This window comes from Struthio camelus, chromosome Z (assembly GCF_040807025.1).
Source record: "Struthio camelus isolate bStrCam1 chromosome Z, bStrCam1.hap1, whole genome shotgun sequence".
Classification (NCBI taxonomy): domain Eukaryota; kingdom Metazoa; phylum Chordata; class Aves; order Struthioniformes; family Struthionidae; genus Struthio; species Struthio camelus.
In genome coordinates, this window is record NC_090982.1 from 17,681,354 (window position 1) to 17,825,532 (window position 144,179).

At 42.4% G+C, this 144,179-nt stretch overlaps 1 protein-coding gene across 2 annotated transcripts; it reads right to left on the reverse strand.

The window, feature by feature from the left end:
- Positions 1-16,685: 16,685 nt before the first annotated feature.
- On the reverse strand, positions 16,686-103,227 carry LPAR1 (lysophosphatidic acid receptor 1). Of its 2 annotated transcripts, none has more exons than XM_068927936.1 (4): positions 103,111-103,227; positions 76,121-76,290; positions 58,615-59,362; positions 16,686-17,608 (listed from the first exon to the last, which is right to left on the reverse strand). In XM_068927936.1, the coding sequence occupies exons 2-4, from the start codon at positions 76,178-76,180 to the stop codon at positions 17,307-17,309; spliced, it is 1,110 nt and encodes a 369-aa protein (XP_068784037.1). In that variant the 5' UTR covers positions 76,181-76,290; positions 103,111-103,227; the 3' UTR covers positions 16,686-17,306. The 2 variants fall into 2 exon arrangements, with proteins under 2 accessions (XP_068784037.1, XP_068784038.1); XM_068927937.1 differs by lacking the exon at positions 103,111-103,227 and adding an exon at positions 102,375-102,499.
- Positions 103,228-144,179: the final 40,952 nt, after the last annotated feature.

A 144,179-nucleotide genomic window follows, 5' to 3' on the forward strand; every position in this document is an offset into this window, starting at 1 on the left:
TTCTCGGTTTTATAGATACACACCTGGAGTTGCTTTTCTGATTGCAGTGTGGACATCTGGTGCTTATAGGAGAAATAAGACAGATCACTGTCATAGGGATAACAGTAATATCACTTTTTTAATTTTATTTTTTGTGGTTTTGAGAACAGCTCCAACAATCTATTTTAGTATAGTTTAAAGCCCTTTACCTGTAACAACCGATTTATGCAGGGTATGGCATTTGCAAGTCTATGCGAAAAAGTTGATGATCTTACTATAGAAGCAGTTCCCAGCTCTGCTGAATACTATGTCAAATATTGCAGCAATCCTGGTGGAGACATTATAAAACAGGAATATTCATTTACATGTTTTTGTCTTACGGTGCAGATGAAATTTCCATTCATAACACACTAGGAAGCCAATTACTACTTAATATACAACCCCAATATGAGATTATATAAAATATAATGCTTTTGATTATGCCCTCCTCACTTTTTTTGCATTTTAAGGAAGGGTGATTTATTTAGAAAAACCCAGGTCATCTTCAATACTTAAATTGCATTCAGTCCAATGTGATGATGAACAGAAATTGTTTCCCTCCAAAGAAAGACCACTGGCCTTTCTGAAGAGCGTTCGTCTGCATCAACCCAAACTCTTACGGACAAGCGCTGGGCTTTTTACATTTTCAAACAACCACTGATGAGGCTCCTTCTTTTAGGCCTACTCTGAGATGGCCCAGGCCTGAGAGGGCACAGGCATCCGGAGCATCCTGAATATCCCACTTCAAGACCTGCTGCTGTGCAGTCTGGGAATCTCTGTGCTGGCTTCAGTCCCTGGGAACAATGGTGAGACATGCACTTCCTGCCAGGCTAGGGAAGTTCCCACCCAAACCTCTCTGTAGTCTCTGGGAATCTTTCCATCAACTTGAGAGGTCTGGGAGAAGGCAGAAGTTCCCTGAACTCAATAATCATGCAAAACAACTTAAAGGAGAAGACTTGCACATGCACTGGGGCCATTCGCACTCCTTGCATGCAATGATTCTAGAAGAAAATCCCTTCCAATGGCACCAACCTTCTTACACTCAGATGCTGTCACAGCTCTATTTTTGTATAAAGTTCCACCTGTGCTTGCAGGGAGAAAAAAACCATTCTGCCTTTCCCTCTGTCTCTACAAAGACATGAATGCACTGCAATGCGGTTGATTTCAAGCCATCGTATTACCTTCCCGGTCCTCACTTCCTTCAGGTTTGCAGTACTTGATTGTTTGAACAAAATTCAGCAAGACTATTTCAGGTTGATTGTTTCAGCAAAAAGTGGCCATGGCCATGGCCTTGGCTCTGGTGAGAGAAACAAAAAACATATTTCCAGCTGTCACAAAGGGGAGGAAAGAAATAAAACCAACTAACCTCAACACAACAGGAAACAGAGGCTGCAGCCGGATGGCAGCTGGCCCACGGAGGGTCAGTTTGACATGGTCACCGGAGCCTTTGTCCTACCCAGGTTAAACTTTTCATCTCGGTATCTACAAAGGAAAGCTCTTAGTTGCTCTAGGGGAATTGCCATGCATAAAAGGAATACACGACCATCGGAGAAAGCAAGGAAACATCTATGGTCATATTTTTTCACAATGTGCTGTGGTTTATGCTCTCATCCAACAGCCATGTGACCAGCTAGTGAATTTGATGCAGTAGATAGCAGTCAAAATCCTCAATAATGCATCTCTTGTTGTCAGGTCAATCTGCTCTAACAGATATCCCTGTGTGCTGTAGCAATATTCTGGAGCTCTGTGTCTCTGCTCCTTGTTTGTCAGGCAGAGCCCACTCCCTGCCTGGTCCACCGAAGCACCACAGGTTCACCTTGAAGCAGTCCACAGCTCCACCTTCCTTAGAGACTTTCCACCTCCTTCCTCAGTGGCTGTAAGGAGCTGGGTTTGCCTAAATGATCAGCTTGCCTTCTAGGCCTGCCAGGGAATACAGCTGTTTCCTTTGGGACTCTTCTTTAGCAACCTACTTTTAAGCAGGTCTCATTGATTTTGGTGCTTGCTTTATACCCAGTTCTTCAGAGAATCAAGCGCTGGCAGAACGGTAGGGCTTAAGCATGCAGGCCAGTTAGCTTTCTGGCTGTTATCCAGCCAAGTTTGATCGCAAAGCATCTGTCAACTTTATCTGTGGAGTTAAATCCACTATATTTATTTTTATTTCTTCTTTTTTTTTCTTTTACATTTTTCTTGTTGGTTTACCAACAATGAACAGCACATATATTTTGCCTTCTTCCTTTGTCATTAGTTTTTGTTTTCCAGCACATTCTGATGTAATTCCTTCTGTCTGCTTTCCTATCCAAACTCTTCTCCAAAGAATGAGGTAAGTGCATTACTTACCAGCTCACGCCTGAGTTGACAGTGAGTCAACTGAGTGACTGAATTGCTCTACTGAGAGACTGTTGAGTCCTGCACCAGAAATGGCCTCATTTCCTGGTGGAAATGTGCTTGTGTGGAAATGTTCATTCACTGTTCTGGGCTCTGTGTAAATACATTATAAAGAGGCATTCCCCATATTGCAGAACTCACAATGGAAAGGGATTGGAGTCAGAGAAGCGAACCATTAACCTTTATTGAAATGGAAAAGTTAGATACTGAGTGTAAAGTGCCTACAGTCATATGCAGCCTGTGGCAGGACAAGGAATCATATCTGTATCTCCAGAGTCTTGGTCCAGTGTTTTACTCAGCTGACTGTATTTCCTCTGTTTGCACTTATTGACTGTGTCCTGCATCTCTGGATTAGAGGCAGGAACATAAGCAACAGCTATTTTCCCTGTCCAAACGCATCAATTTGGTAACTATTGTGTAAGCTAGGTGCCACACATGGATAAACTTGTTCCTGGTGTAATGTGGCTGAAGCGGGGATGAAGTCTAAGTGTTTATAAGGATACTATCAGTTCTGTAGTGTCTGAACCAGTGTCCAGGCAGAGCAGGTTACGACCGGAAGACAAGCCCTGGGAGCTCTCCAGAGGCACAGCCTGACTGGCAGGTCCAGTGAGGAGCAACTGGGTGGGGAGTGGGAACTGGGGAGACGAGAAGCATCCCCGCTGTGACCTGCACTTGTAACGCCCTGACCGCTGGGTGCACCCATAGAGAGCTCATAAATCAGCAGACATGGCCAGGGAGCAGCGAGGGCTGCTCCGCAGGGGAGAGGAGCGGAGGGGGGGAGGCCAGGCAGAGTGAGGTTGGCAGAGCAGGTGGAGCACAGTGACCAGCGTCAGCCGAGGGTCCTGCACGCCAGCCAAGTGTGCAGCCACCAGCAGAGCTGAGAGCAAGCCGGGAATTCAGGTCTGCAAGGTCAGGGTCCCCAGCCAGGCACGGGCACAGCTGCAGCAGAATGCAGGCAGAGACTTAAATGCAACTCCTGAGCGAGGGGAAAGCGCATGAACCTCATGGTGGTTCATGCAGAAATTTCCTCCTGATGGCTAGAGGCAAGGTGAGACACCTGCATGGTATCAGCATGCTGGCCTTGAGGGAGGGCACCGAGCCCCAGGGAGGGGTGTGCCAGCCCCGGCGGGCATAGCCTGACTCTCAGGCTGCACCACTGTCTGCGGGCACAAAATGGATCAAGGATGGGTTGAGGCTGGTTAGGAAGCAACAAAGAGGCAAAAGCCCACCCAGTCTGGGGGTTTCATTACACTGCCTGATGTTGCTTTATTGATGAGTGCTTCTCTGATGAATGAACGGACCTACTTTTTTTCCTCATCATATGCTTGACTTCCACACAGTGTTAACTAATGAAATCATGCTTTTCTTTATTAAAATCACACGTATGTCACTATTAGTTCATTGCAAACAACATGGCTTCATAGCAAATTTATACACAGTCCAACTTTTTTCCACTCTTAATGAAAAACACACTGTTTGGTTTGGGCCATATCCAAGCTTTTCAGTTACAGAGTTTCTCACTGAAGGTGGAAGCTTGTGGGAGGTTGCTTTAAGCAACATTACTAGCAAAGCCACTCACTGTGAATATTGGCGACTCTTTTACTTTATTTGGATGAAGAGTAGTATCTTACAAAAGTGTCTAAGCCACTTAGGTGTCTATGGCTTACACCAAAAAAATTTCATTGGTGTATGTTGATCGAGGTGTAACGTTTTTCCTTCAGTGGTTGCTCCATCACATAGTGATACAAGGCATTAGTACAAAGGTGCCTTTTACTAGTACGGTGTCTTTTGATTCCTGAACTAGAATAACCTAGAGTGGCATGAGCACTAGTGGACTGGTAGAGATACTTTTACCTAACTAGAGTCTCTTCCACTGAGCTCAGCAAAATGAATGCAATCATACTTTTGAGTAACTTAGGCACATGGGAAGCTATGTGCTTTTGACTTTCAGCTGACATATTTCACCAAAACTTAAAGCTTCTTAGACCATGTACATGTTTTGGGGAAATGCTAGCCTTGCAAGTAAATGGGTAGGGCACTAGCATTTTAGAAAAAAACATGAGGTGCTGTTCTGTGCTACAAAGGCTTTGTTGATACCACAGTGTACAGGAAAATGGGTGGAAAAAGTAGGATTTTGATTTTTGTACGCATGACTGCTAGAGGCTACATCACCACCCGCTGTTGGCTCACTAGCACAACGGCTAGCTTGGCTACAATGCTGATACAGGAAATTTCCAAAATGCTATTCAACTGCGGGGTCAAAAAAAAAAAAAATAAAGGAAAAAGAAAAGCCACAAAAAAACACTGCAAAGAAAGGCATACACACATCCTGCTGGTGGTATCTGTGGTGGCATGGCTTCTGCCACAACAGCTAAACCTCCTGGCCAAACAAAGTGAGTGTGGCAGAAATGCTCATTTGCAGGGAGCCACTGCAGAAGCACAGGGGTCACCGGACTCAGTTCTTCCACTTCCTGGCAGGTCCTGTCATACTGACACAGCCGTGTGTTCGACACATCCTAGCTGGCTGAGTTATAGCCCTCTAGTACAAGTTAAAAGCCAGTGCTGAGGAGACCATGCCGAGTTTGTTATAGAGCGCAGTAATTGACGCCTCTTAACAACAAACCTTAGAGCCTCAGCCAAGACAAAATTCATTCCCTGGCGCTCTGGGCCAGGTCTGCCATCATGATAATCCACGTTATTAGTTCATTATGATAAATTATTTGTACTATCCAAATTCAGTGGCTCCTCTGCTGTACCCCAGGCAAGTTTGTACTTCTTTATAAAATCCCAAAGGCAGAGACGAGGGTAGTCCAGCTCAGCTCCATTTCATGTCGCTACTTGCACAAGCTACTTGCCTCCCCTTTTGTCCCGTCCCTCTGACAATATGGCAGTGTCTTTAACCCATGGGCTGCTGCTCTCATGATAAAGCTCCCAGGCACAGCTGCCTTTGGGGGCCCATGCAGGCTGATTTCTCCCACAAGAGAAACATGAGGCTCTTTCCCTCGTCCCCCTCAGCTTCTTCTTCCCTTCATGCCATTGTAGCTGTAGCAAGGCAGAAACTGAGATGTGTGAATCACAGAATCACAGAACGGTTGAGGTTGGAAGGGACCTCTGGAGATCATCTAGTCCAACCCCCCCTGCTCAAGCAGCGTCCTCTAGAGCACATTGCCCAGGATCACATCCAGACGGGTTTGGAATATCTCCAGCGAAGGAGACTCCACCACCTCTCTGGGCAACCTGTGCCAGTGCTCTGCCACCCTCACAGTGAAGAAGTTTTTTCTCAGGTTTAGGTGGAACTGCCTGTGGTTCAGAATAAAACCCCTCAGACTGCATTTTGTTCTCTGAACTCACTGCAAGGACAGTTTTCAAGGACTGCAGTACTACAACATTTAGGCTAACACTGTTTGTTTAAAAATTAAGCTGTCATCTATGGATGGCTATAAAAAAATGATAATTTTTATCTTTATAATTGTTCTTTTTTCTCTCCAAGAATTTTGAAGCACTTACTTGGCTTCAATGTGTGTTTTGCTTAGAAAAAAACAGTGCTGCCCAGTTTCAGATAGTTTTCTACATAGAAAAATAAAAACAACAAAAAAAATAACAACACCCTTTTAAGTGAAAGTTTTCTACTCTTACAGGTTTTCATGGAGATTGTCTAACCAAAAGAGCTGCTTGTGTAGCACTTGCATTTTACTTACGGATTTAGAATAAATCTTTAAACATGTCTCACGCTCCTGGATCAAAACAGACATTGCAATACAGATTCTCAGCATGTGACCTGCTGATGAGAACAAAGATCAATCAAGGTTCCCAGGTCCTGCTTTACCTGCCTTGGTACAAATCTTACCTTCCCTTGGATAAATCAGGCGTGGCTCGTTTATGCTTTTAGCCAAGTGGACTGACGAATAGGATTTCTGCTTTACAGAAAATTCATTTTTTTCTGGGCTACATTTTTCAGGAATAAGAATCTGCAGGGGAAACTGGCATTTCCAAAAGACTGACACCTGTCATAAAAAGCTCACAGGATCCATCAAGTGGCTCAGTTAAACTGATGTTACTTAGCTAACTAAGCTCTAACTTAGCTAAGTGATACTTGAAGGATCCTGGGGGCTTTCCTTTTTTTGGAAATGACAGTAAGTCACGGAGTGGCCCTGCAGATCAGTGGCCAGCTGCCCAGCAGGCACAGGCACTGCCGTCTGAATAATGAAAGTGCTGGCACTCAGGCATGCTTTCTGCTTCCTATGTCTCCTTTCCGCTCTAGGAGGACTTCACTGTGGGCTGATGCAAGCCTGATACAGCAGCTCCCAAATGCCCTGTCTCAGCTGCCTCTGCCTTGAGGCTCCTCGTCCTCGCAATCCTCCCGGACCACATGGCTCAAGGGTGAGCTGGCTCCATGGGGCAGGCTGGGCTCAGGCAGCTTGTGTTAGGGGGTTTCATCCACCTCTGTAGGTGTAACCAGGCCAGCAGCCACCGCTCTTTCAGAGCTCAGAATGACCCTAAAAGTGGAAATCATAAATCTTACCTGGCAGAGAAGGAAAGTGAGAACAGTCACCAGCAGATCTTTAGCTGAGGACGATATTTTGGACTAGAGCACTGAATTTCCATTCACTAAATAACCGAACAGCTGCCAGCATTGTTTTCGTTATAAGCCAGGCTGCACCTTGGCCAAGCTAGCCTCACAATTAACTGCTGCCTTTTGCCATCTTTTACCTTAAGAACGAAGGACAAAGCTATGATTTGTGGAGTCTATTCTTCAGGCTCACTCAGGAAAGTGCAATTTTATTTGTTTGTTTAAATGAAAGGTCTCCCAGTAACAGAGCTGAATATCACTTAATTCATGTAAACAGATCTAGCCATTTGATATGAATCACAGCTCAGATCACAAAATAAAAACAAGGGAGCATAAAATGCAGGGAACATCCATGGCATGTTTATCAGCCCTAATGACCCTATGGTTTTGCAGATACAGACACACTGTACCCAGAGGTATTTATCTCAGCTTTTTAGTCGATAATCTCTGCTTTGTAACATGGTGAAACTTTCATTTACCAAAGATTTTGTTACACTAATCTGTCCTTCATCTCCCCACCATGCAGAGAAAGTTCTGTACCACTGCACATTATCACTGTTTCTGGGACTGGTGCCTTCACCTTCCCTGCTTGTGAATATAAGGTACAGGCACCTGTAATATCTCAGTTTGCTACCACTGGACTCAAATGTGCGAGGTCTTTTATGCCCCTAGAACTCATTATCTGAACAGCTGAGATACAATACACAATTTGGGAAGGGAAAAAGAGTCGAGAATAAGAGCAATATCAAGAGCCAGACTTCTGCAGACGTCCACAGGTCCTTTGCGTCCTGAGATAAGGTCTGGGAACCTTCCTCCTTCCCTGTGCTTGGGCCAGTGCTTCCAAACCGAGTGTTCAGCATCATCTGACCCGGGGGCCAGGAGCCAAGAGTGTGTTGGTAACACCAATGCCCTAGTGCAAGCCCATGCTATCAACGGTAGCCCCTTACCAAGCCCTTTGACAGTCCCTCTCTCACTGCTTTCTCAGCTCCTTGCATAAGTCAAGCACTCCTCACCCCATCAGTGTTTCCACTGACATCACTGTGGTGAGTGGGGCCATGAAGAGAAGTGTGCACATCCCAAAATAGTAGAAGAAAAGACAGACAATCGAAAGACTAAACAACAGTTTATCCCTAAGAATTTTCATGCAAGGATGCAAGAACTGAATTTCAAAAATAAAAGAAAGGTCAGTTATTTTTTTTAAACCCTTAACCCACCGCAGCTCATGTGCCTCTAAGAAATGCCCTGGGGGCAGCCAGCTTGCCGACAGGATAGCGTGTTAGCTGTAAGGACACATATATGATATTGGCATCTCCTCTGACACAAGAATTTCTAAACAAAATAATTGTCACTTGCTAACATCTAGTTTTGGCTCAAACTCAGTCCTCACTGTTAGCAAACAGGAGAGGGGTCTGGAAGGCAATAGCAGCTGGATTAGCTCAAACCAGGCACATTTTTGAGTAACTCCCTTGAACTAAGGAGTGTTTACATATTTTGAAAAAGCAGGATTGTAAAGAGACACTTGAGGACAAGAAGAATGCACAAGCTTCAAAATCTGTGGCAGAGTAAGCATTAAAATATCCAGATATCATGCTCCTGGAAAAAAACAGAGAAGAAAAAAACCCCTATGTCAAACTTTGAAGCATCCTTCAATCTTTCAGAGGTGAAACATCATTTATATAAAAACAATTCAATTTTGTGTTGAGTGTGGGTGGGAAATGGGAAGGCTTCTCATTTTTTCATCTGGCCCTTTGAGCTCTTAATAATGAAATACACCTAAAATAACAAAGTCTCTGAGCTTCCATCAGAAGAAAAGTCATGCCATGGAAAGGGCAGTATTCTTTCCAAGAGCAAAAAACCCCTTTCCTGAACTTGTCAGAAAGCCTTTGAAAGGACCATAAACAAAATCCTGCACAGAAGGTAGGGGGTTCTCTACTTTGTTGTCCCTCTTGCGCTGCAATTTTTCACTTCTCTGATCTTTATGTATAGTATTTATTTTTCTTCCTCCCCATCCCCCAGGGAATTTCAAGGAAACCATAGCAGTGGTGTGAAGCACCTGGCTTTCATCTCACAGCTTGTTTTACAGATGATTTAGGCTACCTGAAGGCAGCTTAGAAAAAAAGCGAGTGACACAAATGAGGAACTGGAAGGGTTCTTCAGAGGGGCAACATGAAAGAGAAAGATCAGCAATAGGTTTGGCGTGCAATGACTGGAGATGGGAAAAGCACATCCAATAAGAATGTGAAGGCCATGCTAAGAGGAAGACTGCAGGTAACAGTAGGTATTAGAGCTACAATCTGCAGTACAGACACCAAGGAATCACCATTTGCAACAAAAAGGCAAATGCCAACTCGCCACTGGGCTGCTGCACAGCTCGCCTGCAGCTGCTCCTGCTGGGACTGGTTCAACTGCAGCAGTCTAGCACTGGGGTGAATGCAGGTAAGCTGAGGCACTTTTTTGGAGTGTGCAGTGTGAAAACTCCCAGATAAATTCTTCCTAGCTGGGGAGGCCAAAGAGGAGGACATCCAGGAAAGCGGAGCTGCTGGCTGTTGCTCACCATTTCCCAAAGGCTAAGAACAAAAACTGGACACAGCCTCCCACTTCAGCTTTTATAACCTCACTAGGTTTTGCTTTTTTTTTTTTCTTTATAATCTTAGGAGTAAATAAAAGAGAGAAGTGTTTATAGTTATTCTGGAGGAAATATGCTACCTGAGTCTGTAAGGAATTTCAGCTAAACTTGTCAGTCACTTGTCCACCTCAGGCCACCTTCTTCCTCTGCTTCTCTCCTGATAAATAGGACCAGTTCTCCAAGTTGTTCCACGCGGCAGAAGCCTTGAGAATAAGGGCACCAACTCGTCTTAAAATAAACAAACTAAATCTGAAATTCTTCTGTTTCCAAGGCCCCCAGCTCCACGTGCCCACATATAGCCCTGTCATTCCAGCCACACATGCCCAGCAACCTCTCAAGAGGTATAAAATAAGAAAACTAGGAAAACTGAACAAAGCCAAGGTGTTTAAAGCCAGACAAACAAAAGCAGCAATGTCTGGATGGCATGAGACAACCAAGAGCACAGTCGGTGGCCAAGCAGTGCAGTGAAGGCGGGTGACAATATTCTGCAGCAGTGCAATAGGGCTGTGCACATCTTGTTTTTTGCCTCCCAAGTTCAGCTTCACAGTTTTGAAGTACTGACGGACCTCGTCCTCTCTGTGCTCCAGGCCTGGGCCCGCTGTCAGATGGGTGGCTTGTCCCCCGTGATCTCAGGGAACGTGCTGCCGAGCTGCAGGCTCTGGGCCTCGGCACCCCAAACGCACTAGCTCTCCAATTCTCTCTTTGCTGCCCACCGCACACTGAGGCTCTGTCCTGCATCACTGCACATGTTGTGTATTTAACGGTAACAGATTGCCATATAAACAGTCTATCTTTGCCAACAAATGGTGATCCAGGTCCTAAAATAAGAAATCCCAGAGGTATTGCACTGCATTTTCATGAGGCGTGATTTATTTAGCAATTGTATATTTTGGCTTTGTGCTCGTTATGTCCAGCAGTCAAGCTCTATGAAACTGCTTTACATTACATAGGCCATGTCATGAAAAGTCCTCCACTAGAGCATTAGCTATGAATTACCAGGGTTTGAGGAGAGGAAAAAATCTGACTTTCCCCTTTTTAAATTTTTGTAGGGTACTTAATAATGCCCCAAATGACTAGTACTTTAATTTTACCTTGGGAATGTCAGCTTTATTTTCCTTTATTTTGCTGAAGCAGGCACTGGGTTTCTTTCCATATATAAATGATTAGCCTCTTTAACAAAAGGCAGGGGGTTAACAACCCCTTAACAAAGACCTTTTTTCTTGAAATTGTGAGTGAATAAGGAATTAGCATAAAAATGAATTAGACTTGTAAACCAGCTACGCTCTATCAAAATTGAAATAACACTTTTTTTTCAGTTCCTCCTACTTCCTTTTGCTGTGCCAATTAAGTGCACAGACACGTTTATTTCCAGATGCAAGCTATTCAGCGTTGGTTTAGTTAATATATGACCTTTCCTATTTTGGGAGAAGCATGTTTGTGCATGGGCACCAAGAAAGTGAGGGAAAGGGAAGGGGAAGGGGAAAGGAAAGGGGAAAGGGGAAAGGGGAAAGGGGAAAGGGGAAAGGGGAAAGGGGAAAGGGGAAAGGGGAAAGGGGAAAGGGGAAAGGGAAGAAAACATGTTTGTTTTCCTGTTGACTGTTTAGCAGCTAGAGGATGCCTGAAATTAAAAGGTGCAAATGTGGACTCGCACAGCTCAGAAGAAAGAAAGGTGAGTATCAAGGAGCTAGGAACAAAAGAGTCAGAAGAAGGACCTCCTCCCACTCCCCCAAGCCCTAGCACTAACAGGCTTTCATTAAGTAAGTGATTTACTAGAAATAAGCTGCCCTTTCATTGTCCCTGTGTTTCATCCTATGGTATCTCCTAGAAGTGACAAGCTTGTGCCTACACTTCGACACACTTTTTAAAGAATTCCCCCCCACACCCAAAATGCCAGCTTTCCTGATGAAGGATCCTTCTTGCACACTCCATAGTACACATGCTAAATACTTTATTGTACTAGATATAACCTATAAACATTTACAGTAAGTGCACTTAATAGCAAAATTGTTTGCCAAACCTCACTGGCTCTCTCCATACTTAAGAGTTATAAACATCGTTTTGTTTAAACAGGAAAACAAATGAACAGATTCCTGAGGCTCCCACACACACTTCTGGTTATCAGAAGTTTATCACAGGCAAGAGGGAACATTTCAAGGAGGCCCCTGTTAAAATGCTGGCAACTTCTCAGTGGGCTGGATTTCCTTATACTACAGAAGACAACAGCACAGTTTAATATCTTTGTCTCTTTTCATATCAATCCCTTCTTTCCCCTCAACAGATTTAGAAAAATGGAGCTGAGTGCAGAACTGTTTGGAAAATCTTCTAAGAGAAGAAAATGTGAGGAAGGAATAGGGTACTTATGCTTGAGGAGGCATGGTTGGACAGACATGAGAGCTACAACACTTTAAAGTGGCTGTCTTTTGAAAATGGCCAATCAAGCTGTAAAACTTGGGTGATTTCGCTGAAAAACTGAGATCACAACTGTATTGACCCTCCATATAGTTTAATAGGTGCATAACACAGGCTGCTTGGTAGCTGGAAGACCTGATCAGAAGAAACATTACAAATAAATTTCTACTATGCTTGTAAGGGAACAGTAAAGCTCTCCATGGCTTCATCTGTTCTCCACAGAAGATCCAGTATCTCTTCCACTTGCAGATTTAGCATTAACTAAAGGAGATAGCTCTTACCACTAATTGTGTTTAACCCAAGTAACATTTTTTAGCACTTTCACTAAAGGCTGATGCACGTCTTTTGGGATGGCAAAACTTGAGCACACGAATGTAGGATTCCAGATTCAGAGCTTTTCTATGCTATCATCTTTCGGCCTAGTTTAGCAAGGTTAGCTACAGCAACTGTAAATTTCAGTACAGACAAGCTCCTAGAAAGATCACAAAGGAAAAACACGTATTTGAGTTATATGCTGTTACTTCTGCAGCATGTAGAAAAAGAACCAGTCCATTAAGCTCGATCTCTGCCAGCTCCGTGCCGCTTCACAATTAGAATGGCCCCAAGGAAATTACAGGTACAACAGGAACAGAGTCATGCCTCAGCATGGGGTGGAGTAGATGCCCTAGAGAAACGTGTTTGTCACCGCTGCATTGCATCAATCCAATTCATTTTGATTGAAAGACAAACTATATGCGTTTGTATCAAAGCCTCTCCAGTTGGTGGCATCCTCTGTAATCTGACTTTTATTTCTTTAACAGAAAAAGCCGCGTGGGTTTAGTCTGTACTCATCTGCTGCAGTGAGAATAGACAGTGCTAACAGTGGCAGCGTCAAAGAGAAAAAACACAACTGGCTGTATAGCAGCTAGGCTTGGTATCTGGTAATACATTTCTGGGGCAGCCTTGAGCTCAGAACAAGCCATAAAACCTGCCTCAGAAGCAGGGCCAGCTCGAGCTTCCTGCTCCAGACTACTAGCGGGGGCCGGGCCAGCCAGGCCAACCCTCTTTCGGCATGCTGCCCCAACCACCACATAGGTACATCCCAAAAAACATACTCTTGCTGGCAGTCGGAGCGACCTGAAACGTTTCATCTAAGTAAGTGCAGTGTCATCTCAGGAGAAATTTACATTGATATTCCTAAGCTGCTTTGGAGGGGAAGCACAACTAAAACTGGTCATAAAAACACATTCTTTCTTCTTTGATACACGAATTACTCAGGCTCAGTTTGTGCTGTGAACGCAACAAATGCCTGTTCTTGACCTATACCAAGTCTTTGCTGCCACCTTTTTTAAGCAATGCCATAGCAGTGACTAGCTGGGAAGGATACAGTTAAAAAAACAGTTGATCTTGGGGCAACTACTTTAAAATCCCAGTTACTAGTGCATTATGGGTAGATGCGCTTTAGTTTTAGAAAGCAATGAAAAAGCTCATAACTGGCCAGCCATTTCTTCTTGTGCTAGCTAAATGCCCAGCTCTGAGTAGCCCAGTTAGCAGCCAAACGGAAGCTACTAGGAGATCTCGGAGACCATGGAGCAAACAATAGGGTTGACAACAAATGCAATGAGTGTCAAACAGAATGTATTTTCAACTTCTCAGGCAAATGCTGTGATTAACAGCTCTGTGGATCAACAGCTCACCGAGCTTCTCTAAAGTCAAATATGACAGCAAAAGAGAGATAAAAGCTTAGTAAATAATTCCTCATCCAAGGGCAATCTTTGCAATTAGTTTGCAGACTTGTGCTGCCACTGAAAAGTAGTAAAAAAAACATTTTCTTTGACCTGCAAATGACTTAATCAACCATATTGCTTTTACTACACAACACCCCACCACTACAATTGCTGGAACAAACACCATTACATTTGAACTTCAAGAGGATTTACTTGGGCCAGAGGCAGCCAGCTACAGAAGAATTTTAATGACTGTGGGAGGATCGCTGGTATTTTAAGAAGGCTTCTAAAACCTTTTGTAGGATTTGAGATAAGTAAAATAAGTGGAGCAATTTTTTTTCCTAAGTACTTTGCCTATGTTTTCACATAGTAGAAGCGAGTTCTACAACTGCATAATGGAAGCTGGAAATCTGAATAGAGAAGTGAAAAAAATCTGTGATGAAACCAAATGGCATGGGAACTGCTCTAAAAGAAGAGAGCAAAAGAATCACCCTATGCCAAGCTCAGTTTTATTCTCTTTGCTCCCAGCAACTTTAATTTCTTTAGCTTGCAAAGAAACACTCACTTCACAGATCGGATTTCTTAAGGATATAGGGAGATCCTACCATTAAAACAAAGCAGTAATTACATTTTTAAACAGCAGCCACACGATCAGTTAGCTCCTCCAGTGGAGTCTTACACCAGTTTTTGCATCGTGTTGCCTTTGATCTAAAGCATTGCACTTCACCTTTTAGAAACAGAAGCCACCTACTGTCAGAAGTGCTCCTGGTTAATCTACCTGATGGATGAAATTCACCTGCTGTTAGAAGTGCAAAAGTTCCTGCTTCTTGAGTTGTCTAGTGCCTCCCTGGAGAAGGATATGATCAATGTACTTGGGCAGCAGCTGCTACCTATTTTAATTATAATGAGAAAAGAAAAGATACTCCCTTGTTGGGCATCCATCTTCACATGGGGCCTCTGGACCCACCTGTGTGTGACAAATGGTCATGCTCCTAGTTAATTCCTTCACCCACTCCTTCTCCAAAAACCACCACACACTTCCAGCACAGTAAACTGAGGTGAATGATATGCTACTGTTTCCTAACATCACTCTCCTACTGTGTATATCCTGGACAGATTCTGTAAAGAACATGATAACAGTAGTTAAAAGGACACTGGGAAAAGGGAAACTCCGCAAAAAAAAAAAAAAAAGCTTCTGTGATGCCCCATTATGGTGAGGAGGATGGGAACAGGAAAAACTGTTCTCCCTGGATCTTTTCCTGCACCTGCTTTTCTCCCCAAAGCAATCAGCAGGGAAGAAAGCAACTCTGAGCACTCTCAAGAAAAGAACATTTTTCTCCTTGGCCAGATGTCCTCCTTCTCTGGCGGCACTATTACCCCCCCTCCTCCCAACCCCTTTTCTTTTGAATGCTCCCCTGCATGTAGCCCAAATATCATGCAGGCACTAAGAAAAAATTATGAGTGCTTTAGTAAGCAGATATTTAAAAAAAAAACAAAACAAACAAATAAAAAAACACCCCTCAAACCAAATTCTTTCAGATCGCTCTCTTTCTCAAATGTAGCTGTCAGAATGAAAAACAAATAACCCTTTGGATTCACTTGCTTTCAAACAGTTAGAAAAAAACCTTCTGTTTTGTCCAAAGTAAGTGCAACACCCAATACCTTGGCCAACTGCCAGAAGATATTTGGATCATCTTTTACCTTTCTGCCTACTTCCCCTCATAGAGTGGCCACACTCATTTGGCTGAACAGCACAGGTGAATATCCCAGCTTTACCGAAGTCAGTGGCAGGACTCCCACTTTATTCATTCCGGACAGGTTTTGTTCACCTGTTCTTCCCTCCCTCAGCAATGAGCTTCCTTTTTTGAGCATTTTTTCCCCGACAGTTTTAAAAGGGATTCTACAAACTCTGCCTTTTGCTGGACTGACCCTCTCCCCTACATTTCTTCCCTGGGAGAGCATTGTCCCTTATGTTACATTCCAATACAATACACAGACAGATACACTTCAAAAATTTTTTATTAAAGAAGCATATAACAATATGGAAAACAATCTTAGGATTTTACTGTTGATACATTTTACATTGTTAGGAAAACACTTTACACGCATGCAGTTTCCCAGAGAAAGGTCCCAAGTTCTTTATTTGCAAGATCCCATCTTTACTCACATTTATTCCTGTCAAGGAATTGTAATTAACATCACTGATTCTTGGGAGTTGAGATTCATATGAGTGGCATTTCTCTTCAAAGTAGCCACATATGAAAAAATTCATATGTTAGCGTAGCTTGTCATAATGATGTGTATGTGTGTGTATTACATCTAGAATTGTTCAGTCATTTGCAATGGACTATTACATATTTGGTCTTGACTTTACAAAATAAAATTGTACCTTGGTTCCAAGTAGTCCACTGCTTTTGACGTTAAGGGTAAATAATTTAAAAGATACCCTACAAATATCTCTCAGTGCAAAAATCCATAGAAGTTGGGTTTTTTAATTACAAAAAAGTTCCATAAAAAAGTAAACATTTTTCACCTAAAAAATCCCCTTGCACTCCATCATGAATAAAAATCCCCTTGCACTCCATTATGAAAAAGAATAGCATTCCAACACCATAAATATATTTTTTTAACTTACCAACATGACTGTAGCCCTTTAAGAGCCTTAGAGATGTATCTTACTTTAAGAACTTGTCCAAGAAAAACCTGGGACCCCTTACACATTACATATTTCATACCACACTTCAAAGAAGAACGTTAAATATCTTGTGACTAGAGTATTGTTTATTTCATAATCTAAACAAACACTGGAATACAGTCTATGTTTTTCTACTTTCCTGCAGACTCTACAATGAGCTTTTTTTTTTATATATATATAATTAAAACATTCTGCATACACACAGAACATGCATGCTCTCTAACACCAGTAATGAAGGTAAGAAGTGTGTCAGAATTTCCATCATTTTCTTGTTGCTTGTATTAGAAAAAATAATCTTTTTTTTTTTTTTTACTGTAGTTACGGCAGTGTGGCTAAGAGTATGAAGACTAGAGCACAGTTTTACTCCCTGCACAGAAAATGTTCACCATGAGCATGCTGATGGTGATAAATATTACGTATCTATTAAATGAAAAGCTTACTTTTATCCCCTTTTTCATTCTTCCCTTTTTTAAAAAGACTAAGTGGCTACATGTAAATGCAGTGAAGCAGGTATAAGCTTAATTAATCAGAGCTGATTCCGACTGGCACCAAGATGCAGCATAGTCTGACAAAGTCTAGTTAGCATAGTCTAAACAAGGCTTTCCAAGGGCTACCTATGAATCCCATTGCAAGGCATCCGCTTTCTACTTTTTGAAAGTAGAAAGCAAAGAGCTTATAGCATGGCCCGTTCTGCGCACAAGGTGGATCGCGTAGGTGGGGAGGGCTTCCTGGAAAAAAAGCGCTGTAGGTCCATTACTGTTTAAGAGAAAACCTTGCGAGTTTGTTACTTCCCCCTCCCAACCCCGGCCCCTGCCCCCAGCCCTCTCCACCGGCAGCGTGGCAGCCCGCTGCCGCCCGCCCGCCGTGGTGGATCTCGGCGACGGGCTCGCTGCGGTTCTACACCACCGAGTGATCGTTGCTGTGCACGCCAGCCAGGATGGTGTGGTTGAGGGAGGAGGCGGAGCGGTCAGAGCCTTCGGTCGGGCCGTTGGCGCTCTCGCTGCGCTGGCAGCACAGGATTTGCTTGAAGGTAGCGCTCATCTCCTTGTCCCGGTAGGAGTAGATGATGGGATTCATGGCAGAGTTGAATTCAGCCAGGAGCAGGAAGAATTTTTCATAGGCTAGGACGTTGCACTGGGGGCAGCAAACATCAAGGAGCAGCAAGACTAATCCTGGGGTCCAGCAGATTATAAAAGCACCTAGGAAGAGAAAGAGCGAACAAAACAAGACAAAGCCCACAAACATAGTAACACACTGTCACTCATGAAAACGCACTGAAAATCATCCAACTGGAAGCAGCAAAGTCTTATTCTCTTTTAGAGAGTATCTTTCCCACACTATTTCTTCACTGACCTGACAAGACAGCCGCCTTTTAAAAATCCATAAATGGCTACGGGCAGCACATCAAAAGAAAAAGACATGCCCCCCCCCCACCCATTCACTATTTGCAATGTTCCCTGCCTGGCAAATACATTTGCATTTAAAGTTGATAATGAGGAACTTTATTCCCTTCAGCTAGAGACCTCTGACTAATCAATCCCTTGATCAGGAGAAACAATGCCGCAATTTACTTCTCAAACTAATAACAACAAAGAAAACCTTTCTGTTAGTGGTGTGACCGAAGCATCAGCAATAGAAAAAAAGTGATGCAGGCAGCAATTCTCAAGAAAAAGAAAGCCTGGGTCCTGTTAATCCATTTCAGTCCCATTATGTAATGGAAAGTCCTAAACACACATCCTACTTGCACTGAAATCTCATCCTTCAACAGATCTATTTCTTTTCTGAGGGCTCTATTCAACAGAAATTCAGAGGCTCCTCAGACTTCAATAGTGTAAATGCCGCAGAGTCTCAGCCTGATTAAAATGCTTTCTCCTCCTTTCTCCACTTCGTAAAACTCTGAGGGGATAAAGCCCGAAAGAAAATTCTCTGTTTAATGTGGAGACGAAATCAAATGTGCCTCATTTCACTGGGAGTGCTGGGTTAAACAAAGATGCTCACTTGTTGCAAGGTTAAAGAGGTTTTTAATACAAGCTCCACAGAGAAAGCTCTTACACACGGATTACGGCAGAATGAAGATGGTGCTCCTGAGATTTTCCAGGCTGACATGCTAGGCTAATGTAGAAATCAAGGTTTTATCATCAGCTAGGAGGCTTAGGCTTAAGCGTAGGCAATAAGAGCTTCCCAGCACTACCCAGTTACATCTCTTTCAAACAGGTTCTGGTGTCACTGTGGCATCTGTTAAAATACTGCCTGCTTTTTTTTTTTTCCCCCCCTGCAGTAAAGCGCTCTGCAAGTTTAGTACCTTATGACATTCAGGCTGTTCAGCGTGGAGCCTTTTAGCTGTGCCTGCCAAGAGGCAGCAACCTATCTCCAGCTGGAGCAGTGGCAGCACTATGGACCCCTTTCCACTAGGAAACCCAACTCGCGCTGCCTATGCTGCGACCAAACAGAGTGACATCTGAATGGCTTTGCAAACGCTCAGGGGGTGCTGTGCTGCAGTCTGGTTTGCCTGCAGATACACCCTGCATACAAACGCTGCACAAAAAGCTGTGGTTCTCCCTCTCTCCCCTCTCCTTTTTAATTGGGTGAGTAAACAAGAAGCCGGACACTGACAAAGAATCCTTTGATCATTTGAACCATCACTCTCTCGGGAGTTCACACGCAGTCTCTCTCATCTGGCCTTCGCCACTCCAAAAAGACTGAGCACCCAAGTCTACGAAGGCGGAAGCTAACAAAACAGAACGGGCTGCAGAACTGCAGAGCTCGCACACCACCCTCCCAGCAGCACGCTGCAGCACCAAACCACATCAGCATCCTTAACGGTGAGACACGGCCTGTAAGGAAGGCGGCAGAGCTAGACCGCGTGCATTTGACCCTTCTTCCTTGCACTAGAGATGCCATGGCAGGTTTCTGCAATGTCAAGTCCAGCAGCTTGGCCTCTTTGGCAGTAGTGGACCGGACTCTGCACAGGACAGAGTCCAAAGAGGGGTTAATAGGTGCTTCAAAACCTACAAAACACCAAATGCAGCTGAGAGAATTAACGATCAGTACAGCCATCCACGCTTTTCAGATCACCAACTAGGCAGTCACACACAGACTTCCTATGCACCAAAAAAACATTCCTAAACTGAGATTGTTTGCAAGCAAGTGTGTTACAGTGCCATTTGATGTATATCACTTTGCTGATGACCAAACCTTATAAAGGAAAGAAGCTGGGAGGCAAATTGCCAGCTGCTAGTACAAAGCATCGATTTGGCCAAACAACTTGTGTTAGAGGCTGGCAGCAAATTTACAGAATAGGCCTGAAATTCTCCCACGCTGAGGTGCCATCAAACACATGAATCCACTTCATGGTTTTTGTCTGCTGCTCTTTCATATTTCAATGGTCCTAGAAAAGAGTACTTGAAGCCCAGGCAAAGAACTATAATCTTTTGTCCCTTACTTGTACCTGTTCCCACAGAAGTAGAAAATTGCATCTCTTACTTGCAGAATTGCCTAGGTTGATTCGGAGGTTGTCCTCCACACTGAATAACTCTGCTGCACTGGTTTCTGCAGAAACCAAGAGAATCTTTCAAACGTAACCGCTCGCCTACAGAAACTGTGTGTATTGTGTTCAGCCTCTTAACTACTGAGGCAACGGGGGACTTTGTTCCAGCTTTACTGTATATTTTCTTCATTAAAGGCTGTCTCTGGAGAATAACATCAGAGATGGGAACACTACAAGTCATGGGATCTACAGTCAGGCACAAAGATGATGACGGTATCCTCACCAGGCCTGTAGCAGAAGAGTCTAATGTGCGAACAATGGAGCTGACAGGAAAGCTCTCCTAGGGTTGTTCGGATATGCAATTGAAAGCTTCCAATTTCCAAACATGTTCTTTGTTTTATTTCAAACGTTCTGCCGAGAAACTAAATGTATCAAACAAAAAGTTCTGTTGCTGTCATTTTTGGATATGTTAACAGCAGCAGCAACAAGAAGCGGTACGATGAGGCCGGAAGGCCTTTTCCCCTGGAAAATCCCTTGAATCTCTGACAAGAAGCTACATGCAACCCACTGTACTGAACACCATTGTCATGTGGAGTTTCTGAGCCTCTGTGGGCACCTGAGCATCTCAGATAGGTCCAGTAAACTATAAGATGAGCCTTGATGCACTTGTGATTAAGAAAAAAAGGACTCTAGCCCTGCAACCAACTAAATGCTCTGTTCAGCTCGTTCCAGCCTGAAAAAAAAAATGAAGGGTCAGCTTCCCACTTGGCTCCAGGAGCACATGGAAGTCATCCCTCTGCCACTCGTCACCCTGCTGCTGTGCCAGCCCTGGCAGCAGGGTGAACGATGCACCAACAGTAAGGGTGTGAGGAGAAGGAGAAACACATACCACCCTGCTCCGGACCAGCAGAGATAACCCAGGCTTCCCCCTGCCTGGCCCCAGGGCCCTGGGACCACAGTGACTTTCCCACCTGTCTGTTTACTCCACGCAGCAGCGGTGGCAGACTAGGAACACACAACATCCAGGGCTGACCCTTGTACAAACAGGGCTAATTTCAAGCTTCGGAACAGACGGCTTATTATTACTGGGAAGCAAACCATTGAAGCCAGCTCCATTCAGTTCGGTGGTTTTTGTTTTTCTTTAGCCTCTGGGATTTTCCTAGCAAAACTTCCCACCACGCAAACGGCTCCTGTGTTTTATTAAGTTAAGTGCTTGCAAATGGTGACATAAACAGTGCCTCAGGTTTTCTCATTTGTTATTTAACTTTCAGTACCCTGGAAAATACTGGAAAGCATCGCTCATGGTAAAGGCTTGTTTGAACAAGGAACAATGCAAGGAACCTAAAAATGTCAGACTGCTGTTACTTCAGATTTAGGAAACATCATTTTTACAAATGCAGAGTTCTTTCTCTGGAAGGAAAATAAGCCTGAAATTTATTTTTTCTACTTCTAACTTGGAATATTTGTCAAAGTAAAGTGATACTAAGCTAAAAGTGAGGTTAAATTCTTCCCTTTTCTGAAATCTCTTGTGCATTGATTTTGCCAAGGATCAAGATCTAAAAATATCACATCTAATAAAACAATGAGATCCAAAAGTTTCTTGTTGCTATATACTGAAAAGCCTTAGGAATACACTAAATTGTTCATGTATTTTCTGCTTAGGAACTGCAGAGAGCAGCCCAAAGTACAGCAGGAGCAGCTTCCAGACGCATCTGTTTGTTAACATTTTACAAATTCACCGAAATCCATGTTGCAATGAATATGCAGAACGAATCTATTGCATTTAAGGAATCAGATCTCATTTTCTATATGGATGTGTTATCGTCATGCACTGGAATTAGGAAAGCCCAATTATGTATGAATAAAGTTATAGATAGTATATGCTTGCAAGGCTGATGAGCACCGTTGCCCGGACAGACAGCAGTGTGGGGGTAACACCACCAATCCCGGCAGTCCTTAGAGGTGCTGGCACCAGGAGAGATGCAAGGCTGGCATGACCGTTTATCTGTAGCATAAGGAACATCCCCATGGCGCATGGCCAGGGTTTGTCCCAAGGGCCTGGGACAAGGAGGCCTGGTAAGGTGAAACGCCAGTCAGGCCAAGGGGTGAACAGCTAGCTGTGACATGGGAAAGCTCTGGGGAAGTGGAGAAGATAGCACTGAATCTCTTAAAAGGATTTAAGGAGACAAGAGGGGAAGTGTTCATATAGTACGAGAGGCACATTTTACTGCAGGAAATCTGAGTAACAACAAAGTAGTCATGACACTGATTTCTCGTCTTTTGGAACCTATCGTGTGATAAGTCTCATCCAGGGCTGAAATTCCAACTCTTTGTGTATAGCCTGTCCTGTTACGTAGTGGCAAAAGCCCACTGAGGCCTTTCCAAAGACCACAATATAATTACAGCCCGTCTGTCCTGAACCCCTGTCAGATTCATCAGTCTGGACTGTACTTCCGTGCTTGGAAACTCCTGAGTAAGTGTGGCATGGCCTCACAGAGAGATCTGATTGCAAGAGAGTAAAAACTGTACTGGGCAATAGATGTATGAAATCAAGCATGATAAACCACAGAAAAATGAGCGACGCTAGAAACAAAAAAAACAACTCCAAAAAACAGCAGCAGAAAAGAAACAAGCTACATAAGAATAAACACTGACAGACTAGTCACTCATTACTAGCTCTTTGGCTCTCTCAGGAATGTTTGTAAATTCAACAAGACAAACTATAGACAGTACAGAAAGATAAAGTAGCAGAAAAGCATATGAAGAAACAGTCTCCTAAAACACAGCAATGTTAATTTAAGTCTTTACTTGAATGTCAGATCACCTCTGTGCAACTGCAGCCAACCAAGCCTGCTGGTTTGGTTTATCATCAAGAACTTACTGCTCAAGATGACTTTTTTTCCTACTAGTGCAGATTGTCTTAAGTTGGCCTGTATTTATACAAACTTTGTAAGAGCCAAAGCAAGAAAGACTCCCTCTTCTAAGAAGCAGACATTAACTGCAGGATCTGACATACTTAGTAGAAAAAAAGGTTGAAGCGGGGAGGGAAACGTTTTCAGTTTGTGTTATGGAGCTTTGTTTTATGCTCTGAAAAACCTAAAGGCAGACACTGTACAGATCCAAAACCAAGCCGGTAAGTGAATTTCAAATGATTTGTCATTCTATACGCGCAGCAAGAGTATTTGGTCTAGTTTTATTCTAAGGCTGCGGATTAGATCCTTTTATTGCTGTTACAGATGAAAATAGAGCCTTGTTTTAGCTGGAAACCAATCAACTGTGATATATTTTTGTATTAGTATTCATTCTGAGGGGGATGTTAGAAGTTCACAAACAACATACTTCCTGAAGGGCTGCTGGCACCTAGCCCTTCCCAGGGATCGCTCCAGGCCAGCCCTAGTGGTGGCCCTGGTCTTCCCACCAGGGTGGCACAGAGGAGCAGCACGAGGTGTGCTGGCCATCCCCTCTCCTCAGCTCCAGCAGCAGTGCGTCCACCGCCGGCACTTGGCGTCCAACAGCTCCCCGGGGGCCGCCGTGTCTCTGCGCTGCCCTTGCTGCGGGCAAGGGGTCAGGGACGCAATTCAGCCTCGAACACTCACCCTGTGTGATCTTCGTTCAGACGCCGAGGACCCACATGTGGTCATTTTTCACTTACCAGACTGAACGGCTACCCTTAAAAATTCACAGATTAGCAGACGAAGCATTTCCTAAGTAGCACTAATTTTTTTTTTTTTTGCCTTTTCGCCTTGGACAGCATAAGATTACATTTATTCCATGAACATTTATTTTCCTCTAACTCACAATGGCAAAATAAAAGAAGCACTACTGATCCTGCCAAGTCACACATCACTGTTATTCTGCTATTCCTAGCCCTCTCAGCTCCATGCTTCCCTGTCTATTCTTTACAGCCTGCCGAACCCCCCAGCAAACTAGGAGGGGAATATCAAGCATTTTTCACAAATGAAAAGTCCATTTCACCTGGCAAACAAGGAGGCAAAGCTAGGAGTAGAGGAGGAGACCAAGGACCTGAGAAGAAGCAGAGGGAGATTATTCCAAGGCTCTGGTAAGATGTGATTCTTGTGGACACACCTGTGATCTGGAACACTCCTTTTTCTCTGGCTTTACCATATAATGTCCCTTTTGCGTGTTCTCTTCCACCTACCTTGGATGCTAACATTAACTTTACCATTTTCAGCAAGGCCTCAGACTCACCCTGCAGATTTCTCATACAGAGGAATCTGTATGGGGAGAAGAATAAGGAGAGAGACCATTTTAGGGAGTGAGAGGAGAGGTGAGGAAAAAAAAGACCCAGTTTCTGTTTCCAAATTTCTTAACATTACAAGGACGTTGCAAGGCACTACCACAACCCAGACAGAAAAGACCTGCTCCAGGTGAAATGCACAGACACTTATTCCCCCTCCCCATACTAGACAGAAAAAGACTGGAGAGGCCTGCACTATGCCAAAACAATAACAAAAGGGAGGGATATCTGCATGCTAGATCCTCCAAACCATAGGAATTGCTCCTTTGGGCTCCAATTTTTTCTCTCAGCTGTTATGAGTTTTTTCCCTGTTGCTGTTGCCCACCTCTCCTTCCCCACGTGTTGTCTTCTCCAAACCCCAATGTGATCTCAGCATGGCACTATGGATGTGCAGCTATATCGCCTCTTCCACTTTGACATGGAGAACTGAGAGAGAAAAGCCACCAGGCCAGAGAAAGGTGTTTTGCAGCACCTTCTGCAGGCTAGAAGCAGTGCCAGGGGGAGACAATTTTCAGATGAGCAGAGCAGAGCAGGCTCTATTTGCTGGTGGCTGAGAGAAAAAGCTGAAAGACAGTGCCACTAAAATCCCCGAGTAAAGCAAGACGACAGAAAATAAAGACTGCTGCATCAAAACTAGCTGCAGGCAAGTGGTAACCTGCCCACTGCACAGCATCTGTCCTCACCATGGAGGTGCGTAGGAAACTCTTCCTCTGATAAGCTACCTGAGCTGTACTGCTGATTGAAAAAAAAAAAAAGAAAAAAAAAGCTCCAAGAAACAAAGACCTCTAGTTCTATCTAATAAAACCATAGCCAAAGAGGGTTACAGAAATGTCTGTTTTTCTCCACATCCCAGTACAATCATATCCTCAGCAGGGAAAGCCACTTGCTACGCTAGCTGAGGAATAAGCTCATCAGCTGCAACACAACTGCACTTTTTCATGCTCTAGCCATCTGTAAGCTGCATCAATAAGCCTCCTTATAGCACTGCATACTATCTTGTGCATAGCAGGAATGGAGATAAGTATCACGTGGAATAATGCTTATTTATAGCTCTGTATGTCTTCCTCTGATACGATAACTAGAGAATGAAATCTAAAATGAAAACTAAATTTTTATATATGTAAAGTAACTGTGGACATTACAGTTCATCACTCTGTAAACATACAAAGTTTAGGAGTAATTCTTCTAATTCTAGTCTGACGTCATTTTTCCTAATTTTTCCCCAAATTGCTACAATATAACTCATAGTTCTTTGTGGATGAAAACACTATTGTTGCTGTGTTATTACAGTCTCTGCTGGAAATAATCAGTTTTCGGGGTCAGGTTGCCTTCCACTCATGGAATTTTTATGTGAAAATATAAAGTGTGGCTACCACAAACAGTCCACTTTAATGAAAATAAAATAAGCCTCTGTCAAATTATCCAAATTCTGTAGCACTTGAGTGACTGGACGGAGAGACTTGCCTCTCCATCCATCGACTCCAGAAGGTTTGGAGAAGATGACACTGAGAGACAGTCCTTGCAAAATACCTCAGGCTGGAGGGGAAGCACTACGCAGACATGCCACTAAGGACAGTCTTGTTATAAAGGGTGGGTGTAAAGAAGCTTTATCCAGCAGTCACTGCTTCCAAAAACCCTTCAACCTTTGAGGTTTCTTTCTTCAAGAGAGTAATTCCCCCAGATGAATTTTGAACCCGAGAGGGATTCACAGCATGTTCCTTTTGCAATGCTTCGTTTTTCTTTTGCTTCCTCTGACTATTACATCCTGGCTGAGAAACTTTGCAAAGAAACAAAACAAAGTTTGTGAAAATCTACATCATATTCATGAAACAGTATCTTACATAAGACAATTTGAATAAGAGAACCAACATAAAGAATAGAAAACACAGAACTACAGGGCATAGAGAAGAAAGGGCATTTAAGGTACAGTACATCCAATACAAGGAGCCTGGTGGTACGAACCTGTCGTTCACAACAGTATCCTCGCCCCATCCATGGGGTGGGTGCATGTTCCAGACTCCTGAACAACTCTGAAAGCGTAGATTATACAAAAAATCCTGAACTCTCTACGGGCAGGGAGCAAATCGTCAGCAGTATTTCTAAGTATCTGAATTTCACTCAGCAGTTGTTAGGTTTACCACATTCTTCCATCTGCTGTGCCCATGGTTTGTAAAGGGATTTTTCAATAAATTATTTTTGCATCTCTTCCCTCATTTCCTATCTCCTCCATAGCTGGAGGCACACCTGCACCACAACCTCTTCCTGAATTCTCCTTCAGGATTTTGAGTTGTTGAGTTTGCTCAAATTTTACATAAAGTAATGGCTGGATCATACATAAACACAAAAATCATTTTTCGTTCCACAACCATTCCCAGCAGAAATACAGCGTCTGTCTGCTTCAAACATCCATCTTCATTTCTGAACTCCTGCACACGGAATTTATTCAGAGTTTAAGGCATGCTATCTGCATCAACAAATCATCCCATCTCTGAGGAACCTGGCTGTTTCCCTCCTGAAACATTTATGTAGTGTAAAAGACGCTAATGGCAAGAAAACTTCCCTGGGGTTCTGCCTTCGCTATAGGCTGGGAGCAGCATCCTTTGTCTGTAAAGAGTGAAGTTCAAGCACATGTCAGCTTCACATCAGCCTGGATCTTAATATTTATATATGTGTCTGTTCATCACATGACTGTTCATCATCATCATCATCATCTTCTTCCTTAAAAACAAAACAAAACCAAACCCAACTAGCCAAACAAAATCTGTTCCTAAATCCACATACAGTGCATTTGACCACAGTTTTGACCACAACGGATACAGAATGTTTGCATATATGTTGACCTTCACCCTCCCTGTTCTCTTGACAAAATCAAAGAATCACAGAATGGTTGAGGTTGGAAGGGACCTCTGGAGATCGTCTAGTCCAACCCCCCTGCTCAAGCAGGGGCCTCTAGAGCACATTGCCCAGGATCACATCCAGATGGGTTTGGAATATCTCCAGCGAAGGAGACTCCACCAGCTCTCTGGGCAACCTGGTCCAGTGCTCTGTCACCCTCAGAGTGAAGAAGTTTTTCCTCAGGTTCAGATGGAACTGCCTGTGGTTCAGTTTGTGGCCGTTGCCTCTTGTCCTGTCGCTGGGCATCACAGGGAAGAGTCTGGCCCCATCCTCTTGACACCCCCCCTTCAGATACTTGTACACGTTGATGAGATCGCCTCTCAGTCTTCTCTTCTCCAGGCTCAACAGGCCCAGCTCTCATAGCCTTTCTTCAGAGGAGACACGCTCCAGTCCCCTCATCATCTCCGTAGCCCTCTGCTGGACTTTCTCCAGTAGTGCCATGTCTCCCTTGTATTGGGGAGCCCAGCACTGGACACAGTACTCCAGGTGAGGCCTCAGCAGGGCTGAGGAGAGGGGCAGGATCACCTCCCTCCACCTGCTGGCAACACCCTGCCTAATGCACCCCAGGAGACCATTGGCCTTCTTGGCCGCAAGGGCACACTGCTGCCTCATGCTTAACTTGTTGTCCAGCAGGACACCCACGTCCTTCTCCGCAGAGCTGCTTGCCAGCAGGTCAGCCCCCAGCCTGTACTGCTGCATGGGGTTATTCCTTCCCAGGGGCAGGACCCTGCACTCGCCTACGTTGAACTTCAGGAGATTCCTCTCCGCCCACCTCTCCAGCCTGTCCAGGTCCCTCTGAATGGCAGCACAGTCTTCTGGTGTGTCAGCCACTCCCCCCAGTTTAGTATCATCAGCAAACTTGCGGAGGGTGCACTCTGTGCCTTCCTCCAGGTCACTGATGAATACATTGAAAAAGCCTGGATCCAGGACTGACCCCTGGGGGACATCGCTAGCCACAGGCCTCCAACTAGACTCTGTGCCACAGACCACAACCCTCTGAGCTCTGCCATCTAGCCGGTTCTCAATCCAGTGCTTCCAATGCTAACATCATCACAGTTTGCACAATGTATTATTTAAATACTTACATTTGTGTATTTTTAAATTCCTCAATGAAATCTTTAGGTGGAACCCCTAATTTTAAAGCAGACACATTTTCTCACCTCGAAAGCAATGTTCCCCATGGGTGGGAACCCTACGTGTATACCTGCACCACTCTGAAAGGGCTTTCAGTGTGGGGCACCTCCACAGAGCTTTGCACCCACTTCTCATAGCCATCCTCACCCTCAATACGCACCGCAGACACAACCCTCAAGCTGGAGTGTATAGGGAAAAGCTTCCACTTTATATGGGGACAGAAACACAGCTGAACCTAATCCACAGCATAATTTCACAGGATGCTGGCAATAACCATGAGCCAACATGTGTATTAGCATCTCTACGTGCACGACGGTGGTCTCTGAGCGTGCCATAGGAAACGCTGATAGCTGGCAGGCCTGCACCTAACCCCCAGCATCACCAGGCTTCCCCATTTTTCACAGCGGCTCACTTTTTAATCTTGTCTTCCTATTTTTTGAGCAAAGGATCCCTTTACCTCCCACAGACTGCCAAGCCTGCTTGTGTAGCACACTGTTCACGGTAAGATCTCATCAGTTTACAGTCAGTACATCAGTCTCAAAGTAAAAGATATGAGGTTTCCATGAGTGGAACTAACAAACGGCAGGCTTGATGGTCAGAGGAGTCCTTAAGCAGCGCACTGCTGAGAGGGAATGAGATGGGAATGACAACTCTCTCTTTGCACAGTTTCTGGTACAGCCTTTCCATGGACTTCTTGTCAAGTAATGCTGGAGACAGGACACTTCAATACTTAGCCTTCTGGCCTTCCTTTTGAAGGTCAGGTCTCCCCACTGCGACCTGGGGAAGTCTCCAAGCCCTTACATTTTCCTTGGAGCTTCAGCAAAAGTCACAAAAGCCTTGTGAATACTGAAAACAAAGCAAAACAAACTGAAAAGAAAATGAGATGTGTGTAAAAGCCAGTCATCAGAACTTCATGGATATGAGTAATGTCTAGCCTAGGTTAACACTTTTTTGGTGTCATACTCTGCCTGCTTTTAGTAGTCCTGTGAAATGAGTTTGCTAGTCTCTGGCCAGCAGATCTAGTCACCAACAAATATTTCTTTGATTGACATCTCTAAAAGTGAAATCAAGCACTAATGCAAATGAAGGAGTTCAGGACTGCTTTTCAACTGAAATTTGTGAACCAAAGTTGGTTGCTTATCCCCTTATTTTATATATATGTCTTTTTTTTTATTTTAAGAACAATCTGCAAGGATGACATGTGAAATCTGCTGTCCTAAAAGAAAAGCAAAAGCTTGAGCCTAAGGCAGTTTCTCTACATCCATTTAAAATTCTCAAATCAAAAGGCTGTTAAGGAAAAATGGAATTCATCACCAATCTAATGACTGGAGAAGAGAGACAGCACTTTTTTTCCTCCCCTCAAAAGAAGAAAGTAGGCCATTTATCTATAAAAAGCATTTTGGACAAAATCAGGAAGTCATTAACTGCCAATGGTCAGGGTTCCAACTGATTTCTAAATTCATAAAGATACATGAAGCTAATCTCTGAATAACGGTCTGGCAGTTGCCAAAGCGATTTGAACATTTACCTCTATGTAAAGACAAACAGCAGTCCCTATGGCATTTCATTTCTGCCAAAAACCTAACACAGAGAGGATATTCGGGTGTCTTCAACCTTCAGAGGATCTACAATTTTTACACTCCTTTGTGGACACAAATGCTCACATAGTCTCAAATTAGTAGTGGTAGCCTGGCTGGAACAAGAGCATAAAAAGTGTGCTGGGAAGAGGCTCCTGCAGTGACTGATGCTCCTGGCACTGGTGTCTCTGGGTCATGGTGACCTAACACCTACTCGCCTGTGATGCCGGACAAAGAAAAGCAAGCAAGCAGAGGTCTAGGGAAAATTAGGAGTGAGAAACTGTCTTTCAGTCCCTAGCTGGTACCCTATCTGAGTCACCTAGTCCAAATTCAGCCTGCTCTTTAAGGACACTGATTGCTCATGGTCATGACTTCGTGTGCTGGACAGGAAGTAGACGTGTCCCAGAAAGGTGAAAAGACCCTGTCCCAGGTACCTGCTGGGCAGCCTGAGCAACCAGCTGCCCAGGATGTTTTCACATCCCTGATGCGGGGTGGATGAGCACAGAAGGGGCTGCTTCTCAGGAAGGAGCAGCCCTCATGAAAACCCGGACTGTCAGGCTGGACAACCACAGATGGAGGCAACTGAAGATCAGCAAGCAGCACTGAAGCTCTCAGGCAGCTGAAGTTAGAAATGCTTCACGTACATCACAGGTCTTTTTATTGAGTTATCAGGGTCCATAAGGGAGACTTCAAAAGTCATATCACTGCTGTGAACTTTCGCAGTATGGATGTCTGGTCCCATAGGAGCGAGCTCTGGACCTCTCGGGGTAGCAATGCAAACATGTTTATGCAAACGTGAAGGCTCACCACAAGAGGTCATCTCAGGCACGAATGGGACAGCTGGCATGCTGCAAGCAGCAGCTCACAAACCAGACTCTGTTTCTGTCTGTGTCTGCAAGGTATATTTAACATGCTTGGGACCTGGGTGTTTCAACCCTTCTGTACCTGCAGTTTTTCATCACAGAAAAATCTTTCATGTCGATGTTGAAACAAAATTTGTCTTCTCTGCTTTTCTTCTGGAAATCCAAAAAGCCCCTGCATATTCTGGTACTTTCCCAGGGACAGTCACAATGCTACATTTAAACAATACAGTTTGTTTAGCAGATTTCAAACAACTTTGTACAAAAGATTGTTTAATTGTATTTTCTTTTGTTGTTAAGGACATTAAGCATTACTGGTATTATGTTTGGATGGGCTCCAGTTGCAACATAAGTTTCCAAATGAAACATGGATGGATGCAATTTAATATGTAAGGGCCTGCTTTGATTCTTACATAAGATGAAACCAACAATGTTAAAAGAAACAATTATTAGACACGATCTGCTTCCTTAATAGGAATAAAATTTATTTCTCCCATGTTAGTACCAGGCTGTGAACAGGAGAAACTGTTAAGAAAGGCAGAAATACTTGAAATGACTGCGTTATAGAAGAGCTCTAGCTCAACTGCAAGAAGCTCAACTCAACTGCAAGAAACCTATGTTTGCTTTCTTTTATAAAGCTATAGTGGAATTTCATCTGACTATAGCTAGCTAGTTAAGGTGTGGCAGACATCCCTAGAGGCAATTGCATTAAGCCCAGTTACTCTAAACAGATTTTAGAAGCAGAATCCACTGTGATAGCTGTGCTTCTTCGGAGAAACACAGAGCACAAGCTTTGCAGGGAAATGGATAATAGGAACAAAGGTTCTTGGTTAAGGGGATGTCACTCCAGAATAAGTCTTCCTGGAAGTCAGATGGTCTTTTGGATATGTTAGCTTCTCAAAAAAAGACCTTCTACTCCCAATCAGATTGTTAACCAAAAAACAACAAAAAACAAACAAGAACCCTTAAAGCAAAAACTGAGCAACTGCAGCATGACCAGTCACCTGTCAATCCACCACCCAAGCCGCTCTCATACTGGAGAGCGGGGAGCGTCAAGGCTGTAAGGACATCGTTCCTGCTATCAGGTTATCACCAAAGATGCCTACACATACCAGTGATAAAACAGAGGGAGGGTAAAGCTTTATGATAGCTGAGAGACATGACACTGCATTTCACAAGAGACCCAGCGAGAGAAGAACTACGCAAATTTTGCTTGTGATAAGTATATACTTATCAGAGAGGTAAATTCCAGACTTTAGCACACTCAGTTCTAAATGTATTCATCTAAAATTGCCTAGATGAGGCTGATAACAAGGGCAGAAAACGTAGCTTTTGGCCTATACTTCTACACTGAAGATAAGGCATGATTTAACACAATGCAGCCAGCTCTTAGTTCTCACAGATGCCTCAGACTTCCCTTGGAATACCTAATTTTCACGGTCTGGACAAGATCCCATTACGCTGTAACTAATGTCTTAGGCAGCAGGGAGAATTAAAAATTAATCTTGTCCAAACTCAATGAAGCCAATCTCCGGATTCATTAAAAATATTACCACACAAAAAGAAGTGTTAGAACTGTGTAGTGGTGGACTTCCAGAAATAAAATGCAGCATTCTTTTATTGTACAGTAGGTACTCTTTCCCCTGTAAGAAGGGTGTTTACTGTCTGATAGCATATAATTTTACTGTGGTAACGACAGTATTTCCCATACTTAAAATGGGAAATGCAGTGAATAAGTTTGGAAACATTTCATTGCTTGTGGTAAATATCTGAATTCCAGTGGCAGCTCCTCTGTAATTTCCTTTGCATATGGCATCACAGAATCTATATCAAATAGAAGTCTTGAGGCAAACACAGAAGATGGCATTGATAACACTTAGCCTTTATTTCAACTCATAGCTTCAAGAATCACGTTGCTAAACCATGCATTATATTGAAAACAAGCTGCATCTGGTAGTCCCTTCTCTCACCGCTACTTAGCTGTTGAAAATCCTGGGAAGACAGCTCCTGGGGGAGTATGTTTTGCACAGCTTTGTTTTATGTCAATGGATCAGCTCAAACAGGCAAAAATCAAAACAAGGAAAAAATTCAGAATGCATTAGATACCACCTATCACTATCACTGATCACTATCAACCCCAATTTCATCCACCTAAAGGGATTAAAAGCTATTAAAACTGCTTCTGGGTTAGATGTGGGATGAACCCACTGAATACAACTGGGTTTCTCCACATCCACGCATATATCAGAGATGCAAGTTTGACTCAACAGACTGAACTGACCCTTGTGTTCCAGTCACTTGTTGTGAACAGTGCCCTACCTTTGGTGGTATACTCTCCTTTTCTAAATTTAATCCCGGTAAGCAAAGTATGGCACCTAAAAGTGCCCAGGAATAGCGGTTGTCTTTCAGCTCTGTGTTAACACCACATTCTGCGTCACTGTGGTTTAAAGATTTCTATATAAATAGCCTCTGAAACCACAAAAAAGAGCGCTATCATACTATTTTGAAGGTTGCTCAATCTTCATGTTGCTGAGGATGTAAGTCCTTCAACCTCTGGCTCACTGTTTGCTCTAGTGTCCCCACAAAAGACTAGATTTTGGATAAGATAAAAAAGGATTTAAAAAGTGCTAACTCTTCTTTTTCACTACATTCACTCCCATCTAAACATGTAAGAGTGATTATATTGCACTAGGATACTGAAAAACTACAAACAGCAAAACCAGGTTAATTTCCAGCCTCCTTCATCTCTTTCAGACATGTTCATGAAAAGTGCCAGACAAAGGTCATTTAAATCTAGCCCCTATCTACCAGGCAAGGAAGGAAGAAGCGTTAACATCTCTGCTTTCTCCGTGGCATGCCTTGACTATAACACAGCTTTGCTCTGGATCTTCTGCCGCTGGGGACAGAAGAGCTGCCTCTGTTTCTAATGAACTCTTGGACTCTCTAATGAGACTGCCAAAGTTGACGTTAATTATTTTCCACCGTCACCTGTCTTCAGACTAAGGATGAAGCCAACTCATTTCTCATAGCAACTCAAGAGGTCCAAGAAGGCAAGTGGCAATGAGAGCCAAGTTCATGGCTGTGTTCACACAAGCACCCGCTACACATACTAACAGATCCATTTGAGAGAGCATTGCTTCTGCATTGCAGAAGCTTTACAATTCTTCCTTTTTAACAGTCTCTGCTTGCTGGAGATTTTAGTCCTTGAGGAATAAAAGATTTAATTGAGTTTGAATATAAAATCTTTGGCAGTTAAATACCAAACCGTCACGAATTTCTCAAAATACCAAAGACATTTTAAACAATTCTTGGATACGTGGATTAAGATTGAATTGATTTGGTAATTAATCACATCACTACTGAGTATGGTAGGTAGTACTTTACTTTTTAAATAACCACTAATAATGAAATTCGATCACGTGCCACAGATCTACAATGCAGAGACCACCAAAGGGGGCTAAAGACACAAGACATCTGTGAAAGCATTTGTTACACACTTACAAAGCTTGAAACCACAGGCAGAGAATAACAGAACAGTGGCATCCATAAAGCTAATTTGTTCTGCATGCTCTGGATAGCCCTTAGATCCTTCTAATCCACTCCTATTGACTTTGCCTGCTGTGCACCTCAGCCGCATCTGCATGACATGCTCTTCTGACCACTCAGTGAGACCAAGTTCTTGATACAGAATGTGGATATCGCCTCAAAGAAAGGCGATAGCACATAATCAGGGAGACACCCGTTGAAGAAAGCATATCTCCCGAGTTCCAGAAGCCGCTGCAGAAATGAACAGCCACAAAAGGTATGGCTGCATTGAAAACACTCTCCTAAATGGAAGAAAAACACAAGAAGTTTCTGCAAGCTTATCAGTCCTCAGAAGAAGGTCTCAGTATGTCTAGGCCATCTAACATATCACACCTTTCAACAACACAGGGTTGTAATCATGGATACAGGTTGCAAAATGGAAAACCTAACATAGAAGGGCAGCTAGTCCCTGAAGGCCCAAGAACTGCTACCAAGCCATAAATGCAATTTCCAGCTGGATTGCATTCAGCAGTTGCACAAGTCTGCTGCCACAGAAGCATTATTTTGCAATTGGGTTGACGAGACAGAAAATATAAGGGGTAGAAAAGAGGATGAAACAGAGCCATGAGGAAAATAATTGACACTTCCTTAAACTCCTGCAGCCAGGCTCTGCATTGCTTTATGTTAAAAAAATCCAAGCACCAAGCAGAAAGGCTCTGCTCACCAGCACTGTTAAACAGTAACAGCATCTGCCCAGAAGATGGTACTTGGGGACACAGGAATTATGTGTTATTGCAGTAACAGCTAACTAGAGCACCTACACAGCGTACTTCCTCCTCTACTGTATACCCAGAACAGCGCCTGCAGGTTCATTCAAATGTTTTACTTATGCTGTACTCACAGGACAGCATTTTAAGTCACACTGCTCTGGGACAGACACACTAATGCACAAACTTGCAAAATCTCTGCAGTTGTTTTCTTAGAAGGTATTGGTGTGTTTCCACCTCAAGCAAGAGGGAAGGTGCATAAAGCAAACTGTCAGACATTCAAGGCAACAGGACCTTTCCTGAGGAATTTCTGAAAAGAGCAATTAGTACTTTATAAGCAAATTACTTGCAAAATCCTTCTGCTCAGTAAAGTTATTGCTTCCAAGAAGTACTGATGCTGCTCTAAATGAGACACACAGCCTTTTTTCTACTTCCGGTGGGAATCAAAAACCCTAACCATTACCCAAGGCGTTAAAGGAAGCCATACACAACTGACTTCATTTTCTTTTAAAATGTTTTGTAATGAAAGAAACCTTGAGGTAATGCAAGCTTCCGTGTTAACGCTGCCTCCCATCAGTACATTCCAACACAGAAGCGCAGCAGTAATGTGTAGAAGAGGTGTATAAACGTATGCAAATTCAGGTCAACCTTCACTCTGTTTTATGTAAAGCTCCTGGTGATACTTGCCGGCTTCTCACCATTTTTCTGCAGGGTTTGGAGCAGCAGGCATAGCAAAATCTGTGATGAATGCAGCAAGAAAGAGAGGCCATTTTGACCTATAGGAAAAGTCCACACCTCCAGCCGCTTGCCTTTAAAAGGCAGGTTTGTCTCAACTTAATACACAGCTGTGTCTCAAATAATAAGGTCCCAATCAAACAGTACAACAAGCTTCAGATCTGCTGGATTCTTACTAGTTAGTAACAGTTACTCATTAGTAAGTTTTACTAGTTAGTAAGTTACTAGTGCAAACTGTGTGGTGAAGAGAATAACAAGATTTTCTGCTTGAATTACCTTCTCAGAGATGCACGCAAGGAGGGACGCAGCTACTTGTCTCTCCTCCAATATTAATCAACATTCAGTTTCTCTAGTAACCTAGCTACATCACAAATATTTTTACTAACATAGGAGTGCTCACTCTGCTGTAAAGATGTTTGAACCCCGATATTATAACTGTATACGCTAGTGCTCAGTTTACTTGCATGTGAATGGGAGGCTGGGAACAGGGTAATAACTGGGCAGGTTTTTAAGACTGACCTATTGCTCGTTTGAAGATGAACAATCTGTTTTCCACAGTACTTGCAGTGCATGCTTTTCCAAAAACACTCATTGATTGTATTTTTTATCACTGACTATGCTTATTCCTCAAACAGCATTAATCACTGCGGGTGCATGCAAGTCTCACAAGCTCCAGCTCTAATATTTCTAAAGATGCAATGTTGGCATATGAAATAATGCCGAATTCGGCTATAGTGCAGAGTAGATAACACTGTCTGATCAGGACAGAGTCTTTACTCCCTACTGATTTCATAGGCATTTGGCTGAACTTATCTGTGAAGCAGGCCAAGAGCTTTGCAAAGCCCTCAGCGTTGGGATCCTAGCTGAGCAAGTTGGGTTGATAAGTGCAGTGATTCAGTGCATGCAATACCTTTTCCGGTTGTGATTTTGCTGCCCCATATAAAGGTGGTAGTCAGCCATCCCTGTATCTTATTGACACAGCTTACATGCACAGCTTGCTCTCCTCCCTCCCAACCCAAAACTGGGCAAGCCCACATCAGTGCCTGTACAAGGGTTTTGAAAAAAATGCATACCTCGGGAAAGGGAATGAGTGAGAAAGTGGAGGTGCTAGGAGCATCACTGGATGTGGTTCTCCTCTGACCCTCCTCAGAATCTCTGAGTTTGGCCACAGCTGCTTCTACCCCCAGCAGCTCACAATCTCACTCTCTTGGACAGTGCTGGTTCTTGTTTTAGTCCGAACTGGCCAAGGAAGTTTCCTGGAGATTAAAGCCTGCTACTGTTGCCCATGGACTGTCCAGTGGTGGTCACAATGCTCTGCCCATTACAACAGTTGCCTATATGTCAAACTCATTGCAAACTCATTGTTCAGGCAAGAATAAACACAGCAAGGAAATGAGTTCTCCTGCAACATGCAGTATGTACTAACAGTATACTTTGAGCTAAGCTGTGAGATGATCACATATAGTAGATCACAACGATCACACAGGCAAAGGCAGGGGTGGCTATACTAATATCTGTAAGAGCTCTGTGCGTCACCACAGCAGACACATGTTTAGTATTTACAGATGCAATTTAAACTTAAATCTTTTTCCCAGAAAAGTTTTATGGACAAATGTGTAAAACACATCCAAAAAAAGGTATTTACAATAGAAAAGGCCCAAAGGTGACCTGTTACCTCTCTAACCTTCTCCCTAGCTGTGCTTTCCAAATTCTGTGATAAGTACTACTACGAGAAGTCATCCTATAAAGCCAGAATCACAAGAGCATGAGTTATTTCCTTCCTGCGCTGAATAATCAGGAGGAGAAATTTGCTGACAAAACCATTCCTTGCTACAGTTTTTAGATAATTCTTCTAGGAACATTTAGATTTCAAGGATCAGCAACGTGCTAAGTGAGGAGAAGGGAAGGAGCATAAATTAAGGAATTTTATACTGATACTAATGTCTCTTTGTGGCTTATTTAGCACAGTGCTGCTTCTCAAAAGCATGTTGTTATCACAGAACTAGAAAATATTTAATGACACTGTTGCATTGCACTTGTGTTGCTTGGCTTGAAGGACACCCAACTGTTTTCCCTCGTCATTCTAAGAGAAGCGCTGGCACTCTTCAGGTACTGGAGTGAAAGCAGAGTCTGTTGCTGGAAGAAAACATGCCCTGGAGGGAGTGGGAGTAGGAGAAGGAGCCAGAACAGCAGAGAAAAAGGACCATGTAGGGCACAGCAATCCTGCAGGCCCTGGGGAGAGCTCACAGACACCCCTCCTGGGTAACGCTTCCTGGCATCACAGTGCTCTTTTTGAGCCGAGAAAACCTTCCTCTTCCCCGGCAGAACCAAGACGCAACCTAAACCCTCCACCCCAGCAATTTGTTTTTGTTTGCTTCATAGGTAACTATTATAAGCAGAATTTGAAGGCTCATTTTCCTAATAAAGATGCCAGTTTGCATAGAGAAACCACTGCATATGCCAACATGAAAATTGGCATTAAAAGTGTTTTTTCAAACATTTGTAATAACTCCAGGACATGACAAAACTGGAGGTAGTTCCTATTAATACACTACAGGCAGGCCAAGGACACAGTTATCAGCTCTTGAGAATTCATCAGCTCTAAGCAGCTTCTGGAGCCAGAGCCAATATTGCCACAAATATGGTACCTGTGCAACCCTGCTTAAAATAATTAGGAATTTCCGGGAATAACCTCACACAAAGAATGCTAACTTCAATACATGTACACACATTTTAATCTCTAATGATGAAAACAATCTACTAGAATCCTCCTTAACCTAAATTTGAGAACAAATCACACATGAAGTGAGTTACCAAGTAACTAAATATTTCCGGATGTTTCTGTTACGGATAGCTCTCATCCTTTTTCAGGAAGTTGCGGAAACTATTGCTAGCCTAGAAACTCTTCTCTAACAACTCTTTAAAATGTTGGCAGTGTGCCTGTCTTTTCCAAGCATTTTGATTTTTTTCTTCTGGAGCATTAAAGATAGAGGTGTTTAAGCAATGAAGAAATACTTCCAAGTATGCAGACTTTTTTTTTTTTTTTTGCAAGAGTAGTCAGCCCATGTCACAGAAGTGGAGGAGATGGCTTCAAGATGTGCCGATATACATCTCCTATTGCCACAGAGTTACAAAGCACAAGCAGAACTCCACCGTATCACTCTGTGGCAAAGAGCTGCCTGCACAATTGCACACAGTCAGCTTTACAGACAAGTATTTGAGGATCCTAACGCCTATTCTGCATGCTGTACTAAGACTATTTTCCTAACAATAAAAAACTAACTCTTTAAAATAGCACCAGAAGCCTTCTGCTTATGCCTGTTTCGTTTGTTGTGGCTTCTGCTTTCCTCCATAAATCTGAAGAAATACTAAATAAAACTGCTACACCCAGCAGACATTTATCTTTGCTGTGTGAAAGCAACAGCAGCGAAAAGATGCAGTGCACTTAAACTTCAAATGAAAAGCAAGATGTCAAAGGTTTGCTAATAAAACTTCTGACTCTATTAGTTGAAGTCCTTTTGGTTACACTTTTGAGGAACAACACTCACCAGTGCAATATGCAATGAAGACATCCCACGGCTGACACCTTGGAAGAACATCTCTATTGTATGAACCACGGATACTTCTTGATAAACAGGACATAGCCTGCAAATCTAGTAGACCATTCCTAAGACTTTTAGAATAAGAATATATTTTTCAAAGATAAGTTACCATGAGGTACAAAGCTTGTGAATGTATCATGCCTGAAGTTTTAATGTATTAATGTATGCAATAGGCAATGCTTTATTTCATCTTTTTGTTTTTTAAGGTAAAGGCCAGGTTTTAACAGCTGGTCTATGGTCCTGCTGAGATTTCACTCTCATTCAGGGTGAAATCCTGGTGTTAACAAAGGAAGATGCAAGACTCCTGTTTCAATCAAGTTCTAGATTCAGTTCATTCCACGTTTTTAAAATGAAGAATAAGGTATTAGGAATTTGAGGCAGTGCCACACACCTTCTGTCATGGAAAATCAGCAGAACTCTGGCTGAACATCCCTCCCAAATGGAAATACTCAAATAGGCAGCATTCCTTTCTGCAGCAAGCCTTGGCTGGCCCTTGTCTTTGTGTAATCTACTTCTTCCTTTATCAATGTCTGATGAGGTCCTTGGCTTGGGAACCAGGAGGATATGATAGCTTGAGAGGGGTTAACAAAACTTCTATCTGGTCTCAGGTTTTCTGGAACACTGAAGAGGGTTTATGGTACTCTTTAAGTAAAATTTTGGGGAGCCTGGAGAAAATGTATCCTCCATACCTCCAAATACTGCCTTGTGCGGGGACCTCCCCAGCCCTGCCTGGTGCCAGAGCAGTGAGTTCAACTGTGTGGCCACCCTCTACTGGACCCTGAGAGGAGGAACATCTGCGCTTAATGAGCCAACGAGCCCGAGAAAACGACTGACGAACGCCAGCAGCAAGACAATCAATGCTGACCACAAGTGGCTGGGCTCATCAAAGCTAACTGGCATTGTCTCACCCCACTGGCATGCACAAATGCCCCCCTACCTTGCTCATGCATTCCTGCTTGGCCAGAGAAGACGCTCACACCTGCCATGCCAGCTACATGTCAACTTGCAAGGCCATCAGTGATGTTTTTAAACACTATTCGTGACGATCAGCACACTGGGAATGCGTTTTTAATTAGGTAAGACTTTTTTTTTTTTAATTGGAGCCCCACAAGAGCACTGATCCAAAAACACGGCACCCTGCACAACTTATGAGAACTTGTTAAATACACTGTAATGCAGTAAATCACACAAACCAACAGTGAAAAAAACTGTAATAGATAGAACAAGCCCCTTAGAGCTGTGAATGTATTCACCAGTGAAAGAACTATGAGTGGTGTGTAATAACCAGTTGTGACGGCCCACAAACACCAATGGGCCACTGGCAAAAGTATCTGAACATATATGTTCAAAACAAATGTTTACCTGCCTAGAATCATAGGCAAGATAGTCAATAGTCCTCCCACATAGGTAGTTCTCTCCTATAGTTGGAGAGAAAATCATCAACGGGGCTAACAACAAGTATTCAAGGCTACTATTTTCTAAATCTTGCAAGTGAAAAATTTTTAAGTCACATCTTCAGAAGTAATGGGGGAATTTAACTGTATAATAGCTCTGAAAGAGCCTCGAATGTTCAAAAATTTGTTTGAAAGTAAATAACTTGCAAATGAACTGCAGGTTACAAAACCTGCAATTTCAGCTAAAAAGAAAAAAATCCAAACAAGCCAAAAATTTCAAGCATTAAGACAACTCAGCAAAAATATACCCAATTATTAGCACCCTCTTGATAATCATATTTGCTTCTGAAATCAAAATCCATATCCACAGAAGAAATGTAAGGGGTTAAATTCTGAATATATATGGTTGATAACTTACAGTTCAATTATATCTACTCCTATTGTTTAAATAAATCTATTTCTAATGCACACTGAATAAAATGCAGAACTGGATGCCACTGGCAACCAATGCTTCCTCCATTTCACAAACTGGTTCCAAAAACTGGGCAAAAAGTCCTGTTCTCCTTCCAGGATTACACCTCTATGTGCTGCACATTTCCCCCTATCACCAAGGTTTGCAGCAAGGCAAGTTCATGAAGGGAGGCCTGGAACCACTTTTCATTGCCATGCTATGCATTCAGGTCCGGCTTGAAGCCACCTGAGATGGGGCCCACCAGCACTGTAGAGCACCAGGCTCCGCTGGAAGGTGCTGACTCCAAGGCCCTTGCAACATCATTCGATAGTTAATGCTCCCACGGACCATCTCAGCATCTCGGCTAGCTCTGAAAAGCATAGCTCCTGCCTGCTATCTGAATAGGAGGAGCAAGGCCACAGAGATAAAGAAAAAGAATAAAGACAGTGGAAAGAGAAGGACAGAAGAAGGGTAAAGGGAGGGTGGCTGAAGAATTAAAAATGAAAAGGAGAGAAAAGAAAGGAGAATCTCATGGGGAAGAGCATCAATCAGTACTGTGTCCTCAGGAATGTGTTTAAAAGGTCACATTTCTCGAGTCCTTGCAGCTTGACACACACCTCTCCTGATTACCTGGTAGCCATGCAGACTTGCAGGCACTGCCTGCAAGAAAGGCAGCGCTGTACACATGAAAGCCTTCTGCTCTGTATACATGAAAGCCTTCTGCTCTTGAAAAACACCACCCAACTGCACATGGTGAATTTAATATTCAGGTATTTGACAGATTAATATACCGAAGACTGAAGCGCTCTATTTATCTAAGGAATGCTACATTAATTATTTCCAGTTAATTCCTTGGCTTTATTTGTTTATTTAAATTGACCCCTCCTCACCCTAAACTGAATCAAGTCCTGGATAGTAAGTACTTTCCTACTTTTGAAGACAGAAACCAGAACAACTCATTCTATGCTGAACACCGGCTAAAACAGTCAAGGACTAAATGCTGATTATCATTAATGAAGGACCATCTTTTAATCCATGTGGTGTACAGAAGCCATACAGCCTACCAAGCCGCGTGCGTTCCCTTTCACTGTTTTCGGCACATAGCAGCAATACAAACGACGCCGTTATAAGATCTTCCCAGATGAACCCCTCCTGCTGTTACGGCAGCGTAAATCCAGAAGGCGGCGGGGAGGCAGAGTCAGCCCACCAGGCTGAGCCTCGGCCCGCGCGCCAGGATCGAGCGATCCCTCGGCGCCCGGCGCTCTGCTGCCGACCGCCCCAGCTCGCAGGTGCTGCTTGGGGCGACGGCAAAAACGCAAGGCAGGGAGGGCTCTGCCGCGCAGAGCGAGGTTGAGAGGGTGGGAAGGACCAGGAGTTTTTGCAGGCGGCCCCTCTCTGCCCTGCAGCACGGAGGCGAGACCTCTCTCCCGGGGACGGGAAAGGCGCAGGCGTGAGCCCCTGCCGAACCCCCGTGAGGTTGGGCTCCAGGACAGTCCCTCGCACAGCTAAGGTATGCCCCATCTGCCAGATTAATGGCTCTTTCAAGGTGTCTGTATCTTCTCTCTGTAACTCGGGCTGACAAGTTTTCTCAACGAATATTTTGTTAAGACCATAGCGTGCCTGAAAAAGAAAAATGAAACGCCCCCTGTATCTTCCCATCTTCACAAAGGGTTAAATCCTGCAGAATGCCTTATATACTGGCACTAGAACAAAGGCATAGCAAGTGAAAAGCCACTTTGCTTCACTTCCTATTTCCCTACATTATGTAACCAGCACATATGTTAATACAAAGAAAAAGATCCCATTAAGGAACAAAGAATACATTCCACTGTCATATACTGCAAAAGATACTTCCAACAGGCTTTCTTCTTGACATAAAGACATAATTTCTTATGGAGTAATCACAAAAGTTCCAGAAGTGACACCAAGCATAATAAGAAATGCTGATCTTTCATGTCTTTCACAATGCACCCACAATATACCAGTTCCAGTGACCAAGGAACTACATTTCTTCCACTCTCACTTAATTAATTATTTCCTTGTCAGTTTCAGAGTAAGAATTTGAGTCAGGATATTTACTTGGAGATTATTTTTGTTTCCTCAATGCAGCTTGTTATGTACTGGCATAGAGGAAAAAAGGTAAACATTAGATGTACGTTTCAAAATAAATGCAACGGTAGTCTTTAACACAATATTGCACAAATTAAAAATGAGGCAATTCACCTCTTTAGCTTACTTTGTATAAAGTCTTTTCTTCATGCTACGGTCAAACTTACAGACTTTTTGGTTTTTAAGACTTGCACGTCAACCCCCTCATCCAGCCTGCACAGTAAGATGGGAAACCCTTTCAGTACCCTACTGGCACCTGTGCGACCTTTCATTGACTTCTACCAGCACAACTTACATTTTGGGCGATTTCTAGGAAGTTAGCGTGAAGACCTTCTTTGAAAAGCATCTTCCATGAAAAGCGTCTTGTTATGAAATGTGCATCCCTCTCAATGCAAACTTTTTTTTTATTTTCAACATGTTTCACATGAGCAACTGAGGTGACTTAAAAGTTTGATGTGCTGTTAATGTAGTTACCAAGTGGAGATTTTGGCTTAATTATGGTACTTGATCCAGAGCCTACAGCAGAAGGGTAGCTGACTATGCAAGCCTTTCGCTATTCTGAAATGATGTATAAAACACAAGGTATAAATAGACCTGGCCTACAAATCATACACTGAAGTACGAATTAGCTTGAAAGCTAAGCTGTAGGTAAAAAATGGAGGATTAATTCTGAGCTAGCTAAAATGCAGACCATCACCTCTCCATCTCCCTCACAGATAAAAAAGAAGAAAACAATTTCTCATTCTCATATGGAGGGTGAGAATGAGAACTTGAGAAAAGCTGCTGGACCACTTTATTACATTCACCCCTTGACTCAGAGCAGAAGAAAAGCTTGTAGTCTCCTCAAATGCACTCCTCCACGGAGCAGGAGTGGCGAAGTTCTGAAGCTGCAAACTGTTAACAGTGGTTTGGAAAGCTCAAAAGGCAGAGCAAACAGGAACTCCAAGAAATACACAGCAGTTTCTTTTGTGTGCAGCAGCATGTAAACAAATTGCTGCTGAGGAAGGGGGACTGGGTTCAGATTTTCACTACCACCATTATCAGGAAAGCCATACAAAGCAGAAGTTTTTGATTAGTAAGTTAAAGGGTCAAATATCTCTCTGCATTGGTATTACTTCAGAAATCAACCACTGGAAACTAGTAATACACTGTTTTTTTTTTTTAATAAGGTAAGAGGGCAAAAGTCCAACACTTAATATTCTTTGGCCTTCTTCCATGAAATCTTTACATTTTTTTTGCTTGGGCATATACCTTCTTCTATATCAATCAGGACTTGTAATATCTTTCCTGCTTTCAGCCTGCCTGACAAAGGCAGGGGAACTTCTCCTGGAGTATGAACCAGTTAGTGCTGAACTCGTCTGTGTGGGACAGTCTTAGTTCTGTCATTGACTGATACGCCCATGTTCACAACACCAAAGTTTAGAGTACCTAGATGAGCAAGCCTGAAACGCAGTTAGGAGTCGGACACAGAGATTTACTTTCACACTCTTAACTGTCACAAAACCACCTATAGAAAGAGGAACGAGGGCAAATACTACAAACTGAACGGTACAGTACACCCCACCAAAACGAACATCTATAATCACACAAATACTTAAAAGAGCAGTATGTCTTAGGAACGCAAGGCAAAAACTTCCTGCTGCCTATGCTTGGCAGTATTATTACCTTGCCGAGGCTCTTTAGCAAACCAGCAATGCTTTTCAAGGCAGTAATGGGGAGGCAGCTATATTAATCTGCCAGGCTGGCAGAGCTGACTGCCATTTCACCCTTTCCTCCGGGGAGGAATCAGAACATCATGGTGTGCCCTGCTTACCCTACTTTGAACATCAAACATTTGCAGACATGCTTTGCAGGTCTGCCAGCTCAAGGCAGGCTTTCTATTAGAGATTTTAAATTTCCATTCTGGCCTATACAAACAGGGGCTAGAAACTCCAAAACAGAAATACTCATCCAGCCTTATACGGGGCGGTAGCAGCAGAAATGAAAGGCTACGCCTTTCTGTCACCAGAAATAACATAAAATAACTCCTTCAGGCTGTACCTTGCTTCCCCATCCCTGAGGCTTTCTAGAATTAAGTTATCTCTCTGCAGCCCTTTTGCAAACTGCATAAGAGCAAGGGGTTGAATTCCACATTACTTAAAGGTAATAGTTTCTTACTATATATTGAAAGAAACATATTTCCCCATGAAACTGTCCTATCTTGAAGGTAGTCGTCTCATTACCTAAAGTACTTACCCAAATTTGTGGCTATGACAGTAAACTTTTAAATGCAAGCTGCCCTTATTAAGAGTAGGACTTGCAGCACCAATTCCTGATCAGGAGGAACAACATTTGACTTTGTAATACAGTTATATTTTTGTAATCAGTCAGAGGTCATTTTTCGCACTGTATGTCAGCTGCAGAGAAAAATCAGAAAACAACCTGTTCCTCTTCAGTTCACTTCAAACTTTGAAATGAAACTTTCTTCGGCAAACATGTAGAAGTCTCTCCTCAAAATCCTTGGGGGCTAAGTGGAGCGCATACGCAGTGGTATCAGCACTGGGACCACGCAGGCTCTGATGGGCAGCTGGTCGCACAGCAGACTGGCAGACCACCCTGCGTTCCCCGCTCTGTACCCCAGCGTGTTTTGGAGCATTAGTACAACAGCTCGAGTTCAGGTGAGTGAGCGCAGTTCGCACTGCGCCCTTTCCCTCTTGCTATGTAAGTAGGTTGTAGTTATGGCAGATTATCTGTCATTAAATATCACTGAATATCTTTCATTTTCATGATTACTAAAAGTAAACAACTTAAACAAACAAACAAACAAAACACATCATCCAACAAGTCCTGTTATGTATCTAGAGCCACATAATATTTTGTTAAAATTTCTTCCAGTTTCCCTTTTGCTAACTACAATTTTAAACTCTAGTTTGTTTACTGGAAGAAAACAGCATTGGTTTATGCTAATCTGTAACAGATTTATATAGTTTCGCCATGCATGCAGTTTCTCCTGAGGAAAATCCTTTATTCATTGGACTTCTAGAGAAACAGAAAGTCAGCCCTTAAGAGCAACTTCAAATGATGGGAGAAGAGAATAATCAATGCCATATGTAAGAACAAGTTCTTGCTGAGGTTGCATCAGTATCAGAAGATGGGAACCAGCTCCCAAAACTGCTTTGAGGAGGACAAGGAAGGTACTGAGTGCAAGAAAGGATTTTCATGAAGAAGAGGTACAACGCAGGAGCTGGATAGCTTTTCCGCCCTGTAATAGCTAAATTCCCTCTCTCTTCTTTAGGAGATGACTTCCTCTTTGAAGAAGGAAGGTATCTCAGAAATCTTAACAGTCCTTGCATATCTATGCTTATATTAGCAAACTCATACTAAGGTACTAAGTCCTTTATTAAAGGCAAAAAACCCAAGTAGACAATTCTTACTGAAACTCAAGAAATCCATCAGAAGTTCTTTCTTTCACCTCATTTATTTCCTTTTTTTTTGTTTGTTTTCACCTCATAGCCTTTAGCACTAATATCAAGAAATTCTTATTTCAACCTACTGCAAGCCACAGACACTTTTCTCCTAACAAACAGCAGCATACAGCCCTTTGGCAAGTACCTCTAGGACAGCTTTATAGACTAAATTTCTACTTCCCCAACTGCAGAATTTAAGGTCACTGTGTTCACATACTTCAAAGCACTTACCTCCACTTATCTCCTGTTCACTAGCAGGTTTACATACCAGAACCCGAGATTTTCACTTATTATAGTTCACCTAGTGTAAGTAAGTGCTTCATTAACAAGCACAAATTCTCATGACTGAGAATGCTCAGGAAGTGAAAAGAAATGCTTCAGACTTAACAAATGATGTCATAGTTTTTGAAGTCTTGTGACCTTCCACACAAACTCTGATTCCCTCTATTTGCTTTCCAAATTTTAATTTGAGGTCTTCTGGATCATGGTCATCTTTTGACCTTTCTCACTATAGAGGATAATGAAACAAATAAAAGAACGTATTTCAAGGAAAGCTGATTTACTGATGAGCCCGTGTTTCAAAAACAGCGGCTTTGGGAAGCAGGAGGGAAGGGGACAGACACAAACGCATACACACAAGCAACGACCACAAGCCTTGCCACAGGGCCGGGCTGTGATGCAGCAATCCTGATCTCATGATGGCAGGAACAGCCAGGACTTGCTTTTCTGCGAAGATCCAATTTTTGCAGCAGCATATCCCTGCAGACCCATAGTTATAGACCCTCTTCAAAAACACTAAGACGTTTATTAGTTTCTTTAGTAGGAAATTTTGTGAGCTGTGTAGTGTCCACCGTAGATACAGAGAAAGATCAATTCTAGTCATGCACGTTAACCTCAAATACTTGGAAGCAATCTTGGAAGACTACATTGAGACCTTTGGAGGAAGAATGCCTCACCGTATCTATGTGATTACTTGCAGTTTGGTGACACCCAGGTAACCACTACACTATGAAGCAAAGAGTACTGCCTGTCATGGTGTCCTCACAAGGCACTTGAGAAGTAGATGAAAAACAAGGTAACGGTAAGGCTAATATGAATAACAGGAGGAAAAAGCACCACTGGGGCAGCCACCTCACCCCTGTCAAAAAATCTGTTTGTTTTTGCTCTCAGTGCCATGACAGAGTGAGTGTGAAGGAGGGAAATGAAGGAACAAGACGGAAGTGAAATTTGGAATGAATCTGTCATGTACACAAGAAACAACATCTGAACATAATCTCAGTGTTTCCCTGTTTGGCCTCAAGGAAAATGAACTTTACAGACTGGAAGCCTGACAAACATCTTAAGCAAAGCCACACCTAATCTAAGAAAGCCATGCTTAGAGCCTGGTAGAAAGTTTTCTGTCAATGAAAGATACAGATCACTCCAGCAGAGTGGTCGGGGTACAACAACACTGTTCTTTTTTACTGTGTTATTTTGGACTTTCTCACCTGCATTGTAGTTTCCCATTCCTTGCAATGGAAAGCAGGGCCATCCTTCGACCAGCAGTAACTCTCTTGCTTCCATGCCTTGTTGTTTTGTGGTGAAACGGAAGCTGTTAAAACTCCAATAGCTGCTCTCAAGCTTGAAGGACAAGCGTTACGGAAAGGATACTTTGCCCTCATGATGACCAGCAAATAAAAGCAGAGGAAGTGTGTTCCTGTGACCACAGGGCAGCGCAGGGACAGCACCTCCTCTGCCTATTTTCTCCATCACCTCGTACACCGTTCTGGAAATCGCTCTTCTCAGCACTGTCTCCTAAAGCAGGGCCCAGCCCTGCAAACCTGCACCAGCAGTCCTGTGTTTTGGGACCTACCTTTTCTTTTCTAGGGCTGAGCAAAGAGGAACTGGTATGAGGCCTTCAACCTGCACAAAGAGTGGGGATTTTTGCTGCTGTTGTTGCTTTAGCGTCAAAGAAGTACATCAAACGTGTGTCTGTGACAGAAACTTACTCGTGGTAGGGCTGAAAAAAAATATGTGTTTGTCTGGAAGAAGGCAGTATCTGTGAGTTCAACAACAACATGCCCTGCTGCATGAAGCAGGAAGCTGCTCTCCTAATAAAACCAGAACCAGAAACGCTCAGAATCATATTTTTCATTTATATTCAGGTTCAAAAGACACTAACTGAAAAACTTTAGCCCTTTCCTTTATTACATTTTTCCTGTTAAGACTAAAACGATGCAGATACAGTGGCTACTGTTTGAAAGCTAATAGTCATTGCTAGGTTTTTCCTAGCATACTAACCAGGAAAAAGCCAGCCACCGTATTTCAGATATCTCAGCAAGCATTTCTAAGAATTTTGCAATTTGATGTTAAGAGCCCTAATTTCACTGAAACTATAATGGGAGAGAGAATTTTGGATCTCATGTTATATTTTCCTATATTCATGGAATACCCTAGATAAATAGATAACCTAGAATACTTACTCATACTGTTCATGTGCAATGAAATAACACACAAGAACTAACACCACTTCTCCTCTCCCATAAAATAGTCTCTTGTGTTTTCCACTGTTGGAAACAAATGATTGTTCCATGCCTCACTGAATACAGTTGTGCAACGTGACAAGTTAACAGCTGACATTTTTGTTCACACAGCTTCTCAAGCTGAGATCTAGCTGTAAATTTGGCCTTGCCATCCTAGCTCAGCGCTTGAGCGGAGTTCCCTGATGCACAAGAAGGACAAACAGCATCCTAAAGATCAGAATACGAGTCAGTGGCTGGACATGGACATCACCCCAGATTGCAAACCTTTTGCTTTAAATTACCACAGCCTTGCAACTACATGCTTTCTAGAGAACAGAAATGTTATCGCACACACTGAATTTCACATTTTTTATTGGTAACGATTTCTATCCCAGGCCTTCAGGTTTTCTCAATATTTATAGTGATTCTGGGCTATGGAAAATCTCCTACAAACAGGTCTCTATCGCATGTAATTCAGAGAAGTTCAGGGTGACAAATACACTCTTGGCTGTAGCACTCCTAGACCGCAGGGAGATATGGTACTAATTCACTTTGTTTTAGTGCAGATTTTCAGTAAGTGAATTTCACTCCTTAGTCAGCAGTTTGTTATTTCACCTGGATCCAAGAGAGAAGGTTGTCTTCTACTGCTTGGGGGCAAGGATGTGTTTTCCAAATCCTATTATTCATAAAGAAAGGTAAAAATTAATTCCCTTGGCTGAGAGGAAGCTTCAGTTTTGCTATCTGAAGACATTCATTTTTAGAAGTCTTTTGGAAAGAAGAGACAACCTAGGCAAGCAATTCCAAGAATCTTTATCAACAGCTGAACATGAAGTACAAACAAAGAATTACTCAAGGTTTATCCCTAACTTGCTATTCCTGAACGACTCCAAGGACCTTTCATTTGCCCTTTGAATTTATTCCCTCCCTGAAAAGGTAATAAATTATACTGAAATCGGAAGAAAGAGTTCTATTAAACAGGCATCATTTCCATCATATGTGAAGGAATGGACTTACTAGAGGGATTTTCCTCCTTCAAAAATAAAATAAAATAAAACCACATTTCTGCCTTGGGAAATGATGGAAGTTCCTCAAAGCACAGTTTCAAAGGATCCTAAATGAAAATAAATAACACTTATTCTCAACTGAAGGGGGAAAAGAAGGGGCAAACTTCCAAATGGTTTCCCCAGGGAGAAGTAATGAATTACACAGGGATGCTTGGAATACTTTAGAGAGGAGATCTTTACCAAGGACATATCAGTTTTATCTGAGAATGCTATTGATTTCAGTGGAGGGGCAGTGACGAAATTAAGCAAAACACTTAAGAGCCAAACTCTCAGTACGCCCAGCCAGAAGCCGGGCTCAGAGGAAGAAGTGTCTCAATCCAAAGCACCAGTTACTTTTACTGCAGCCATGAGAGCTTGCATGGGGGCTTGTTTTGAAACAACAAAGCTGCTTATGAAGTTGATCACACAAACTGACCACAGTGTAATTTCTAGATGCCAAGCTTCCCTATGCTTTCCCCTTTCAATAGTGTTGTCAGCAAAGCGGTACTGAGGAGAGATTTGGTTTGGGGCTACTATTTAAAAATCCAAAAGATAAATTGGAATTTGTTTAGAGGAGTATAAATGGCAGAAAAAAATGACTAATGAGTGAGACTTAGAGACACCGGTTAAGTGGCACAGAGCACACACAGAATTGCTTTTACTAGCAGCATAAAACAAGCAAACAGAAAAAAAACCCACCCAAGTCCACAGTGTCTTAAATTTCGGACACACTTTAAATTATCCCATAATTATGTACTGACTACAACTTAGATCTTTAGCAAGTTTTCATACCTCCATTCTTTCAATTGAAAGTGTAAACCCGATCTTGCTGATGAAAAGTGCCTGTTTCTTTTCAGTAGTTCCTCATGAAAATTACCATTTGCCTTTCACAACACAATGGTACATCTAGTTAATATAGTAAACAAGGTATATTTATCAAGATAACAAAAAATAGGCATTTATATGCATGAATATGAAATGTACTAGTCCACTTTTGTTACGGGTGACAGACATGAAAACTCGTTTTTGGTGTTGAATCAAAATGATTTCATATTAAAATCTTCTAATATAAATATAAACAATAATCTGAAGACTTCCATTTCCCTGGACCTTCTTGCAAGCTGAATATGCACAGACTTTTTTTTTTTTTAATGTCAATACCAAAATGTCATATGACACATGGGGAAAAAAAAAGAAAAAGTATATTTTATAAGTAGTAACAGCATAACCTGGAACCTCACCCTCACCCCAAACTGTAGGTGTTCTCTATTTTTCTCAATGGGAGTTTCAGACAATTGCTCTTAAAGACTTCCAAAAAGAAAAGATAAAGAAACTAAAGTCACTATTTTTCAAGCACAAAAGAAATCTTACAGGATTTTAAATGAAGACTTCACTCCTTCATTCAGATATCTGATGACAGAGCTTTAAAGCCTTGCAGTCATACTACAGCTTTGAAAGCACTTATTATGAACTGTTTACTTGCCATACAGTGGTAGTAAGAACTAATCTTATAAACTATATGACGTGTGTTCCATTTAGACTGCAGACATCAGCTGCAATTTCCCAGTTTACTTGACTGTGGGTTAAATTCATAGTTTATGCACTTTTAAAATACACTTATCGAAAAACACCGGGACTGCACATACTGCACCCTGTGTTTTAGAACAGAAAGTCATTGATGGTCAGACTCGTATTGCCAGTGCCAGTTCCAGACTTTATTGCCCTGTTTTTCCTTTAGGATTAAATCAATATACAAGCGACGTTACCGTGACGCAAGGGTCAGCCCGGGCTGGTGACTCTGAACAAGCCTCTCATGCTGGCCACAAGGTAACCCAGTCTTTACCACTTCTCATGCCCCCACTGCTAGAGAAGAAGCTGTAACACATGCCACCCTTATCTAGTACCAGCCCGACCTCATTCCTCACCTAAATCCTCTAAGGAGAATATAATAATACTAAGGAAAAAACATCTGACAGCTGCTGCTTTCCAATCTGGGCCACAACTACTGCATGCAGTGGTGTCTTCAAGCTAAGATGACACGCTCATTTTCAGTGATCTTGGGAAAAACGCTGCTCAAGACCTCAGCCGTCGCCGTGCCAGCAGGACTCCTCAGGGACAAAATGAATAGGTAACTCTGTCACTTTCCAGTCACAGGGTACTGACTTAAATCCCTGCTTCTATGAAACATCTTGCCATTGACACACTGCGCTACTGAAACCGCTGTTTGCCTTGGACTATCAGAATAACTTCCTATGGACAGGGAACGTCTACCAAAGCTCAAGTAAAGCCATAACCAAGCTCTGGCTAGACAATATCACCTTCACCTCAGCTCTGGACCACTTATTTGGTAACGGGCGAAATAGAGTCAATAAAGCTTAGGTATGTCAGTGCCTCTCAGATTTGGGGCCCAATACAAACAGGCCATGTTGGGTAACCATCTGACACTGTTTGAGTGTTAGGGAAACAAAGACATGCCTCTGCTGAAGCAACTTTCAAGTTGTAGCACTAATTTATCTTCTTTTCACTTTCTAAAGAAAATGCAATACTCCTAATATGTGAGGGGAGGAAGACAGGAAAAGATGCAGACTGCATGTCTCTTACAAAAGAGACAGTGTAAATATTGAAAACATCTTTTAAAAAACGTGCCCCTAGAACGCTTCATGTTTTTCACCCGAGCGAGAAATGCTGCATATCAATCAATCACCCAGAAAGGCCACAAGTTATTGACAATGCGTTTTATTTGCTTTAACTATTTAACTAGCTGGCCAAAACACACGCTCCAAATCAGTGTACTACCAGAGCTGTTTTTTTGCTTCTTGCTGTCCCTCCTTGTTACCTACTTGTGAAGGAAAAGCCACAGAAGTACAAAAACAAGTCTCTCCTGCAACTCGTAACTGTGTCAAAAAGGGGTGGGGGGGGGGAAGCTGTTACTGAGCAGTTCCACCCTTCCAGATGTTTATACTGAACTTCCAGATGTTTTCCTTGCATTTATTGCTTCATTATAATGAGCAAGGGACTATCTTCAAACACAGTGAGACTCCTTGAAACCAAAACAGTTTATACAAAAAGAACCTTCACTTTTTTATCTCTGCCCACATTTGTTTCCAACTCTTACAGATTAAACCACACTCCTACAACTGAAGTGGATGGTCTTACAGGCGGAAAGGCCTAAGCATCTTCTCCAGTTCCCAGGGATTCTAAGCAGAAGTAGTCCGCAATTTGCTGTTTGCTCTCCCAGCATGCTGGAGGGGTGGCAATGGTGTTCATGCCCCCCTTTGTCCAAACACTACTGAGAATCCACCCCATATAGAAGGTAAATAGGAGGGATTGATAAAAGAAGAAAAATTCAACTTGAATTGGGCATTATCTTAGTATCATCTCTGTACTACATGCAAGAAGAATTGTTGCTATTATTATTTCAAAGTTAGGTATAAAACCTGAATATCATATTCTCAGGATAGCAGTTTTCTGCCCTGTCACAAGGAAAGCTATTAGCTAATTCCTATGAAAGAAGACTAGCAATACCATTTCAAATTTTTATACAATCTGCAGGAGGACCATGCACCATATGTAGTTTTCTTCTTCTGTTCTTCTTCTATCTTCTTCTATTATTTCTTCTGTATCGTATGAGATACAGAGAAACAAGAGAAAGGGTAAGTGTAAATTCTAAGTAGAGAAGAGTGCCAAATGACACGTATGGAGGCATACGTGCAGAAGAGTTCTCTTTATTTTAAAAATGGGAGCTGACAAATTAAGGATCAGTGCTTAATTAGCATTTAGGTAGGAGAATATACAGGCTAACTTTCCAAAACTTGTAATCATCAGGTACCTACTTACAAATGCATGCACAAAAGAACCCCTAAAAAGCCATTCCTCCACGACTTATGGCAGGTCTTCATAGTCTAGAGCAGAGCTAGTACTTCAGCCCAGAGCTCTGAAAACCTCTTCCAGCGGTTTGATCATGACTTCCTCAAACAGCAGTTAAGACATTGCTAGTTGCCATTTTTTGGAACAAACCTACATTTGTCCCAGTCAAATGCACTCAGAGTTTAACGATAGCCTCCACTAGGAAGAACAGTTTAGCTTTGTCCTTAAACCTAAGCAACATGGATAACAAGAAAAGGCGAGAATGGGAGGGTGGACACCAGCTTTAAGCCTGCTGTATCTGCTAGGTTTCTGCATGTTTCCTTGGTTGCGCATTTTAACTTAACAAATACTAGTGGTGAAACGCAAAGTGTCATTGAATTTCAAGCCAACCCAGGCACAATTTTATGGGTATTTGTGGTACACAGATCAATTCTGCCTAAGTCCCAGTGCAAAAGAAAGGCATGTTCTAGAGAAAGAGCTTTATGTTCTTTGTTACATTCAAAAGATTTCAAAAGGAGCCTTGTTAAAAGAAAAAGGGCTCAACTATGAAATCACTTCCTTCTGTTTAAAATATTTTACTCAAGGAGAAAAAAACAAAAGGGCATGAAAAGAAAAGAAAAAAAAAATCTGTTCTCTGCTTTTGACTTGCTTGTAGGATTCAATATCCTACGAGCTCTGTGCGATGACGCAGTGTGCCAGATCCCGACCGCTCCAGCCAGAGTGTCAAGCTGCCTTAGTCATTAGCCAAACAATGAGCCCTCTTATGAAAGGCGATTGGCTTCCACCTCACACATGCTGACAGCATCACCATCAGGAGAGGATTTTTCCTTCCCCTTTCGGGGTGGCTCTTGTCCTCTTGGAGTAAGGCAGCAAGACACAGGGAAGACAGGCAGTGTTAGGCAACTAACAAACAAGAAGCTGTTGTGTCAATTTCCTCCCCCTCCACCACCACGCAAAGTATAGCATGGATAAAGAAAGGGGAAGAGATGATGATCTACATTCACAAGTGAGGCTTTGCTCCTGAGAACAATTAATAAGGTGACAGCTTCAGAAAGACCAGTTTATGTAAGTTTAAAAGCTAAGTAAATAATTCATTGCTGTCCAAACTGCAATGGGAGTTACTTATGGGTGAGCAGCATTTTAATATAGATACTAAAAAGAGGACTACTTTGCTTTTCTCTGTGAATGATACAGGTTTCCCATCACCAGTTTTATCTGATTGTTCCCAAGGTACTCTCCCTCTCCTTCAAAACTAAATGCCTCCTGCTGTCTAAGGGGGTGACACACATCAGCCCCCTTCTCAGTTCAGCTGCTGGGCATGAAAGGGAGGAGAGGAGGTCTTAAGAGTAAACTGAAACATTTCCTTTTCCTTCTCCCTTCAGCAAGGAGTTGAGTTCTGCCTCAAACAGTGATATATTACCCTGCTCTGGATCATTAAATAAGGCACAGTTCTTTTACTCTGTATTACTGAAGTTTATTGATACAAAAAAAAAAAAAAAAAAGCCAGATGGCATCTGATAAACATTCTGCAGGCTTCTCCATGCAGCCTCAGAGACCCACCTTTTCTGCCTTTCTCCTCTATCTTTGCAAGAATGCATTCAGGAAGTACTACACTTCAAACTAAATCTTTCTCTCGTGAAAATTTTAAACCAGACTTGCAAGCAGACTTTAAGCAGTATAAGAGCACCACGTTACAGGCTGACTGCACTGTCTACTCCAACCTGAGACATCTAAACAGAGCTTCCAAGTGATGTTTGTTTATTCTTAAAACCACAAACTATCCCCCCAAATTCAGCAATACAGGAAAGCACTTATCTTCCTGATGGCAATGAATGGGCTTGTCCCACGGATCAGCTAGCAGTCAGCATAATATCCTGATGTATGAAAATTTAGCATCCCAAGACACTGCAGATGCCCCTGCTTCTGCTTCTCGGCTTCAGGCTATTTTTTTTAAAGCTGTTTTTCTGTCCTCTTTATCTGGCAGCTGAGTATCACAGGTGATATGGAGATGAAAGTATTGCTACTTCTTTACTGTGCAGTTGCAATGCTAAATGAAACAAAGAGTGTGTGTTCTGAAATGCCTTTGAGCAGAGAAAGGCCTTGCAAAACCAGTCAATGGAAATAAAAAAATAAATCATTTCTGTCTATGGCTCTATGACTTAACTTCTCCAACCAAAGAAACCAGCTGCCTTGAAAAAACTCCCTTCCAAAATAATACTGAAGTAGGGGGCAAGCTGACTGGAAAAGAACTGTCTCTTTTCAGGTTAAAAAAAAAAAAAAAAGAAACTCCCACCAACCTCAAAGAAATCTCAAAGGTTTATTTACTACGCTTTTGCACATCTAGATCCAAATAAAGAATGAAGAATGTGGCTGCCTGGCAGCTCCTCTGTTCTCTTCAAACTATAGTCAACAGATTTAATAAAATAAAACATTCCTTCTCCCTATAAATGGTGCCTTATGTAGATTAGAAGAGCTGCCAAGTCAGAGTGTGTGCAAAACCCTATGAGTAAATTTAACTGCATCAGTAAACAAAAAAATGAGAAGGTCCTGTTTGAATTTTGCAGAAAATTTCAACGTGCACTACATGCAGTCCTGACAAATCTTACTGAAAATAATCTAAATGAGGAATCCGAGCTGTTACTGAACTACATCAGCAATTAAATTTGAGTCACCAATAGCCCGACTAATGCTACTTAACCTCTGGAGTTGTTCCATTGTTTCCAGAACAATACCTGGGGAAAAAGAAAGTAACATACTTAATATTCTACCTACACCTCTACTGTTGCAGCCACACTGGGTCCAATCCATCTTCAGAGTAACCGCTGCTCATATCAACAGGAGAAACGGGAAGAGTGCAGTGACTAGTTATACTTCCAACTGCATATATAGCTCTAGTCCCATGCATGCTTGGTAATAACTACCAAGTGCAATTTATTCATTGACTTTTATTTGCTTACTCTTACACCTCTGCATAGTACTGATAAAAGTACTATTTACCACTACTTTTTTTGTGTGTCTTTAAAGTCATACTCCTCACAGGATATATTCCGCTGCTTTAGGAACAGCGGTTCATCCAAAAGGGAGAACGAGGATCCATTTCCTAAAATGTCTGTAAAACCTGAGTTTTCTTTATTTTCAAAACCCCTCATCTTGACTTTTGCATAGAGAATCATGCAGGTAGGGAAGGGCAGATTTTCAAATCACCAGGCGGTCAGAAGAGGCTTTGCCCACCGCGCTACACTCCCTCACAAAACTCCCACAGGTATTCTTTCCCTGAAGAGACACACAAGAATACAAGTCATCAACGGCTGAACAGGTTAGTCAACTACACAGTTCTTATTCTGGTTAAAAAGTAAGTTACTATGTCAGGCAGCAAAATGCTCCTTCTTGAACTAAGGTAAGAGCTGTTATACGAAATTAGAGCTCTGTAACTATCTTGCCTTGTTGATGCAGATAGTAACTGCGAGAAAGCACAAGTTACAGTGCCAAGCCATGGAAATCAGGATAGCAATGCAAGAACTAAGGCAAAGCTTTGGTCTTGGCAGATTGGGTACAGTTGCATCTATGGACCAGGATACAAGGGCAACATCACCATGCCACCGGGGCTGGCATCCCAAGGGACCTGGGTAGTGTGCTGGTGCACCCCACAGCTGGGAACACTGCCTGGGACAAAGGGACAACCAGCATCCTCCCAGGCTACCTGCTGCTCACTGTTTGCAACAACAAGGTGCAGAACAAACTGCATGGAATATCACCAGGGGGTGGTGCCCAAAATCCAGGCTGTGTTTTTGCACAAGATAACTGAGAGTTCCAGATCAAAGCGGGTGCAGCCAGCCACAAGAAAAGAGGAACCCTCTGACTTCAAAATGTGTCACGACATTTACCTCATGTTTCCCCATCCTCCACGTCCTGAAGCTTAGGGACCTCCTGAGCATGATGCTGAAGAACACCAATACCTCATCTGTTATCTTTCTGGATTAGCAAATGAACAGATACTCAGATCTGCCACACATTATAGCAGAGCCCTATGCTAAACTCTCAGGCAATTCTGTAACACATGAAATCTTTTCCTCATTAACTTGTAGGCCTTAATTGCTCTCCAGACATGGGACTATTGCCTGAATACATGTACCATGTTTTGAGCAGCAGAAAGGGGACAGTAGGTACCTAAATGGCAAATGGCGCCCTTTTTATACTAAGGTTGCAGCCACTTGGCTTCTCCAAAGGCAAAAGGGTGAGCACTACACAGGACAGGCTGCTACAATGGGTTTTAAACCTCCGTTGCTGCAAAAGACTCTTACACCTGGTTCTTCACCACTTCCTGAAGTACCACCTTATATGTTACAAGACTGAGTGACCAAATTTCTCAATACCCAGGACCACAAATAAACTTAATCCCAGCACTATAATGAACACTGGGAGTTCTTATTGCCTCCCTCCCCACCCCTCACAATCTTGAAATGCTGCTGACCAGTCTGAAGTTGACATATTTTACTGAAATCACCTGATAAGAAACAGAAGGGGAAAAACACAGAGGATGAAATAAGCACTTACCAAGCACAATGACCACAGTCTTCAGGAGACTCATCATGGTGTCCCGATTCCTGCGGGGTCCAGAACTGTGTCTGGACATTCTCATAGTCCTTTGACGGACATACCCAAAGATATGAGCGTATAGGACTACCATGACCACAAAAGTGACGAGGTTGAAAATAGCCCAGAAGACCAGGTAGGAGTCACTATAGAGCGGTGCCATGTTGGAGCAGTGAGTGATATCACAAATACAGTTCCAGCCGACACTTGGTATGGCACCCATTACAATGGCCATAGTCCAGATAACAACAATTACGACCACCACTCGCCGGTTGCTCATCCGAGTATGTAGCTGCATACGGAAGACTGTAATGTGCCGCTCGATAGCAATGGCCAACAAGTTGGCCACAGAGGCTGTCAGGCTAGTGTCAATGAGACCCTGACGAAGAAGCCAGGTGCTTACAGTTAATCTTCTAGTGTTGGGTCCTGTGTTAAACATTAAGTAAAAGTAGGCCAGACCTGCAAAAAAGTCTGCTGCAGCTAAGTTGGCCATTAAGTAATAAATAGGAAAGTGGAATCGGCGGTTAACATAAATAGCCACCATAACTAAGAGGTTGGCCAGCATTATGAAGATGCAGACGGTAATCCCCAGGCCCATTACAAGCTTGCTGACAGTGTTCCATTCAGTGGCTAGATATTTTCCACTTCGGTTATAAAAGAAGGCAATGGTTTCATTGTAGTAGCACTGTGGTTCACTCATGGCTGTGGACTGAAAAAAGAAGAGGGAAAAAAAAAAGAAAGGCATCAGAACTGAAAACATTCCAGTGACCATACAATTGCCTCCATGGATAAAGCATGCACAGAAAGTAGGGAGAGGCACTGAAGGCAGGAAGAGAACACGCTTAAGAACAAATTTATTTTTTCAGAAGAAATCACATTCCACAAGTTGCAAACAATTGCTCTTATGAGTATAGTAACAGCAACCGGATCAGAAACAACTACAAATACCTTCATCTGCTCTGCAAACTAGAATGATTTCTGACGTAGCTGTGAACTATGCAGTAAAAGTAAGAACTTCTGGCCAAGCAGACCCACTGAAAAATTCACTTAGATATTATGAAATGCAGTTAGTTCATAATCCAAAAGAAGTTAACTGTTACACAGCATCTTATTTACGTTACTAGTGCATAAGACTATTGTTTGGCTGTAGTTGTGTTAAAAGAACTGCTCCTCAAAGAGGAGGAAATTGATTCCTTTTCCCAGCAGGTTCTGACACATTCATTTGACCTTGGTCTCCACCAAGGACATGGCTTGTTCTCCTGCTGTGTTAAAAACACGGACGAGTCCCCTAAATTAAGACTGTCCATATGCTCTAAAAATGTAAATTCCCTGGGCCAGTGGTCACGTCTGCTCTTGAGGCCATAAAGCACCAAGTTTTGTGATGAACGATAAAAAGAGCATGACACTGTACTTCTAGGAGTGTTCTTCATTTTCCATTAGCCACATTTCACTCCTTTACCACTGTGCCTTTCCATATAACTTATCTGACCTGATTTATTCCAGTTTGGAGTAGAGGAATGAGGCAAGGAAAGAAGAATGCATTCTTGCCTTAACAGTGTTAAAAATATCAAACTTTATTTTTTGTACTAGTATTGTTACGGCTATGTCATGAAATACATGATTAATTTTCCTTTCAGAGTAGTCTGCTTAGTACTGTTAAAGGTGCAACAAACCAGCCCCGTATCCCACTAGAACATAAAAGTTTTGCTTCTTTCTATAAAAGCCTTGGCTGAGAAGAAAATGCTTAACAAGTTTCCTTCCTAATTTATTATCAATTATTCCAGGTGCAATTCCCAAAAGGCAAACCTTGTGGCAAATAGGGGGGAACACCCTTCACTCCCCCAAACCTCTGAACAACATGCTGGTTCCTTGTTTAGGATGGTTTAACCAAGAGGGCGGGAAATGAAAAGCAAAAAATTATGTCAGAAAAATCTCTCTGTCTAAAGAGACTCTGGAGACCTGGCTTTCAAGCCCAACACACCAGTTTTACGGCTGTGGAACTCTGCTGACTGCACTCTGATTTTTATAAAAAGAGGAGCAGTTTTAGAACCGAAGCAGGTAATAAGCCTAAGAAAAGAACAGATCAACAACATTAAAAGATAAGAATCTCTTCCCATTAAAGCAAGTGACACCTCCAAACTCCCATCTCTTGGACAGCTCCAGCCATGTAGAAAACTCTAGGGCTAACCTTACTTGGATGCTGAAGCTAAAAAGCTGCACAATAGGGAAACAGAATTTGCCATCAGACCCAAGTGGAAATGGTATCTGATAAAGTCTTCCTTGAAATTACCAAAAGGTATTTCAGGTTTTTTTTTCATTCGCATCTCTTTGTCAACAAAATCAAGCCAACTCCAATAAAGCAATATACAAAACTTTCCACATCTATCCTAAATGTGTTACAGGATAAGTAGATTTCTGTTAAAGAAGAAAAGGTCTTTTTAGCATGATTTTAACTCTAACTTAAACATGGATCAGAAATATTTGCAGACCCAGGATAATAAAAACCTAGAGCAAATACTATTTCTCAGCACACTGACTATAAAATTTTTATTGTTCCTCTAGGATATATCAACCCTTAAGTCAGAAACCTTTCGGTCTTAATTATTTATGAATTTTAAAAGTGCTCATGTGAAGTCTCTGCTCCATAGAAAAACTGATTTACAAGGGATACTTAACAAAAGGAGACCTAGCTACAAGACATCTGGCTTTAATTCTTTGCTTAAAGACTGTATGGTAATAATAGGTCAAGTAAAAGAACCCTTGAGGGAGAGAGGAAGTCATAGGAATGAATTAGTGGCGCTTATAAGGCTTGCCAACATCTGCATTAATTATGTGAATGCCCTGTTTTTTTGCTCTCTACAGGAATATCTGGATGCAGTCTGATAGTCTGCATTATACAGGAGGTTGGGATTCCAAAATCTAGTGGACTTCTGTGATCCTGAATAAATTCTATCCTTGTGTATTTACTGATACAAATTTTGCTTTCAGATGCCTGCTGCCCATATTTAACAATTCCTCCTCCACTGTTGCTGCTCTGGAAGGAGACTAGCTGCACCTGAAAAAATACATATTTTAAGTTATTTCAGAAATTTAAAATGTGGTAGCGATCACGTTTTTCTTTTTCGGCTTTGTTTTACACATAGGCTTAGAATGTGAAATAACCTCTGGTTTCATGATATCCTCACCACCTTTTTTGTTTGAGCTCTGAAACAAGATATGATAAAATAAACCTTCCTGTAATATGAACTTGTAACTGTAGTGCATTTGTTTTATTCACAAAATGCCAAGCCAGGGCTGAGTGTGTGCGACGTACATAATAAACTACATAGTTTGACTTGTTAATTCCAAAACATGACGGCACCTACTTCTGTAGTTCTGAAGATACTAGAACACATCACTCTGCTTGCGGAAGGGGTTTTGAGAGAAGTTTTCTTTTCAGGGCATGCTAATCTGAAATCTGGAATCTCCATTAAGAGCAATCTCTTCAATCCCAAGGGAAAGAAAAAGCATTTTCACACAGGTGTTTGCTCTTGAGAATTGAATTGGAAATTGATTCATGTCCACTACTGGAGTTTCAAGACACCACAATAAACAAGCCCATTTGTGCCTCCAATAAGGTATAGTTTGCTGACAGAGTTCAAATGAGGGACTTCCAGATGATCAGCTATCTCTAGTTCTAGCAGATATCTTGCTCAGCAACTTTAACCTCCCAGCTTTCATACATACAGATTCCAAGGTATCACATTTACCCATAGTACTGCTATCTGACTGCAAAGGCCCAAGCAAGAGGGAATATAATTTATCTTTGAATAGCAAAAGTATTAACATTCCATAATGGCGTATGCAAGCAGGCAGACCCTTCCCCTCTCCTGCTCCTGAAGGAAAAGGGGTAGGGACGTTTATATTTTAATTTCCTGAAGTCTCAAGTCTCAAGCAGTGTGTTTCATTGCCTGGGTAAGTCAGATGTTCAGTGCCCTGAGATTTACCTCATCCATTTAGTATATCTCAACAGAAGTTTAAAGCAAACTCAGCTGTAAACTGCCCATGCTAACGAAACCTCTAGGACACATTTGTGTAGGAGAAAAAGATATCTGAATTATAAACTAAACATGACAGATAAAGCAAACTGGAATAATAGCAGGCTAAAATCAAAGTTTCTTTCAGTCAGAAGGATGATTTAATTCTCAGGACATGGTTGTCCCAAAAGAAAGAACAAGACAATCCTGAGTTCAGGGAGTTAAACCTCTTCAAAACATGACAGCTAGCTATAACCACAATATGGTGCAAGAACGTCAGGAAATTCAGCACCGAGACTTAATAAATAAAACTCACTGTCCTTCTAAAGTCAACACCCAGTCATCTTCTGGCAAGAACATCAGCTTGGCACAGGCCTTTCCAATCCCTTTCTCTTGTACTTGTCCCTTTGGCACCTCTCCAAACACGACAAGAACTGCCATCTGGTCATGGTACGGGACACCACTGGGGTGGAAGTGGGAGAGTCTGGGAAGACGAGCCTGCATAAACTGCTTTCGCTGTAGTGTTTCATGCTCAAGAAATCTTGCCGTTGCCCCAAACCTCCAGCCTAGCTTAAAGAGCAGGGTAAGGAATTGGCAAGCTGTAGATTTAAGGAATTGGGGGAGGTTGGCGAGAAGCCTATTACCCCCTTTTCCTTTCAGGGAAGTGGAGAAGGTCCTGGCTGCCTGGAGCAGAAACTAAAGAGAGGAGCTCTGGATCCTGTGAGCTTGGTGGTGAGTGAGAGTCCACTGGTAAGGACTGTGAACAGAGAGATGCTTCGGATGAAAAACCATCATTGACAAGTTTTCAAACATCGTAGATTGATATTTTCTGAAGGAAGCATTAGTTAACACACAGTTTCAGAAGGCCAAATGATCAGCTTATAAACCCCACGGGGACCTGAGAGGTTGCAGACTTCAACAGCACACAAACCAAAAATGAGCCACCCAGTCCACCTAGGAGAGTGGAAAAAAAAGAAAATCTCCAACATACGTCGGTACGTTTATTTCTCACTGCAAGAAACAGAGCTGAACATTCTTAGAATACTGAAGTTTGACTTCAGCAGAGTTTTCAAAACTTGGAAGCCACAAAAATGTTTCCATATCCAAGAAAACTCCTAAATATTTTAACCCAAAGCTCTCTAAACACTGTCAGCTTCTCTCCTCTGCCCCTTTACTGAATTAACCTTGACATGCTGCCGTTTTCTTTCCCAGAATACACCGAAGAGATGAAAGCAATTTATTTGGTAAGGAAGTTTGAAGAACTTGAAAATTCTGCATACAATGCAATGCCAAATGCAAGTCAGAGAGCTGAATTTTGCAAAAGTCATCCGACTTGAAGTTTGTGAGAATCGGAGTAGACTCATCCTATATAGGATGAGCTCTTAATTCAGGGGCAGCTACACTTGGATCTCGAAAATAACATTTATCATTCTCAGCGTTCTCCAGAAATCCAAAAATCATTTCAAAGGAAATGCAGAACTGGAAATGGTAGGCTAGGATGCCAAAACAGCAATAGGTGGTTCACAGCCCTGCATTTAGCACAGAGGAGAACCGAAAAGCAGTAGCACTGCTTTGAGTTTAGCTAAACACTCTGAAATTCATCAACATTCCAGGAAGGCTAAGCTTAAAAAATTGGGGGAACGGCCAACTTCAAAATCCCCAAATAAGGACATCAATTAAGAATATCTTTAAAATAAGCACAAGTGAATAAGTAGAGGAGTAAGTGAATCAATATGTGAGTAATTTCTCAACCCACAACTGCAAAACCATGTGTTTGGTAAAAGTAAAGTTGTAACAGATGAGGAAAAAATCCAATTTGCATCAAAAATTTCTCCGTTATCTAATGAAAAGCATAAACTATTGTTCTAACTGCAATATGCAAAGGAAATAAGATCAAAAACCAAGGGGAAAAAGTGTTGTTTTCTTTAAAGATAAAAGTAGAAGTTAAAAGGAGGCATCTACCCAAACAGTTAACTGAAAGGTCCAAAATCAATAAAGTCTCAAGACAAGGGTCCTGATTTATCATATTCGTATGCCGATTATGCCTTTTGTAATTATTTATACCCAAACAAAGGAAGCATAAAATATTATACAATATGTACTAAGAAAAAAACAGCTTTTTATTCATCCTTTGCAGACCTGCATCTCCCAAAGTAATTGTCTGGCAGGCATAAAAAAAAACTTGTATGTTAGATTTGGCAATTTATTCACAATAGGCCACCTCTTCATTTTACTAGCGTTGTTTTTCACTTCTCACAGTTGAAAAGACATGAGAAAATAAATCCCACTGCAAGGTCCTGTTACTCTGGTATGATACAATAAAGCATAAACTTATCTACAATCTTTCTGGCCATGGACTGCATACCCAGTAATCTTAAGTATGCTTTTGTGACAGATTGTATTGCTACTGAATTTTATAACTAGCAAATATTCCAAATAGTAAAAAGTGAATTGAGAAGTCCTTTGTACCCAGCAGTTTACACCTGAAAAGGGCAATCCAACATATCTAGATAGTCAGTGTTCAAAAAGACTCACTCACCAGCAAGAGTGGAAAAAGAAATAAATTTACTACTGGAAGGTATAATTCACAAATGACACAGATCCTGTTTGAAGCTATGATTACGACCTCCACAGATTGACTATAAAACCAATGAGGGTGTTGACCTTCCTTAGTGCTTATTCATAGTGAATTATTACAAAGGCACATTCAAAAATAGCTTCTCTGGGTTAAAAAAGAATGGGCGAGAGCAGGAAGTCCACCTAACTCTAAAAATGCCTTTCTTCTGGAGGATGCTAAAGCAGACAAAACTCAGGCCTGAAATGCCCAGACTCAACCCTACAGCTTTCCAAGACAGATAAATCAGGAGCTATGCAATTTACTATTTGAAGAAAAGAACATTTGTAAAAACAGTGAAGATCAGGAGCAAATTCAGCTGGCCCAGCAGGCCCCCAATTTTTTAACTCCATTGTTTCAAATGATTGCACTTGCTACCGCTACAGAAATGAGGCACACACATACAAACAACATCTCTTTCACTGCAGGAACTTGTGAGGAAAAAAAAGAGAGAGAGAGAGAGAGATTTCGGAAACGAAAATACTGAAAGAGTTAGGAAAAAAAAAATCCAACGAGACACAGAGAGAGAGAGCAAGATGGAGAGAAACAGAAAGATGGGGAGAGATGGAGTGAGGGAGAGAGACAGAGAGGGAGAGATGGCGGGAGGAGTGACAAAAGAGGGCACACAGAGAGGAGGGGAGATGGGGGGACAGAGAGGAGGTGGGTGGGGGGAGGGAGAGAGAGAGAGGGAGAGAGAGAGAGAGAGAGAGAGAGAGGGAGAGAGAGAGAGAGAGAGAAGGAGACCCTTTTAGCTAGTGCCTGGAGGGAGGCCTATACAAGAGCCTGGCCTGGAGTGCAGTTCCCTGAGCACAGCCAGCAAATACAGCAGTTTCCGAGTTTCCGCAGAAGGGGGCAAGGAAGGGGTCCTCCTCTCTGTTCAGAGCAGCATAGGCATCCTCAGGCATGGTGGTGACAAACCACAGGACGCACTCCCCAGTAGGAGCTGGAGTCGCCCATCAGATGGGACGAGCAAGAGAGGGGCAGGATCTTCTCAGAGATCTCACAGCTTCAAGAGTCCCAAGCCAAAAGCAGTGGAGGTGCAGGCAGGCTCTGTGCCATGTGGGACTGTAAGCGGTAACTCCAAGGAAGGCAAAGGCTGGAAGCTCGTACCAGAACGAAGGTTCCTGTTCCTCCTGAAGGCTTGCAGCTGATGAACAGGTTCACTGACCTCCAAGCTGAGGAGGCATGCTTTTGAGTCAAGCATCTGGGCTGATGGATCCTGCACCACGCAGGAGCACCCAGAGGAAGTAGCAAGTGATAGCAGTGGGTGACTCCATGCTGTGCAGGATGGAGGCACCCATCAGTTGACCTGGCCTCTTTTCTAGAGAAATTTGCTGTCAGGAGAGACTGACAAAGCTTGTCCACCCTTCTGACTATTACCCCCTGCTGCTCTTCCATGTGGGCACCAATGATACAGCCAAGGACAACTTGGAAAGTATCAAACACGACTACAGAACTCTGGGGGCAGTGGATAGGGGCATGGGGCCTGTGCAGCTTGTGTTGGTAACACGGTTTTTGTTTCTGTGACCACAAGACTATTTTTGAAGATTGACATACGCTTGGGAGAGACAGGATCCATCTCACTAAGTGGGGCACATGCATCTTTGCCAACAGGCTGCCCAACTGGGAAAGGAGGACTTTACAAGACAGGGGAGAGTTATAAGGACCACACGATCAACAAAACAGGGCTTTGGTGGGGGTATTTCAAGTATTTGCATGCAGGCAAGGAAGTGCCTACAAGATAACACTCTTGGGAAACCTCTAGCACCCCTTCTTGGAAATCAGCACGTTCAGATGCCTCTCTGAAGTGCCTGTATACAAACGCACACAGCATGGGATACAAACAGGAGGAATTAGAGATCTGGGTGCAATTGCAAGGCTATGATCTCATAGACGTGATGGGATAGCGCACACAACTGGAATGCTGCAATGGAAGGATGCAGGCTCTTTGCGAAGGACAGGCCAGGAAGGTGAGGAGAGAGAGTCGCTCCTTATGTGAAAGAGCAACTGGAATGTATGCAGCTCTGCCTGGGGGTTGGGCAATGGGCTGAAAGCTTATGGGCAAGGTTTCAGGGGTAGATTACCATGGGTGACACTGTTGTAAGTGTCTGCTGTAGGCTATCTGATCAGGAAGAAGTAGTAGATGAGGCCTTCTACAGACAGCTGGAAGTAGCTTCATGTTCACAGGCCCTGGTCCTCATGTGAAACTTTACCATCACGATATCTGCTGGAGGCACAACACAGCAAGGTGCAAGCAATCCAGGAGGTTCCTGGAGACCATTGATGACAAATTCCTGATACAAGTGATAAAGGAACCTATGAGGAGAGATGTGCTGCTGGACCTTGTACTAACAAACAAGGAAGGGCTGGTTGGAGATCCGAAGGCTGGTGGCAAGCTTGGCTGCAGTGACCATGAGATGGTGGAGTTCAGGATCCTGTGAGGAAGAAATAGGGCAAAAACAGGATCACAACCCTGGACTTTCAGGAGAGAAGACTTGCGCCTCTTCAAGGGCCTGCTTGGAAGAATCCCATGGGATAGGGTCCTAGCAGGAAGAGGGATCCAAGAAAGCTGGTTGATATTCAAGGATCACCTCTTACAAGCTTAACAACAATCCATCCCAAAGGGCAAGAAGTCAAGCAACGGCAACAAGACCTGCATGGATGAACAAGGAGCTCCTAGCAACACTAAAACAGAAGACGGACACTTACAGGAGGTGGAAGCACGGACAGATAACCTGGGAGGAATACAGGGATATTGTCTGAGTATATAGGTATGGCGCCAGGAAGGCCAAGGCCCATCTGGAGTTTAATCTGGTGAGGGATGCCGAGGACAACAAGAAGGGCTTCTTTAAATGCATCTGCTGAATGCGGCAGGGGCCCTGGTGCCAATGGATACAGAAAAGGCAGAAACACCAAATGCCGCCTTTGCTTTAGTCTTTAGTGCTGAGACCAGCTCTCAGGAATTCCAGGTCCTGGAGACCAGGGAGAAAGTCTGAAGAAAGAAAGATTTTCCCTTGTTCGAGGAGGATCGGGTTAGAGATCATTTAAGCAAACCTGACATTCACAAGTCTCTGGGCCCTGACAGGAAGGCACCCACGAGGGCTGAAGAAACAGGTGCATGTTGTTGCTAGGCCACTCTCAATTATCTCTGAATAGTCATGGAGATCACGAGAGGTGCCTTAGGACTGGAAGAAAGCAATGTCACGTGAGTCTTCCAAAAGGGCAAGAAGGAGGGGACTCAGGGAACTCCAGGCCAGTCAGCCTCACCTCCAGCCCTGGAAAGGTGACAGAGCAGCTCATCCTGGAGGCCTTCTCCATGCATGTGAAGGACAAGAAGATCATCAGGAGTAGTCAGCATGGATTCACCAAAGGGGAGAATCCTGCTTAACCAACCTGGTAGTCTTCTCTGATGGGATGACTGGCTGGGTAGATGAGGGCAGAGCAGTGGATGTTGTCTCCCTTGACTTCAGCAAGGCTTTTGCCATTGTCTCGCATCACATCCTCCTGGGCAAGCTCAGGAAGTGTGGGCTGCATGAGTGGATGATGAGGTAGATTGAGAACTGGCTGAATGGCAGAGCTCAGAGGGTTGTGGTCTGTGGCACGGAGACTAGTTGAAGGCCTGTAGCTGGCAGTGTCCCCTAGGGGTCACTAGGGGGACCAATCCTGTTCAACTTATTCTTCAGTGACCTGGAGGAAGGGATAGAGTGCACTCTCAGAAAGTTTGCTGATGATACGAAACTGGCAGGAGTGGCTGACACAGCAGAAGACTCTGCTGCCCTTCAGAGGGACCTGGACAGGCTGGAGAGCTGGGCGGAGAGGAACCTCCTGAAGTTCAACATACGGAAGTGCAGGGTCCTGCCCCGGAGAAGAATAACCCCTTGCTGAGGGCTGACCTGCTGGAAAGCAGCTCTGCAGAGAAGGACCTGGGCGTCCTGGTGAACAACAAGTTGACCATGAGCCAACAGTGTGCTCTTGCGGCCAAGAAAGTCAATGGGATCCTGGGCTGTATGAGGAAGAGCGTTGCCAGCGGGTGGAGGGAGCTGATCCTCCCCTTCTACTCAGCCCTGGTGAGGCCACAGCTGCAGTGCTATGTCCAGTTCTGGGCTCCCCAGAACAAGAGACATATGGAGCTACTGGAGAGAGTCCACCAGAGGGTCACTAAGATGATGAAGGGACTGGAGCATCCCTGTTATGAGGAAAGGCTGAGAGAGCTGGGACTGTTTAGCCTGGAGAAGAGAAGACTGAGAGGCGATCTCATCAATGTCTACAAGTATCTGAAGGGAGGGTGTTAAGAGGATGGGGCCAGACTCTTCTCCGTGGTGCCCAGTGATAGGATGAGAGGCAAGGGGCACAAAGTGAAACACAGGAAGGTCCATCTGAACAGGAGGAAAAACTTCTTTCCTGTGAGGGTGACAGAGCCCTGGAACAGATTGCCCAGAGAGGTTGTGGAGTCTCCATCCTTGCAGATACTAAAAAGCTGTATGGGTAGGGACCTGGGCAACGTGTTCTAGGTGACCCTGCTGGAACAGAGGGATTGGTCTAGATGATCTCCAGAGGTCCCTTCCAGCCTCAACTGTTTCATGATTCTGTGAGATTGAAAGAGTAGGAGAGAGACCCACAGACCGAGAGAGGGAGAGACCAAGAGAGACCTCAGCCCCTTCTATGCACAGGAAGTGTTATCTACACATTTTGATGAATGCTTTTTAATTTAAGAGAAAATGAAGACCATCTGAATTAGGGTGTAGTTCTACATCATCACATTTCCCCTTGTATTGCAAGGAAAGCTTGAATACTTCCATTACTAATCACTTGTTCTGAGAGCACACAGCACTTCTCTGCCTCCCTGACTCTGCCTTCCAAGCTTTTCTCAAGGGGAGGCCACCACTGTCATTTGCAGTAATTGCTAAAATACACTAACTGGCTCTGCCTACTAGGAGAGATGAGATTGGGCATGTCTCTTGGATAGCTGAGCCTGAAGATAGGCTCATAGACTACACAAACGGTTTCTGCAGAGCTCTTCATGTTTTGCTTCCTTCTGCGAGACGTCTGTGACAAGCTGAGCTTCATAAACTAGTCTCCCCCCTTTCAGAGGGAGCTCAGCTAACACTGGATATAGGCTCAACACCTCACGGTTTTGTGGGGGACACAGGAAGGTGATTATACTCTATCAACTTTTTTACTTATTGAAATATGCCACTTTTCACAGCTGCACAGCCTTCAGTAAAAGGCTGTGTTATGATGTAGATTGGACTTGTTCAAGATGTCACTCCATTCATTCTGAAACTACCTACCTGCAGTACCAGTGAGCCAAGAGTCTTAGCCAGATATTTGGCCTGATCTGATGTTTTTGCAGACTGCTGTGCAGCACGTGTGCATTTAAAGGTAGGACTTCCCCTAAGATCCCAGCCAGGAGATGAGTTTTTTGAGAAAGATACAGCTTACAGTCTCCTACTTGCATTGCTTCGGAAGCCTTCAGGATGGAAGAAACCAGCGAAAACACAAAATGTACACCTCCAACATCCCAAATAAATTTCCATGCATAGTGAATTGAAACATGCCTCCTTTGGGCCCAGTTCTGTGCCCAGTGAGCCAAGTCACGAGTTACTTCTTGGCCTTTTCTGCTGAAAGCACGCTGTAGGCTATTGGGGCTACTTCCATCTCTGAGGCACTCCTACCAGCCCTCATAGATCAAATCAGCAAAGCGGATGTCTGGAAGAATTTAGCCTTCAGGCAAAATGCTGATTCAGAATTATGTTAATAGGCATAGAATATTTAATTTGGGGCTGGAAAACAAGATTTCAAAATGGAAATAAGAAGATTATCCTGTGTTTACCACTGTAAATGCACAGTGGTAATATAAATTTCACAGTTTTGGTTTATTTTGCCTTGATGGACCCTTTTGTGAAATATATAAACAGAACACAAAAATCTCTTTCTCTCTGTCAGGGCTCTGGCAACAATGGGTTCCCTCCCCATCAGTAACTTGTTCATACCATACCAAGCAGCAGCCTTTGAGGCACCGTCACTCTGCTTTGAATAAAACACGGGTGTATTAGCAGCACCCAGTGATTTCATCTAGTGTTATAAAAATTGCATATTGATACTGTAATTTCTCCTATGACATGTGTGTCACTGGCTGGACGTACATTTAATCGCAGTCTGTTTCTTCCTATCTGATCATTTCCTTTGGTTCTCTCATTTAAATTACTGCCACCATCAGAGGTCTGTTGCAGTAGAGAGGTTAATCTGTTTGCTCATCTGGAAGGGGAGGGAAACGCAGTGCACTCTGCTGCCTTCACAGATTTGGGTACCATATCCAAAACGTGAACCATGTTGTGTTCTGTTGGGGAAATGGGAACAACATCAGTTCTACTCCATAGGAGACCGCTCTCAAGCATCACTATAAAAAGGAAAAAGCTATTGAGAATAAACATTCTGCAGATTAGCTGAGATAAGACCTGCAAGGCAGGAAAACCCTGAAAAGAGACGCAGTTTACCCAATTTAAGTCACAACCATATTTCGCTCTATGAATTAAAGCACTGGGGAGACTATTTCCCATTTTTGACACTGGCTGCTACTTAACTTCCTGTCCATATGTCCATGTTCGATTTCCTAACAGAACGTTTCATCCAATTTAGAGCATACCCTAGACAACATTTTCAAAACAGCCGTTGTCAATGCTATCCTCCCCCATAAGCCATCAGTACTCTTGATCCTCCAATAGAAAGTACTTCCTAGAAGGCAAAATATAAGTTTGTCACGCTCCTTTACTTTAGCGAGGCAACAATTTAACTCTAGTCCCTACTGCTGCAGGAAACAGAGATGTAAGGTGGCATGGACCCCTTCTGTCCTTCCGTCTATTTCTCAAGTTTAGTCAGTGATATAGTGGAAAGATCAAAGGCTGCTCTATGGCGTGTTTGCTGAGGGCAGAGAGGAGAGGTGAAGCCAAGCTTGCAGCGGCAATGCACTGGCACGTGGGAATAAAAATTCGTATTTTCTTCTTCCTGCCTTTTTCTATTTCACCACTGTAGCCTCCATTAACACATGGGCAGCAAGAACAGTTTAAACCTCTTTCACTCTAATTTGAACAAGAGGGAGGGAAAATAAAGATGCATTCGATTGCAAATAGGGGAAGAAATGATTTTTGACTCTGCTAACCACACAGGCATGAAAGGTGACTATGATGAAAATTGCTTTGAATTTTAATTTGGAACAGCTGCAAGGCAGTTATTTAAATGTATTCATTTACTTCTAGTATTTGGCTAGTAAAATCTACTGCTGGTAAAAGCAAAGAGAGAGACAATGATGTATTTTTGTTGTTTTCTTTCTTTTAAACATTTTTGCAGCACCCTTGGAAGCCCTAGTTCATTAAGCAAGTAGCGCTCAAAACAACATTTCTTCAGAGCTTTTACAGCAGAATTCATCTCACGCTGTTCACAAAGTAGCAGGGAAGATATTAATCACTCTATAAAGTAAATTACTTTTGAATATCACTTGTTCTGTTTCCTCTTTGCAAGCAATAAGCCCTTCTGGGAATGCTAAACACTTCCAACAGAACTCTTTAACTTTCCACTCACCGCATTATCAGACTAATCAGGTTTCTATGATAAATTTTTGCGTACACACAGGAGAAGTAGGAAGCATTATATCTACCAACTTAATGACTTAAGAAGTTTTGTTACCTTGTTGATTCTCTCCCTTTAGGATCAGAATGCCGTATCTAAATTGAAATCACTAGATTCAGCCTTAAAACAGAACGCCATTGTCCAAAAGTCAAACCATATTCTGGAAAGGTTTCTTTTAATTGATTTTGATGTGTTGCGAACGGTCTTTCAAAACCATTTTCCATACCAGTTTTCAGCTATGGAAAGCCGCTACCCTGGAACTGTATTTATCCTTCACGTTTAAAGGTGGCAAATACCCCTTAAATTCATGCTCTTAATCACCATTCCTTATCTCTGGTAACATGAAACTAGAGGGGGAAAGAAGGCTGGAGCAGAAAGTTTCAGAGAGGCCAGCAAGTAGGGAGGATACGAAGAGACTCTGCTATGGAAACGTGTTGCTTTTGTAGCAGGCCATACAAAAGCACCAAAACCCGTTCGCGAGTTGACCTAGCAATAAGAACTTTCTAAAAATAGAAATAATAATTTCACACCTGGTATCAAGAAGCAAATTTCAAAAACTTAGTTGAATTTCCAAAACGTAAGTCTTTTGTTACCTGGCTCAGAAAACAAACCTCAGCTACTATTTACAATTAAATTAGCAGGAACTCTCCTCATCACGGTGAGGAAAGCCCTTATGGGATTCAAAGCTAAATATTTATAGGAGTATAGTATTTATAAGATTCATTTATAGGATTCAAAGCTAAGTAAAAATCTATCAGAGCAGACTTCTGATCACACAAAGTCCTGCTGAGGTCTCCAGGATTCTCACCAGCAATAAATAACAGTCTCTGCTTGTTTGTCTCTGTGCAGTTAAAGGACTGATGATAGAAGAATGTTTATTACTGTGATGTACATATAAATATATATTCATAAATATATGTACATACATATGTAAAAATAAGATAATTTTATTTCTAAGACTAAATTCACTAAGTGTGAAGGAAGTATAGTTTAAAGAAAAGCAGCAAAGAACTTTTTTGTAAATGAGATGCCATCTAGCTCATGCAGAAGGCATGCAAGGCTACTTCCAAGTTAAAAAAAATTCCTTCTTAAAACATTAGTTTCTAAATGTCTTCTGCAGCACACGGTGATATCTGTTCAGTTTTAAAGGGCAAGATAATGTGCTCTGGAAAAAGCTAAATTTTAATGATTACAGCTTTCAAAACTATACTCAAAAGTCCTTTTGACATGAACACAAATGTAAAAGGCAAACCCATGCACTCCCTGTCTGAAAACTGCTTTGCTTCAGTAAATCTAAAGATTCAGCTCTTTAGCTATGTCATTGCTTCACTATATCCTTGCCTGTTAAAAAGCCCTTCCTTACTCTCACATAACATACACATAGCTCCAGGCTGATTGTTTGGAGCCTCCTTTACAGAGGATTAAGGCCTTATATCAACCATCAGATCCATGATGGTTTCCTGAAATCGACTGGAATTCATTCATGCACATTAGGCTGCCTATGCGGATATCATCTGTCAAATCAGAGCCTGTTTTTACAACATGAGGTACACAGAACGATATTTTGCAACCTTAATCTCACACTGGGATATTACTCTTGCATTTTTTTTTCCCTGTTGCCATTTCTTTTCTACTCCAAAGTCAAATCTCATTCAAGCACAGCCTTTACAATCCAAGTTTGCTGCGAGAACTAGCTGAAAGATGTCAATGACTGAAATCATCTACTTGTTTCTAGTCTTTGGTCTAGTTATGCAAGTCCAGTGCAGTATTTATTCAGTAGAAACTTCCTGCAAACACAGGGGGCATAGATTTATTTACTCATAAATACAATAAAAAGGGGGCCACGCTGATTTGAAGACCATTTTAAAATCAAATCCTTTACAAGGCACAGGTTTTCTCTCACTTGTATTTGCATCAGAATTTAATTAATTTTCCCTTCAAGAGACTGCTTACTCGGAACAGCAGTCTTGAAAGAGATTCGCAAATTTTGTACACATAAAGAAAGCTTTGAACAGAGAACCCAGGGAGATAGGTGGTGCAAGAGTGCTTTCAGAGCAGACGAGGAGATGGCCTGGAGGAGCATTACTCCAGGAAGGAGAGAGGAGTCCAGCAACAGCAACACACATCAGGGGACGCGTGCACGGAGGGTCAGCTTCCTATCTGCAGTTCTGTTCTGCTACAAAGACACAAAATACTTCTCTGACCCTAACAAAGACTGACACCTGAAAAACAACAATAATAGGTTTAAAATATCCTAGTTATCCATTTCCAACACAGGAGGAAAAGAAGCTGAAAGAAGTTGTGTGAACTGACTTCCAATCCAACTCATTTCACAGCACTTCCACCCACTACGGGTGGGGCCTTACGGCCTGGGGATCTTGCTGTTTTCTGTGAAATGCTGCATTTTTCATTGCTTATTAGTAAAAGCTGTAGCTCTCCAGAGCCAAAAGAGCTTCACCAAACAAAAATGCAAAATAAACATTAGATCTCCAATTTTCTGTCCGTATCATCTTAATTAACTGCAATGCCCTCTTCAGGAAAGTATATGTCCTTAAAATAAGTTTTACAAACACTTAAGTCTTAATGAAGTCAAAGAGACTTTGAAAATGCTTTTCTGAGATGAAGACTGAGATGTTGTTAACATCTATTGTTTTGTGATGCTTACTGCATCAGAAAACAAAAGTACTTAGTGCTCTGTACATGGAGCTGAAGAAATCACTCAGGTATTTGTAAGCACCAAGTCTGAAACAGACATTGTGATTCATGAAGGAGGATTAGTGTGTTAGTAATTGTGAGTGTACTATTAATTTTATTGCCACTTTTGGCTTAAAACCTTAGCTGTCTCGGTAGGAACACTGAACCTGAAATTTTCTATGATAGTCTTCCAACCGAACATGACTTTCTTCTACTTTGCGTACGCTGTTCTCAGTAAAATCAAACCATACTACAGGGGCCACCTACAGTAAAGATGGTAATATGCCACGTATTTCCTTTTGTTCAAATACGAGTGGCTATATAACGCAGCAATATCATATCTCAAAGCGTAACAACATTTCTCGGTGAATGATAAGCATCTCTAATGCAATGTTTCAGGAAAAAAATCCCCTGATGACTCAAAAGTGATGGTGGAGAAAAGCCAAGGTTCAATGGGAAAAGAAAAAAAAAGTTCTATCAGCCTGGCTATTATAGAGTTTCGTACTGATCTACTCACCTCAATCATCTCTGGTTGTGACATCATGGAGGATGGCACCAAATCAGTGGGGACGTCCATGGTATCTCAAATTGTCCCAGCTATCAGTGACACCCCTCCTCTGCACCTGCGAAGCCTTGATAGGAGTAAGGAGATACTTGTTCAGATCCTAGTCATGCTGGCATTTGTTCCTAGTAGGAAAGGAAAAAAGTTGTTGAGAATAACAAGAGAACTGTGTATGCAGTCAACACTCAAGCCCCCCAGCTACCCCAAAACTAGCCTCTGAGTCTGCACAACTCAATTTGCTTACATGACCATCCACAACAGACTTGCAGGAGGAGTTTCAAAGGGCACCTCTGAGCTTGGTCCAGAGCAACAAAAAAATTCACCCAGTCACACAGGCTAGAATTCATACAGACAGAATACAGCCAAATAGCTAACACACAAATTCACAAGGAAAGAGAGTCACTTACAGAGAGCTAGAACCGTGTTCATATTTTTGTCCACAAAAGTATTTTTTCCACTCCACAGAGAAGTACTCATAAAACTACTTGTTGGAAGTTAGGATAAATTTATTTTTTCACCAGCTATTATTATTTTGCCAGATATATACTGTAGGTGACTATATTGAGTCGCTCAAAACAAGGAAGTCTTTTCCATGTGCATGATGCTTGTCAAGGTCAGATTAGCTTCAGCATATATTTCTGTTATGTGCAAAGAAAACTAAACAGACAAAAACAATATTAATGCCTGAAAATGAACCCTGCTTAAAAATTCCAGGCGAAGGCTACTGCACTTATTAATTTCCTTCACCAAACAGCAGGACAGACATATACAGTACAACCCACGTATTGGTGACCACAGAAAAGATTTTGAAGAGAGACCTACTGCTCACTGTATCTGCTCACTTCCTATTCTGTAAGTCACTGCGGAAAGTCACCGACATTAAAGTGTACTCCACATCTGATAGATACACCAGAAATGACCCCAAACCTAACTAGTAATTTCTCAGACTGAGGCCATGGTATAATCATACAGATAGTGCTAGTAACTTTCCTGGCCTTTGGTTTATTTTTTCCAAAGCCAAAATTTGCTTAGCAAGCCAAGAAAAAACAGATAAGTAACGTAGGAAAGTTGCACTCCACATGCTTTTCTGAGTCAGTTATGTCTATTTCTTTTTTTTAATTTGAACTTAGTCTTTGCATGCTACTGTGGAAATTATTCCCCCTTCTTAAAAAGCATCATCTTAAAATGCCTGCCTCATATCCCAGCATGCCTTACATCACATGTAGCTGACTGTCTCATCTTCCAAGCTCTAGGATCACTTTTTCCATCTTCATATAGCTTTCCAGTGACCCCTATTCTTTCCTACTCATCTCTTGCTAGTAACCTTTCATTTTTTCCATACCTTGCTCCAAATTTCTACTACTACACTCAAGGAGAGGAAAGAAAATGGAGATTTAGCCTTCCTCCAAAAAAAACCCTCACTGGGAACCAAATATCCAAGCCACAGATCCTTCGAGCTTCCTTTTTCCTTTTCTAAACAGAGTTTTGTCTGCTTTCTAAAATTCACTAACTTTTCTACTGTGCGTAAGAGATGTAGAAAACAGATTCATACAGTGTCAGCTTGAAACCTATTTATGTGCTTTCCTGACCTAAGAAAGCTTTGCTATTTGACTAAGACGACTGATTTTCAGTAAAACTCCATCAATGGCCCCAAGAGCCTCAATCAATAGATACTCTCACCTTCTTACCAGCTGCCATAAACACAACTTCAATAGTCTCTCCTAAGACCTTTCTTTCTATTCTTCTCGAAACACTCTTAAGAAGAACAATGTCCCTGCACCCCCTTATAGCACCTCACCCTTAGTTTGTTTCAAACTCATTCTCCTCTCTTACTTCCAAAATGCTGCTGCTCTTGAAAAAGAAGGGAAGGAAAACTTTTCTAGATGAAACAGACACGTCAGGAAGGGCTTTCTAGACTGAATACAGAGGAACTCTCAGAATCCTATTTGCCAGATGAAAATGATCGTTTTCCATCCTTTTTATAGTAGGGAGCATCACAGAGCAGAAGAGAGAAAATGCATTTAAAAAAAAAAAAATCTTGAGTGTGTTCAGCCTTTAGCCTAGTTCTGTGCACTCCAGTTAGGGTAGAGACAGACAAAAAGCTGAACCCATAAAATGCAATCAGCAGTCTAACACAGAAGAGAGAAGAAATATCTCTGTAGTCACTTTTTGCCATCTCTCCAAGAAATAGAAAACACAGGATTAGTAAAAAAAGATTCCTAGGCATACAACCATTACACATTTACCTTTATGCACCTACCTCTATTTTCACTGCTTATAGTAATACACTGACCACTCATTTTAGCCAGGAAAAGAAAGACTCTTTTGAATTTACCTCGCGTGGCAAAGGGTGCCTCCAACTGGCCCAATTAAAAAAAAAAAAAACATACTGCAGCCTACAGTAGTCAAAAAGTAAGCACTCACTTTTGATATTTTCAATGACATTTATGTCATTAGATCACACTAATTGGTGAAGGACACAAATTTCATACAAGGCAGAGAACTTCACAGGAGGAGGGTGGGCCCGTGCAAGGCCATGAAGTAAACTCTGAGCAAAAATGGAAGTTCGGCACAGGGAGGGTCAGCCTGAACCCCGCCAGCTGGCTGGCGTTGTCCGAAGGCGTTTCCTCCAACACAGAGATACTCGGAGCCGGAGCCGGGATGGAAGAGGAACCAAAGTCTCCTGCCCCACCAGCCTCGGGTCAGCTCTGGGACTCTGCAGCGTCAGGCGCAAGAGGGCACGGATGCCTGGCCTGTGGGCAAAGCAACACAAACATCCCATGCAGAAACCGCAAAATCACGGGTGTCCGGGAGCTCATAACAGTGCCCTTCTTGCTCAACCTGCTCCACTCCAGTGCTCTGGTTTCTTTATCAGCTCACTGACTACAGGTTTGGGGACTCATCTGAAAAGGCTGCTGAGAGAGCCCTTCTCACTTAAGCAAAGGACCAGGCCTGGTGACCTAAGCCTCCCATGAGAGAGGGACAATGCAACTGTAACCTAAGGAGAAAAAAGGGACTTTGCTGTCAGGACTTCACTTGTTGAAGACAACAGAAAAACGCAAACCTCGGGATATTTCAAGCTCAAGCTGCAAACTCAAAAACCACTTGGTTGTTACAAGCATCCAAACAGCATATATACAAGCAGACCAGAAGGATTCAATGCAGCTTACTGATGTGTAATGGAGTGTATAAATATACATGACAATCCCCAGTGAAACTTAAGTACAACCACCAGAATTCCCTGTAAAACAGCAGGGAACTGGATATGAAACACAAGGCCGAATCAGATTTTAATGAAAGTTGTTCCACAGAATACTTTTGTCATCTCCCAGATTTGCCTCTTTGGCTCAGTAAAGGAGAAGTGATCTAGCCAGCACTGGCAGAGTTTCATCACACAGCTGAGCTGAAGTAACAAGTCGCCTGCTCAAAAGGCAGAGTTGTCACTCCTCCCGTCTCCTCTCCACCCTGCCCATGTTCCTTCTGCTTACCGTAGCAGACCCGCGGACTACATTTACTGATTTGACTAATGGATTAATGTTCTACCATTTTAATGAGCAAACTGTGCCGATGTTATGGTCAAGTGCCCATCTGAGCCAGAATACACCGGAGGAAGGAAGGAAGGAAGGAAAGTAGGAAGGAAGGAGACTCCCTTCCCTTTAGGCTGTGTTGAGCTAGTAATTCAGCTCACATGTATCCTTCCTAAAGGACCTTGCTGGTCGAATAGCCAAAACTAGTAAGTAAAGCTTCATCAAAGCAGCATACACGCTGAAGTCTTCATTAAAGCAGAGAGATCACAGGTAAGTTGGTCAAAGCTACTACTGTGTGCATTCATAGCGCAAATAATTCTCTGAACAGTGTCGTCCTTCTTCTCTCGCAGTTTAAACCGTAGGAAGAAACCAGGCATTCCCACACCCCAGAAGCCGGCCTCGGCAGTGTACTTCCAGCGAGACTTCTCCCTGGGACCTCAGTGCTTCTGTAAATGCCTCCTCTTCCTTCCCCTGTTAATACTTCTAGCCTGCCGAGCCAAATCCACATTATTTTGAATCACTTCTTGATGTGACAGGTAGCTAACATTTCAGCGTTAAAGCGCCTGGCGCTCAGCCCACCCAAGAAACCAGGGCAGCCCGAAGCCTGTGCTCAGGAGTGCTCAGACAAAAGAGGACAGGTCACGGAGGAAGCGAAGGAGGGGGCTGCTGCTGCTTTTGTACGGTGTCAGAACTACTTGACCTCCTGAGCACAACAGAGGTTATGATGAAGACTTTCTGCCAACAAGTTAGGCTCCTAAAAGCATTCCAGCTGAAAATTAGTTGGACTATACAAAAGAAGCTGCCCACTACTTCTAGCAGTAACAAAAGACAGACTGGACTGTGCTTTCCCAACAGTGCAAAAACAGGCTAACTCCGTTCAAGCAAACAAAGGTAGCCTCTAACTTAATACCCGTGTGAGTTCAAGGTACAGGCCCATGTTTTTCAAGAATAAGAAATAAAAGGAACCAGATCTTCAAATAAAGTTCACTAAAGGGCATTATGACAGCAAACGTAATCTCTATTAAAAAGGAAGTCCGAAACACAGAAGTATAGGAGTGGCTTCTTCCTAAAAAGAGTGTGTTGGCTTTTTGCAGTATGAAGCATTGAGAAAAATGTCAAAAAACTGGAAATACATTCTCCCACATAATTCCCCAAAACTGGGGCTGCAGGCACTGCCCATGAATGTCACTCTACTTATTCTTCTTTTGATAAATGTTACTGTCTGTACTGTAAGCAATCTAGAGAACTATAAATTGGCAAAAGAAGTTAGATCTGTATTTAAAACTAGTAAAGTGAAGATTACAGAATTTCTTCTTCTCTGTGAAGGTGACTCATCTTTAACAAATGATGTTTCACCATAAAACAAAATATTCAGAAAGTCATTACTGTAACAGCAATACAACATTGGGTTGTTTTTCAGTTGAGAAAAATCGGCTGACACTTGACACAGCATGCATAGCTAACATACAGGACACGCGTGCATTTGTACCAAATAAAACAGACTGCTCATCAAATATGTTATGATTAAGCACCATAATTTCTGGATCAGCTGTCTCAAACCACAGAAAAGAGGAACAAAGTTGTTTTGTCATTACTTTAAGCAGTTAAAAGAAATGCAAACATGCCTCCCAAAAATATCATCTTAAAGGAAATATTCGGAAACCTCCACCAAGATGACAAAACTAATTATACCTCCCCTCCCTTTATTGCACAGAATGCAGATCTCTGTGATTTAGGAGTGATAGAGTGGTATCAACCAATTCTGCATCACTGCGTATCTCATCCGAATCCACAAACGTACACTGTCCCCAGTAGAATTAGGTGCTGGGACTGAAAGATAAACTGGGTTTTCAAAATCCTTGGCTGTTTCCTACATCAAACAATATCAAGTTTCCTGCATGGTTGCCATCTTTCAGTTTTGGTTCCTGTACTCCTCTCAGACCATCTTTTGGTACTGCACCTTGACTTCCTACAATTGAAGTCTCTGGATCAGATAACTCACAAGGTGCTGATTCAATATGCTCTTCAGGTTGTTATACTTGGTTTAGCTAAACAAGGTTACCTTCCCTGCTCACCTCCAGTGAATAAAAGCCTACTTTACAGCTGTAAAAAAGATAAAGCTTCAATTGATGCCAGATGAATAAAACCTTTAAGCCTGGCAAGGAAAAAACAAAACAAAACAAATAAAAAAAACTTGAACCACATGCAACAAAGCAAGAATATAAGAGAAAGGTCTGACAGAGAGGTTCTACTTCCAGATGTTACTTCACAATTACTCTAAATTTTTTGTATCATCTTAAGTCTTACAGGCCAAAAGCAATCATTTGGCTACGTATCTCCAGCTGCCGCCTTCACCAAACAATCGCTGCTTGTAAGCACTGCTTTGTTCAACACAAATAAAAGCATGGCCCTGTTCAGGCAGCCTTACAAGGCAAAATGACAGATAGGTTCCAGGCAAGGATAAAAGTAAAGCAGTAGCCCAACCTGGCTGTTTTCTTCTTACCTCTTTATATACCAATGGCATACGAGACAGCGTCACACCCTAGGGAAGGCAGTATCTATCCCAGTCCCTTTGGCAGATTTCCATATAAGTTTGGAATTTTATTAACTGGCAGAAGGGAAACACCAAGGAGCAGGTGATTTGTCTAGAACTATAAAGGCTAAGCTCCACTGATGGTTTCCACTGACATGCTGTAATATTCAAGTTATCAGCTACTCCACTGACTTTCTGCAGAGTTATGGATTACTTGACCTATTTAATACTTGATTTCTTCACCTCTAAAGCTATCGTGATAATATTGCCTACTCCGCAAGCAACGTCTGGTGGTTTCCACTGAGATGGTTCATATACTATCTCACCTAAGACTGCTTGGTCTGCAGTAAGAAGAACCTGCTGAGCATGTAGGTAATGCTACTCCCTGCAGGCTGCAGCATTCTCTTATCTGAAATTATGTCCCACAACTTTATTCTATGTTCTTGAACCAAAGGCTGATGGTTCTATGAAGCGACACTCAAAGTATTTTTATTGCTCATTTTAAGCTACAAAAGACTCACTATTTGTGAGGCGGGATTCTTAGTAGTAACACAAGAGGAATGGCTACTAAGGCCTCATTTAAAAAAAATCTAGTTTTCTCTTAGAAAGGGAGAAAAGGATTCTACACTACAAGCATGAATGTTTAGTTACCTGCCACAGACTCCTGGTAGTTCTTTCTCCCCTCCTGAATAACCTCTCTTGGTCTACAGAAGAACATTTATGGATACACTTTCTAGCACATAAGGAAATAAATGTGAAACGTTGAAAAATGGTTAAATTCATTCTGCTAAAAAAAGAAGGGAAGAGATGTTTATTGTTATTACTTCCTCTATTATAGTGGCTGCTAGAAACTATTGCAGAAATTTTAATCTTCTTTTTTAAGTTACAGAACACTAGATCTTCTTCCTAGCAGAAAGTTACTACCTCTTTTGAGTCTTTCTATTATTTTAGGCAAAGCCTTCACCACCTCTAATATATGTCACTTTGAATGGCAGATGTAAAGATTCACTTAAACGAATGAAATTCCTTGCCTTAAAACTGTTCTAAAGAATTTATTTAACAATGATCTTTTAAAAGAGGAACATTGAAACTTCCCTTAAAACATACTTTAAATTGATTTTTAAATTTCTGAAAGCCCCAGGATATGCCAACGTGATTTCACAAGTGCGCGCAGGTACCAGTAACTGTGAAATGTTAGTCTCAGCAGACTGGCACGGGCAGCAAGTCATACCATAGAAATGCAGATAAGAAGCTCTCAGTCTCCATGAAATTCTTGCAATTCGATCCAAAGGCTAATGTCAGTGTTACCTCCCGGTAACAGTTAGTTTCAAACAAATCTCTTTCATTCATTGCTGCTTAAAAAGCAGAAGCCATGTGCCAAGTCACTGTCCTTTCACCTCAGGACTCTCCTCTTCCTTTCTCACACAGTGTATCTTGAGTGGTGTTTTAGTAAATATCTCATTTTGTATCAGGGACCAGACTGCTGAATCTTGACGCAGTTCAGTACATGCCGTTCTCTGACAAACACATTTGCAGAATGAGCTGCATAAGATACGTGCAACTTTACCAAATGACCCGCCAAAGCATATTGACTTAAGCTAAATTGATTTAAGTGGTTATGATGTCTACAGTGCATATCTCCCTCCCACTTCTGCCCTCTCTCTCTGTTCCAGGATGTGTTTTGCCTGCAAATGTGATAACCTCCTGCACCCTGCGTCAACTTGCTCAGAGCTACAATAAGTTAATAGCTATGTTTCCATATGGGGCAAAAGGTGCAGGGAAGAAAAAAAAAAAAAAAGAGGAAGAGGAAATTTCCACAAAAAATGATGTGGCCTATTGTTGTACTCCTGCTTTACAGCCTTTCTGAATAACAGCAACAAGTTTCCTGGTCTTTTTCCACTCAAAGAGGCTCTTTTCCTACTGTTTCCTCTTCAAGTTTCTGTTTCTCAGAAAAGAGACCTTCTCTCCCCTCAGCAGGTGCGTCAATGCAGTTTCAGAAGCATCATAAAATTAATTATTCCTTTTAAACTTTATTGACATCATACACATGTGAATGCATACGTTTTACTTAATTCGGTGCCTTCGTTTGGCTCCCTCACCTGACATCCTTCTGCAGAACCTGGGGCGTAGGCTGTCTTTGTATCCATCATCTATTTACTACAGCAATGCTTATAGGAATAAACTTAGTAATAGAACTAAACAATCGATTGAATAGCATGAATCTGAAATTACGTTGACAGAGTAGGAAAAAAATGGACATTAACAGCATAGAGGACAAGAATCTATATCTGATGCCACAGAAAAAAATAGGAGCACTGACTGAGTTGTAACACTGTTTATAGATGTCCTTGCAAAAGAAAGAGAACATACTATTTAGCATCGCTTTAGACCCAGTACCAACAAACAGCGCAAGTTACACCCTGTATTAGAGTATGTGCAGCACTAGTCTCCATTCTCACAAGAAAGAACAGTTATATAAAACACGCCTCCACCCAAAGCCTTCCTGTCTTTCACTGCTAGTCTCTGGACAGATTACTTTGAAGACCAACAGAGCTTTAGCATTCTTGCCCATTCTCATGAAGCATTTCCAAATGAATAAAATCACTGTGAAAATGTATTTGCGACATCTTACTGGGAGGCAGTGGCACTCTCAAAGGGGAGTGCTGGAAGGCAGGCGCAACGGCACTTAGTGCAAGGTGACACAGAGCAACATCCAGTGCTCCGCTGCTCTGTACTGATGACTGGGGACACGAACAGAAAGCTGCAGGATCTCCTGACGATTCAGAGCACAAAGCAGCACATTCACTGTACTCACGCCATTCTTCCTTTCCTGTGGGGAATGGACAATCACCCACTTGGAAACAGCCTCTGCTGGTAAAATCATACATTTTAAGTCCAATTTCACTGTCTAGAAAAATAGATTTGACTAAAATTCCCTAATGCACTGAAAGATTCAGACATGATGATGGGAAGTCTCTACCTTGCAAATATTGCAGAAAACATTCAATAAAACACGCTTGATAGTCTCAGCCCTTTCGTAGTGGCATGAGTTCATATTAAAAAAGATAGAGCCAGCTCTAAGAAACTGACCAATTTCAGTCTCAAAAGAAAGATCAATGAAAGACTGAAGAAGTAAAGAAACTTGATCTACTCTCTCAGTTCTGCAGAAGCAATCAAGATCCTCACAGGAAATGAGATGAAGCTTTCCATGCTGCTTTCATGCTATCACATCACACAGGAGGCAAAAATCATTTTTCAGATGAAAGACAGGCAGTAAATACACAGACTAAAAGATGCTTATGTAAATAATACCGCATCCCCAAAACACAGAACACACATTTGTCCGAACTGCAGCTGGAAATCAATCCACATTCAGGGACATTTTTCCATCTAATCCCTGTCCCCGTGGATGAATGAACTAGTCATTGCTTAGCAGTAATCAGTGGGTAATTCATTTTGTAATTAAAATCCAGTTCTTTGCAGATATTGATTAAAAGATCAGATCTTTCTTTTTGCAAATGCAAGCTGAGTGATTTCTGCTTGCATAACTTCCATATTGGTGAAATAATGCACTGCTTGAGCAAAAACATTTCCAAAGTTATTATTTTAAAAAAGGATATTTTTCTACCTAACACAGCAGCCAATAACAAAAATGGCTAAACAAAATCTCATTAAGACTTAAAAGGGAGGGAGGGAAAAATGCAACAAGAACAATTCAGTATTTTAAATACCTCACTATCATCAACGAATGACTTGTTAGTAATAAATACACTGGCACCTACAACGGAGTACTAAACTGGGTGGCCAGAAAAACAGAATCCGGTGGCTCTAATCGCTCTCTTCTGTCCTCATCGTTTCGATACGCAGGAAATGGATGAGACTTTTGTAATACTCCATCCAACAAGTTGGGTGCCATTTCCCAAAGCGAAAAGCTACAGCAGCGCTACCAGAGCTGCATTCACAGACTGCCCAATGCAATGGTGAAAATTCGCAAGCACGTGCAAAAAGGATCACAGCAACTTAGGCCAACACAGCTGAGGAACTGAGAGACACCAGGACAACCGCCTCCTGCAGGATCCATGGACACTAAACTCTCTGCTGTCGTCATTCAGTTCCTGTGGCTGCCTGATCCGCTCCACAAAAATGCTTGGAAGACCAGGCTAAGAGAATGCGAATATCCCCTGGATTACATCCTAATAGTGGAGGTCCCCTCTTCCGGCTGTTTAAAGACATCCCTCTTTTATCCCACCCACATCGTCTGCTTTCTGGCTTTTCTCAGTCTTTTCTACAGTCTGGGTGCTTGTGACATCAACGACCCAAAAACGCAGAAGGACAAACACTTTCACAAGTACAGATCTAACCCAACCACTGAACATGTCAAAGCACATACTGTGTTCCCTGTTGCTGCTCCAAGTTCAGAGTGAAAATATTCTGTACAATTTTCTTAGAAGTGATTCAATATCAACAAGATACACCATAGAATCAGGGATTTTACTGGTTGCTTTCTGTTGTCCCATGTAAGTAATATATCTGTTTCTGTGCTTGTATGATGACTGCTTCGATTGCATTTTCTCAACCAAAGCATACATTCTGCATAATAATATACACAACCACATCGTAGCCACCAGCAGCATCACAAGCACAGCCACCAGCATGTTTAGGGGTGCGTCACCTTGGAGATTGTTTTACTGGGAATTGCAACTCTGGCCAGAGCATTTAGCTTTTACTTTAACCAAACCAAACCAAACAGATAACAAACAACACCATGGGAACTTTAACTTCAACCTGGGCAGCCATCTGAAAAGCATCAACAAGAAAAATTCCATCAATACTGTGTCTTACTCTTTACAAAGAGGTTTAATCTTTATATAATTTAATATCTACATGAAAATCACAAATGACCTTGCCTTTTAAAGTCCTTAATTGAACTTCAAACAACATTTGATAGTAGAAAGGTCTCAAATTTAGATTCACTGTTTAAATTCAAGAATAAAAGAGCTAACATAACGAGATGATCAAATAAAAATGCAGAAGTCCAAGAGCATACTATAAAGCAAAAAAATGAAAAGCCATCTTTCCTTCATTGCTTTCTGCTTCCACCCAATCACACCTGTGCACTTCAAAGTTTTAAAAAGGTGCTCCAGAGAATTTTGCAGCTTCCTCCAGGAAGAAGAGATTAACAGTTTTCACTACCTCAGTCTTTCACTTTCAGAAGGCTAATACAGCTGTTAACCTCCCTTACACAGGGGAAGAAAGAGGAAAAGTTTTCTATACTAGTCTGAGGCTGAAAAAAAATTATTTCAACACCAATATTTTTTAGATTGGAAAGGATCACTAACATGCCTGCAGAAACGTAAAGACAGGTCAATTCTCAAAAAGCAAAAATATTCAGATACAATTGACACAAACGTTTGACAAAGCAGAAATGCATTTCAGAAGAAGATGAGAACGCTCTTTTCTCTGCTATCCCATGTGTAGATGCTATTTGTGCAGAATTTACTTTTTGAACCATTATTTTTTTCTTTTTTCTGCATCTCATGACTGTTTTTTCTCATTACAAAAGAAGCTCTCTCTATTGTTTTCTTTTTGCAGATTTTAAAAATTGCTGTCGCATTCCATTTACCACAACACAGTAATCAACAAATGATCTCAAATCCAATTTGTTTGCATTCACAGCTCAGCCTGTGCTTAAGAAAATATGACATCAGTCAAACCTTTTTGAATAGGAGCTCTGTGGCTAGTCAGGGAAAGATCATTGTTCTTGCCTCCATGATTAATACTAAGAGTACTGCAAGACTGCTTCTAAATCTTCCCACGACATAATATATTCAGAGAAGAGCTGAGTAGTGAATGCAAAGAAATGTATCAGGTGGACTCTCCTTACCCAAGCTAACCACTGCATGAACTCTGCAGAGACGATATGGTATGAAATTGCCCCTTCTTTACCGCTGTAAGATTAAGACGCCTCTCTTGTCACCTTACTCATTTCCTCCACACTCACTCATTTACAACAATGAAAGAGTAGTACCATGTAGTCGCATTCCCCTGAAGAAATCATCTACTCACACACGGTTAGGAGAGACCCTCTCACTGGGGCAAGAATATAACCCCTGCCCATCCGAAAAAGTGGAAGATCAATCCAGATACGTAAAAACAATTCACTATCCACAGATTTGTAATGCAAAGTTTTCAGTAGACAGGACACGACCCTGAAGCATTTGTGGGGAACTCTTTCCCATGTGTCACTGCTTCGCCTGTCACTATGTCTCATACCCTTTTTGAAGATGACAAAGGCAGCCTGACCTCAGTTAAGCTCTGGGTTTCACCAAAGGGAAGACAGTTTATTTATTTGCTATTAAGCTGTGCATTTCTATCTTTCTCCTTTACCTACTCTAAAGTTACTTTACCAGTTTTGCGTATCAGAAAGGGATCTTCAGGTGTCTTGCTGAGGCCACTCTGAAAGGCTCTTCAGTGAGTTGATTACTCCTAAAGTCGCAAGCTACTCATTCTCTCTAGAATTGTTTTTGTTTGGGTTTTTCTGTTTAATTTGGCAAAACAAGAGCCTGATCTTGTGCCTGTGAAGTTCAAAGGCATTTGCTGATGACCTCAATGGCAGGCAAGGAAGGCAGTAGACCTCCCACTTCCCTAAGCATTTGCTCCAGGTTCAACCCTGCTCCCCTGCTGAAACCACCAAGAGGCCTAACCCCACTCCTTCTGCAACACATACCCATACAGTTTCCTGTGGTTGGCTACTTATGGCAAAAGCTATTCAAAGAGATGGCAGGGGGATGTCATTACAGCGCTGATGGAAGCAGAATGGATTTCCATTTGGCCCATCACGACTCTTCTTTACAGATTAATGGAAGTGACTAAGAACATCTTGAAGGGAAAAATACAAACACCTTCCCTCCTCCATGTTAGTGCCAGCAAGAAGCTCACTTAAAATATCTTTTCTGAGGCACATATCCCATTTTGAAGACAGGAAACTAAACAATGCTACATCTGATTAAAGAAAAGATTTTTCTTGGACTTTCTAGTTTTCTGTGTCTAAAACAATTAACTCCTTTCCCTCAGGGTATTCAAGAGGATTTGTATTCCCACTATTCTGACTTCCGCCATTAGAAGCAAACACCACATTTTACTAATAAATAGACATTTTTACATTTTGAAAGTACAGATCCTCAGTATCTGGCTTAATACCATGTGAAATCATAAATGCACTTTCCCTAAATGACATTAATTTCACCACAAACTTGTCTCACATCACCTGCAAGGATCCCTGAGGTAAGCAGCAGCAAAGACGCTCTGCATAACAGTTTAGACCGACTCCAAGAATGAAGACAGATGCATCATTTTCTATTCAAATCTGGTGATTTTTGCTAAGAGTGCCACCACCCCACTTGTCCACAACTGTATCAGGCTTCTTTCCTCCAGCTCATCCTGAACACAGAACATATTTTATCTCTCTGCTGCACATCAGAGGATAGGAAACGTTACTTTACCATCAGATGAAACTTTCATTTATGTATTTCCCTGACCTGAGTCAGTGTGCACCATCCACAAATTCAGTTCTTAACCTCCTTTCCTGATTATTTCTGTACTAAAATGCAGGTGACCAAACCTGCACAGGCACATGCTCTTCTGTTTGCCACAAGGAAACAATGGACTGCTTTACCTACCTCTTAGATAGCATCTTCCTGCTGGGCTTTTTTAATCCAAATTGATATTTCATATTCTTTTGAAACTTCCTTCTTCTCTGAAAAGCTGCTTCTGAGCTTTGTCAAGGGCCCTCTCACAAGCCCAAAAAATTCTGCACATCTTCTTCAGTTTTCTCATTTTCCTGAAAGTCTCCCTTAAAAGCCGATCACTGAAAGGTTGCCTTCCCCATTACCATCCAGAACCTCTAGGCTTATTTCAGTTGTTTTCCATCCTTAATGCAGCTTCTCCTGATGACTTCCATTAATGCTTGCCAGTTAAAGACCGCTTAGAGAACGATCTTTGCTCTGTCATGTAGCAGAAGCTCTACCCAAAGTCACTTCAGAGATTAGTGACCATCTGCCTTAATGAAAGGGGCGGTGGCTGGTACCTGCGTGTCTCTTCAGCTACGTTAGGAGCTTCTTCTTTAGAAATGATCCATTTGGCACAAGACAAAACAAAAAAACCAAAACTCAACTGCTTTAAAACACGTGTACTAGCCACAGAAATTCCCCAGACAGTGTCAGCTGCAAGGAGCTGTTGCAGGTCGCAGCAGGTTAGAGTTCCACTGAGCTGTTTGAATTAGCGAGTGCTGGAGCAGTAAGACGTCCCTGAAAGTGATTTTTCAATTTCTCTGTTTCAAATGCAAGCACCTTGAACTAGGAAAACTCAAAGAGACTTTATTTTTAATTCCTGCCATCATTTAATTTCAACGTGATCTCACGACTCTAAAATATGAAGGAGCCACCAGAAAACAAGAGAAAAATACAACTAGACTGAAAAAATAATGACAAGCCGCTCAGGTTTGTGTAAACGAGTAACCACCTCGTGGATGGTCTCTCACAGCACAATCACAAGGAAGCTTTGGTCATGTGACAATGTTTTTCATAATCTGCACTTCCATGGTAATGACTTCTACAGTACTCTAAAATAAAGTATCTCAAAACAAATTCTAAAACTGTTTTAAAAAAGTTTATTTGTACTGATAAACTCTAAATTTGAAGAATTTAGCTAGCAGGAAGGGAAAAATTCAAAGTCATCGTGGATAGCTCATTGTTTAAGGGGCACCCTTTACTGTCACGAGCATCACTGTTTTGTGCATGTGTATCTGTAAAGCTTTGCATTGTCATCTCGATCTCAGTGAACACATATGAACTATTTTACATAAATACATGCAACACCACAGCCACAGGAAAAAGCAAATAAGGTGCATGCTTTGGTCCTCCTCCATAATAAATAACAACAAAAAAAAACAAACAAGGAGCTGCTCTTTAAAACTCTTCTGAACATACAGATCACAAGCAGAAATAGCTCTTTCACAACACACAGCCAACACGTGGCAGCATAATTTGGAAGAATTTAACTCCTACAGAATTCTCACCACTAATTCACTTAACAACCAATGTCATTAAAGCAAACAATAGTAGGCAGTCACTTTTATCAAGGTGTTAAATCACCATGTAAGATATCAGGATGTTTTTCTTCAGCTCTCTATCACTCCTCAGCAGGAAAAAGCAGCATGAAGTGCTCACCATAACAACTTACAAACAGACTTTTAATATAAATTTCCAAGAAAAGAGAAAAGACGCTCAGCTTCCCTGAGAGTGACAAAGTTCAACATTTTCATGGATCAACAATAGAGGATGCATTTGTTAACCCAACCTGACACTACCCCAAATTTTGCTAAGAACACAAAAAAAGTAGTATGCTGGCATTCTTCTGAAACAAGTTTGTACTTAAATATTCAGGCTATATCCTTTCCACTAGATAAAAAACATCTGGATGATAACAGATTGTCACAATTCTCTAAACAGCTTTGAGGGGGTGTCAGAGTTAAAGCAAATACCCTCCCCCTCTCCCTCCCTCCATCCAGAAAACAGCTGTTCAATCATCAGGCAGAATGAACCAACACAAAATACAATAATCTGGAAATGCTGAAGCCAAGGAAGTCCACAATTAAACATGCCAAACCCCAAACCCCAAATTACAAATGTACCGTCTTAATATAGATTTACATGGACCCTGACCAGTGGTGTGCAAACAGGAGTTTAAGTTTATCTGAAATAGAAACTCGTCAACCACTCCCCATGAAAAAAGTACATTAAAAGCTGTAAAGTATCAGCTTAATATGGTTCAGGCCAGCACCAATGCAGACATAGTAACTGTTTATCAGCTTCTCAAAACAAACTAGAAATAACAGTCATGCTGCTTTAGAAATATTTTTGTAACATCTGTATCAATTCAGTTAACTGTTCATTGGGCAATTTCTGCAGTACTATATTCTGAATAGCAAAGTTGAATGAAGTTTGGCAAGAAGTAAGAATTGACAATGAAGAAGAATTATCTTAATGACTGGGTTTAAATTCCCTGTTCTCACGTCATTGCTTTTTCCCAAGGCCACAAACAAACTTATCTGATGGACAGCAGTGACCCAGAAATAAGATCTTACCTTTGATCTTGCCACAATGGAAGGACAACAAACCCAGTAGCTCAAGACAACAAAAATCTTGATGTTGACAAATGAAACATAATTACCTCTTGCCCACCATGCAAGTGGCTGGTGTGCTCATGATAATACACCCAGAATTTATGAGTCCACGATGAAAAAAGTCGAGGCTGGCTACTAAACTTAGTTTCTTGGTAGAGATCAAAAGAACAATTGTTAAGAAGGAGGAGAAAGAAGGGGATGGAGGCATGACAACGATTTATCCCTCTCGTTCACACTCCTCCCCTCACTGTCTATAGTACCCGCATTCAACAGGTTACAGTTTTAAATAAACAACTTGTAGAGATGATTAGTAAGTAATATACTTCCATGATATCCTGGGAGCAGCAATTGTCAGAAATATTTACTAGAGACCTGGAGCAGGAGTATTCAGTCTTGGCCTCAGGTAGTTCATGCTGATCATTCCATGAATTCAAGATTTACAAATGCAAATCAGTTCTGAACCATTCCCTGAACAGAGACCGGTGAAGGAAGAGCCACAGTCTCAACACCTTTCCCTCTGACCCCTTCCCCTCTCAGTTATCAAGTGAAGTTTAATGTAACTTACGCCGTTGCATATCTGAATCAAGAGGTAGACACAGAGGATTAGCATGCAACTTAACTAATTCACTTTACGAACTGACTTGGATTACCTCTGAGTTCCGTTTTGTAGACAAGTTCTCACGTGCAAAGAAGAGGTCACACGGATTAAGTAAGTTGTTGTAAATTCACACCATACTTTAGTGATTACTTAACTTCTCTTACTAGGTCCTCAGCATGCAGACTATCCAATAGAAACAAGAAAATATTTGAGCCAGAATATTTAGGAGATATCAAAAGGAAAATCAAAAGCCAACAGAATGCATTCAATGTAAAAACAACAAAAAAAATCTTTTAACATTTGGATAACGGGAGAAGTTACTCTCCATTCAATGCATCTTCCTCTGTAAACACTACCTGTTCACTATTTTTTACTGTTTCTGAGATACACCCCCTTTGCACATTTAAAGAGTAGGAGAGGAGAAAAACAATTTTAACAGAGAAAAATGCAACTGAAGAGCAATTTTGATTATTATGGAAAAAAAAAAACAGAATTATATAGTAGTCAGCCTCAAATTCTTCCCTTGGAACTCACTGCATATTAGCATGGGTACAAACACTTAAATGCACACACACTTCAAAGCCTTGTTAAGACAGTCCTCAACAAAAGCATAAACCATAGAGCATTACTGGAGAACCACTACGACTCTTTTTTGTGATTATACAAACAAACTAGGAAGTCCAAGGCATTCACAGGCCACAAAAGGAGAGCGTACTGAAATCCGCCTACAAACTGAAGTTTTTAGACATCCCACAGTCACAACCCACCAACTGTTTCCGCGACACCAAAGCTAAGGGCCCATGCAGAGCTCCTCTGACCCCTGACAAAGCTGCACGGAGAAGAGCTGGGTCTAATTTACAGTCCCAACCATTGCTGAGCGGCCTTTCCTCGGTTAGCCAACCTTACGCAAACATGCAGCACGGTACGCTGGCTAAACTGACACCGTTTTGGAGAAACCCCATGCTGGCTAGCCAGCCAGGCTCTGCGTAAGGCGAGGGTTGCATCCCGCCCGTGCGGAGCGCTGCAGCAGCCTGGATTCCAGAGATGCTTCCACTTAGCTGAACAGGCAACGCCGCCAGCCCGGGGACCAGACGGGAAGAAATCTCTGAAGTTTCCCGGTACGGCTATACTGGCATCTCCCTCTAGTGGAGACGCAGCTTATTCCTGCAAAGTCCCTTCTGCAGAGTCACGGGCCCGGGGCGGGGGGAGAATTTAGTCAAACCATAAACTGAACTGGCAGGAGGAGGCACTGGGCAGCACAGGCAGGCTCCTGGCATGACTGCGCCAGTTGGCTGCAAGGCAGTTTCACATTTGAGTCGGCCACTGACTGAGAACTGTCACCTCATCCTGGCAGCTCAAAGGAAAGACGGTATTTTCTCCTTCTGCCTCTTTCCATGCGCCTGCTGATGCTGAAGCATGTGGGAGCAGAGAACACCAAAGCCTCTCCCATAGTTTTGTGCCACCTTCCTGAAGCATAAAGCAACGACTTTCCCAGAACAATCATATTGAGAGCCCCGCTGTATAATCTTCATGGAGTATTAAGAAGAATTTAGGTAGCAGTAGAGGTGAAAAAGTGGTAACTAAGTCTCAGTGAGAACTATGTCAATAAGAGCTGTTTACAAGAAACTTCATGGAGGAGATAACTGCGGATACAAACATGCAGGATTGTGGCACAAGTGTTTGTTAAGGTATACTAGTTTTATGGCATTTCTGCATGCTATACACTCATGTAGTTCCTTCCTGTCATCAGGTTGTCATCAACTTGCACTTCTCTCCCTTAATATTTTTTTTTAACCAAATCTCTTATGGTTCTTTTGCTCGTGAAGGTTAAAAAGTGCAAACAGGGAAAGGAAATATACTGTACTTCTAGGAGAACCAGACAGTAAACTAAGTTTTTTCTATCAACTGTTTGCAAAAAAGCAATAGTTTATACAAACCAATTTTAAGCCTATTCACTAATTACTAGACTTGCTTTGATCACAGTAATATCCTGAAGTCTCAGTGAGCTACCAGTCTCAGTTGCATGGGGCATTTGAAACAGGATGCCACAGCTGCTGTAACAAGAAGCTGAAAAACTAAGGCAGCAAACAGATTAGTTGGGAAAAGTCTCATCTAGTTTCTAGGGTACGCTTTTTGTAAGGGGAAAGGCACCGTTCTGAGGTGAAAATTTTAGCAGATCCATCCAAAGCTTTAAGAAAGAACAAAATGAAACTGACACATTGCCTTCCCCTTCAGGGCAGCTCTGAAAGCCCTGCTCAGAAACCACGCTCAGGGCAAGTCAGGGGCACCCTGGACAATGTCTGCAGTGCTGCTTCCTCTGCCTGCAAGTGAAAGCAGAGACCGCGGATCTGGGCAGACATTTATAAAGATATTTGTCAAGTACGACAGTTGCATTTTAAGACGGTATTCCTCAAACACTGGATACCTACCCAGACATCAGTTTTCGTGTAGTTAGTTACCCTGCCCCACCCTATTGCAACATCTGAGGAAAATGACCAGTGAATTCTAGTTTTATTGACAGAGCACAGACAACGTTCGTGCACTGGCCTCGTGTCCTAAGAGTGTAGCAATAAGCAGGGGAATTTTTCGAATTTTATGTTATCATACTTCTGAATTTGACACATGGATGATAGAAAGAGATGAACACCCCAAACAATCCTTCACATAAAATCAAGCCTCCATTCATTGACAGAATTTAGCAATTACTTTGATGGCAAATACCTGTGTAAATTTGACCCCCACCCACAACTGGTCCTTGGTTTTACCACAGTACAAAGGACATTATGCTCTTGGTACCTTAGTCTAATTCTTCTTAACAAGACAGCAATGCCCTAGGACAATCTTCGCGTGGACCCCAAGAACTTGCAAACTGTTCCATTATATCAATAATTTGCTGAAAAGCTGTGAATCAAGCTCTCCAGCAGACCTGTGCACACATTTCTAAAGATATCTCGCAAGTGCAAACGCCACATTCAACATAGTACTAATACGATATTTACTATGCAGCATTCTCCTCTGTGATTTACAGGCTACTACAGACCAATTTCCCAAAAGCTTTTATATTTCAATAGTTAGTGTTGTGTTCAAACCTATCAGGCAACTATAGTAATGTACTACAAAGTTTAATCCTATAAACCTTACCTGAGGCGACGTAGCCAAATTGTCCCTTTACATCCTACATTACAGCTTCATTACCACATCAAAGCCAATGCTTTTCCATTCACTGCAGCTCATCTCAGGACTTGTACATAACTTGCAAAACTATTGCCCCTATCTCTCCAGTGAATTACTGAATACATACCTGTCACAATATGCACAGAAACAGCAAGCATGTGAAAAGATATCCACTGCGCACAATTTACTTCTGCTAGCCAGACTGGCAATAAAAGTACTCACAATAGTCTGGATGGAAAAGTAAATGTACAAGCCAACCTTTCTTCTGCTTCACACTTGGATCTAAGTAACTGTGGAAACGATTAGTAAAATAACACAAGGTGTAAGGGCTTGAGAACTTACATTAGGGATGTATGTTAACAGATTGGAAAAAATACAGCTACAGCAAGGAACAGACTCCAATAAATAAGTAACCAGCAACCACCTGATGCAGCTTTGGCAACTGGAAGAACAGTCTGCCTTAACCATGTGAAAGACTGCCATGGTCCCAGCACAAAGCCACTTCTCCTAGGGGAAAGATCACTTCTTCCTGGCACAGCTGCTCATTTTACGGTTTTAACCTGCCCCGCTCTGTACTGAGGTCTTCTGTCTGGAGCAAGTCAATCAGAGCTTTAGCAGCCTTAGCTGACACAGAGGCTTGCAATAGTGCTTCTCTTTCCCACAAGGTCCAAGAAGATATGCATGTTCTCACCGTTCGCGAGGGCCGGCGAGTTGAAGGCCACGGTAACTATTGCTCATGCAGTGACTCGGCTGCCAGGACCAGCCTTGCCCACTACAACTCCTGACTGCAGGCCAGTTCAGAAACAAGCAGCAAACAAACCTCAGCGCTCTTCTGTGTTAGCACCCCAGGTGATATCTGCAGCCTAGCTAGGGACTGGACAGAAAGGGGGAAGGCACTTACACACTTCAAACACTGCACCTCCCAAATGTCGCCCCAGTACCCTCGTTAAATAAAGGACAACAGCTCAAGAGCTTCAGGACACAATGCAGCAGATTCAGCATCCATTACAGCCCAAAACTACACTCCGCTACCAGCTACTGCACACAAAATTTAGTGGCTACATCTAGACCTTTTACCAACGTGTCATTTTAACAAACGAAACCTGAGCTTGTAAGGTAGGCAACTATTCCTCCCTGGGAGGTCAGCGGCTTTTCTCCTCTCCTATAAACACTGATCAGAAGTATAACTACGTAATAAATGAATGTGACCTGCACAGTGTTTTCTTGACTTTTCAGATATCAGTACGCCCTTGCTGAGGTTCATGTTAAGCTCAGGGCTATTAAATAATCATCCACCTATATGAAGAAGATACACACTTCTCAATGTAGTAAACATTCAGTACTCATCCGACACTTTTTTACAGGGTGGTAGCTTACTTTTTGGTGAAGGGAAGGCTACTGCTTTAAGTATGCATATATTTTTCCATCTAGACTAAAAACAATCATCCTCAAATGGCCAAATATCTTCTAAGGAAAGTCACTGCAAACTGCTCCCATAAATATTGTGCTGGCACCATTTCATTTTTGACATATACTCCCTAAGAAGAGGAGAGGAGGGAGGGAGGGAGAGGGGCTTACAATGAAAAACAGAATGCATCTCTTTTGACAGACTTTTACCATTCTTAAAAGCTCTAGCATTTTGTACAGAAAGACTTTGCCTTTGATGTCAGTCCAGTTCTTTTTTGCTTGCTCCTGCAGTATGCAACACATTTTCTAGCAGGCAAAGAAATGAGAGTGCTATCTGGAGAGTGCCTGTGAAATTCACCCTAGTCAGGGGGTCACTGCAGCATTTAAATTCCTTAAGAAAAGAGTAGATGGTGTATAGGCCTCATACCGGCCTGCCCAGTAGAGAGAGTTAAACTTCATCATATATGATTTTCAAACTCAGCAAGCACTTTTCTCAGTGGTTTCAAAAATTCCCTCGAGGAGATTTTTGCCTGTTATTCACAATCAGAAGTAAAAACAGAAAGAAAATATCAGACTTGCATACTTGGCACCTTTGGATTTTTAAAGAGAAGGTGAAAGCACCTCACAATTTTATCTAGAGGATGCCACACGGAAGCCAGAAAAAATAACAAGGTCCAATGCTTGTCAAGGTAAAGTAATCTGAAATAAAAATAATAGAGATGCCACAAAACTGTAATGCAGTTCTTGCTGATACAGTAGCTGTGGCCAAAAAACCAGTTCCTCTGAATACAGATGCGATCTTCCCATTTTTGCATGCAACTGGAAACATTTCTCAGGCCATTGATTTATGCTATTTACAATCACCTCTGCAGTAGATAGTGCTAGAACCCATGGGTAAGAAACAGCAAGGGGCAACACTTAGACCGACCTCGTTTTCCCACTAGAAATTGCAGCCGGCTAACCTGCCAATTCCCCTAACAATGATCTTCAGCACTTTTAAAAACCAAAAACTTTCCACATGTCCCAGCCCAGGGCACTGACCAGGGCATTCATCCCAGGAGTGCCCCGAGCAGATTCGGGAGCAGCAGGGACACGGTATCCCCACCAGACGCCTGCGGACGTGGTGGTGCTGCTGCTGGGGAAGGGGCACATGTGTCAGCCACTCAAACTATTACTGAGAATTGTTTAACCAAAGCAGCCACGCAAAGCTAGAGCTAATGCTTTCATATGGCAGAAGCAGAGGAAGAACATTTGTTTTCTTTTTAAGAAGAATTTTGTCTTTACCCTGGGGTATACACATTAGCACTCTCCCACTTAGGTGCACTAACATAATTGCCTACATTACGCAGGTCAAGAAGAAGCCGGATCTACTAAGCAGAAAAGGCAGGACACAGAATATGTTTAACAAACCACTCCAAGCTCTGTCAGGAAATTCTGAAGACTCTGCACTGCTTCCAGAAAGCTATTGTTCCTCTACGCAGAAAAGCAATGCCTTAGCTATCTCCAAGGGCCTTTCTCAAGAGCTTGTTAGAGAAATGCATCGATCACGGTGTAGTCACATGGGAAAGGGTCACACGTGCACTACCCAGATGGGCGCTAAATAGCCTCTTTTATTTATCAGTGCTAAATGTTGTAAAAATGGAAACCACATTTTCCAGAATATGAGGTGTCAGTTATTAAAAAAAGAGTACAATCTTCAGCCAAACAATGACCAAAAGTTTTCAAGCCAGGGGTACTGTTAATCAGCACCAGCATGTGGGAAGAATGACAGGCAGTCAAGAACCAGCAGTGGATGACAGAAGAGGAGGTCTGGAAAAATGAAGAAAGACACTTCTCAGAATTCTCCTCTGGCATCATTTAAAAAAAAATCAAAACAAGACACCAGACCTGTTTCAGATTTTTCCTGTCATTTGCTTTAGGACAGCAATAAAGGAGGAAGAATGTACAGGCAATGCTTCCACCTTTTTCAAAGCAATTAAACTATAAAGATAAATGAAGAAAAACAAAATTCAAGGCCCTTGAAATGTAAACAAAACAGCTGCTCTTATTCCCTGAACAGAGCTTTCCTCCTCCCTGGGAGTAATTTTTGTTCTGCCAAAGCAACACACCAGTTTTGGGCCTGATGCAAAGTCATTCAAGGCTGAGACAGATTTTACAGTTGAGATCAATGGGCCATTGATGAAGCCTTAAACTTATAAGTTTGCTATAAAGAAAACGCAGAGGAAATGTGAAAAGCTTAGGTTCAGCCCTAATGCTGCACCATTGTGGAATGTTACATTTACACAGAATTGCCTCACAATGCATGGAGAAGTGATGCTTAAAACACACAGTGGAAGTTAGGCAGTCACTGCAATTTCAACTCATTACCCTCTCAAGTCTTGAGCAGATCTTTCTGGAAAGCAATGGGGAATTTTCTGCCTTCAGATTACCATTAAAACCTAAAAGTTCAAATGGGCACGTTACCTAAAGTGGAAGCAACCTTGAAGCAAAGGACCAAAAAAAAAAAAGAAAGAAAGTACAAATAGCTGTTTCAGCTACTACAGTTGCCTTTTTTCTTGGTAACTCCTGTGGTTTTTTACAAACAGATTGTTTACTTTTTGAAGTTCGATGTTTCATTTCCTTTTCTCTTTGTACTATTACAATGTCCAAAAAAGGAGTATAACCCACTGCCAAGGAAGAAGCAGTGAAATACACTATATATAAAGAAGTAATTCACAAAGTAAAGATTCCAAAGGGATCAAATATTGTTTCTTCTATCCTCCTTTCAGTAAACAGCTATGTGCTTCTTTTCCCCTAGTGTTAATTGTTCCAGTTCAAACAGTACATGAATTCAAACTGAATTTAAGTCTCCCTTAAATTATATATGCACTTCCACTACTAAGAAGGGGAAAGAAGGCATGCATACAGCAAATTCCACTTTTTTTTTTTTTTAATAATAGGAAAAAGACAACAGTCTCACAGTATAACCTGTCCCTTCTCTCAAAATCTTCTAGATGTCGTTGGCACCAAGACCAAGAGTAGCAATGATGAAAGCTCCCCATCCAGTCTTGTGAGAGACAAAGCTACACTCAGCATTTTGACACTGACTGTTTTCACCTGTGGCCATGAGAAGAAGAAGCTATATACAGCATATGACACTGTAATAGGTGTTTGAAGTGCTGACAGGTCACCACCTCCAGGTGCCCAGAGCCAGCTGTTCAGACTCCTGCGGGAGGCAGTTCACCTCCAAAAGATAATGAACGAAACAGCTGGATACTCAAAGGTAAGATGGTGGTGGTCTCGCAAAGACAAAAGCTACTTCAAAGAAACACTAGCCTTTTGCTTTAAACTTTTCAGTATTGGAAAGCTCAATATGAACAACTAACTTTTCTTTAAAGTACTAAATGTCCCTGCTGAAGTACTGGCTTGTCACAGCAATACTAACTCCAATCCCTTTTAAGTTCTTTGTAAGTTTGAGTTTCAGAGAAAAACCTTTCTTCAATGCCCTGTTTCCGGACTCCCCGTACGGTTTCACCATAACACCTATTAAAAGATCAAATTAAAAATGGATTTTATTTCCCCCTTTATGTTTCTTAGGAGAGAAACAATTTATCCTTTTACCAGTAACACAGTTTTGGGGAGTTATTAGTGAAAACTATGTGGTCATAACTACCCTTTTTGCATAGCAATAAGATTACCTGTTATTCTAACACTAAGTTCACATATTAAAGCTGGGTATACAGTCTAGTGTTACTTTAATTCTGCGTTTCACATGTTTCGTTTCAAAAGCTGTTTAACCTTTCCATTCTCAATATTTGTTTTGAAGAGGAGCAGGAAAAAAAGCAGATACCAGTGAGTAGCTTCCTCACTGCAACCAACACCATTACCAATAACTGTCCAGAATAAAAGCAGCAGCCAAGGGTCTACTAGTGCAATCTGTAATGGGGAACAGCAAGATCACCACCATATTGAGCATGAAAGAGTGCTCCTAATATCCCTAAATAATATTTCCTTAGTTGCAGCTGAAAAGCCAGAAAAAAAACCACAATATACATGTGCAACTGTGTAAGATGAGACAGTGTCAATCTTCTTCATTTTGAAGGAGAGCACCTAATTTTGAGTAGTTGATATTTAATAAAAACAACTGCAAAACATGGGCCTGTTAAATTGCCTTGGAGAAATGAATGGTATTGTATAGACAGTGATTTGCAAGTTTCAGTGCAGAACTTTATATACGCAGAGTACCACTTCAGTCCATTGCTGAAAGTGCCAGAACATATTATTTAAATACTACAGCATAGCCATGCTAGTACAAGAGTAACAGGCTGCATGGCATGCAGTGCTGACTGCCAAATTGAAACACGACTCTCAGACCTGAGAGTGACTCATTTTAGACCAAATGGTACATACAACACACCAAACTTGACTTAGCATGTAGAGACTCTTTCTTTCAAAAGATACAGTTGCAGCAGTTTTCAATAGTAAAAGTTCGCAGCCACCACTTTCACAAAACTTAGAGAATACAGGTTGCCTACAGCAGCTATTTTGTCCCAAAATTTCAAAAAAATTGTAGCAGCCAAAAAAAAGGGTGGGGGGGGGGGAGGAAGGAAAGGAAGGAGGTGGAAATTAGAGGAGTTTCTCCTTCTAACTTATTCTTGGACAATTGCAGGAGAAATCAGAAAGGTGCGAGCAGGAAAAAAGCTCTGATTTTCCAGTGTTTTTCTAAAAGAGCATACAGAAGGCTCTTCATACATTTCCGCAGGCAGAAACTTTCAGATTCACCACATATCTATTTAAAAAGAACATACCAAAAGGAGTGAGCAGAACAAAGTTGGTCCCTCTGGTTCCACCTCTCTCTTCATACTTCAGTTTGCTCTCTGCTTTTGTCTTAAGAGTGTCCTCCTGCTCCCCACCCTCCTCCTCTCTCTCCAGTACTCTGTACGCTCGTGCTTGTCATTCATCCTCTCCCTGTCTTTCACCTTTGCAAACTCCATCGGTACGTTAATGCCGTTCCTGCATGACTTTCGCAAACTCTCCGTCTTAGGGACTGAGGAAGTCAGGAGAAAGAGGTGGAAACCATCTTTAGCTAGGACTTTTTCCACTGTCTTAATTTGGTATAAATATATCCAGAGAGACTTCATGGAAAAAAAAAAAAAATTGGGACAGGCCTGAAGTAATCGAACAATGGCAGCACTGTTAATGTCCCCTAATCCAACAAGTGCCCCTTGCTTCTTCCAGGCCAGCTTAAAAGGTGTTAGTTCAGCAGAAAGAGCACAGAGCTGCCCCCTGCGAGACGACTGCTGCCCAGGCGCCGGCGGGACACCGCGGCGCGGGGCGCGCGCACCGCCCGCCACCGCGGCGGCGAGCGGGACAAGCGCCGCGCAGGGGCCGCCTGGGCGAAGGGGAGCGGCGCTCCGCGGCGCTCCGCGGCGGGGCGCGCAGGAGGCAGCCCGGCGACAGGCGCAGGGGCGACCCCGGCCCCCGCCGTCCCCGGTGGGGCGGGGGGAAGCCGGGCTGGCCGCGGGGGCCGCGCGGGGCGCTTACCTGCGGGGCTGCGCGGGGCTGCGCGGGCGCGCAGCGCGGCTGGAGGGAGCGCGGCGCCGCCGCCGCCGCCGGCGCGCAGGGAGGCAGGCAGGCAGGCGGGCAGGCAGGGAGGCAGGGCCGGAGGGCCGGGCCGGCTCCCCGCCTCCCTCCGCCCGCCCCCGCCGGGCGGGGGCCCAGGTGCGCCCCCCTGCGCCGCGCTGCGCGCCCCGCGGCCGCCGGCAGCCCCGCGGGGCGGTGCGGGGCGGTGCGGGCGAACGGGCGGGTCCGCCCGGGGAAAGGGACGCGGCGCTCGCCCTTCCCGCCGGCAAAGAAGTCGCTGCGGAGCAAGGCAGGTGACGGAGGGAAAGCCACGGCCAGGGCGGGTTGAGGGATCTTTGCCTCCCAAACGTTTCTCTTAGCTCCTGGGTTTAGCCGGCGGCCGCGCTTCAAAGCGCAGCGTGCCCGTCCCTCAGAACTGTCTGGAGTAAGGGCTTTCAGGTGTTGGTGTAGCAAAGGCTACTTTAAAGCGAGGTGCGGATGTTTCTGGACCAAGGACATTTCTCTTCCTGCCAAAGTGTTTGGACCGGCCGTCAGTGTCAACAGCAACAAGTTTGGGAACCCCCAGAATAAAAGAAGAATCAGTCCACAGGCTCAGCAAGCCAAGATGATTGAAAAGGGACAGGGTTGCACCGTGGGTACTTTCCCAGTATTAGAGGAGTTGTTTTACGATACTTAAACAGGTTCAAATGACAGTGCCTTGGTTGCTTCTTCTTCTTCTTCTTCTCCTTTTTTTTTTTTTTTTGGACCGTAAGCTTTTCTTGTCAAATAAGATCTGATTTAGTTGGATTGCAGTAGCATCTAGAGGCCACAACTGCATGTGCATGCATCTCATGAAAAGACAGTGTATGCTGCGAAGCACTTAGCATTTAGTGGCTGAAAAAGTAACATTTAGAAGTTTTTGCACTTCGGAAGACAGATTCTAGAGCAGTTTACCTACAACTATATGTGACAGTAATGCCTCCAGCAGTACAAAGATCTATAGTGAAAGACCAAGCCCATTAAAACTGCTTTTTCTTGTGTTTCCTGAGGAAACAGAAATTGGCAGACGTAGGTCTCCTGAAGTCAACTCTATGTCAGGGCACCATCGACACAGTCCCAACACTGGCTTCAATAGCTATTGATGTTACCTGCTATATCACAGGTATTGTTACTCAAAAGGCTTTTGACATCAGTGTGAGCAGATCTCCTACTATCACAGCTGGTTATTAGGTCTTTCCTTTTAAGCAGACAAACACTGCTTATGTATCGACAATATATGTATATGTATTTGTATGTATTACAAGAAGACAGGTGTTTAGTGGAACCCTGGATCTTGTTACTGTACTCAGTGCTGCACTTCAGCACAGAGCTTGGGATTCAATGTGCTGAAAAGTCTTGTTAAGTATTCAGCAGGCCACTTATGTGGCAGAAATGCTTCATTTCATCTTCTGTCTGTGTTCAAAGCAGGCTTGCCAAGTGTTTGCAGAGGAGGATAAGAAGGATGTTCTGTTATAAGCTGTGATATCTGGTTTAGTGTCTGTGCACTAAGCACCATAACATGCCTTGATAGCTTCCCATCTATGCACAGGCTGCATCCAGTCTGGACAATAAGTGTGCACTTAAGACTGTATGCTTAAATTGCATATGCATCCTCCCCTTGGAGAAGACTTGGCATCTTTTGTAGGACCCACTGTTTCAAAAGTGTTTAATCTAAAAATGGCCCATCCAATGCTGTAGCAATATTTTATAACTTCATTATAAAGATGATTTTACTCCGCTTTTTGGGAGAGGAACCACCCGCACACGTCCACGATTGTTGTCCTGTGCTCGGCCAGCCACCCAGATACCACTGTAACAATCAAGGTTAACATAAAAAATAGTCAAAACTTCATGCAAAGGCTAAGCTAACAGAACTCACATCTGATTTTAGGACTGTGAAGGTATGCAGATGCTTTGTGGGAACAGCTGCTGTATCTATGAATTGGGAATTGGCCCTGCTTAGCCTCCATAAAAGCAATGACTTGCATGGGATGGTTACTCAGGTTTGCTGGTGAGGACCTTCTGGGGAGTGAATCTAACTACTGACCCTTGAGGGAAAACAGCAGTGCTAGATATGCTTGTGGGGAAAGGCTGTTCTATGCCCGAGATGGAGCTATATGAAGGCAAAACAATGGCATATATTGAGAAAAGCATTTCTTATCCCAGCTGTGCTGAACTGCTGTGATTAAAGCAGCAATGGTTTTTTAATTGCTTTGACTTCTTATAGTAGTTTATCAGTCCTGAAACAGTGACTTGTTATTTATTCAGGGCTTGTATGATCAGAATCTCAGTCCTTTATACTTGCTCTAACTATAAAATATAGAGAATCTTCTGTAAGTCTTAGGAATAGACAGATATTTAAGGCTCAGGGAAGATCATGTGGTCCGATGAAATTTAATGAATATAACTTCTATTAGACTTGGCCACACTGCCTTCCAGTCTGAAACATGTTTATATAATCACATACAGATGCATTGAATCGGATTAGATAGGGAAGTAGTTTTCACATCTTGCAATTGGGAAAAATACCTATTTCAAGAATAAACCATGTAAGTTCCACATGCTCAATTTTGTGAATAGATTCAAATGATAAATATGCTTAACACACTTCAGTGTATTTACATTTCGTTCTCAGAAGTGATAGTTTCAACTCAGTGTCTGGACCACACAGGCCCAGAAAAGTTAGACACATCTAATTCCTCTTCACTCTGGGCCTGGAAAGTACTTCTAGTGCTTTTAATTAAAACATAAAATGTCAGGGAACTTAGAGTTAAGATGTCTCTTCACTCAGTCTTATGCAAAATACTATGGAGTTCTTTTAGCAAGAGATCATTTCATTTCAGATTAGGAATGTGCTGTATCTTTCAATGCAGTGGATTCTATGAAGAAAGTGTCAGACGTTATCTTACTGAGTAGAAGAATGGTGAGCGTAAGCATTATCTGAGATAGGAATTACTAAAGAGCTTGAAAAATATTTTCAGTTTGCACTTTTTATTAATCAGATGTAATAGCCTTTTAAGTAAACAGTTTTAAAGAATGTTTTAGTTTCCTAAAATATTGCAGTCCATAATGCACTGTTAAAGCACGTGTTATGTTATGAAGAGCAGTTACAACAACGCATGCAGAATAAATTGCTCTTTGGCTTTAGACGTTTTATTCATTTGATATGTATTTAATATCAGAATCCCAGTCCTCACGTGTAAGCGAGCTGTTTGGAACAGGATGCTCAGGAATTTGAGCAAATAACATTAGCCCACATTCAGAAAACACACTGTTCCCCTGAGCAACTTCAGACACATCAGAATTCCCACTGAAAGAAAGCAGCGCCGTCCCTAAAGCCATTATATCTTTGTTTCACTGCAGTATTTCTGCCCTGGTTCAGGCTGGTCTGGCCTCCCGTTACATACTTACAGTAGGAGCGTGCAATGCCTTACAAACCAGGAACTCCCCTGAAACCTGGAAAGCTCTCAAGTCAAAAAGCAGCTTTTTTTTTCCTTGCAAAGTCTCTCTCTCCCTTGCTCTGTCTCATGCTGCTCAGATCTGAGCTAGTCCTAATCCTGCTGCTGTGTAGCTGGTAGCCAGACAGTTAGCATTCCTGTGCTGTTCTGGAAGCAACAGCTTCCTCCCCGCACCCAGCCTGTAACAGCAGAACTGCAAAGCCGTGCTTGAAAGAGGTGTGGGTGTCTGCGTTCTTATTCAGGATTAGGGATGTACCTGCAAAAGCAGAGGAGGTGGTAGCACTTCACGCTCTCTATGAGAAGGATCGGCTCATAGCAGGCTGTTTGGAGCAACCAGCACTAGATATGAGAGCAGCATCCTTCGATGGGGCGGCAGTGTTGACTCTTTGTGAAGGGGGGTTCAGTTTGTTCTGGCTCTTGCACCGTCTGGGGTGCTCTGAGGTCACGGTACCATGGTCTGCAAGATATTTCAGCAAGTTATTGTAAGATATGCAAAGGAGTTCAATGCATTACTGGCAAATCCAGTAGCAATGCATATCAGACCAAAAGCTTCAGCTTTATGGCTAATAACTTCATGACAAACGCAGCAGCATTTGTTTGTAGGGTGTTTGGGAAAAACGGGAAGGTAGGTTGCCGGGTATTGTCTCTTAGTCAAGCATAGGGCCTGGACCTACCACAGAAGGACTAAAATCTCCCTCCTCTTGAGGATAAAGACAAGGGGAGAGCAAGAACAGAAGCAGCAGCTGGCAGGATTGCACTGCTTAAACATCACCCTCCAGCAACCTTGCCTGTAGCTGTAGTTGTGAGTTCCAGCTCATGTAAAATCCTGCTCCTGCAAAGATTCTTAGCTAACACAGATACCATCTAAATAGATATAATGTATCCCTTCCGTGCTCTTTCTAGTAAATTTCACTTAGAACTGAATGATATTTTGCCACCAATAAATCAAAAGTCTTACTCCTTTTCAGGATAAAAAATTGCTGGGAAAAGTCTGATGGATTCCTCTGAGTAGCTGTATATAACTTTGCACATCATTTTGATCTGTCTAAATGTCGGATCTTTGAAGACTTGCTAGAGAAATCATTTGAAAATTTGAAATATTGGCAAGTGGAAAACTTAGTCCTGCATTAGAATTGCATTTTATCTGAACAATAGGATTTATTATTAATGCTTAAGTATTGTTATTTTCACTGCAATATAATTTGCTTCTTATTTCTCTTCTGGAGCTTTGGCACCAACAGCTAGGAAGAATTTTCCAAGAGGTGCTGTGGCCCTAGTCGGGTGGAGAATACATATATCCCCAAAGGAGAAGTGACTTGGGACTAAAGCTTTAACCAAATTAAATTGAAAAAAGCCCCCCAAAATGCAGGATAGGACCTGTAATACTAGCTGAACTGTGAAGAGCTTGGATATGTTTAGTTAATGAAAGCTCTCTCACTTGAAGGTAAGACTGGGTCATTTATGTCTGCACAATAACAGCCCCAACACAGAACATATGAATGCCAGATGGCTGGAACTGTTCCATTAATGAACTGATGTTTTCATTGTTCTGCATTTGATTTTTGTAGCACCACTAAAGACCTTCAATAACTTCACGATAAATTATTCAGTCCTTAGAATGCAAAAAAGGAGATGCCTCTGAGCCTCCACTTCCCACTGGCCTGAAATGGGACCTGCAGGTATGCTACACCTCTGGCAGTCAGGCTGCTGAATACATTTTATGATGTTTTCTTAGTGTTGCCATTTAAATAATATGTGCAGGACCTATGCACAATTGATTCTTCTAAGGTACAGGCTAAATTTATTCCAGGTGAGACTCTGTTCGAGTCAACAGGGTTGCTGGTGATGAATGCAGAGGACAAAAAATCCTAAGTGTGTATATTTAGGGAGAAATACCTTCCAGATATGTGAAAAAGTAGGAATATTGTCAGGCACTAGAGAGATACACTCTTTTCCAAAGCACACGCCTCTTTCATTAAACACCTTTCCTATTATGATAATCTTCCTCATCTCCAGGTTTAATTAATTAGCGCTCCAATATATGTTACCACAGGCACATTCATTCTTCTAGCTTACATGCCTGCACTGCAGACTTGCTCTCAGCTCCGACATCCGACTCTACAGTAGATGCAAATTCACTGTGACTCTGATGCCATCCTTTTTGTCACAGACAGACCTTGCATAGTTAAGTCACAGATTTATCGGTTCTCTGTGGCTCATCTGTGATCTCTGTGCCTGAACACAGCTGATAGATGGGGAGCCTGGAAAAAGAAGAAGAAAAATGTCCTAAATATTAGGTTAGCTGTGAGCAACAAGGCTTCCTACCAATGCTAGACTTCTGCTGTGCACATACCTTTGAACTGCCGGAGTGACTCCTTGAGCGAACAGTGAAGCCAACCCTCTTATTTTATATTTTGCTGCCATTTCAGTTCTTTGAGGGCTGTATTTATTAATCGAGCTAAATGCAAAATGAATAAAATAAAATGGGAAAAAGGGAAGGCAAGCTCTCTTCCTGAGGAGAGGAGTATGAATGCAGCCTGCATACTAGGGCCTTGGTAACATGCTCTGCTTCTGCTGCTTTCCCCTGTTGCTTAGGGTCCCCTCTGCCCCCTTTTTCACCTCGTTCCCACAAATCTCTCCGTGTGTCAATCTTGTTAGGGATTAGGTCTGATACAGCTTATTGGGGAAGGTTCACACTGAGAAGGAAGTGGAGGTCAGGTGGCAGAGAGACATTTTGGTGCCTGCAGTCCTTGACACAACCTTGGTACATGAACACAGCAAGATGAAGACAAGCTCTGAAGGGGAAACGCAGTGACATCAGGCAGCACAGCCAGCAGCTTTTCCTTCTGGAGAGCCCCTTTTCTTTCACTAGAATGCAGATTTTCTCTGAGGAGCTCTGTGTGATCTGCCAGTCTTGGATTTCAGCTATAAAGGCAGCGTGGCTAAGGAATACCAAGGAAAGAGGCCCCAGAGCTGCTGACCTCCATCCTGGAAATCAGCCAGTAGAGATGAGATCCACCCCGTCATCTGAGGGTCGTTGAGACATGATTGGATATCCAAGACTTTGCACTGTTGCGGTGAGTGCACACACGACCTACGGGAGACCCTCCCATGTCTTTCTGGGCTAGCAGCAGGAGGGGGATAGGTGCTCTGGGACATCTCAAATGGAATTGGGCAGCTAGGGTTGGACCCAAGTCCCTGCCAAGAGAAAGGCATAGAATCACAGACTTGGTGAGAGGGGATCTCTGGAGATTATGTAGTCCAAGCGCTCTGCTCCAGCAGAGTCACCTAGAGCACGTTGCCCAGGGTTGTGTCTAGACGGCTTTTGAGTATCTCCAAGGATGGAGACTCCACAGCCTCTCTGGGCAGCTTGCTGCAGTGCTCTGTCACCCTCAGAGTAAAGAAGTTTTTCCTCATGTTCAGAGGAATTCAATTTGTTTCAGTTCGTGCCTGGTGCCTCTCATCCTATTGCTGGGCAACACTGAGGAGAGTCTGACGTCATCCTCTTTACCTCCTCTCTTCAGATACTTATACACATTGAGTAAGGAGATGTAGGGTGACATCTCAAGGCTTTGCCATCCATGGCAGGGCTCCCACCTCGATGGGAGCAAAGCCTGTGTACTCTGGGAACCCAGCAATTGCACTCTTAAAACTATTTTGTTGGCTGTCGCTGGGACATGACAACGACAGCACTGCTTTCCAATTAGACTGATGCTGTGCACTCAGTGAATTGCCCCCTTTCTACCTCACACAAGCACAGAGAGAGGAAAGACTTAGCGTCAGCTCAACCCCTTTAGCTAATAATTCAAGGCCTGGTTGCCTGATACTATCTGTTGTCATTTAAGGATGAATCACTGCTTGTGTTTACAAACCCACACATATTACTTGCAGCGTTTGTTTGCAAATGCTCTTGGAGTTCCTTTTGTACTGCCTTTACAAGGCAGGCAGAGTAAGGGCTGTGATGAATATTTTTTTAATATTGGTGGATGATGGAACAGACCCCTTGACTTTAACAATTAAAGCCAGTTTACACCCGATGAAAGGCTAATGCTGTAATTTTAACTGATGAACACACCTTCCGTGATGCCATATCTGATTTTCTGAGCAGCTTCCAGGAGTTTGGTGGCTTGGGACTGCAATATTCATAGATAACTGGATGCCCAGTTCCACTTCTTTTAGTAGGAAGAGGGTGTCCAAAGCACAGAGGAAGTTTCAGTAGTCTCGGTGTTAACTCTTGGAGACATGCTTGCCCTGACTGATGCCTCATCAACACTCAGAGAAACCGGAATAGCTCCAATTCTTCCTTTTCAGTTGTGCCATGAAACAAATATGGGGCCACATCAGATTTTGTTTTTTAATTAATGCTTTCTTCCAGTCCTGTCAGATGAGTTACGGAGAGGGACAAGCCTGCCTTGCTGTCTGGTAGGATAGAAGAATAATTGCTTATAGTTCCTATAGCTTCATTGATGGAAGTAACGGGTGCCAGGCTGCACAGCACTGGAAATGCCAGCATTCAAATCCTTGCTCTGTGGTGACTTTAAGATCTTCAAGCCAAGACCGGGTGGATGCTTTTGAGAAAATGTGCCTTCGTTAGTCTCCAAACTGGCACTCGAAGGACGAGTAACCGAGATAATTTCGGTGGCAAGTATTACACTGGAGGTCAGACTAAATGAATTCTTCTTCAGCCTTAAAATATATAAGCTAAATGAAAAGGGTTGGTCTAATTCTGCACCACTCTGGGCAAGAAACATCCTGCCTCACAGAAAGCAATAACTGTTGAATGGAAGGAGGAAAAGCATGCTGCACTGCAGGAGCAAGGCACTGACCTTTGCAGAGGTTAACAGGCAATGCACAGAATGGAGATTTTTGTTCCTCAAGAGGAAATATGAGAGTGTAATTAGAAACAGGCTGTGCTGTATGGTTTTGCCTACTAGTATTTGAGGCTGCTCGTTCAACATAGCAGAATACAGGAAAGTACCCACTACTTTGGGAACTGAGTTAACAATTGGAAATTTTACAGCGAGTAATTAAAGTAAGCACTAGATTTTTTTGATGAGTTCCCAGTAGAACCTGGAGGCCTGCTTGCCTTTGAGTGTTGAGCTTGAAGTCAGCTGAATAATGGTAATTTCAAAAAGTGTTAAAACCTGCATTATTTGGTGGTATAGGATAATAGAGAGAAACATACACCCTCCAGACATTCAAATGAGAACTGCAGAAGCATTTACCCTACAAAAACAAAGGTCAAACACATTATTAAAATGCTTGACCAGAAGCTTAGTCTTTAACAACTGCAGCCAGAGAGATACATTGAACCTATTTGGGTTTTTTTCCCTTGTCAGCAAAAATTCTCCTGAAAGTGGTAAAGTATTCCAGCTGAGTAGGAGGAAGGCCAAGGTGCAGGGCTGTTCAACTTTATATAGTGTGAGTTTTATCTCTAAACTGCACATTCTCACTGCCATACACTTAAGCTACTTAATGGCTTTAAAAATCTGTCCTGTCCTGACTGTGATTTCCTCCCCTAAAGCCTCTGTTCTGCTGAAGGCCCCTGAGTTCTCACAAGTCAGAGAGGACTGTTTAAGCTGTGGGTTCGACACAACCGCTCGGTAATATAAATAAATCCTGACTCAGGTGAGGTAACGCTTAAATCGCTAGAACTAGAAATGTCACCATGCCTCTTTCAATTTGACTGGCATCAACAGGACCAGATTCATAGCCTGAAAAAAAACCCCACACACCTACCTCCCTTTCACACAAAATCTTCATGGTACCATTTTAAAGCACTTGCTTCATGGTCATGGATTTGTCATCCCTGTGGTGTATCTTACTTGCTGACACACAGCAAAAAATATTACTCCTAATTTTGGAGGAAGTATAAATACTGTTTCAGTGGAGGCCATGGAATGTTATCTGAGTGCCAATATCTCTATTTTAAAAATTGATTCCCTGAAGCAATAGGCAGGCCAAATGTAGCCATAGTATGAATGAGCCCATGCTTCAGAATAACTTGCAAAGTATGAAGACTCTTCTGTTACATAGAGAAAGACATCAGCCAAGTATTAAATTCAAGATACAAAATAATAAATTTAGCTGCTTTAGGAAAATACCAGATTGTGAGAACAGGAAAGAAAGATTTTCTTTATGCTTACATCAAGAACCAATCTTCTCATCTTCAAGGCACATTTGAAGGTTATGGACAACTGAATGACCCAAACGAAATTCACTCCTGACTCTGCTTTCTTCCTATTTGTGGATAAACAGGCAAATGGCATCCAATATTCATGCAGTTCAGATAGTGTGAGTTCACCTGATCCCAAAAGGATTGAATAAGTGAAGCTAGTTGTTCGAGTCCTTTGCTGCAGAAATAGTGCTTCCCCCATTTTGTGAGTAGAGTGAGTTGCTGGTCCAGCATTTACCTGTCTGGAACCCCAAGTCTTTCTCATTTCCAAGCTTAGGCCAACATAAAGGAGTGAAGCTATTACTTCTGTAGGGAGAGGAAACAGGTTGCAAGTTTAGAGGAAACCACTTTCCAGAAGGTGCAGTGTGCACGTTCCTCAGCTGGCTCACAGGAGAAGAGGCAGACAAGCCACACTGAGTGCCGAGGGGCTAAGTGTGAGAAATCCTTTGATAACTCCTGAGACAAAATGCTTAAAAGGTGTATTTATGAAAGGATTGGCATCATGTATAGCCTCTACATTTTAAATAACAGTTTGTATAACGGTGTAAGTAAGCCTTTTGAACGCCAGGATTTATTTTTAAGCCTTCATGAGTACAGCTAGGATAACTCTTTAAATTTGTCTTCACACACTCCTAGACCATATTGTTCTCTTTTGCCTTTTGAACTGTGACCTGTTCTTCATCCCTAGTGAGGGTCATTCAAACTTTTATTTACTGCAATAAGTGAAAGATTACATTTTGCGGAGACCTAATGCCTAACAAGAAGACCTCTGTAAAGTCATTCACACAGTAACGTGCATATCTTCTGTGAACTCCAGAAATCAGTTACTGCTCCGAAATACACAAGTCATGTAGGCAATGATGAGTTAATGATTGAGGTCAAAATCAAGTTCCCAGTGTCAGGAAAGGACTAATGTAATTTAAGTGGCTTTACATGAAGTGGTCTATACCATTGTCTGCATGCCTAAGTAGCTCAGCATGTGACTCCCATTAGCACTTGAAAGGAGTGTAATATAACAAATCCCTCATCATCGAAATGGGACTATACCCTTGTATTTTAGCACATTCCAAGGAAACCTAGAGCAATGTGCTTATTGTGACTCAAAGCGGGTGGTTTCCAGATGCACTTTTGGTCAGTTAGTTAACTGGGGATTGTGCATAGTGTTGTTTCTCTAATTGCAGCCTTCCTTATGCTGCTTATTGTGCAAAACAAATACCAGTGCTTCCCAGGATGAAACTTACGAATAAAAGGCAGCAGGGTTTCCCTGTTCTGATGCCTTGTGACTCAGGAGCTTGGGCTTTGTTATGCCAGAGATTATTGGCTTTTCATTATTGGAATTATGAGAAGATTCTGGGTACAGGAAAAAGCAAATTTTCTGTCAGTGAAAGGAGGTTCCCTGTGCAGACTGGGTAGAGCTCAGTTCAGCATCCTCAGCATGATGAGAGTATTTCTCCCATTCTCTTATCCTGTTCTGGCTGTTGGTTGCCACTCTGCTCCTCAGAAACCAACTAGAACAAATTTGCATCTCTTCTTCCCAGGTGTGGATTTTGTCCAGAGGAGGATTCTCTTGATGTAAATAGTGAGAGGATGTCCATAAAACCCATGCATCCTCTGAAAACTCATCGTCCTTAGAAACCTCAGTCAACCAGGAGTAATAGAGATAGGGCTGCAGGGAGGAGAAGCAGAAGATGAGGGTCATCTGTGCAGCTCTGCAACCTGCTGCACACCTGCACCACGTGCTGCAATCTTGACCAGTTCCCAGGACTCCTGAAAGGGCCGAGGATCGGATGGTTTAAGAAGATTGAAGATTTTTGTGGGGCCCTAGGAGGGAAAGGGAGAATAGAGTCTGTTGGCAGCGTGGGAAGAGGAGCTTTGAAAACCACTAGAATTAATCCATACAGTCAAAAATAAGACACAATGCCCCCTACTCTCCTTTTCATTTTTCCATTTAAAAGGTTTTTCCATTTTTCCATTTCCAGGTTTCCATAAGAAACCTGGTGAAAGCAACAGCATTGATTGTAAACTCTTTGGGGCAGAGGCCATGTTTTGAAAGCGCATGAAACCTGGGAGGGTTACAGTAATGAAGAAGTTATAACAAAGCTATTGGTACACTGACACCCCATACATCTTGGGTTTCTGAAAGAATGTGACTTCTGGCTTTGGGTTTCAAATGGCAGTGAATATGAAATATGTTGGCATCAAATATCACCGCCACTAACTGCATGCCTTGTTACATACTTTTACTGCTGCAAACGCTGTCCTGGATTCACTTAAGTTTTGAAAAAGCTTGTATTTCACTGCCATAATGTTACATTAATGAATTGGAGCCCCTTGATGACATCATAGCCAAGAGAATTGACTGTCTTTGCTAACAGGCAGTGAAAATGTCACGTCTGACTTCCAGCTATGCAGAAGATAAAACATGCAGTACAGGCAAGCTATACAAGAACATGAAATACAGACTTCTGTGATAAAAGAAGGCCAATCTCCAACAACAATCCGAAGACGGCGCTGGGATTTTGCAGTGATCATATCACAGCTTGAAGCAGTTCTGTAAAAGCTCCACCCTCTGCTGTATAATGGCAGACTTGAAGGTTGGGGATGGCAGAACTGTAAAAAAACAGGAAATCTTCAAATAAGCACAGCTGTAACCCATGAAGTCCCCCTTCTATCCTGGAAGAAACCCGAAAACAGCCTAACAAACACTAAATGTCCCTTCTTTGTCTTTTGCGCAGAGCATGTGAGTTGCAGATGACTTGGGACTGGGGCAGGGAACACCAAAGATACAAACTCAGTTATCAAACCTCCTTCTAATTCCATCATTGTTAGTTTGGTTGCCCCATTCAGAAAAATTGTGCTAAGCGGATGGATTTGATTGGATTATGCAAATTGAAAACACAAGGTATAAAACAGAAATCTGGAAGACTGTATAAGGTTCTTAGATTATGAACTGATGATTTATAAGGAGACAGAACATTGGATTTTGTGTAAACAAATGTCTAGTATAATAATAATAATTAGAAAAAAGATTTGTCTGCAATATCACCCTGTGGGTTTCATTGTCTCTTCTTACAATTAACGCTATCTGAAAAATAAGCTGAAATTCCATTTAGTCTAAGGTCTGTGCAAGTATTTGGATGTCTTCATCTTACAGTCTTCCATAAGCTGCAGGAAGAGGGGAGCAACACACATGGGTTGTTCTTTTTAAAAAATGTTTTTTCTCATAGCTACCCGAAAATCTCCCCCAAGATGAATGTTTTAAAAGAGAAAAGGTACTTCAATGATTTCATAAATTTGGTTAAGAACCCCCCACCTCTCCTGTCAGCAGGAAAAGACATGTGCTGCCCTATACTCATGATTTATTTTAGATTTCAAGTTAAGATGTGGCCTCACGTGATTAATGTAACTGGACAGTTCAGTGAAAAAAGGCAAGCTGGCAGTCAAGTATTAAGGTGACTGCTTGAAGCAGAAATGTGCATACACAAGTACACACCTTCTTCCTCCTTATTTCAGGTGTCTTCCTTTCAAAATTCACAGAGTCACTGACCACCTTGTCTCCTCATCTGTGTCTATACTTAAAAATATCAATCTACTTAGGCAAATATCAGTCTACTTGGAGATAGGGAGAGGGTGTAAAAGACTTCTAAACTAAGTGTGGTGAACATATCTGTCATACTGAATGTTGCCTGTAAGAAGTTCCTCAGAGTGATTTGCATAAACACCACCTTCTTGTGACTTTGAGAGGTGAGCACCAGATAAAAGCAACTAGTACTGAAGTTACCAGATAGGAACATCAGCAGCGCAGAGGGAAAACCAATTATTCCTTTAAAAACAAATAAATGCCTAAATAAAAACAAGCCTTAGCAGTTTTAAAGACTTTGTGTCTACATTGCATGAAACATCAGGAAACAATTACATACCTCTGCTCTATTGTTTAACCTTTAAACATATAATACTTGCCCTCCGCTGAGGCTTAGCAATAGGCTGGCTGAAAGCTGCTGTGGCTTGTGGCTGCCTCAGTACTTGATTCTATTAGCAGGCAGCTTTGCCTAGCTGCTTGCTTACTCTTCACTGCATGTGCTAAAATACAAGGGTATAGTCCCATTTTGATGATGAGGGATTTGTTATATCACACTCCCTTAACTGATGAATCGGGAAATTATTTCTATTGCAGCAGTACCTATTCTCTCTCCCTCTGCCTCCCAGGCACCACCGATGGAGAACATGATTGTATTGTGCTAGACATGTTATAAGCTAGAATGGAAATTCATAGTTTCTATAGCTTGCAGTCTAAGTAAGCAAGACATGCAGAGAGCGGTAGGGAGGGAATAGTTATTTTCTCCATTAAGAAATGAGGGATTAAGTAACTTGTTCAAAGTTGTGCATGAGATTTGTGTCGGAGCTAAGAATTGCGAACAGGACTCTGGAGCTCCCAAGTACCAGAACTGTGAAACTAGACTTCTGCAAAATTTGTTAAACTCTTATCAAAGGAGGTACAAATACACCTTAAAAAAGAAACCGAAAGGTTTTACATTCAACATAAATCAAAACATGCCCAAGTAAAATCCCTTCTTTCTCAATCCAGACTCAGCATGCATGTACAGACACAGACAAAGATGAATTCAGAGTTTAAGTGGGTGCAGTTTGGTTTATTCCCCTGGAGCTCTGCCTGTTTACATAAGGCTGAACTAGAGGTATTATGTCTTTGACAACATACTCCATTAATATCTTTGTACACATGCATCTGAGCCACAATCTCTGACTGTTGTCTATTACTCTGTTTTTCAGTTGTTTAAACTTTTCACCTTCCTGCTGAGTTCCTAATGGAACAGATTCTTAATGCTCTGTTTTCTGTTTTCAGGGCTGGGGGCAGGGGGGATGTCTTCTTTTTTATAGGTTCACACAGATTGTTCAGCACTTTGAGCACAAGCTTTTGGAATAAATACTTAACAGTGGGACTAATCCTTTTACCCTTCCTCATACTGAGATTCCTCTTTTGGTTGCAGGAGCATAATCTGCCAAGCAAGACACCACTCAGCAAATGTGAAGTTGGCAGAAGGAGCTGTTAAGCAGAAACAGAACTCACGTCCTCCAGCCAGAAGGCATTAGCTTTTCTGTGACAAAGGAGATCATATTGCAGCGTTGTTCCTACAGTCACAGCAAGGGGAACAGTCAGTTCTCAGAAATATGTGATTTTGTTTTAAGCCGTTTTGCATTATAGAGAGAGCTAACATAGCAGCAAGTCTCTTGCAGAAAAAATCAGAAGAAAACGTGAGGGTCAGATCCTCATGCCCTCCTTGATCTTTAAAAAAACGCTGGAGATGGGGGTAGGGGTAGCACGCCAGCCAGCTGTGACCACGTGAGGATTACACCCATAGAGATTCAGCGGAAATTAGCCTGCAAAAAAGTCTCCGCAGAACACAGCAGTGGAAAATACTTGGTCAGATGCTTCTACTGTGAACATTCAGATTTATTCTAAGTTATACCTCTTGTTCCTACAACAGAAAGGACACTGACTGAACCTGCCTGGCACAGTGGCAAAGTAGACGCTAGTAGATCTGTGCCGTGCTAACCAACTCCTTAACGTGAAAGTAAGGACATACATATTTCGATCCAAACTTTTCTTCTGAAATGGGACTTAAACCTTCAGAGACCAGAGAAAATACAGAATATATGCAAAAATATAAGGCAGAGCATGTTCTGGAAAGGAAAGGCAGTGCTGTGATAGACTCACATGTAACTGAGATTTGACAGGATTTGACAGGAGGGAGAAAAGCCACACTAGGAGAAAAACTGACATTGCCCGGAAACAATGCAGTTCAAGCTGCATATGGAACAATTGGTTATCCACAGAATAAGCAAGAACTGGCGAAGCTGAGAGACGTGGAAAACTTCTGGGGAAAGAAAAGCACTGAAATGAGAACGCATGCAAAGCTCAGTGAAATACTGGGGGGAAAAACCAAAGGAACTGCCCGAGAAAGCAGTTAAAGCAAGGAAAAACAATGCAAAAAAGGTAAGTGAAGAAATACTGAAGAACTAGCGATAGAAGCAGAAGCTGCAGCAGAGTGGGAAGCACGCGGTCTTTTGCCAAGTGACAATGTGCAAAACAATAAATGGGCCAATCAAAAGCTAAGATGGAAAACAAGTTCAGATGGGTAGAAGAAAACAGACCGAAAAAGGAACAAAATAAATGGCACGGAATATACATGGAGAACTCTACAGATTTAGTTCCACCTTAATACAACAGCCAATAAAATTTGGGGACTTAGCCAAGTTACCATTAATATCTCTCCAATAGAGATGTCAGAAATACAAGCAGCAACTGAGAAGACGAAAAACAATAGAGCAGCAGTCAAAAAAGTCCCAACAGTAATGCTAACAATATGGGACACTGACCACTGAAAACAAACTGTGGCAGAGCTAATCGGCAATGTCTGAAAAAAGGAGATCCCTTCAGCACACTGGAAACATGAAATTGTTGTCGAAATGCCCCCAAAACGTGATCACAGCAACAACAATGTCTGGAAAGGAGTTACGAGCTGTCTATGATATGAAAAGCTTTCTGCAAGTGCTACACCCCATGGGGTGAAAGGACCAGTGGATGGAAAGTTTTGGAACAGTCTTCACAGAGGCTCAGTCCTGTGTAGACCAGATACATCCACTTAACCCATCACAGAAGTATGCCAAACAAATCACTGACTTTCAAAACTCCCAAAATAGCTTGAAGAAATCTTTGCTGTGGTGTGTCTTTCAGTCCTAGAGAAGCTCAGTTGCTGTTATTAATAACAATGAGAATGAGATTAGTGAAGTGCTCTATAAAAGAAAAACTAAACAGTGATTTGACACTAACACTCCTGCAAAATGTGGCTTCATTTCCCTTCCATTAACATTAAGTCTTGCCATGGGTGGATAATGAGCACATGCACTGACCGTACTAATTCTAGCAGAGTGTGAATTGACAGCACTTGCTGAGATGACCTAGACCTCTTTGCTGACAAGCTACTGAACAACACCTCTGAGAAGCAATGCCTTTTGCATGCAAGGTGGTATTTCTGAGTGATTTTTCAGTAATTTCTCAGAAGAGATTTGGGATGTGGGGCCTGATGCTGAACTTTTCATACGTGTTTTACAGTCAGTTCAGTGTAATTAACTCTTGATCAACACAATGGCTTTTGTAATAAGGTCCAAACTTTTGGGGAAGGATTATCTCAACATTCATGCTCATGTTGCTTATCGTTGAAGGGCTAGGTCAGTGGTGGGGGTACATTCTTACAGCATTTACAGCTGTTTGATTGATTCAAGGTTGTGAGACTCCACTGCCTCCTACATTATGGAAATGAAATATTTACAGATGCTCCTAGTGCAGTGTTTGAAGGGTGAGGCAGGAACATATGTGGGTGAATATGTGAATTTGTTTTGTTTTGTTTTGTTTTTTTCTGCTGTGATGGATATTTTTCCTCCATCAGCTTGTTGTGATATAGAGTGTCAGACCCCTAAGGTCATGCTGGGGCAGCGGCTAAGAGTGCAAATTCGACTTGCCCTGAAGGAACAGGCAAAGCTTCCTTTGGAACCGTGCTGCCCAGAGCTGTAGGACACATGCTGACTTTAGTGAGACGAACATAGCATCACAAGGAAAGGAGAGCAAGTTTTTTAATGAGCATTTGCTGGGCCTCGAGTGTTGTCATTTTGTGGAAGCTTATGCAGCAGAGGGCAACTCCTCCTGCTTTGCTCCATTGCTTTTTGCCAGGTGGTGATCATCACTTATGCACTGAAGTTGTGTAACTGATAACCACAAAGCTGATCGGATCCTTGCAATCATTAAAACCCAAAGCCAGTGGATTGTCATGTTTCATCATTGTCTTTAATCAGCAATTACAGAAAGGAATTCTCGTTTAGAGCAGAATATGCTCTGAATCTCTCAGCTGTTTTTGTATTTTCCAGTGCTCGGTTTCTCAATGGGAAAAGTACTTCCAGTCTGCAGGTTGAAGTCATGTAAAGCTAACATGCTTTGCCACTCATGACTCTGCACTGAATGTAACATGTACATATAAGTGTTTTATTTCTCTGGCTCACCAATTGCTTGAAGAAGCAAGCGGTTTCTTTATTCCTTGCCTTTAGCTGAAAAAACAAAGCTGCTGTGGGCTGAGCTAAGATGCCTGTTGCATGCGTGCAGTGCTATTGCTTGTGTTCTCACATGACCTCAGCAGCTTCTGCAGAACAGAGTTTAACAAGGAGATTCTGTGTCATAGCTAAATTGAAACGGGATTCCAAGACACCAGAAAAATATGAAATCTGCCTTAGTGCAGCAAAATTTTCTATACTCAACTCAAACTAGGAACGTTATAAAGAGGCTGCCAGTTGTTACTTTTATATCCAGCAGAAGCTACACATGTTTCTTTATGACCTGTGTCATTTCTCTTTGGCAAAAAAGCCATCATTTTTTATTTTTTTAATCAACTAAGGAGAATTGTATTTTGAAGCACACGTGTGTTAGTCAAAATTGTCTGAGTGAGAAAAGCAAAACAAGCTCAAATTTTTCATGCAGAAAAAAGTTAGAGGGCTGTTTATCTGAATATTGTTTGTCTCAGAGATGCAGTCACTTCGGTATGAATGTGACTGATTTCATGAGCAAAGTAACAAAACACTGTACATTACTTCTATAGTGCAGCAAGTGGGGAAAAGAACTGAAAATGGTTCCTTCTCACTTGCCCACGGTGGGTCTTGAGGACTGGCTAGAATGAAAACCAGCAAAAAATAATAATTTGGTCATAAAAGCGTCTAGATGTGACTCCAAGTTCAGACAAGTTAAAAAAGCAGCGAGGAATAGAGGTGACACATTTTTTGTGTTGCGGAGTAAAGTCACACACCGGACAAAGAAAGAATGAGATAATCTTCAAACTCTGATTTCTCAGTGGGGGGCAGGATATCTTGTAGAAACTGCCATGTTCTGGTATTTTGCATCTGGTCGACAACATTTTTCCAAGTACCAGGAAAATCTGAGAGTCATGCTAGTAAAACACAGTCCTGAGTAGACTTGCACCACACCAAAGGGTCATGAGTAGAGTGGAACATATGCCTTTAGCGCTGGATTATGAGGAGGTCAGAGGTAACAAGTGTAACGAATCAGAGCTCCACAAGTACTTTTCATGCCATTTAACATCTTACTGCTGCGTATTTTGGTGAGGACGTGAAGAGATTGCACAACAGGTGAATGCAGCAGGTTCCTCTCTGACTTAAGCAGAAATTTATGTACAGCCTGGAATAATCTGCAACCTCCACACATTAGGGTTTGAGCTGAAAAAGCAGTAAAGCATTCAGATGCTTAACAGACCTTTTAAGCCCATAGAAATGGGTCAGAGGTGATGCCTTCCTTTTCAGGATTTTTAACAGGCTAATTGGGCTGGAAAGACAAATTGCTCCTATCTAATGGAAACAACTCCCTTTTTTATCTCCATATCCTCATCTTGAAATTACAGAAAATACTTAGCAGCCCCTGGGAGAATTCCAAATTTCCAGTATGGGAAGTCTCTCCTTTGAGTCTGATTAGTTTGCTCTTCCTTATTAAAAGACTGATTCCCTCTTTACTTCCCGTGGTCCTCCTCCTCCAAATTTTGTTTTGAAGTCTTGGAGAATCTGAGGTACACTGGAAATATATAACTGCAGCCTGCATCTAGAAAATGCATCAGAAAGTGAGTGCTGGGAAAACTGTTCATGTGAAAATAACAGTCCCACCAATATACCCACTTGGAAACCGCAATTGAGCTGCTTCAGGACTAGTATTTTCTAGAAACTGTCTTTACTATCCTTTTAGCCCTAAAAATTTATAGCCAGACTTCCAGTCACCTCTGTTGCTCCTGCAGGATGCAGTTCGTTTCATCTGTATTAAAAATCTTACCGTAACTGAATTTTAGGTCAAAACTCAGGTAGCCTTTTATGCCCTACTGCATTTCATCCATTCAATGAGCAGAAAGATACCATTTGCACGACTAGTTAGCCAGAGGGAGGACCACAAAGAAGGAGTGATAGGAGAAGAAATAAGGGAAGAAAGGACAGAGTAAAGGATGGAAGTAAAAGGAGAACACAGCAGCATAAAGGAAGGAGGTTTTGTATTGTCTTTTCTGGGAAGCTTCTTATTGTTCTGTGAATATATTCATTTTTAATACAGTTCAGAAGTCTTTCCCTGCTGGCCTAGCTTCCCATCCTATCCTCATCTACTAGGTGCTTCTTGTATTTTAACCCCTGTGCCATTGACCTCTGAGCAATCATTTGTGTTAGGCAAACTGAAAACATTTTGTCAATAGCTGGTTTCCATTTAGCATCCATCAGGCTTAAAGTCGCATGGCCTATTCTGTTTTGCAGCCGAAGGAAAAAATTAAATCTGCACTTAAATTCTGCCCAGAACAAATGGATGTAAGAGCACTGCCAAGGCATATGGGTTAAATCAGTGCCCGCTGAGTCACACCGGTGTTTGTCTGAGCAGAACTTGGCTTGGGAATGGTCCAATACATCTTCTATAAGATTTTCTGCTACATTATTCTTAGGTGGTAGTCTAAGAATCAATGTTGACTGCTACCTAGAATTAGTTTTTTTAGTTTCCCAGGGAAGAAATTGGAAGGAACAAGTATGATATTTTAAAATAAAAATAAAAATCTTTTCCATTCAAATCCTTTTGCTTTGTGTGCATGGCACAGACCTTGCCATAGAAATATCTTCTATAAAGCTAAATACTCTTTGGGTTAGTCTGAATTTGAATGGCTACTTAGACTATACTGACAGAGGATCTCTTTCTTAAACTGGAAATATGGCCACTCCTTCCTAATTGCTGTACTGAAGTTTTCTTTCAATATGAAAAAAAGTCACTTTTTTCTACAGTAGATGCTCAAAACTCACTTTCCCCACACAGTCAAAAGCAGAGTCACTTTCAACAAAGAAATTCTGAAACACTAAAGACAGGCATTAGTTAGGCAGAACAGGACCGTTTCTTGATGTTCATGCTGATAAGAGATAAAAATTCTACCTTTTATTGGAATGGATCAGTGAGAGAAATCAAGAGCATTTAGACTTAACAGTCCAAGGTTTTAACCTGCTGTGTCACAGGAGTGAAGTATATAATTGCTTGCAAAGGTGTCTGAAGTATGTAAATCCAGGAGGAAGTAGAGGTCTTTGACACCAGTGCTTTCAACAAGTTATTGCAGTCACACTGCAATAAGGGGGTTGGAAAACAAGTAGAGAAGAAATGAAGAGCCTACATTAAAACTTGTAGGTTAGAGCAGAGGGCCATATGAAAGACCACATGTTAGGACTTGTGGCCAGGCCTGGCTTTCCTCAGTATTTAAAGATGAGGATACCAGTAACCTCCATTCATACGAACAATGCTAACTGACGACTCTTTTCCCATTCCTATGCTCAAATATACCTATGACTATTCAGAAGGTTTTAGATATCTAGATTTTCGTTTCCCTTCAGGTATGAAAATAACAAATTGGCTTGGAGAGATGTGTAACTAAATGCATTTAGTCTTAACTAAATGTAACCTTTCGCAGTAACGGATTGGCAGAGAGGCAGCTGAAAGCATTTTGCTCTGCAAATTCTGTACAGACACATCATAACCATCTTAATAAAGTTTGTTTAGGAGAGGGAGGACAGACTTTGGAATCTTAAAGCAAAAACCAGAGCCAGGACTTTTGGGGAATTTTGCAATTGTTTTCCATTATGAGTCTGTATAGCATTTTCCTGTCATCAAGGATATACTTCACTAAGGGACAAGTCTTGTCCTTGTGGAGTTAGACACTGCAGTTCCTTTGACTGCTGTTTAGAAGTACTGCTTTAAGCCCAAGAGGAGTTTATATATATTCCATATGGACCTATTTTTTATGGTGAGTACTTAGTGTGTCCGACGGGTAGTCTACAGCAATCCATGTGTCCCAGATGTGTTTTTGGGGAACAGAATTTTGTGTTAAGATATATCCTAGAAGTTTTCACTTTCCCAGATTCCGCAAGGCGAATAGCAATTTTGTGTTAACAGTGCCATGGTGGCCTGCACTGGCATCAGCTTTCAGCTTATTTTTGTGGAGATTCATGGAGGCTCCAGAGACCCTTGATCTCCTCTTTTATACCATATCATTAGTGTCTGTAGTCACACAGAAGAGCTCTAACACTAGTTTTAGCCTAACACCAATTAGCGCCGCCCCATCTGAGTGTAATAAAGTATCCTTTAGTTCCAGAAATCCAAAAGCTAGCACAGACCCCTCTTAACCAAGATCTTGACCCTTCTTCACTGGCTTCACCTAACACATCTCTTAACCTGAGCCCTGTTCCAAACTCATTGGCCATAGCCAACCCCAGTCTAACAGTAGACATACTCTTGTTACTCAAGCCAACTGGTTTCCCAAAAGCTGAAATTTTTTCTCTGATTTTGGACTTGAACTTATTGATACTCAGACTCATATGTAAATACGCTATCTTGGAAGCTGCCACAACTTAGCCTTCTGGCTTTCTCAGACTATTTTCATTAGTTTCCTATAACCAAAACTGAAATTCAAATTCAAACCAGTGATCCCAAGAAAAGACAGGGTTGTGGTTAGTGGCACAGAGTCTAGCTGGAGGCCTGTAGCTAGCAGTGTCCCCCGGGGTCAGTCCTGGGTCCAGGCTTGTTCAATGTATTCATTAATGACCTGGAGGAAGGCACAGAGTGCACCCTCCGCAAGTTTGCTGATGATACTAAACTGGGGGGAGTGGCTGACACACCAGAAGGCTGTGCTGCCATTCAGAGGGACCTGGACAGGCTGGAGAGGTGGGCGGAGAGGAATCTCCTGAAGTTCAACGTAGGCGAGTGCAGGGTCCTGCCCCTGGGAAGGAATAACCCCATGCAGCAGTACAGGCTGGGGGCTGACCTGCTGGCAAGCAGCTCTGCGGAGAAGGACGTGGGTGTCCTGCTGGACAACAAGTTAAGCATGAGGCAGCAGTGTGCCCTTGCGGCCAAGAAGGCCAATGGTCTCCTGGGGTGCATTAGGCAGGGTGTTGCCAGCAGGTGGAGGGAGGTGATCCTGCCCCTCTCCTCAGCCCTGCTGAGGCCTCGCCTGGAGTACTGTGTCCAGTGCTGGGCTCCCCAATACAAGGGAGACATGGCACTACTGGAGAGAGTCCAGCAGAGGGCTACGGAGATGATGAGGGGACTGGAGCATGTCTCCTCTGAAGAAAGGCTATGAGAGCTGGGCCTCTTCAGCCTGGAGAAGAGAAGACTGAGAGGCGATCTCATCAACGTGTACAAGTATCTGAAGGGGGGGTGTGTCAAGACTCTTCCCTGTGATGCCCAGCAACAGGACAAGAGGCAACGGCCACAAACTGAACCACAGGCAGTTCCATCTGAACAGGAGGAAAAACTGCTTTGCTGTGAGAGTGACAGAGCACTGGAGCAGGTTGCCCAGAGGGGTAGGGGAGTCTCCTTCCCTGGAGATATTCCAAACCCGTCTGGACGTGACCCTGGGAAATATGCTCTAGAGGCCCCTGCTTGAGCAGGGGGGTTGGACTAGATGATCTCCAGAGGTCCCTTCCAACCTCAACCATTCTGTGATTCTGTGATTCTGTGTGTTCCCAGTTTTCTGTAGCTCTATGAGTATGGGTGGGTTTGTTTCCAGTAGAGGGCAGAAATAGGTATGGCGTTCACAGAGCACAAATTTGATGTATTTACGTTTTGCCAGAGCTCCTTAGCAGAGATGAACCCAAACTAAGATTATGCATCCAAAGGAGACTTGAGGGAGTTCAATGCTGGATCTGAAGCTAAATTCAGAGTTCACTGTGGCTACAATGCTCTGTTGGAAAATTCTGCCTTCAAACCACCAGCCTTCGGGAATATTGGAGTTTCAGTTTGACCTTGACCCATGCCATTCAAGGCTCTCTCAGATCTATAGATAATTGCTTCCAGAGATGTGAAAAACATGTTTCTGATTATGCTTCACATACTTTTAATTTCTTACACTTAATGTCATTAGTATGGTCTCCACAACACACCACAATGCAACCTGTGAGGACAATGGTTCTGATAACGTCTACATCATGGCAAGACTCAGGAAATGATGAGGGAGTTTTGGAAAACCGTGTCTGCACAAAGCAGGTAATACAAGGGAAGAATACCCCCTAGAAAGTGGAGTTAAAATAAATACGTGAGAACCTCTAGTTTGGGAATGAGCTATATTTTGAAATCTTTCTTTTTCTTCTCCTTTTTTGATGGGATCTTTTTCCCATGTGTCTTTTCCACTATCTCCAGCCTACCAATGATGACCTTGCCAACCTTGCAGCAGAAGAACAGAAAAGTCTCCACGGAAAATACTATTCTCACCTCTAAAGGGATAGCTTAAAGCTTTACAGAAGCCCAAGATCCTCATAATTGCTAATTCTTTCATACTATTCCCTTAAGAACATTTCTCCCGTAATCTGGTTGAAAAATATGTGCAAAGGAGAACAGGTAACTTAAGAAAGGTGAGTCTAGAGGCAATTTATATTCCTAAAAATTATCATCATTCTGTAAAAGTTAGGTCATTGTTCTCAATTTTGTGGTTAGTCCAGTGACTCTGCTGGGCTTAGTTTTCCCTTCCTTGTGACCTCAGCCTTGCAGGTTTCCTGTTACAAGAGCACTCTCTTCTTGAGGATTTGCAAAAGACACAATGAAAGCCTAACCAATGCATTTGCTTTGCTGCTTTGATTTGGAGAAAGTCTTACTGGATCCATTTAGCTGTAGTAATGGTGGCTAATCAGAAAATCATTAGTAAATACTTTTAGGAGATGAGGCAAGAAAATGCTTTTAGTAGGAAAGAACAAGCCCTGAAAGTAGTTGTGCGCCTACAAAAAAAGAAGAAAAGACTCATTTTTCTGTTCCAGATGATATACTGGATTCCTTCAGGAAAATCAAGAGGAAGCAACACAGCACATAAACAGTTCTTATTTCTTTGTATTTACAGTAGCTTTTGATTACTTGCATGCCCACAACTGCTTGTTGAGTATCAATAACTGCCATTATCCTCATGTATAGAGAAAAGAGCCATGGTTCAATCCAGACACCTCCAAAGGAAGCTTGGATCAGAGGCTGTCTCTCAGTTGTGTTTCTACAGCCAAAAGCTTATTTTTGACATGCAGAACTGACAATGGAGTGCAAACTGCAGACTGCAACCTCTGAAAAAGTTTGCAGACCTGTGTCACTGGAGATAGCTGGGGAAGGCGCTGCTTTCTCACATTCTCCATCTGTACCCACAGATTATAGCGCTCAGTGAATGTAGTCTCTGGCTTTGCTAAGAAAACTGCTTCCCCTCCCACCAGGTCAAGCAGACTCAACCGAGCGAGAGAGAACAATTCATCAGCATTAACTGACCTTTTTTGTTCTACTGATCTGGAGGTGGAGAACAGTGGTTCAGCATTGCAGCTGCAGGCGTCTCTGCCTTATAGAGGATGGCCCACAGAGGCAACATTGATACAGGAACCAATAACTAATGTGACCCCCAACGCCGGAGGGCTCTGATGCACAAAGCTGCCTTCTGTGTGGTTTCAAGCCTTACAGCATGTTGTATGTGGGAAGTCCATAGTGATCTTAGAATAACCATAAGCAATTGCTTGGTCATACATCATTCTACAAATTGAAGCAAGTTTTGTTCCCTGATGTTAGTAAACAAATGATATGGCAGGTGATTTATCAGTTGAGATCAGCACATTTGGAAACTGAAAACATCTCAGAGATTCTGAGAAAGCGTGCATAACTCATGGGCTTTGGTTAAAAAGGACAGAGTTACATGACATATTGCATCACTGTCTCTATTAGACACAAACCCTTGCTTCTTTGTTCTTGGGGTTAATGTTAGAACATTAGGCTATATGAGGTTAATATCCTATGGGTAATTACATATTTCCTGCTTCACACTACATGTGGAACTGGTCTGTGCAAAAGCCATGCCTGTGTTCTGCTGCCTGCCCCACTTGCTTCTCTGTCCCTGCTAATTTATTTCACCCATCCTCTGGACTTTCTCTTAAACATAGGCCTGAGACAGTAGCAGTTCCCACCCAGACTGTGGAGTCCACCTGCATTGACTACTACGCCAATGGGTTGCATACATGGCTGTAGGTATCTACCAGTGCCGGTTATTTATCACATAGTAGCTCATTATTTCAAGGTGGAAGGGGCAAGAGAGTGCACTCACTGTTATTGTGGCTGTCCAACTGCTAGCACAATTAGTACTGTAGTAAAGATAAAGGCAAGGATGAGCTTGTTACAATGCTGGAGTAATCTCTAGTACGAATGGACTTGATGACAGCAACCTCTAAGATGTCTGAAATACCACAGGGATCCTCTAATGGGATTCAGGAATGCTTTTATTCTCATTTACTGGCTACAACTAGAAAGACATATGATTTTAATTTTAGATAGTTCTCCGCCATTTGAGAGAGATTTACAAGAAAATAAATTGACAAGAAAACAGCTCTACAGAACAGCAGTTCTTGAAAGCATCCCTCAGGATAAAAGAACAAAATGCCACAAAATGGCATTTACCAAAGAACACCTGATGTAGTAGTTGAAAACCACAAGACAGTACATTTGTGCTTTTGAAGATCTGTTTTTTTCTGGTTATGTAGTTGGGTTTATTCCTCTCAACCAAACAGCCAGTGGAAGGTAACCACTGGAGCAGGCGTCTTCAAGTCTTCGTCATTTAAAAAACCACAAAAGCTACTTTTTCTCTGACCATTTTGTTGAACCCTGTAAGAGATATTCCTCTTATTTATTTATTTTCTATCTCTTTCTTTCTGTTTTCATGTTTTAACAGGTGTTCTTGTAGGTTTGCCATATGTTTTGGGCACCATTTGTTCATAGGAGACGGATGGAATAATGTTCACATTTACTGTAGCAGGATATGTTGGGGAAAATCACCCTATTACAGCAGACCTGAAGGTTTCTGAACACATTGATGCTAACAAGAGAGTAAGAAAGTAAATCTAGTGGGAAGAAGAAGAGGAGATCACTTTGGAACAAATTAGGCTCATTGTGATAGCAGAACAGCTATGATGATGTGTCACATAAACCTTGAGAAACCGTTAGGAAAAGGTTTTGCATACAAATAATTCTATGCCTTCAGAGCACAAAGGATAGGACGTGCTTTGTGAGTCAATTGTGTTAGTCAGGAGTAAGGGTGGAAGGAAAAGAGTTTAAATACTGTCAGACTTTTTTCAGATCATATTTCATTTTATTTTCTTAACAAGCTGTGTTTTGTCTGTGTAGCCAAAAGCTACAAAAACAGCAAAGACTGTTTTTAAATAATGTGTTGAAAGCACCGGTAAGGTCCCTCACAGTAGGGATTTCCAGTCTTTCAGGCATGGTTGTTACATCTGACTGTGTGAATATGGTATGGCTTGTTTGTTAGAGGCGAAACTCTCTTGCTTTCTGAATAAACTCTGGATGCTCTAGACCTGACACTGGAAGAAAGAGAGCTCTGGAGAGAAGAGGATCCTCAGATTGAAAGCTCAGACAGGAGAGGCAGATGGGATTTGCCTCAGGCTGCTATCTTCTTGTTTGGAAAATCTATTTCATTTGCTTAGTTTTAGTAATTGTATTACGAAGAATACCTTGAAATTGTGATTGGAACAAAGAATATGGCAGCAGGAAGCTTTCTTCCAGCATACTTTCAGTAGCCCAGTGTTTTATTAAAAAAAGAAGGCAAATAGATTTATGGTAGATTTTTTCAGGCCTAAATTTCAAAGAACTTGATATTCTGTCCTCAAAGCTAGCCTTGCCAGCACACAGTCCTTTCTCACCTCACGCTTACACTTGGAAAGATGAGGAGAAGAAGTATGCATCAACCCCTTGAAGTGGCAGACCATTCTCCTGATGTTCTGCAACCAAGTACTCTCTAGTCCCCCTCCAACTCTAGTCACTGCAGCAAAACCTGACCAGTCTGCAAGACTGCTGCACGCTCTTGTAGCAATCCTGGGTCTCCATTCAGTACCTAGAGAAGGTAACATTTGTATTGCATGTGTGCAAGGCACTTTTCTAGACCTGTGCCAGAAGCTGTTATTTGACAGACTGTGCATGACATCAGGCAAGTCCTTTACCCGCTGGTACTTCATCTCCTACCTGCACGATGGGGGCAGTGGTACTACATTAGTGCGTAAGGGGTTGTGAGGTGAAGTATATTACAGACATAGAACCACTCTGTCCCTGTAATGAGAGACATCACAGAGTTTCAGACAGGTCAACAGAGCTGAAAATCTGAAGGGAAATTCTCTTCTTTGCAGCCTTGTTTAGCTCATAGAGACTAATAAGGTTATAGACATTAATGGCTGCAAGATTCTTAGATAAGTGCAGTACCTAAAGTTGTGTCACTACCTAGAAAGCAAGGAACAAAGCAATAAAATGCTCCTTGAAGTCTAACATAACTTCTTAGCTCGGAGTTGTAACCCCTTAGGAGGCTCATTGGGGGAGTGTTTGTTATGTTTTCGTTTTGTTTTAATTAAGCTTTTTGGTTTTTAATTAAGTTTATGCTTGTCCTGGCTGGTGCACGTAGATACATGTGTGTGCATTCAGGAAGATATTCATGTTCCCAAGAACACGTTGACCTGTTCGGCAGAGTTGGAGTGTCCCAGCCCACTCCCACTAACCCAGTTTAGCAGGCTGCATATCACCATGTCAGTGATGCTGGAGGCTTTGCTTCCTGGCAGGACTGAGTTACTTTCACTTCATGTTTAAGCAAATGCACCTTGTCAGAGTGCCACTGGAAAAGTCAACAGAGATGTCAGGGGTTGTGTTAGCTTATGCTCCTCCAGTGCATTCTTTGGCACAACACTGCACAGACCTGATAGTTGCCTTCCCAAGGCAAAGAGTGCTGAATGTGGAACAGGAAAAAATAATGAAGACTGACTACCTACAAATTTCTGCTTGCCATATTGGTAATGTTTCAGTTAAGATAATGTTCCATCTGCTCCATCTCAGGAGCTAAATTGCTATGTTATCAGAACACCAACCATGGTACAAAAACCATATACAAATTCATTTCAACTTTTCATCACTCAAGAATGTAGATTTTAGCCATAGCCATCTGGTACCAGGTGACATAATCAAAGGAAGGTAAAATCAGCAGCAGCTCCAGAAATATCTTTGCATTGTGCAAGCACTTCACTGGGGGCAGGGCAAAATACTCTTTGCAGAACAGGCTCCTGCAGCATTTAATAGACGGTTTGCAAAGGGAGAACACTGAGTAAAAACATAACAAAATTATACAGTTCACTCCTTTAGCACCCTTCCTCAGTGCCTGGTAACAAAGCTGCAATGCACCGTACTGTCAGTCATGGTCCCCTCCACTAGCTAGCCCTGAAACTCACTCATAAGGGCTTCATTCTCCACAGATGAGACAACCTACATCTAGGAGACGGGGAACAATTATTTGCACTGCCACAAACTCCCTTTGTTACCATGGGAAAGTGACTCTGTTCCCAAAACAGCACTGAAGGATCCCAGTGTGAACAAATAAATCCACTACAGCCTTAGTTGCTGAGGCCGTAGGAATGTGAACAGGTGGAGGTCACGGCAGGAATGGTCGTCACCCATGAGAACAATGCCATCAAAATACAGTGCATCAGTGCATTTCCCAAGTCCCACTGATCCAGCACAAAGACCTATGCTTTCTTGCAGGATTGCAGAGGAATGGAAGACAGGTTTGGTGGAGGCAGCTCACCTTGCTTGCAGGACTGGATGGAGCAGCAAATAGGATGCCATGTGGATATAAGCCAACAAAGGTCATCACCAGCATCTGTGATTATTCCTTTAAAATCTCTAGTCACTTGTCCTTATACCTTTCATGCCCTGGACATGTGTAAAACACTCTTTTGGTGACAGCAGGAGTTCAAAGGACTGGCTGGAGCCAACCCAGCTGAGCTGCACTCCACATCTCACCGCACTGTGCAGGGGGCTGGAACCCCTCCTCCTTCTCTGAACAGGGAGGGAGGCCCCAACCACAGCTAAAGTGTGCCTCAGCCCCTCTGGGAGAGCTGAGCCCTCCTGCTGCAACCCCTGTGGTGTGCTCTCCATAGAGGTGGAGCAGGGCACACGGACATGCTTCAGCAGCTGATGCTCCCTCCCTGAGAAACCTACTGAAAGCACAGCAAGGGTGTGCTTTCACACAGCAGTCACCGTCTTGCACTACAGTGTCTTGATCCCCAACCCTGACTCTCTTAAGTCCTCTCTAGACTAGCTTCATTAGCCAGCCTGAAAGATTCCTAATTTTTCCCAAAGTAAATCAAATCAGCACTGTGCTAAGCCAGCGTGATACCCCTTCTCAGTAGGGCCAGACTAACTCAGTCTCCGTAACTCCTTTCCTAAACCTTATACCTTACACTAACCCTAACCCTACGCTAAGACTATCTTCAAATACAGGCTGAGGTGAAACACATGCCTAATTTCCTCACTTGTAAATTTGATGATTGCTGTCCTCCATGTAGTTTTGTGAGTGCTTTGAAATGAAGTTCTCACTTTTGTTTCTTACTGTCCTGTTTACCAGATCCTCATGCTAGCCCTAGGCTGCAATGGGGTTCCGCACCACCCAAAATCCCAGTATCAGCTTGGGTTGGGAGCAGAACTTCAGAGAAGGAGCAAGAGAGAGAGATCAAGGGTAATTTTGGAGAGAAGAGTCCAAAATAAATTTAGGGAAGTAACTACCATATTTCTTAGTAGGAAAAAATGTAGTTCTACAGATCATTCTATTTAATCTAAATCTAAAGATAGGGTTAAGGTGGAGGATTATGAGTTAGTAGCAAGATAGGTCTGGATCAAAGTAAGAGTGCAACTGGAAAGCAAATCCCAATGTAAGTTTGGTTTTAGTAACCCTGGAATATATTAAGAAAATTAGAAAAGCTGTTCTATGCAAGACCTCTGCAAGAGCAGTGTTTATGGAAAAGCAATATGTTTAGGGCTTAGTAAAGTGGAAGCTTTACAGTAAGAATTAGACAGCAACCGGATAATGGACCTGAGGTTTATGGAGGAGTGCATCCATGAGATTAGGGAGAAAATGAATGAAGAATATGATTGCACAGGATATATAGATAGGATGTAGGAGGCTGAGGCTTACAGTCAGAAGAATTAGAAGAGCTCCCCAGCTAGAACTGACCACAAAACATAACAAGGCTGGTGGAGATAAGCATAAAGTGCAAAAATGAGCCTAAACTTAGATCTATCCTTCCTAGAAAAAAAAAAGACAGATTAGGTACAGCCAGTTGTGATATCATAGATTAATAACAGTGATCAGACAACAAAAGAACATCTCTCATCGAGAAGAATATTCTTATGTCCTCAAGTTCATAGCACAATGAGTTTCTCACCAGGTGGTACATGGAGACCCTTGTTTACTTTCAGCAAAAGGGAAAAATACAGCTGTAAAAATGCTAATGATCTTTCCTAATATCTAAAAGCTTCTGGGAATTTTACTACCAAGATTCTTTTCCTTCTGTACACAAAATTATATTTCCTAACTATTTCTTTCAATAAATATTAGCATTAAGCAATTGTGTTCATTTTGCTGTGTTCCATGATTACCTTAGTCAGTAAAGGTCTCTCAAAACTAGTAAAATCAAAAGTATTTTGGAGATAATAGCCTCAGTGAAATAATTTCTCAGCGAAATAATGAACACATCATTATTTAGGTTATCACTCAATGTAGTCCATGCCTAGAATTAAGGTCGATTTGCAGGTTAAGATTTAAGAAGACAGAGGCTATAGAGCAACAGTGAGTGTGCCACGGCAAAGAAGATCCAAGTTTATGACAGCAGCCACTAGATTTTGCAATGAAAAAGTTACAAATGGCATTCCAGACTGTATCTCTGACTCTAGTGTAAGCATAAATTTAGAACTAGGAACAGAGCTCAGGAAATTAGTAGCTATGGAGCAGCAGTAAGCATGCTATTCAGAAGACACCACAGAATGAGTTTAAGATGGTAACCCTTAGGTCTTTGAATGACAAAATTAGGAACTATGGCTGGTATTCTGTTTGAAAGGTTTAACATTAAGTTTAACATTATAGCAGGAGAAAGTATGCCAAATAAATGTAGCATGCAGATGTTCAATTTCAAGAAAGGAATGCGTAAAATGAAGCAAACTCTAAAACAAACAAAAGCATCTAAGGGGAGAAAAAAATCAGAAGCCTACAAGCAGCCTGAGTGCTTTTCAAAAATACCGTATTAGAGTAAACTGTGTACCAAAGCTCAGAAAGAAAACAAAACAGTTCAAACACCCCAAAAACAAACCTGCATAGTTCAATGGGAAGTTAAGGAAGTTATCAAGAGGAAAACATTAGCCTTTAAAAACAGAAAAGTTGCCCAAAAGGAGAGCAAGAAAGGATATATAATGTGGCAGGTCAAATATAATCGGGAAATGCAAAGTTGAAAGAATTTTTGAAGATCTCCTTGCAGAAGGTGCTCAGGCTGATAGTGTAAAGATCTTTAAATATGCTAAAAGCAGGAAGCCAGCTAAAGAATTAGTGCTATCTCTTGATGATCAAAGTTTAAAAAGGGTACACTGGAATAAAAGGGTCATAGCAGATTAAAGCCAATGAATTCTTTGCTTAGGTCTTTACGGTTAAAGATATTGGAGAAATTTCCACACCACACTTTTTAGGAGAAGAGGCAGATCAATTTGAAATACATAAAAGAAGTATTTGACCTACATAGACTGGTTTTCTGTAAATACATCAGCAGGAGCAGGTGGTATCACTGGATCTCTGGAGGAACTCGGGTGTCAAGCTGCAGATTGGGCAGCCAGGATACCTATTCTGATGGTGTAAGCCCCACAGTAGGCTGCCAATATATCCAACTCCTGGCTGCCAAAAGGGCTCTGGGGGCTCTTGGGAACTGCAACCCATTGAATCCCACTTAAGGTGTCAGTGTCTGTAATAAGGAGCAAGACCATGGAGCAAACAGTGAACATGGTCTGCTGGGAGCAAGTGTGGCACAGCTTTTGTGAAGGGAAATTTGCTGGATCTCTCTAAAGGTGTCAATACACAAATAGGTAAAGGGGACCAGGAAGTATAATATTACCTGAATTTTCAAAAAGCCTTTGACATGGCCCACACTACAGTTTATTAAAGGAAAAACGTTGTAACAGGACGTGATAGTTGCAGAGAGTATTAGACGTTTCAGAAAGGCATTAGGGCAAATTCATGGATGACAGGGCCATAAGTGGACTCTAAAAGGCACAGGGAAGCACCCTCTAACAGCCTAGATACAGCAGCTGCAGATGCTGGGGCAGCTATACAAGGGGGACAGACTACAGAGTGTAGCCAGTCTTGAGCGTTTTCCCAAAATAATATCTCACTATGCTGCTGTTCAAGGCCAAACACTGGACTAAATGAACCGTTGTCCTGAGGTGATAGTATATTTCCTAAGTTCTCATCTTACCCTAGTTTAGGGTTGGATTTTAGTGGTGTTAAAAGCTATTAAATGTAGCAGGAAAGCAAACAGCAAATAGGTACATAAGTTTTTCTGCAGTGGGAGTGCATTCCTAGGGATAAAGCTGAGTCTTGTCCTGGTAACAAGTGAGAGTGGAGTGAGAGCTCTGGTTCCTTAAAGCATAAGTTAAAGACAAATAGTACTAGTGGCATTTTGAGACAACGCTCTAGAAAATTTAAGACAGTAAATATCATCTTGCTTATTGTTACACTGAGAAACTTACCCCATTTTTTGTCCTTGAACATAGACAAGGCTTAAGATTAGGGTTATATTCAGTGAAGTGAAGCAAGGGAGTGTCTTCATTGTGCCTTTCTGAGCTACCCTGAGTAAGCTTAAGTCAACAGCTGATTGCTTTGCTGGTGATAAAACCAGGAACCTCATTATATGGGTATTACTGAGACAAGTCTGAGCCTAAACAAGGTGTTGAGTTTTGAGCTTGTGTTTGGGAAATGTTTTCCAGGTGAAAGTAGACTCCAGACAGGGACAGTAGCTACAGGACTTCCCAGTGACAAAACTGGGAAAAGCTTTCTCCAGAACCTAGTTTTGCCCAAAGCTTAGGGTTGGGGTGAGATTACAATAATATAGAAGTCTAAACTCTAGAGGCAAATTATAAGTGTCATTTGCAAGTGGAGGCCACACTAAATGCTGACCTGTACCGAATTATCCATCAAATAGGACAGTTAGAAACTTAAGTCTGTAGGATACCTACTGAACCTATGCTCATGCTGAATTTGAGATTAATTTATGAGTACAGAAGGATTTAAAGAGCTGCGGCAGTGATGAGAGGCAAGCAGTGAATTCAAGGGAATATTTTTAGCTTTCTAGAGATAAAATTACATATTCCACTGGTTGTCATTGACCTAAGTCTAAGTCTAGAGTTAGGCCAGGTACATTAAAGCAGAAGCAACAGAGCAGCAGGAAAGATTTCATGGGAAAGCAGAACCTTAGGGTTAGGGTTTGGAGTGAGAGGCAGAAGTTTATAGAGATGAAGTGATTTATTGCTCTGTCTAACTAAAACTGGTGGCTGGTCCTCAGGCTACAGATATGTCACAGAATCACAGAACGGTTGAGGTTGGAAGGGACCTCTGGAGATCATCTAGTCCAACCCCCCTGCTCAAGCAGGGGCCTCTAGAGCATATTTCCCAGGGTCACGTCCAGACGGGTTTGGAATATCTCCAGGGAAGGAGACTCCCCTACCCCTCTAGGCAACCTGCTCCAGTGCTCTGTCACCCTCACAGCAAAGCAGTTTTTCCTCCTGTTCAGATGGAACTGCCAGTTTGTGGCCGTTGCCTCTTGTCCTGTTGCTGGGCATCACAGGGAAGAGTCTTGACACACCCCCCCTTCAGATACTTGTACACGTTGATGAGATCGCCTCTCAGTCTTCTCTTCTCCAGGCTGAAGAGGCCCAGCTCTCATAGCCTTTCTTCAGAGGAGACACGCTCCAGTCCCCTCATCATCTCCGTAGCCCTCTGCTGGACTCTCTCCAGTAGTGCCATGTCTCCCTTGTATTGGGGAGCCCAGCACTGGACACAGTACTCCAGGCGAGGCCTCAGCAGGGCTGAGGAGAGGGGCAGGATCACCTCCCTCCACCTGCTGGCAACACCCTGCCTAATGCACCCCAGGAGACCATTGGCTTTCTTGGCCGCAAGGGCACACTGCTGCCTCATGCTTAACTTGTTGTCCAGCAGGACTCCCAGGTCCTTCTCTGCAGGGAAGGACCCAGTTACTGCCAGAAAAATACCTCCTTGCACACATTGGTGACCATGGTGGTACCCATTTTTTTTCTGACTTTATGACTGCTGAACAGTTTTGGCTGTAAAACCAGTATTTAGGGTTACAATACTAGAACTGAAATAGTGGTTGTTTGAGAACTTAAAAGTCTGCATCACTCTTGCAAAAACAGTGAGGAAGTTTAAACAGTGAATCGTGGGGTAACAATAAAAAAGAAGTTACACATGGTCACTTTTATATTCTGAGGTGCAGTGCAAATTTGCTTAATCTGGCACTGAATAAGCGGTTGGGCAGCATATGTTAAAATATAAGGGTGGTCACTGAAACTTAAGCTTTTTAACTGGGGTGACTTTCAAGAGCCTGTTATGACTACTTTTGCCAGTGACTGCCAGATTTCCTCTCAGTTATGATTATCATTACATTAGTATACTGACTCGTGGGTATTTCAGTCTACCTATGAACGGGAGTCACAATTTCTGAGAGCTCTGGGAAAGAAGGAAGCAAATCCATTAGTGAAAAAAATGCCTGTGTGAGCATGTGGATGGAATTATAGATGATTCTATAAAGTCAGGCTGCACAAATGAATGGGGCTGTTACAAAGAGGAGGGACTTGTAGTAAGGGCCTTCAGGGACACCTCAGGCTGGAGAGAACATCTAAAGGTGCGATGTCCCAGGGTGTGGGAGAGCTCTCTGTGGCTGTCTCCACTGCCTTGCCACATTCATAAGGGTTTTCCTACTGTCACTCACACTGAGATGCACTAGCAGAATTAGGTATAGGACTGTTGAAGCAGATAAGGCAAGCTCCTAAAAAGCTATGACAGTGGTAAACAGCTCGTTGGGAATTATGAAAGGGCACAGCTGGATGAAGCTAATAACACACAGTAGTACGGCTTTATGTCTAAAAGTCTGGGTTGGTGTTACTTGGGCTCTCTGGAGCCTTAGGAATTTTCTATTAATTACTGTATCCTGCCATGCACAAACTGCAGCTTCTCTCTATCTTGTTATTTAACAAGAAACTCCGCTCGTCATGTTGCTTTCTATCCACCCTTCGAAAGAGGATTTCCTTTGTGAGGGCAGTGAAGGCATTCAAAGCAATTTGGAGCTGGGTGGTTAATCTTCATGGTGCTCCACAAATGGTGTCACTTCAACACAAGCAACTTGAGCATAATTAGGCCAGTGCCTCCGGCTTTATGATCTGATCCCGGCTACTTGGGCCTTGCAGCTGCTTCTAGGTTTCAAATCTTTGCAGGAAGCTTTTCTGGAGCTGTTAGCAGCAAACATGTTCAAACTGATGTCTGCAATGAGCAGCCTGCCTGGTGGAAGCAGGCAGCAGCCAGGCTGTTGAGATGACTTGTGGAAAAACTTTAAGCCCGAAAAAACCCACAGTGTACTTTCCAGAAGCAAAACCCCAGCTAAACCTCACCGGCCTCATGCTCTGACCTTTCTTGCTTTGCAAGCCTCATGAAATTCAGGGGAGATGGTGACTCTGTCTGACCACTGCCTGCAGAGCTGTCCTGGAAGCCCTAATTGCTGGTAAGGTGGTGACAGGGAGGAAACATGGGGCTGAGTCATACTGCGAGCTGCTTGCAGTATCAAGCTGTGGTTCAGCGTGAGCCTTGGTGCATCAGAGCATCACTTCAAGTGGTGTGCTCTCGTCATTTTCAGCTATGTCAAGTGGTTTGTAAGGGCTATAATTTTTTCCGCTTTCCCAGCGAGGGAGAAGAGTGACTGCACTAGTACATCCAGTCACAGCCTCAGCGCCTCTAATGAGTGCAAGCCAGAGGTCAGCCATAGTTCGTATGAAACATCTGAGCACTTCCTCTCTGTCCCCCCCACCTCTACCTACTGATAGCACACATGCGTGTTTCACAGATCTGTGCCCAACTCATCAGTCAGCAGTCACTTCCCGTCGCCCAATCTGTTGAACAAATCTGACTTATGTTCTACCGGCATCAAGTGTTACTCCACCAGTCCAGTGCTGACGCAAGTGTCAGCTATCCCTAAAGAGGTGACGCTGCCTTGTTTAACTTCAACTTATTTCACTTTATCTAGAATAAGCATTTTCTCTGCCAGCTTTTTTCTTTTTTCCTCCAGTCTTCACCCCATCCCAAAAAGAACTGGAGAGGGATTCATTTCCCAGCTGTGCAGGAAAGGGAAGTGTGCAAAACAATTCACTGTGCAGCCAGATTTCAACTGAAAGATGACATTGCATTTACTCAGTGGTAAATGCAGATGAAATGCTGCTCTGTTACTATGGAATGGGAGAAGAGAAACCTTAACTCTGTCTATGCCAGTATCGTGAACTGCAGTATCATGTATTTAACAGCATTTTGCACTGCAGTATGGAGCATGTTTTGCTCCAAATCCCAAAGGCAAAAGGGCTGAAATAGGAGGAAATGGCCCTCACCTCTGCAAAGATCACTTCATCCTGGATAGACTCCAGAACCAGAGTTTCTTGCTTGCATTGGAGTTAGAAGAAGTTTAGTCTTATGCTGATGGAATTCACACAGCAAAGAACCAGAAAACGGCAGGGTCGCAATCGAAGGGAGCAAAGGGAAAGGTAATGTGTGCTGTTCATCAATATGTGAAGCAGCAAGCATACAGAACTGGGGAAAACTGATCTGCACTTACAATTGTAATTTTGCCCTGAACAAATGCAGGGCCTATTTAGTTCTCATTTATACTGAACTCCTCCTGACCTGAAATTTGTCCCTTTTTCTCTCATTCCAAGTTTTACACTAGGGTGACATCAGGGAAATCAGAGTACAGCCAGCCTTCATTTCAGCCAGTTATTTCTCCCCAGTCCTTGGGTAAGATCTACCTTGACAGAGAGGATGCTTGGCTTAGGATTTCTGTCCTGAGCTGGGATTTAACCACTTGTCTGAGGTCAGTTCACAGTCTGTGCCTCAAGGCAAGCAGTACGATTTGGGCTGTCATCACTTCAGTCAGAACCTTCCCTCCCTGTCCCTAAAGTGGGACAGTCATTCCTCCGTTCTCCCCTTTTGTCAGCCTTATCGTTGCTTCAGGAGCTTTGCAGGGACTGTCTTGATCAGGAGTGTGAAACACCTCCATAACCCTGATGCAGAAAGTAATTGCCATTTTGCGTTCAGATGTCAGTGCACAAGTGCAGGCGGGTCCAAATGAAGATGGTTCAGCTGAGTGCAAATGTATCACTCTACTTTCAAAATGACTTGATGATCTTTAAAATTGCAACAATTCCCAGAAAACTGCATGCGGCTGTGGCTGAAATACCAAGAGTGTGATTCTGTCTCAGGGATTTGCTGCCTTCATGCTGCGCTCCAGCTGCGCTTTCATGGTAGATGACATCAGCAGTACTCCTCAAGCCCAGCATAAAATATTCTCAATGCAATACAGGACCAAATTAATTCCAAATGTGTCCCTTATTTGCAAACATAGCTTGTATGTGACTTGTGCACATTCAGGAATCCAGCCTTCTTCCTTCTCCTCATCCTAAGTGGTCTTGAAGTAAGCAACATTAATACTTAAACACACAAGGCTGCATATATTCCCTACTTACTACATGGGATTTTTGCAGTGTGGATTTCATTAAGGTCCAGTGGGCTATGACAACAGTAAAACTGGCACTGAGTAATTAAATTAATATATTCTGCCTGGGCAGTCCTTGTGTAAACCAGAGCTTTTAGAGCAATTCACCACCAAGTTCAACACTCCAAAAAGGATCCTTTAATTTTGCATGTGAAAGTAGAGAACTTTGGACATTTCAAAGCCTGACTGTGCATATAGTTTGCATATAAACTAATGGGGAAATCAAAAATCAGGAGACATCAATCTCACAGCAATCCTAAAGGCATTTGTTCAAAACCCAACAGAATCAGTAAAAAGCCTTTAGAAAAAGTCCATTAATGCCTAGATCGCATTCAAAATGCCAAACCCAAACAATACTGCATCCTTTTTCGGGCTTATCTTAGGTCACATCAGTATGAACCATGCTTAAGAAAAGCTAAATGTCTCACAAAGGAGTTATACCTGTTTTAACACAATAAAAAATGGATTTGGTTAAATTGATGTAATTTCACTGGATACATACTGTAGCATCAGGACCCTGAGTTGATTGCCAGTCGTCAAAAATGGCAAGTTTTCTACCGCTGCTGGAGCACAACGCTCAGCTATGAAGCAGTCTCTGCCCATGCAGCTATTTCTTGAACCCTCTAGACAGCTGTAGCACAAGCCCACGTATTGTGGCTTCCACTGTAGCCTACCTGATGCCATGCAGCAAAAGCAGTTACCAAATATGCTCCAAAATTCAAGTTGAAAATGGAAAGAGAAATACTGATTTGACACGAATGCCTCTTTTTTGAAGTTTCTAATGTTAAAAGTGGTGGAGAAAAGCTTAAAAAATGTGAATCAAGTGCTTACTACATGGTCCACAGCTGCATAATAGACAGAAAAGACCCATAACACAGTACCAAAAGTTTTTATTTGGTGTGTTTTCTCTTAAGTGGAATCCAACCATTCTGAAGGCTCTCGTTCAGGAATTGAGGGTGTTTTGGGACAATACTACTCCAGAACATCAAATGAGGATAACTTCAACAGCTGGAGAAAGCAGGGGAGATCAAAGTAATACATCAGCTGATATCTGCTGGAGACTATCGTCCTGTATGTTGCTTACCCTGCCTTCTAGTACCATTGTCTGTAGTTATTCGCAATTAAGTGGGTCCTTATAAAATGAGTACCTCACGAAACCTAGTAGTGGAACCACTGTGAATTAGATTTTTTTGTAGGGTGAGTCTGCAAAGCAATATTGGTCTAGATCACCAAGACTGGAGCCTGGAGCTTTCCTGAAATTTTTAGGCGTTCCTGATGTCATGGCCTGTGATCATTCGGCACCCTACAGTACTGATGTAACCTTCTCTATAAATCATGCCACTTCCGATTACTCTGTAATTTGAGTTCAAACGCTGATCTTCCACCTCGCACAACCGCTGTACTCCAAGCCAGCTGTAAATTCAGTGAATTACCTCAAGCTATTAGCTGCAGCATCTCTCCTTTCAGATAATTAATGGAAAGGAGGGAAGAGATGCTTTCCAGAATCCTGCTGTGAGGTAAGAGTTGGCTCTTTTCTGGAACAGAAATGACCTTAGAGGTTCCCGCCCTCATGAGGCAAAGTTACTCGAGTGACGACTCTTGGCCAAGAGAATAATCTGTTGCACAATAAACTCTGTGCCATTCAAGCATTAATGAAAGAAAAGCATGAAGTCTGAGGCCAAAATCACACCACCAGCAGAAAAGATAGCATACCTTTCTCTCAGTAACTCCTTCAGGACAAAGCATGTGAATGCTAAATGTATCAGTCAGCACTGGACTCTGGTAGTGAGTCAGCAGCATCTAAGAAATTATAACTCTTAATTGCAATTTTTAAGCCTATTTCCAGTGTTAGCTGTTTTTTTTTTTTTTAATTCACAGCTGACAACGTGATTTGTCAGCCATGTGTTCCATGTCCACCTCATGCTGCAGAGAGACTCCTGGGATAAGACTTTCCTTAGACTGCAATGACAGGAATTCCCTTCATTCAGTGGAATATGACCATCTAGCACAGCAAGGTCTGATCTCCTGACTAGGACTCTACCTCAGTACAAACATAAATAGTAATACTAGGAAGATTGCAGGATTCTCTGTGAGGTGAATAAAGAAACCTGAAAGAAACTTCCTTTCTCTCTCTCTCTATTCTACTAGATTTATCAACAGCCTTGAAAAAAAAAAATACTGATACTTTCTTTAACTACGGAGACACAGGCCAAAATCATATATTTTATATGCAGTTAGGTAGTGCAGCAAGTACTAGCATCATAAAGACCACGAACCAGCCCCAATGAAGGACTGCCTCCTCAGTGTAGAGTCATGAAATGAGGCATCGAAAGATTTCTTTTGCAGAAAAAATTGAAGCTGCCACCTATGGATTTGAAAGCGTGACCTCCAAGCTTGTCACAAGGAAACAGTCTAAACGTTTGAGGGAGCCAAAAATACATGACAAAGGCAGAAATTAAAGTGATAGTAATGGAGGCAAACACAGCAAATACTTCTGTGCCCTTGGTGTACGGGGTGGGGCCCAAAGCTGAAGAAGAATTCAGTGCGTTCAGCAGTTCGAGAGAGCATATATGTGATTTCTAAGGTTTTATTGAACTGCTGCGTTTACATTATTT

Bases quoted from the DNA above. Each gene is read 5' to 3' on its own strand.
- LPAR1 (XM_068927936.1), bottom strand. From the start codon at position 76,180: ATGGACGTCCCCACTGATTTGGTGCCATCCTCCATGATGTCACAACCA. The intron at 59,363-76,120 runs GTGAGTAGATCA...TTCTTTTTTCAG, and splicing joins CACAACCAGAGATGATTGAG to TCCACAGCCATGAGTGAACC. The intron at 17,609-58,614 runs GTAAGTGCTTAT...TTCTCTTCCTAG, and splicing joins GACTGTGGTCATTGTGCTTG to GTGCTTTTATAATCTGCTGG.